Raw genomic sequence first — 144,179 nt, 5'->3', positions numbered from 1 at the left:
CCCATTTTACTCATATTCTACATATGTATTTTTCTGCAACATTGGAGAAGTTGAAGATCACACCCCTTTATTATTAATTTTAGTGTGTATTTCTTAGGATCGACAATATTCTCTTTCAAACAACACAGTATCAATGTAATAGTGATATAAACTATCATAAAATCCAGTCTGTATTCAAATGCTGTCAATTTTCCCAGCAATGCCTTTCCTTTCTCCCACCACTCTACTCCACCATCCAATCCAGGATTACGCATTGCATGTAGTTGTCACAGCTCTTTAGTCTTTTTCTTCTGAAATGTTCCTTGTCCTTTCTTTGTCTTTCGTGACCTTGATAGTTTTGAAGAATTCTGATTGGTTACTGTGTAGAATGTCCCTCAAGAATATTAAGATAACGTGTCTTGCAGGTTTCTCCACTGTCTAGTCACTACTTTCCCCTTGAAACTGTACATATCCTATCCCTTTAGCAAACTTTTGAAGCAATGGCTTCACTTTAATTGATGATTTCCCCACCTATCAATCTCTCTGTATTTATTAGTTGACATCCTACCATCAGAGAGCACTTTCTTCCTTTCCCGTTTACTTATTTATTCATTTATTAACTCACGTGTTCTTATTTTATTCAATGAGTTATAATCTACTAGAGGCCAGGTGCACAGATTCATGCACTGGTGGGGTCCCTCAGCCTTGCCTGTGCCCTCTCGCAATCCGGGACCCCTTGGGGGATGTCAGATAGCCAGTTTTGGCCCGACCCCTGCAAGCCCAATCCAGCAGGAGGGGGCCCCATCTTGTGCATTGAGCATCTGTCCCTTGGTGGTCAGTGCACGTCATAGCGACCGGTTGACCGGCCGTTCGGTCACTTAGGCTTTTATATAGAGAGATTATCATTATCTATTTTCATATTTACACTGTACAGACTGATCCAGTAGGAACTTCTTCACATTGATTCCATGTCATCCACATCATTCTTGAGCACTTTCTTACTTTCTGGCACAAAAAGGAATTCTAGGTCCAATTTACACTCTCCTTCCCCAGCCCTGGATTTGGCCTTTTCACCAAGGAATCTGGGTTCCTTTTAGAGGAGAAGAATATTTGGAAATGAAGATCTGGGTCTAGATGTGCTCACTGCTACTACTGTGTCATTGCTTCTAGACCTTCTCAGCAATAGAGCTAGAACATGCATATGTCTACACACACACACACACACACACACACACACACACACACACACACGCACGCACACACTGCCCCCTATGTTTAAAAGCATGAGGTTTATTGATACTTCTAATTCTAATTTACAATAGAAGAAACATGCTAGTTTTCCTCCTTTCCACATTTGCAACTGCCTTTTCCAACAGTGAGAAACCTGGATCTCACTATCTTCAAAATATTTACTCTTTTGCTCAAGCCCAGGATACATAAAAAGTAGTTTTAGAATTGCTAACTCATGTCACTGTGAAAAGCAAACCAATTAGCTGGAGCTCAAATTTTGTTTTTAAGTCTTTTTTTAGGCAAAGTTTACATAAAATGAAATGCACAAATCTTAAACATACAATTAATGAGTTTTGGAAAATGCATATGTCTATTTTATCAATATAGATAGCATTCCTATCTTGCCAGAAAGTTCCCTTAAGTCTGTTTCCAGTCAATTTCCCACAAGAGTTAATCTTTTTTTCCATGGTTTTCATCATCAACAAGATTTGTCTATTTTAAAACTTTTATAATTGATACCTTGGTAGGGTTGCTCAGTGGTTAAAGTGTCAGCCCATGTATGAAGGGTCGAGAGTTCAGTTCCAGGTCAAGGATATGTCCCTGGGTTTCAGGTTTGATCCCCAGCCCTGGTCAGGGCATATGCTGGAGGCATCCAATCAATGTATCTCTCTCACATGGGTTTTTCTCTCTCTCTCTCCTTCCCCGCCTTTTCTCCCTTCCACTCTCTAAAGAAAAAAAAAGGAAAAAAAAATCAATGGGGAAAATATCCGTGGGTGAGAATTAACAAAAACAAAAAACAACTTTATAAAATTGAAATCATATAGTATGTTCTCTTTTGTGCCTGGCTTCTTTCACTCTGCATAACATTGAAATGATTTATTGATGTTGTTATGTTCAATCCTGTTTATTGTTGAGTTGTTAATTCATTAGATAAATATGCTACAAATTGTTTCTGTGAATGGCATTTTTCTGTTAATGGATAATTTGGTTGTGTCCAATATTTAGGTATTATAAGGAAGCTGTGATCAGCATTCTGGTACAAGCTTTTTATGTGAATATATGATTTCATTTCTCTTTGGCATATGCCTAAGGATGGAATTGCTGAGTTAGTAGATAGAGGCTTCCAATTCTTTCCAACATAGTTGTAACATTTTGGTTTTTTGTTTGTTGTTGTTTCTTTGTAGTTGCAACATTTTGCACACCCACCAGCAATGCATGGGAGTTCTAGTTGCTCCACTTCTTGCCAACACTTGCTGTTATCAGTCGTTTTTAGTTTTAGCTGTTCAGGTGAGGGTGTAGGGATGTGTCAGCAGAGCTATGGTTGTGCATTTCCCTGATGATTAACGATGTTGAACACGTTTCTGTGCTTATTCAAAATTTATACTATATCTTTGTTTGTGAGAGGGTGTTCAAGGCTTTGTCCATTTTTAATTAAATTGTTTGTCTTTTTATTATTGACTTGCAGGTGGTCCTTATATTTTCTGATGCAAGTCATTTATCATGTATGTGTTTTGTAAGTATGTTTTCATAATCTATGACTTCTTGCTTAATTTTCTTAATGGTGACTTTTGATGAGCAAAAATATTTAATTTTGATTAAGTCTAATTTACCTTTTTTCCTTCTTTGTGTGAGTTCTACTTAAGAAATTTTTAACCACTCCCAGGTTGAGTGTTTATTTATTCACCTATATTTTCTTCTAAACCTTTGTACTGTTTACTTTTATACTTAGGTCTCTGATCCACCTCAGATTGATTTGTTGTGTATAGTGTAAAGAAGAGATTCAGGTTTATTTTCCCTCTCAATGAATTGTTTTGGTGTCTTTGTCTAAAGTCATTTTATCATGTAAGTTTAAGTCTACCTCTGGATTCTCTAGACCTTTAATGTAGAAGTCTGTCATTGCGCCTTTATCACAATGTGTCAATGTAGTAGCTTTATAAGAAGTCAGATAGCATTAGTTCTCCAACTTTGTACCCGTTATCAACAATTACTTGGATATTCTTTGCACTTGGATGTCCTTGGTGCTTCCATTAAATTTTCAAAAACCTACACTTCAGTTTTCTCATATAAAAATTGGGATTAGAATGGCACTTACTTAATGGATCTTTTGTGAGAAGTGAATACTTTATTATATATAAAGCACCCAGAACGGTGTCCTCAATATCACAAAACTCAATAAATGCTTGCTACCATATTTCTTCTCTTGTACACCCAGTTGAACGACTCAGAAAATGGTGTGAATAACAACTTCTAGCTGCAAGAGGAGGCAACTTTCCAAGCCATGTCTAATAAGTTCTAATTGCTCCCATTTGCACAACAGCCTGGTTTGCTTATCGACATCTGTTCTTTCTGGAAACTGACATGTAATTTTCTTACCAGTTATCCACTGATTCCTCATATGCAGAAAATATATAAAAGCATCCATCACACATTGTGAGGCTGACTCTGAGCAGACCGTGAAACTCAATGGCCTGTTCAGATTATTTTTAGAATCCGTAGGTGAATTTAGTTTCATTTGCCTTGAATTTTATAAAAAGCTCATCTTTTATCATCATCCCCTGTCAAGTTGGCCTTGTGCTATTTGCTTTAAAGCATGATAAAATATGATATTATGCAGGGGTCCTCAAACTACGGCCCATGGGCCACATGCAAATACAAATATTGTGTTTGTTCCCATTTTATTTTTTTTACTTCAAAGTCAGATATGTGCAGTGTGCATAGGAATTTGTTCATAGTTTTTTTTTAAACTATAGTCCGGCCCTCCAACGGTCTGAGGGACAGTGAACTGGCCCCCTATTTAAAAAGTTTGAGAACCCCTGATATTATGTATATACTAGAGGCCCGATGCACTAAATTCGTGCAAGAGTAGGCCTTCCTTTTCCCCCACCCGCTCCCCCAGCTACCAGCACCGGCTTCCCTCTGGCATCCGGGACCCAGGCTTCCCTTGCAGCACAAGCTTCATCTGGAAGGATGTCTGGTCTAATTAGCATATTATGCTTTTATTATTACAGATAAACCTTATCTTTAAAATACAATTAGAAAAATAAATGTGCATGATAGCAAATGTAAAACATTCACAGCCCTGGACAGGTGTGGCTCAGTTGTGGTCATGGGTTCAATTCTTGGTCAGGGACCATACCTAGCCTGTGAGTTCGATCCTTGGCCTGGTCTGGGCATTTGAGGCAACCAATTCATGTTTCTCTCTCTCTCTCTCTCTCTCTCTCTCTCTCTCTCTCTCTCTCTCTTTCTCTCTCTCTCCCTCTCTCCCTCTCTCCCTCTCTCCTCTCAAAATCAATGAAAATGTCCTTGGGTGAGGATTAAAAATAATAAATAAAAAATAAACAAACATTCACAATCATATATAGTACATAAACTAACTGTAATTCCCCTGGCTTCAAAAACACGGTAGCCATAGTAGATGAAATTATATATTATACATTATATATTGAATATTATGTATTATATTGTGTATTACAACAGCAGGGTTTTTGAGTCAGAGAGCACAGGTTAAAATGTAGGCTGTGCCATATGCTAATCCTGTGGCCTGGGGAAATTCATGTATTCTCTTTAAAACTCATTTATCTCATTGTAAATGAGGACAGTGATGTCTCCTTCACAGGGTTGTTATAAAAATTAAATGTGAAACTACATATAAGATTCTAGTATTGTGCCTAATACACCATCTGTGCTTCATAAATCAAATATGTTATTATTATGGAAAGTCATATTTCTGTGTATTAGTATTTAAAGTTTAGTGGATGGACCATTGCTTTATTCCCTCAAAGAACTGTAGCTTGAAGAAGGAATTCTGGATAAATAGCAAACTTTATAACTTGAAAACAGCTTTCAGCAGGAAGGGGAGGAGAGGGGAGGTTTGAGTCAGGACATGGGTCGTCTCCTGGATCCTTCTTGTTGACATGTGATCTCTTCCTGATCTGCACTTATGACATGCTCCTCTGAAAACGGGTTTCCAGGGAAGGCCTGTCACAGCATCTTCATCCACACCAGCTTGGGGCGGGGGGGAGGTCAGTGGTCATATTTCTCCTAATCTCAATCTCAACCCGAGAACTTGGAGACATGGTAAGCAGCTGTGTAGCATTTCTCACGTGCAAAGGAATAAGGTCAGAAAACAATCAAGAGAAGGACCTAAATAGTCAGTGTTAAGGGTTAGAGAGCTCTTTTCTGTTTCATATCTTTCAGGGGATGAGCTGAGGGATAAATTAAATCAACAGATAAAAAAATGAAATGAAATGAAATGTTAAAGGTAATGGGAAATGGATTTTGTTATCATGGTCCCTGGGACCAAACTCTCTATTAAAAAACACCCAGATAAGAAGGTGGTATTAAGTCAGACTCATAAGTGGGCTATAAGGAAATAATAATAATGGTAAATATAAAAATAGTGGCTAAGTTTTTTGAGTGTTTACTGTGCCCTAGATACTATTCTTCCAAATACTATTCTTAAGTTAGCTCTTAAATCTTCAAAATAATTCTATGAAATAAGTACTAATACTTTTCAGTGCTTCAGATGAGAAAACTGAACTAGAGAAGGCAATACACTTGCCTGAAGGCACACAGCTATCAAGTGGCAGACCTGGGATTTGAACCTGGGCAGCTAACTCGAATCTAGAGACAGCAAGCCACTGACCCTGTTTTCTCTCCCAGATAAAAATGTGCCCTTGCTGATGTGAATTTGGTTCAATGGCAGGAGACTCAGATATCTATAAACATCCCTTTAAATAGAAACATGTGTATTATTAGTATAAGGTATTCTGGGAGGTGGAGAGATTTCTGTATGCCCCCAAAATAAAAAAGACAAAATGATTGTGCAGCTCTCATATTTTGGCATGGACCTACCCATTTGTAGCCAGTGTCATGTTTGGGGGGCCAGGAAAATGCCTATCTGGGTCATGCTACATCTATTCCTGCTCTTACGCATTCATGCTGCACTCTTGAGAAGTCCCAGAATTTTGACTAATCAAAATTGAAACCTACAGTAGGTGTGTGTGTGTGTGTAGCTGTGTGACATATAACCCACCTGAAATGCTGCAAATAATAGATCCTGTGTGTCTTTTAGAAATTTGCTTCTAAAAATGTGGTCTGTGGGCGTAGGGCACCAGTAGAACTGGTTACAAAAGCAGAGTCTCAGGCCCGGCCCAGGCTTCTGCAGTCGGTAGAACTGTGTCCCCCACAACTGATATGCCCACCTCGAATCTCAGAAGGTGACTTTTATTTTCTCCCCCACAAATATAATTTCCTTGCTTGTTGTTTGGAACCAGGGTACTAACTGAAGGACCTTGAGGTGAAATTATACAGCCCTGTGTCCCGAGAAGAGCAGCCAACACAAACACATGCAGAGAGAAGGTGGCCATGTGACACTGGAGACGGAAATTGGAATGATGCACCTACAGCCCCAAGAATGTCCAGGACTGCCAGCAACCACAGGAGCCAGGAGAGGGGCCTGGACCACATCCTCCCTCAGAGCCGCCCACATCCTGGTTTCAGACTTCTGGCCTCCAGAGCTGAGAGAGAACACATTTCGTCGCTTGAAGCCACCAAGTGTGTGACAATTTGTTACAGCAGCCCTGGGAAACTGATACACTTACTGAATCTGAACACTGACATTTAAGAGGCTTTAGCATTTCCAATGCATGGTGACATCCATCACAGTTGTCCATCTGTTCTAAGAAACAGGACGATTTTACCAAATCAAGAATCAAGTTAAACAGATGGAAGCGATTTGTCTCTGCTAGATGTTGGGGGAGGCTTGGGTGCCCCCTTTTGCCCCTCTCTGCTGACTTCACCCCTGACGTGTTTGCCTCGTTCTACATACAACTTGTCTAGATTATCATTTGACTCACGAAACGCTCCTGTGAGGCAAGTAAGGTCATGGTGTTCATAAATAATGGAACAAGATCTCAAAAATACTTCTTAAGACTCAAATTAGTTTTGCTTTTTAAAATGTTATGTGTTTTCCCCCCCCTCTGCATTCTTGTAATATCTTACTCAGCAAGCATGCAAGGCTTATAAAAATATCATTCTCTGTGCTCTTCAATCATTGATGAGAATTTTGAGTTTTATTGGCCTTAGGATAAGTTCCGGATATTGACTTTAGTTATGTCCTCACGGTGGTAGCCTTCTCTTTGAAACTGGAACCACGTGGGGAACATATCTCTAGCTTTGGTTTTGTTAGAGATGACCCCTAGCTAGGATGACCATGACCAGGGAGAAGCTTTCTTCTCCATAGACTGTAGGCAGGGTCCAGGCAGGGTCATCGATTTTCAGTCTATTGGCCTCATAGTCTTGCTTGAGTGGAAGTCATTGATTGATAGGTGGATACAACCCAAATGCCCCAATCAGAGTTGGTCTTTATGTAGCCAATAATACCCTTCCCCAGGCTGACCCCTGACTACCACCAGATAACCAAGCAGACCTGTCTTGAGCCTCAGACCACTGTGACTATAATAGATGCCCAGTCCCCCCACACTCCATACACAAGCAGTAATTGAGAGTAGGGCTCCTGGACTCAGAAAATCTGAATCCCCACCCTGTCTTTACCTGTGATCTTGGGCCACTTAGTTTCCTATACCCTATATAATACCAGTATTTGCATGACAAGGTGATTGTCAAGAATGAGTTACAAATGTTACATATTTACAACAGGGTCTTATAAGGAGCACAAAAGAAGCTAGCTGTTCGTGAGTTTTTATTCTCGTGTTGGCAAAGCTCCATTTGCAGCATTTAATCGATGAAAAATGTTGACCTTTCCCACCTGCTTCATCTCTCACAAGGTATGAGGCCCTTGTTCAACCTATAATTGCAAATCCACTGAACTCACCATTTCACCTGATTTCTCTAGGTCTGGCATTCCTCAGCTGAAGCATTCATTATGTCCCATGAAAGAATAGTTGCTATTTTAGTGTATCTTTGATCCTACTCACCTATAAGTGGCTCCTCTGATTTTGCCACCATATATACCCACACACATCTAACGCGTGTCCACCTGTCTTGGTTTCATGTCTGTATGACTGTGGATGAAAAGGGGCCACATGCTAAACCTGACAATCTCAGGGAAAGCCTGCGTGGTGGCCTTGCAAACTCAGAGACTTAAAGGATGGTTTGAAATTAAAACTTCTTTAACTAAAGAGCAGTTTACGGTGGGTAGTCATGTCCTAGGCCGATATCCTCTCTGACAAAGGTCAATCTTTACCTTACTGAGCCTGTCGATTGTCCTTTTGCATCTACAGTAATATATCGTTGGAATGTCAAAGTAATTTTCCTTTTCTAGACCCTTCAAAGCACAGGCACCGCTCTGTAGAGACCACAAATCCATTCATTGTCATTGAGTTAATTGTGGACGATTAACTATCCTGCAGCCACCTAAGTAAAAACCTCAAATCCCAGAGGTTTCCCCACTTTGCTTTCTCTATCACCAGTGGATTTCATGTAACCCGCTTACATCTTCTCTCTTGATTGTAGTGTATAAAATAAGGTGCAAAACTGCCATTCTTGGGAGCATAATCTTAATCTGATGAGATTCTGCTTCCCAGCCTTTGTCTACAAATTAGCTCAAATAAACTCACAACAAAATTCTTCACAGGTTTGAATGTTTCTGAAGTTAACACGACCTGTCTGTGTCCTGGTTCTTAGCCCCATAAATTAATCAGAATTATTTGGGGCTTAAAGGAAACTTAGAAACCATTGAGGTCAACTGCCCATTTTTAAGATAAGGAAACAGAGAAGGTAAAACAAAGGGGAAAAGAATTGACGTGTATGGACATTAATTGAGCACGCTCCTGGTGCCAAATGCTGTACCATTTTCCTGTTATATTTCAGTTCCTCTACAAGGCAATCCTACCAGCTTGGTGTTCTCATTCTCCATTTACCCATCACACATGGGAGACTCAAAGAGGGCTAATTTGCCCCAGGTCACACAATTGGAATGTGGAAATCCAAGATCTGAACCAGACCTTTCTATTTCCAAAGCCTATTTTTGGTCATTTCACTAAATCAGGTGACTTAGCTGCCATGTGATTTATCCAAGGTCACAGAGCTCACAGACAATGTCTGGAATTTAGATGTGTCCCCTCCCCGCCACCCCCCCCCCACCCCCCTGCCTCAGTTTGGTCGATTTCAAGGCCTTTTAAAATATATGGCTTTCTCATCTGCTCAAGTCATAAAAATGCTTGAATGCAGACGCCTCATTTCTATAGCAGAAATAGTAAATGTTGTTCATGCAAAAAGGCATCGTCTGATAAACCAGTTACTTATAGTTTGCCCAATCCAGGTGTTGTGATAAACTACTGCTTACCATAATGAATGTATTGATAAAACCAACTGAGCATATCTAGAGTGGACACTAAATCCCATTACTCTTATCTTTAAAGAAGTGTTTCCCTTCTCAGCAAATAGAAGGGCAGCAGGGCAGAAGGGAGGGGTGATGCTGCCCCTTTTAAGTTTCCAATCCGATTTAGAGGTCATTGCTGTGAGCTAGCCATCCCCTTCCCGCTTCTTTGAGCTCTACGGACGTCAGTGTGAGCATCAGAAAAGAGAGCGTGCTGTTTCCTAGTGGTCATGCATGCTGACTCCACTCATCACATATTTACAAGATGCACCTGTATTTCAACACCGTGAGAGAGATGATCAAGGAGCCTTCATGTGTGAGCTTCCATCTGTGTGAGTCCTCCAGCATCAACTGCCAGATATGTGAGTAGAGAATTCAGAATGACCTCTGCCCCAGTCGCCATCTAACTGCAGTTTCATGAGAGACTGCCCAGAGTCCTGCTCTCTAATTCTTGAGTCACAGAAACCATGAGAGAGAACCAACCGTGATTTTAAGGCACTAAGTTTTTCAGTGATTTTGCTACCCAGCCATAGTAATTAAAACATGGGCTATGCATGGAACCATGTCATTGAGGCACTTGTTAGGGTCCCCTGGTAGACTATACATTTCATGATGGCAGGGGCTGTCTCTTTTGGTTTTCTGATTGATCTCCAGTGCCTAAAACTGTGCCTGAGACATCATACATGCTCAATAAATGGTTGAATCATGCATGACTGAATAAGTTAGTCAGTGCATGGCGCTTGAGGGCAGGAATGGGGAAGAGACATATCTGAGTTCAGAGAAAAACACAGACCTCAACGATTGCAAAGACCTGAGCAAATGTGATTTCTATGACAATGCCCTGGGCAGCATCCATTCAGGAGTGTGTTCTTACCATCCTCTGGAACCTTCTGCCAGGTCTGGCAAGCAGATCACAAAACATTGCCCTCAATAGAAAACAGTGGAATTGCAGATATTTCATGAAGCCATTTGAGTCCTGAAATATGGGTGTCCAAGTGGCACTTTTGGTTTATTCTCATAGCGTCTAGGACTCTAGGTGGTTTGGCATGACTAAATCTGGGGGTATTTGTGTAAGTGTTTTGGAGCGAAGTTTGGAAATGCATGGATCTATGATTATGCCATTCAGTACTGTTGCAAAGTCATATGTGGCTGCTTCAATTTAAATTAATGTATATTAATGTACCCTTATGTTAATTGCAGTGTTATTTACAATAGTCAAGATTTAAAAGTATCCCAAGTGCCTTTAAGTAGGTGAGTGGATTAAAAAAAAAGCTGTGGTACATTTATACAATGGAATATTACTCAGCCCTAAAAAAAAAAAAAAAAAAGAAAATCTTACATTTTGCAACAGGATGTATAGACCTGGAAAATATTATGCTAAGTGAAATAAACCAATCAGAGAAAGACAAATATCATATGATTTCACTTATATATGGAATCTAATGAACAAAATAAACAAACAAACACAATAGAAACAGACTCATAGATACAGAGAACAGGGTGACAGCTGTCAGAGGGGAGAGTGTTGGGGACCTGGATGAAAAGGTGAAGGGATTAAACAAAAAAACAACAATTCATAGACACAAACAACAGTACGGTTATTGCCAGAGGGAAAGTGGGGGTGGGAGGAGGTAAAGGGTGTCCCAAAATTCAAGCAAGAAGTAATTTTGATAGAAAACACAGGTTTATAATTAAAAATTGTAAATTTTTTATTTATTCATAAAGTATACAGTATAGGGTTATGTATGGAATAGCATATCGGGTAAAAGGCCTCCACGGCTTTGCTGGCACATACGCACTCTTTTGTTGAAATTTTCCATGACCGTTTTGTATAAATGTAGCTGAATTTCGTTGATACAGTGCTCAATTTCCTCCTTCAAGGCGTGGGTGGTTGTGGGCTTGTTGGCATAAACCTTAGACTTCAAAAAACCCCAAAGAAAAAATCCAATGGTGTTAAATCGCATGATCTGGGTGGCCAATTCTGATCACCAAAACGGGAAATTACACGACCAGGAAATGACTTGTGCAGTAATTGAATTGTTTCATTAATGGGTTCATATTGTTTTATAAAATACATAGTTTCAGAACACTCAAAAAATAATTTATGTGTATTAAATTAAAAAGCCGGTTCCTCATTTACACTAGTCACATTTCAAGTGCTCAGTAGCCTCATGTGTCTAGTGGGAACAATACTGGGCAATGTCTATACAGACACTTCCATCATCACAGGAAGTTAGATTGGACACCGAAGGTCTAGGGCTTCTAGTATCTAGTCACTCAATCTCTTCACTGGGAGGGCTCCAGGACTTCTCAGTTGTTGACACCTATTGTCCATAAAGCACTAGGGATAATGCTTTCTATATATTATCACCTTCAACCCTCAAAATTCTAAAAGTGAAACAGTACCCCCAATTTTTTTATTTCTTTTTTTATAATTTTTTTATTGTTGAAAGTATTATATATGTCCCCTTTTTCTCCCATTGACCCCCTCCAACCTCCCCATCCCCTACTCCAGGCCTTCAGCACCCTATTGTCTGTGTCCATGGGTGGAAGGAATTAGAGCTTTGAAAGGTCAAGGAATTTACCCAAGGTCACACTGCTTGGGTGTGGGAGAGCTGGGGTCTAAGACCAAAGCTATTTGGATTCAAAACCCAGGGTTCTTTCTGCAGTAATTACTTGCTTTTTATTGAAGTCTTGCTATGTATGTGTGGGCTTCTTTATACAAGCATCCTGAAATCTTTGGATTAAAGGAATCAAAATGCAGTCGCTCGCCCAGGGTCTCAGTCCTCTGTATCCCAGACAAGTGGTAGGATGCAGAGCACGCTTCATGCCTCGCCGTTTTGACTTTCATGCACATCCACGTCTACACATCTGGTTTTCAGATGAGTGTTTTCCAATGCAAGAGATGAGAAAACATCTATAGCTGTTTTTCTAATTCACGATGCATATTACTCACAGCAGTGTATGACACAAACTAAACCTGACAGCTGTTAAATCTGCACATGGTAACATTTGTTATAATGGAAAAACTGACGGAAGAATCACAGCTTTTTGATAACAGTGAAATCTGCACACACAAAAAAATGACCCGAGGAAAAAATTAGACGTGTTGAAAGATGAGCAGAAAGAAACACTGATAACAGCTAAAACCGTGCTGACTGGTAAAGTCTGTGTTTGAAGAAAAGTTGTTGGAAGATTCAAATATTCTTGACAAAATTTGGGCATGCAAAATTTTACCTGAGGAAATTTGATTTAGTTTTAAGAAATTAGTAAAGATGTTTTTTAAATGGCTAACACTAATCGGAGCTCACTGTGGATCAGTCAATAGGATAAGCACTTCATATGATTTATTTTACTTAATTCTCAAATAATCCTGGGAGACTGATATTAATGTCACCTTCATTTGACAGTTGATGAAACGGAGACAAAGGGAGTTATGGAACTTGCCCAGATAGATCGAACAGCAAATAAAGGCAGGTGGTGCAATAGAAGCCGGGATATTTGGTTATAATGTTTGTGCTCTTCAATATTTATTTTACTTTGTCATGCTCTTTATTTGGTTCCTTTTTTGTGAAATTATTTTCTGCACCTCTTTTGGTTTATAGAAGTATTTTATATTTAATAGTTGAAATAAAATATATTTGGATTTTGTATTTCAGGATAATTATAAATATGGAGACAAATTGTGGGCATAGTCAAATAAAAGGGTTGGGTTTTTTTAACCATTTGTGAGTGTGTTGAAGACACAATGCCCCATTAATCCCAAATATTTCAGTAATTCTCAAGACAAAGACCCCAGAAATCAAAATTGTTGAATATTTGCCAGTTTAGAATGATGGCGTTAAATATTCACCAGGTCAAAAAGTGGCACCAAGGCCATGAGGTTAAAACATTTCTAACCAATATTTATGTGAAAAGGATTGATCTGATGGAAATAAGTTTAGTAAAAGTAAAGTAGAAGTGGGAGGAAGTGACATTGCTGTGAATGTACTATATAGGTAATGGATCAAAAATTAAATTGGCTTAATTAAGTTAATAGCCTCAAGAACAGTACCTGTCTCCTAAGGCTATATATTGTGGAAATTAAATGGATTAAAGGACATAATATACATGCGACGCTTAGGCCATGGTAAGAGCTCAATTAATAGTAGTGATGATGATGGTAATAATGACAATTTCTAAACATGAGTCCCAGGTTCCTTGTTTTGTCCCTGAAAGTGGTGAAAAGTAGAGGTTAATATGAGGTTTTAATGTACACACAGGAAGAATCCAGATTTAATGACTCAGGGTCTTATGGTAAGTCCAACACAGGCACTGGTTTGAAGAAGGACACACACAGGGATGAATGTGTTCCAATAAATCAGCCGCTGTGATTTGATTAAAGACCCTGAGCCGTGGAACCAGTGGCAAATAAAGATATCAAAGGGATCTTTCAATGTGAAGGTGAGAGGCAAAGACCATGTTGACTGAGAATGACTGAACTGAGTCAAATGGGAACTGGTTAAAGGCATCTGCTGATGAAAGACGAGAAAGTGGAAACCAATCTTGCTTTGTTTGGGGCTGGTGCCTCCCACAAGCATTTGGAGCTTTGATTAATGGCATTTCTCCAGCTGAAGGAGACAAACTTCTCCACACCCATCCAGGCAGTTTCCAGAACAGGCCACTTCCAGTGGACATTATTATTGCATGAAGAACTTCCCTGATGGTTTTCCTCTTTCTTGCGGCCCCAAGGAGGAAAAGAAATCATAGAAATGACTCAAGAATTTCAATGATTGTCGGGAGTCAGAAAATAGAGAAAGAGCTGAGATAATACACAGAAAGTTGCCCAAACTGAGACCATTAAAACTTAGACTCATGCACTAGCTGATTTGGTTCAGTAGAGTATCAGCCTTTGGATCGAAGGGTCCGAGTTTGATTCTGGTCAAGAGCATATGCCTGGGTTGCAGGCTAAATCCCAAGTATGGGGTGTGCAGGAGGCAGCCGATCAATGATTCTCTCTCATCACTGATGTTTCTATCTTTCTCTCCCTCTCCCTTCCTCTCTGAAATCAATGAAAAAATATATATATAATAAACGAAGAAACTCATTGGTCTTTGAAACACTGCTTAGCACATAATAGGTGTCAAAGTATGTGTGTTGAATGAAGGACTGAATGACCATAGGAATGCATATATCATAAACACTAATTCGAAAAGATATGTGCACCCCTATGTTCATTGCAGCATTATTTACAACTAGAAACCCAGTGCACGAAATTCAAGCACTGGGGGGGGGGGGTTGCTACTCAGCATGGATTGCGAGAGGGTGCAGGCCAGGCCGAGGGACCCTACTGTTGCACAATCAGGTCCGGGGAGGGACGTGGGAGGTTGGCCAGCCAGGGAGGGACTGAGGGAGGGCTCCAAAGCGTGTCCAGCCCATCTCACTTGATAGGCCAGACCCCAGCAGCAAGTTAACCTACCGGTCGATGCATCTGCCCTCTGTGGTCAGTGCACATCATAGCGACTGATCGACCAGACGACTATCTGCCCCTGATGGTCATTGCAGGTCATAGCGAGCAGTTGAGCAGCCTTAGCATATCATTAGCATATTATGCTTTGATTGGTTGAATGACTGACCAGACGACTGGACACTTAGCATATTAGGCCTTTATTATATAGGATAGCTAAGATATGGAAGCAATGTAAGTGCCCATGAATAGATGATTGGATAAAGAAGATGTGGTTCATATGTACAATAGAATGCTATTACTCTGCCATAAAAAGGAATGAAATCTTACCGTTTGCAACAACATGGATGGCTCTAGAGGGCATTATGCTAAGTAAGTAAGTCAGACAGAGAAAGACAACCAACCACAGGATTTCACTTATTTGTGGAACCTAAAGAACAAAATAAACAAGCAAAACAGAAACAAACTCATAAACACAGGGAACAAACTGATGGTTACCAGATGGGAGGCAGTTGGGTGACTGGGTGAAAAGGGTGAAGGAATTTAGAAATACAAATCAGTAGTTACAAAATAGTCATGATGATGTAAAGTACAGCATAGGGAATATAGTCAATAGTATTGTAATAATTATGTATGATGCCAGGTGGCTACTAAACTTATCGAGGGGGGATCACTTTGCAAATTATATAAATGTCTAATCACTATGCTGTACACCTGAAACGAATATAAAATAATTTTGAATGTCAACTGTAATTAAAAAATTAAAACAGAAGAAAGACTGAATGAATGTGTCTCAGATACTGAGATGGTTTTCTCCTGCCAGTGCCTCTCCCATCTGTGATCTAATTAAACTGCATTCAAGAGATAAAAGTGCAATATACAAAGAAGATAGCAACATACAAAAGCTCAAAATAAGTTGGGGAAAATGGAAACAACTGTCAATGTGATTGTGATCCTTGCACCCAATATTTGTTGAGAGCTATAGTTGATGCATGGTTTATAAGGTTTGGAGATTGCAAAATGAAGTCATCTTGCCCATCTAGAATGTATGAACCAAGAGGAGGCAGGTGCATAACATGCACACAACAATGTTTATTGAGCACCTATTATATTTTAGGAGACGCAGATATGAATAAGGCAAAGTTGATGCCTTCCTAAGAGATCGTGGTCTAGACATGGAGGCAGCTAATTAATCAGAACATGACCTCCCTGTGCTGAGTGCTGTGCTGAAGGCAGCTGTGGGAGCAGGATCCGGTTGCACTAACCCGAGATGACTGGAGAAAGCAAGTTATAAACTAAGTAAGAATGGCAAAGTTAGCCACCAGAAATGTTGTTTGATGTATTGCTAAAGTAAATAGCTAACCAAGTGTTCCAACACTATAGATTGAATAAACCTGTTTCACACCACTTTGAAACAGCAACTTTATCATGAATTTGGTACATGTGTATGTGTGCGTGTACGTGCATGTGCGTGCGTGTGTGTTACATTAGCATCTGTTGCTAGTCTCTCTTCTGTGTTCCATCAATCTGTCTCTTTTTGTAGCAGTGCCACACTTTCAAATTTATTTCCCCCCCAGCACTCACAGATATTAAATATATTATAATCTCACCTTACTGCTTTCCTTAATATTTTTTTCTTGGCTCTTTTCACCCATTTGTTTGTCCAAATGCATTTTAGAATCACTTTGTCAAATTTCCCAAAATCTGTCCTTCTGGGATTTATATCATAATTGCATTAAACCAGTAAATTAATTAAGAGAGAACCTATTTATAATATTGAGTCCTCCCTTGTAAGAATATGATGAGTTTCTCCGTGAAGCCAGAGTATTTGTTAATATTCCTCAGTAAGGTTTTATAATTTTATAACTTATTCCTTAAGGGTTTAAAAACAAATTATTTTTTTCACTACTATGAGGGAATAAGATTGTTTTCTGTTATTATTTTTTATTGAATTTATTGGGGTAACATTGGTTAATCAAATTCTATAGGGCTGTTCTTATATTCTAACTGCTGATTGCTAACATATAAGAAAACTATTGCATAGCTATTTTACTGCCTTTTCTTATTAGTTCCAATCTAAGGCTTTTCCCCTGGCTTCCCTGGGTTAAAGAATCCCATCACCTGTCAACAACAATAGCTCTGCATCTTCTCTCCAAATAAAGAAAACTTTCAAAAACATAAAACTGATGGTTCTCACTCCCTTGCTCCAATATCTGCAGCACAAGATCCAAATGCCCACATGGGAATAGAGCAGTGATGGCAAACCTTTTGAGCTCATGTGTCAGCATTTTGAAAAACCCTAATTGAACTCTGGTGCCGTGTCACATATAGAAATTTTTTGATCTTTGCAACCATAGTAAAACAAAGACTTATATTTTTGATATTTATTTTATATATTTAAATGCCATTTAACAAAGAAAAATCAACCAATAAAAAATGAGTTTGCGTGTCACCTCTGACACGCGTGTCATAGGTTCGCCATCACTGGAATAGAGAATAGCCTGCGATCTTGCCCTTCCTCCATTTCTTGCACCCGCCCAGCATCCATCCAGGTGCAGCCAACTCCAACTCCTGGCAGCTCCCACACACAGGCCACGCTCATGCCTGGCCTCTCCCTTTTTGCCGACCTAGCTCCAATTCATCTTCAAGACTCAGCTCAGGTGACTGATACAGCCTCCCAAAGGCTCCCCACTCCCTCAGGCTCCCTCCTGCTCCTGGGTGCCCAATTCAAATGATTTGTCACCAGTCTTTTCCCAGCACAGACTGTTGGGCTGGTTAAAAACACAGCTTTGGGGTGAGAAACCCTGAGTTTGTATCTTGGATCCACAATTACTAGATGGAAACCATGGCTAAGTTCATTCACTCTTCATTTTTTAAATGGGAGTAAGAATATCTTAACTTGCCCTAGCTGATTTGGCTCAATGGATAAAGCATCGGCCCACAGACTGAAGGGTCCTGGGTTTGATTCCCATCAAGGGCACATACCTCTGTTGCAGGCTCTATCCACAGCCTCCTTCAGGGTTCCTGTGGGAGACAATGATCTCTCTCCCTCCCCCTCTCGCTCCTCCTCTACTCCTCCCTCCCTCCCCCTCTCCCCCTCTCCCTCCCCCTCTCTCCCTCTCCCTCCCTCTCTCCCCTTTTTCCTCTCCCTCTCCCTCTAAAATCAATAAAATATATTTTAAAAAAGAAAGAAGACTTCCTAATCCATCTAAGATTCACCATTGAAGTCCAAGGACTTTAGGCACGATCTGGTACATAGCTGGTGCTCCACACATATTGTTCCTCATGCATGAATATGAGGAAAGCAAAGCTAAGGTGCCAGTCCCCAAACCCAAGGAGGCTCTTCTGTTCCTCAGGAGGAAAAGGGCACAAAATCCAACCCTCATCCCCACCCCAGGTGCTCTTGTCACAGCATCTCAACATCACTTTTAAAGGGAAAATTCTATGGAATCAGCCCCGTTGTTGCAGATGCATCCATTCCTTTCGCTACTTAGAGATTCAAAATAAGAATTTGTCTTTTTCACTTAAGGAGGTCCATCCAACCTCAAAATATGTATGGTTTTTATGTGTTCTTTTTTGAAATGGTAAAAGCAATATATGTTTATTGGAGAAAACTTGGAAGATAGAGACAGATATAAGGAATCAAATAAAACATCAACCATAATCCCTCCATGCATTATTGTTATCATTCAAACTTTGCTATTGCCATTCTATTTTATTAAGATGTGTATTTTTTTTTGCACAGCTCATAAGTTGCAGAGCCCCAGTAAGCACTGTCTACATCATAAAAAGAATTCAAAACCTTATTTTCAATAGCTAGATAATACTGTCATGTGGATATCCCATAATTACCATTGCATTCTACTACTAGACATGTAGATCATTTCCAAAGCCTCATTATTACAAATAATGGTTTCTCAAACGTCTTCATCTATGTCTAATTGGTTTCCATTTGTGGTTATTTTCTTATGATAAATTCCTACAAGTTGAATTACTGTGTCAACAGGTAAGAACATTTCTCAAGCTCAGGATATATATTTCAAACTGCTTTTCAGAACGTTTGTAAAAATTTATGTCCGTATGAAGAATCTGATGATGTCTGTAAATGATATTTTCTGGGTTTTCTTTTTTCCTTTCTTTTAATAGAAATTGTTCCCTGGGTTTGGGTCAGACTGGGCAAGGTCTGAATTTCAGCTCTGCCAGGTTCTAGCTGTAAGATCTTAAACATGTTTGACTCTCTGACTGACATGCCTTCAAGTTTTCAGCTCAAAAGTTGGTTTCAACCTTTCCTTTGAGATTCAGCCGAGGTAAAAACATTATCTGAAACTTGCCAATCGCCCTTGCTCTTATTAGGCCATTCCATTGTATCTCCCCGAAAGACAGAGATGGATGATTACTCAGAACTGAGTAAGTCAAATGAAATTTTACATTATCATGCCTAGAGAATTCTTACTTTGAAGTTATTTTCTATTTACTCATCTATCTGTACTAAAACAATTTATAGCAGCGTTATGTACAATAGCTGAAATCTGGAAACAGCCCAAGTGCCTATCAGTAAATGAGTGGATAAAGAAACCTGGTAGTACATTTACATGATGGAATACTATGCAGCTGTGAAAAAAGAATTTCATTCCCTTTGCAACATCATGGATGGACCTGGAGAATAATGTGCTGAGTGACATAAGCCAGTCAGAGAAAGACAAATATCACATGATCTCACTTATATGTGTAACCTAATGAACATAACAAACTGACGAACAAAACAGACCAAGAGGCATGGATGCATGGAACAGCTTGACATATTGGGGGTGAGGGAGAGAAAAAAGGGCTGAGGTGGGACAGAGGCTAAGAAGAAGGGGAGGGGGCTAAGAGGAGGAAAATTGGGGAACATCTGTAATACTGTCAACATTAATAAAAATAGATAAACAAACAAACAAACAAATAAACAAACAATAAAGAGTTAAAATAGAGACTTGACTCAAGTTTCAGAGCTACATAAAGCCTTCCTTGACTCCAGTCACCTCACCCATTCTCTTCCCTTCTAGGACACACCATGTTATATTTTGTTCCCACTTTTCCATTTTTGCCTTTTTTTATTTTCTATAAACTTCTGTGCAGACCCTGGAATTACTAAGAGTCATTTATCTTAGCTGCTGTCATGATTCTCACTTTCCAGGTAAGGATCGTACATATCTGAGGCTTAAACATCAAGGGGTTTTCTGTGGAGGAGAAGCCTGCTCAGCATGGAGTGGTGTAGCCTAATAGCTTTGAGCAAAGGCAATGGAGTCAGACTGCCTGATTCAAATCCGAATCTCATCACTTCCCAGCTGCATGATCTTGGGTAAGCTACTTAACCTCTCTGAGCCTCACTTCCCTCACTTGTAAAATAAGGAAAACAGTGTTTATCCTTTTGGCCTGTAATCAAATGAGATAATGCATTAATGTCTGGATGTTAACCCAGTACCTGGCTCAGGGTAAGTACTCACCCCCAAAATGTTCGCTGTTATCGTCATAGCCCACATTGAATAAGACAATGGACTGGGCGACTTGGATATCTCTAATTTAAACAAGGAACCTAAAGATGTTATCTTCACCATGGGAAAGCCCTGGTAAGTGTTTCACGGCCAAGACCCAATTTATTCATGCCTTGATGTAAAACGATTGTCCTGGTGCATGTTAACACTCAAAGACAATTGACAAACAGGAAGGAGAATCATGGTATCCTGGTTTGAAGAAGACCCTAAAGGTCACTTGTCCCTTCTTCCTATCCTCTTTCCAAGATCCCTGCTGTCTGTCGCCATTCTAACAATGGAAGTGTTCATTCAAATGAGCACATTTCATGCCATGAGAACTAAGATTTCCTGAGCGTCTGCCCTGTGATAGGCACACTATTAAGTACCTTTAAATTCTTTGTCTCATTAAATGTCCCCCCAATGCCACGAATGGTAGACATTATTGTCTTTCAAGGCCAACAAGGAGACTAAGGCACAGAGTGGTTAAGCAACTTTTCCTAGAACACACAGCTCATAAGGAGTGCTAGTGAGATCAAGCCTCTTTGCCCATGAAGCCTTTGTGTTTTTCACAGTATCCTGCTACCTTCAGAAAAGTAAAGCAAGTTTGTGCTGCGCTGAATAGATATCTGTTCCTCCCTTTAGAAATGGAGGTGCAGTTGTCAGAACCTGGATTTCAGAGGAATGTCAATGTTAATGTTCTCTTCTGACCCCATTTAAAGCCCTACTCTCTCCACTTTCCCAAAGGCTAGGGTCACAGTTCATAAAACAGCATATCCCGTATGACATTTTCCTCAATGGGGGGGTCAGAATCCTTGGTTCCTGGGAAATAACCTGCTAAGGAAGTCTCCCTCTGAAACCCAGTGGCTAATAAATCACCTTTTATCTGTTCCCTGCAGCTTCTGCCTCCTCAATTGGAGTCAGAGGGCAGCTGCCCCTGAACCTGCTCAGAGCCTCCCACTCATTTCAGAAGAAAGAGGGAGGCCACAGGAGGCCAGCCCAGCTTCTCTGCTTCCTGGCTATGCAGCCTTGGGCAAGTCACCCTCACTCTCTGAGCCTTATCTGTAACTTTAGGGATCAGTTATTCATTCTGCAATGGGTCTGTGGAGATTTACCAGGTGCCGGGCAGTGGGTGCAGGGATTCAGTAAATACCTCTCAGAAGTAACCGCAGAGATGACCTCCGGCTGAGGGCAAAACCAGGCCGCTCTTTAGCTTTTATGAGCCTCAGTTTCCTTACCTATAAAAAAGAAATAAAGGTAACAGCCTTACATGAGAGAGTGGATATGAAGTCCCAGAAAATTGGTACTAATGATGATGATGCTGACAGTGGTGGTGATGATGGCGGTGATGATGATGATGGCAACGATGATGGGGAGGGGGCTCAGAGCTAGTCACTCCAAGATGTGCTTCTGCGGTGTGCAGATTGTTTTGAGGAAAGGGCAATTTTAGCTTCAGGCTCAAGAGAAACATCACCCCTCCTTTTAACTACTTAGGAGAACTGGAATTAGGGGCCTTGTCCATAATGAGAGATTATCAGCAATAATCTTTTTTTGACCCATCTATGTTGCAGGACAAACACCCACATACTAAGCATCACTTTTTCTTATCCTTTTGCAGTGACCTTTTGAGGCCCCCAAGCACCTTACCCATCTCTCATCAGGACGTCTCATGTACCCATGTTCCCTTTATCTCTCTGAACCTCTCCTGCATGCAGGGCCTCTGGTTCTCTTATGTGTGCAGGGTTCCCATACATAGGCATGTATTAAATTTGGTTGTTTTCTCTTGCGAATCTTTCTCATGTCTATTTGATTATTAGACCAGCCAGAAGAACCCTGACGGTAGAGGAAAGTTTGTTCCTCCTCCACAATGGTGATGACAATGTTGATGATGATGGTGATGATGATGGTAATGACCGTGATGAAGAGGGAAGCAATTCTGAAGGTGTTGATGATGTCGCTCAGAAAACTTTACTGCGGGGGGCGGATACTGTGTAGACGTCACACTATCACAGCTCCATTCTCATCCTTCTTACACAATATCTTACCCATCCTTCTCATAGCCAAGTGCCAGCGGGCTACTCAGAAAGCTTCCGTCTTTATTGTCATTTCACATAACTCTGTCCCCAAGACCATTTGCTTGTCACAGTGCCCCTCACCATATTTCAATGACAGCTCATCCCACAAAAGCCAGCTCTGAGAAATGCGTCTTGTACTTCCTCACAGGAGTACTGCTCCCTTTCACCAGCCCATTGTTTGGGCCCATACAAAGGAAGCTTTCATGGGAGGCACACCAGGCAGAGGGATTTATGTCTGAATGGTGTTTTTCTGTTGTTTTAAATGGGTCTGAGGAGCATTTCAAAGCTCCTCATTCACCAACACAAAGGGCCCTAAGTCAGTGTCTTGGCTATTTAATGAGTTTTCTCTCTAATGACTGTAAAGCCCTATCAACTCCTAACATCCCTTCCTGTGGCTCAGAGGAGGCCCAGAGACCTGACTGGGAAGCACAGCACTGATGAGCACAGACACAAGCAAACACTACACACGTGCGGAAGGAGGAGGGGCGGAGGTGGTGAGGGGAGCGGGGTTCCAGAAAGAGGGGGAGAAGAAGGAAGCCGCATGGCATAGAGGAGACATGACCAGCTTCGAAGTTCAGAGCTGGCTTCCCATTCAAGTTCTGCAAATAACTTACTAACATACTGCATGGCATGACCAGATCACTTCACCAGTATGACTCAGTTTCCTCATCTGTCAAATATCAATGTCTCGTAGCATTGTGCTAAATGCTTTACATGGATTCTTACATAAGATCCTCACATCAAATCTATGATGAGATAGGTGCTCTGAGCAGTTCCATTTTACAGATGAAGACACTGGAAAAGTTAAGTGACTTGCCCAAAGTCACAGCCAATCAGAACTGTGGGACTCAATCAACACCCATTAGTTCTCACCTTCCCCCCTCTTTCCTCATAAGCTATAGCTGCCATGAATCCCCAGAGCAGAGAATGCTGTGTTGAGTCAAACCATCAACAGGAAGATACTCCCCAAACCTCATTTTAAGCTCTGAGCCTGCAGGATGGGCACAGCAAGAGCCAATCAAAGATTTTATTATTAACCAATATATCTAAAGATGGACTAAAAACTATAGCTTATTTGTTGAATTAAACCAACCTTAGAAATTTAAGCAACTGAAGTCACATTTTGACAATTGTTCCAAACCTGATAATTAAAAAAGCTATTAGTGTTTGAAGAGTTTTGTTGATGCTCTTTCTCATTTTAAGCAAATTTCTTATGACATTTTGTGCAATGGCTTTTTCTTATCCTGTGATTTCTTTTTTGTTCAAGATCAGAGTGGTTTTTGAAGAGGTGCTTTATCTAAAATTACAAATCAATGGATTGGGTACTGTGAGGATGGGGGGTAACTTGTCACAGCTGGGGGCTCTACAACAGTTAATTTGGGCAATGAAAAGAACAAAAGAAACCCACACGTGGACACAGAGCCATTCAATTTATTAGGCTCAGAAGACGGGGGATTCTGCTGGGTTTGAAGTGTTTGGTCTGAGCTCATTTCTTGCTTTAATGGCAGGTCTCTGTGTGCTTAGTTAACACCTGCTTTAATGGCAGGGCTCTGTGTGCTTAGGTAACACCTCTCCTCTGAATTTGAATGAACATTGTTTCTGTTTCCTGCAGCTTTGAGTTCCCTGGAGAGCTGGGTGTCACAACTGGGTGTCCCTCCCCCAGTAGCTGAGAAGAGGAGCAGGTCTTGGAGGGCAGGCGTGCGTGCGTGGGGGGCACAGCCTCAGCAGCTGCTGCAAATTGCTGCCCATTTGCACTTGAAGCTGATGCTCAATAATGCTGGCTTGGTTCTCCAACGCTAAACTCCTCCTGAGCTTGTCCAGATGCTGCCCTTGTTATAGCTGAGCTTTTCTGAAGCCCAGGGAGGCGGCAGGGAAAGAAAGTCTGAGCCATAGAATGCCCGGATGCACACACATCTCACACAGTTACTCTTCAGACAGACTTCTTTCGTTATAAATATGTTTTTATTGATTTTAAAGAGAGAGGAAGGGAGATGGAGGGAGAGAGAAACATCAATGAGAGCGAGAAGCATCCATCGGCTGCCTCCTGCATGCCCTGCTGGAGTTTGAACCCACCACTAGGGCCTGTGCCCTGACCCGGGACCCTTCAGTACACGGGGCAACACTCAAGCCACACCGGCCTGGACCAGACAAATTTATTTTTTAAATACAGGAAAGGATGATCACATTTCCCCATGCCACCCTCCATCAAAGGCTGGATGCTGAGATGACACCAGAGAGATCAAAGACACAGGCCCGGTCCCCCAAGGAGCTTTTATGTCTGTTCTTCCAAAGTCTGCAAACTGTTCATGTACTGCTAAAGATAAACAGCCAGCACTTACGACGTATTGCCTAAGCATATCCTGATTTAATCCTCAACATAACACTAGAGGCAGGTACCACTTTTATCCCCTTTTAGAGAAGGGAGGCCAAGGTGCAAGGAAGGTAAATAATTGTGATTTTGTGACTTATGGGAAACACACATTTGGCCATTTATCAGCTTACAGCTCTTTCTAACTTTACCATCAAGTTTGACAACGAGTCTTAATTAGAAATAATAACTGTAATTCATTTCGTACCTAATAGAAGCCAAGCCCATGTGCTTTCCTAACATGATCGAATGTAATTTTAACAACAGCCCTGATGTGGTCACAGATGAGGAAACAGTCTCAGGGAATTAGCCATTAGGCGATGGAGATGGAATGCAAACCTGGGTGAGCTGGACCCCAAACTCCCGCCCTTCCCACCAGGAGGCATTCTTTAAGCCAGTGGTTCTCAACCTTGGCTGCACATTAGAATCACCTGGGAATCTTTTTAAAATCCTGATTTCTGGGCCGCATCGTCCGGAAATTCTGTTTCTTTATTATGGGGTGGGGCCACAACATTAGTAACAAAGAAACAGAATTTCCGGAGGATGAGGCCCAGAAATCAGGATTTTAAAAAGATTCCCAGGTGGTTCTAATGTGCAGCCAAGGTTGAGAACCACTGCTTTAAGCCTATCGTTCTCAACCTTGGCAGTCCATTACATCCTCCGGGGGAAATTCTAAAAAGTAACCAATGTTTGAGCCGCTTTTCAGGCCAGCAGAATGAGAATCCATGGGATAAACAGCGGGTCATCTGGCATTCTAAACCCCCATCCTGTGATTTTCAGACTAAATTGGGGTGAAATTCACATAGCAGGAGATTGGCCATTTTAAAGCAGACAATTCAGCAACATTTAGAACATGTTGTGGAACCATGACCTCTATGTAGTTCAAAACATTTATTCACCCGCAAAGAAAACCCCTCCCCCATTAGCAGTCAGTCCCCATTGCCCCTCCCCCAGCCCCTGGACCAAGCAATCTGCTTTCTGTCTCCATAGATCTATCTCTTCTGGACATTTCCTATAAGTGGAATCCTGTAACACGTGACCTTTTGCATCTAGCTCCTGTCCCTGAGCTGCATGCTTTTGAGGTGCATGCACTTTGCAGCATGTATCAGATTTTTTTATAGCTGAAGAGTGCAATCATTATTGAGAATCAGAGTTGCATACAACCCCACCATGTGAGGTTTGGGGGGCACGTGTTTGCATTTCCATTTTGACAGGTAAGAAACTCAGGGCATATGATGTGCACAAAATCTCATTAAATCGGTCTGCTCTTCCCCCTACCCCACCCCAAGCCACTGCCATTGTCACTGCCTGATCCCTGACCCAACCACCCTCCCCCCCCCCCAAAAAAAAAACACAAAACAAAACACATTTCTATAATTTATGGGAGTTTTCCACACAGCTAGTAAGTGACAGAGCTGGGATATAACCCTCGTCTGCCTAACTGCAAAGCTATCCTCTGCAGAGCATCTACTGGTGCGAGTCTTCACCCAGGGCTCTGGTAATTTTGAACCTCAGCTTGGAACACCTGGGGCTGGGACAGAGGCAGGCAAGGGAGGGCTGGTTTCATGTCATGAATTACAAAACGCTCTCCCACCCAGTCCTCTTGCAGCAAAAGCTCTTCCTGTACCGTGTTGACAACTTCATCTGGTATTTTTGAGTAGTGAATTTAAAAGAAAAAAATAAGGCTGGAACTAGCTTAAGCAATGACACAATGTGCTTCGCTCCTGTCTCTTTCTCATCTTTCCTTGTTTCTTCTTGGCTTTATCCCTCTTGCTGTCGGCAGTCTGTATCCATAAAAGCCATGCCAAGGAGCTGAGCTGTTACTTCACAGAAGATCGGGATCCGTTTATAATTTCTCCCTTATTCCAATCCTGGCAAGGTTACAGGCAATTGAGCAAACAGGCTCATTTATTAGGAGGTCCATGACAGCCCATCAGACCGTTGGAGCTGATTCAAAAAGACATAATAGATTCCAAACCCAAAATTGACCTCCTACTGAGCGGATCCCTTGTCAAGCCAGCATTCTCTGGACCAGTCTTGGACAAAGGAAGCTGGTAATGTATCATAGTGCAGGAAATGCATGTGAAATAATGTTAAGTGAAAAAAAAAAAAAGATCAGGATTCAGAAATAATAGAGGTCATAGTCATTGCCTTGGGAGGGGGCTTCAATTGATTTTTCTGCTTCCTAATTATTTCCCATACTGGCTGGTGTCCAACCACTCACACAACACAGTGACCTTGTGGTGTCTGGAGCCTGCTGGCCTATCTCCACCTCCACTGCCACTACCTTGGCCCAGGTCACCATCTTTCACCTGGGCGATGGTGACAGCCTCCCAGCTGGTCTTCTAGATGTGAGGTCTGCCCCCTCCAGTCCCATCTCACATGGCAGCCACAGTGAGTGATCTTTATAAAACATGAATGTGACCATGTCATCCCCTCGCTTAACCCCTCTGATGGCTCCTCGGGACAAAGTCCTTAATGTGCCCCCACCTCCCTATCCAGGCTGACACCATGTTTCAGCACCTTCTCACTCGACATTCCAGCCATGCAGAAAGTTTCACGGTCCATTTGACCTTCCAAGCTCCTTCCAGCCCCAGGCCCCAGTCACAGGATGCTCCTCCTGCCTGGCACGTCCTCCCTTCCCTTGGCAAACTTCTGGTTGTCTTTCTCATCAGCTTAGCTATCACTGCTTCTCCGTGGGCTTCCCTGGTCCCTAAGACTCGGTCAGTCCCCCACCCCCCCACCAAGGGTTCCTGTGCTCCCACATCCCCTTTCATGGCACTGCTTATATTTTGTTGTCATCATCTATTCTGGTGCCTGGCTCTCCCACTAAAATGTACCCTCTGAAAGGGCAGGGGCAATGTCTTTCTCATAGCCCAGTCCCACGCACCAGTGCTCTCATGGGCACTCAGTTTTGCTGGTTGGTTTGGGAATCCAAATATCCAGTTATATGAAGAGAAATCACCTTCGGGGGAAGCTTACGTGATCCATAGCTATTGTATAAAAGGAACCTTTCCCCTGAAATGTAATTTTGTTGTCCTCTGTGCTAGAAGTAGTTAGCCCTTCCATATTCCAATATGCATGGAAACCACCAGGTAGTCAAAGAAACATTTTAAAAATACAGATGCCCAGGCACTCCCCACAGGGATGAGCAAGTCTGGGGCGAGGCCCAGGAATCTGTATCTGTAAGAAGTCCTAAGGGGGACTTTGACACACACACACACACACACACACACACACACACACACACTCAACTTGGGGTCCCACTGAAAGATATACAGGTGTGCCCCCCTGCAAATATATATATATATACTTTGAATAATGATAAAGGCACACTGGGTTAAATCTGAAAAGAAACATCGATTGAGCTGTGGGCTGTTAAAGTATGTGTACATTTTTTGAGACCCCCTGTATAAGCCTAGCCTCATGGTTGGCACAAAACGGGCTCTGGAAATGTTAGCTCTGCTCTTCTCTGCCAGCTGGGTGTAGACCTGGTACCTCCTAATCCCCTCCTCCTCAGGTCCCACATTCTTTCCCAGTTAAGCGACACCCAGGCAGTGGCCGCCAGGGTGGCAGATCCATCCTTCGTCCACCCTGGAACAGAAACGCAAACCAAGCCCCTCCGACGGCGGAGCAGGCGATCCTTCTTGCTTATTAACGATATTATAGAGGCAGCTGGTCGACCACGTTAGTATGACAGGTCTATTTTCATATGGAAAAGAAAATTATAGAGAGGCATAAACATTTGCTAACTAGAGAGATGTTATTATAGCTTGCAAATTGCATTCAGATGTTCAGTAATAGTGGAGTTAATGGATTTCTGAGGGTTTTTCAGCAAGTGAGCCTACCAAAAACATAAAAAACTTTCTCAATTTTTATTAAAAGGGTGTTGCCCAGCCTCCCAATCTGGCATGAGGGTCCCTAGCTGTGAGTGGGGAATTGGGAGTCTGCAGGGGTTTGGGCACTGGGGGAGGACACCATACACCAGCCCTCCCTTCAGTTAAGCGTAGGACTGTCAGGGAAGCCCCTCTTGCTCCCACAACCCGCATCTTTCAGGAGAAACTAAAGAACAAAACAAAATTATGAACACTTAGTGTGTGCCAGGCCCTGTGCCAAGCACATTCCACTCACATCTCATGTTGTCCTCCTTTTTACAGATAAGGAAACGGATGTACAGGAATTCCAAAGGTCTTGCTTCAAATCTAACAGCTGGTAAGTTCAAGCGGTGGCCTTGGAGCTCATACCATCCAACCTGAGAACCCAGACTCTCAAACACTGAATTCTAGATAAGAAGCTTCCACAACCTTTCAAGGTAGCTCTGGTGGTACCCATTTTACAGGTGTGTCTCCAGAGGCTCAAAAAGTCCAAGAGGTAGAGCCCATATTTGATCCAGAGCTATATGACTCACTCAGCCAGTCATTCCACAGATACTGTTTGAAATCCTTCCCTATGCCAGGCTCTGAGCCAGGCAGTTGGGGACACACCAGACACCACCCGAGTCCCAGGATTTTATACTCCATGCTGCTCTGGGACTCCCTGTGGCGCGACAAGCCACTGGGAAAAAATGTCAAGAACATTGTTATTTATGATTATTGTGCTTTATCTTCTCACTCTGCGTATCTTGGCCCACATCCCTTAGCCATCAGGATCCCCTACCTGGCCCCCATTGTATGACCCAAATTGTCTTTCCCACTCCACCTTTAGGGCCACTTTCCAGGATGTAACTCCATACAATCTAGTGATCGTCAGCTACCCTCCCCACATTGTGGAAGCCACTGGACTTCCGGACCAGAAGACTCCACAGTGGTCGGCAAACCCATTAGTTAACAGAGCCAAATACCAACAGTACAACGATTGAAATTTCTTTTGAGAGCCAATTTTTTTTAACTTGAACTATATAGGTAGGTACATTGTTATTAACTTAATTAGGGTACTCCTAAGGCTTAGGAAGAGCCACACTCAAGGGGCCAAAGAGCCACATGTGGCTCGTGAGCCACAGTTTGCCGACTATGGCTCTAGGACATCTCCTCACTCTTTGCACTTGCAGAAGGGAGACTGCGACCAAGATGGTGAGTCTACAAGTCAAGGGACACTAAGGCTTACTGGTAATCACCAAAAACCAGGAGGGAGACATGGAATGGATTCTCCCTCAAATCTCCAAGATGAACTGTCGCTGCCAATATCTTTGATTTGGAACCTCTGGACTCCAGAATGGTGAGAAGATAAACTTCTGTTATTTTAAGCCACTTAGTGGATATTTGTTATAGCAGCTCAAGGAAACTAATATACCTGCCTTGTTCCAAAAGGCCCCAATATGGTTTATTTAATACAAAATAAAATCAGCTTAAGGAAAAAGCCATGTAAAGTTGTAGAAAAAACTGGAAATAAGAGCCATCTACATAGACACAATGGAAACTGCTAGAAACAGAGGGCACAGCTGGGCTCTGAGCTCCCAGTAGCTGATGCAAAAGAGAGCCCAACATCATGCATGATCCACTATGTCTGTAACAAACAGAGTCACACAGAACAACCACGAGGACCAGAGTGGGGTAAAACATTTCTTAAAGAGAGAAAATGTCTGCAGTGATTTCTTGAGCAACAGTCTTGATAAAAGTGCCTAGTAAATATTTGTGGGAAAATGAAGACTTTTCCCACAGAGGCAACTCTTCCAGAAAGCAGACAAGCCCTCAGGTTTCAATGCATATATTAAGAGTGAAGAAAAACTGACTCGTGTATCCTGAAGTTATTTTTTAAAAATACATAATATTAAAATATTAAACAGGCCTCCTAGAGACACACTCTCTGCCACTTCTTCATTCAGATCCTGGGCATGCATCATGAATGGTGATGCCACACTTCTTCCCAGAGGCAGCAGGAGAAAAACCAATGGTCTCCATCTGCCTTCAGCAGCTCAGTGGGGACTCTGGGCCTCAGGCTAAGCTGAGGGTCTGCCCCCCGCACCCCAACACGGCCACTTGCTCCCTCTTCCTAGAGGGACCATACATCTAAATGCGCTCATTTCTTTATACTGTAACTGTTACCATCCATTTTCTCATCAGGTGCCAGCTCTGATCTAGATGCTAGGAATTCAGTGATGAGAAGAGCAGATTGGATGAGACGGTAAACAGAGAGGGCCCAGCACAGTGGCTGGGAAACAGCAGATGCTCAAAGGATGTTATCACCTCTCTCCTCCTCCCTCTTCCCAAAGCAAAGTTTGAGAGATCCCAGATGGATGTGGTTGTAAAAGGCATATCGTCAGTTCAGCTCTGTCAGTGGGTGAATATTTGGGTCATATTTTCTGAAGGTCAACTCTCAACAGGTATATAAGTGAATGAGAGAATAAATGAATTAAGAAATAGGTGCTGGAGAACCAAGATGGCGGCATAGGTTAACGCCGGAGTTTGCTGCTTTGAACAACTACTTCAAAAGTGAAACCAAAAAACGGAACGGACATCACCCAGAACCACAGGAACGCTGGCTGAGTGGAAGTCCTACAACTAGGAGGAAAGAGAAACGCATACGGACACTCAGAGGAGGCGCAGTGCTGAAGTCAAATTCTGAGGTGCGGAGTGCGCGGAGCGGGCTGGCGGCGGAGGGCGCGGTTGTTGTTTTCAATCGGGAGGGAGTCGCAGACTCTGAGCACCAGATCCGGGCGAGTCTTTAGGGACCCAGACTCAAACGGGAGAAGCGGGACTGTCTGGCTTCGGTCAGAGCGAGTGCAGCTTTCTCTCCCAGCTTTGCAGCGGGTGCTGGGACTCAGAGAGGCAGAGTCCCTGGGGACAGGACTGAGAGCCGCCATAACTGCTCTCTCCGGCCCACCCTGTTGATCCTGTGTGACCCGCCCTGCCCAAGCCCTGCACAGAGGCATTTGCTGGATAGCCTCAGGCAAAGGCTAGATTAGCACCTCCCTAGAGGACAGAAGTTCTCTCACTGCTGACACAGCTGATTCTCATAGCCACTTGGCCTGGAGGTCAAACCCTCCCTGGAATTAGCTACAACAATCAAGATTTATCTATAAGACTGCGAACAAAGACCATTAGGGGGTGCACCAAGGAAGCATAACAAAATGCGGAGACAAAGAAACAGGACAAAATTGTCAATGGAAGAAATAGAGTTCAGAACCACACTTTTAAGGTCTCTCAAGAACTGTTTAGAAGCTGCCGATAAACTTAATGAGATCTACACGAAAACTAATAAGACCCTCGATCTTATATTGGGGAACCAACTAGAAATTAAGCACACAGAGACTGAAATAACGAATATTATACAGACTCCCGACAGCAGACCAGAGGAGCGCAAGAATCAAGTCAATGATTTGAAATGCGAGGAAGCAAAAAACATCCAACCGGAAAAGCAAAATGAAAAAAGAATCCAAAAATGCGAGGATAGTGTAAGGAGCCTCTGGGACAGCTTCAAGCGTACCAACATCAGAATTATAGGGGTGCCAGAAGATGAAAGAGACCAAGATATTGAAAACCTATTTGAAGAAATAATGACAGAAAACTTCCCCCACCTGGTGAAAGAAATGGACTTACAGGTCCAAGAAGCGCGGAGAACCCCAAACAAAAGGAATCCAAAGAGGACCACACCAAGACACATCATCATTAAAATGCCAAGAGCAAAAGATAAAGAGAGAATCTTAAAAACAGCAAGAGAAAGAAACTCAGTTACCTACAAGGGAATACCCATACGACTGTCAGCTGATTTCTCAACAGAAACTTTGCAGGCCAGAAGGGAGTGGCAAGAAATATTCAAAGTGATGAATACCAAGAACCTACAACCAAGATTACTTTATCCAGCAAAGCTATCATTCAGAATTGAAGGTCAGATAAAGAGCTTCACAGATAAGGAAAAGCTAAAGGAGTTCATCACCACCAAACCAGGATTATATGAAATGCTGAAAGGTATCCTTTAAGAAGAGGAAGAGGAAGAAAAAGGTAAAGATACAAATTATGAACAACAAATATGCATCTATCAACAAGTGAATCTAAGAATCAAGTGAATAAATAATCTGATGAACAGAATGAACTGTTGATTATAATAGAATCAGGGACATAGAAAGGGAATGGACTGACTATTCTTGGGGGGGAAAGGGGTGTGGGAGATGTGGGAAGAGACTGGACAAAAATCGTGCACCTATGGATGAGGACAGTGGGTGGGGAGTGAGGGCGGAGGGTGGGGCGGGAACTGGGAGGAGGGGAGTTATGGGGGGAAAAAAAAGGAACAAATGTAATAATCTGAACAATAAAGATTTAATTTAAAAAAAAAGAAAAAAAGAAATAGGTGCTCATTTCTAATAGAAATGTCTTGTTTACAAAAACACTTTTAATTGAAAAAGTAAGACATGCACATGGTAAAAATTGAAACAGTACCAAGTATATACAATGAAAATAAGTATTAATCATGTCCCTGACCCTCTCTCTAGTTCTCCCTAGAAGTAATCATAAATAAGTGTATGTGCATACGTGTGTGTGTGTTTGTGTTTGCACATGTTTTCATAATTAGAAATATGTCATGGGTTTTACTCTTCATCCAGGCATATTGGGCTATTTTCTCCTTCCCAAATACCACTGTGTGTACCATTATGAGAATAGATGAATTATTTAGCCAATAACCTACTGTTGGACATTTAGGTTGTTTCCAGTCTCTGCTGTTACAAACAATGAACATCTTCATTATGCACATCTGTAGGAAACCATCTTAATACTAGAATACTTGTGTCTAAGAATAAATGTGCTTTTTTTGTTTTAACAAATATTGTCAAATAGTTCTTCAAACTATTTGTATATTTCACCCTTCTTCGAACAGCATGTGGAAATTCCTATTACCCCACACCCTACCCAAACCACACATTTCTGGCATTTTTAATATCTATATTCTACCTCCCCAATGATTTGACAGTTATTCATCTTGCCTTCACATAAATCCTTGTGAACAAAGAGAGACTCTCCAAGCTGTATTAATGAAATTAAACATCTTCGTTATGGGCCAGGTTCAGGATAAACTGAAGTGTAGTTCTGTTCCACCTCAGCTATTACTTTTTTTAACCATGCTGGGCTACCCTCTCTAGATTGGAGCTTACTGAGGCTTGGATGTGATTTGCATAGCATATGGCACTGAACAAATAAGGCCAAACACTTGGCATCATCATGAATTAGGTTGTTCCAACACAGAGCTCTGTTTGCTCATCCAGATGTGAATCATATTTTATACTATTGGATTTTCTCTAAGAGGCTTTGGAAGGACTCACATGTCCTGGCAAGGGTTGAAGATGAAAAGTTTCTGGAAAGATTATTTCTCAGTATAGAGCCAGTTCCAGGGGCCATATCAAGGATTCCCAAGGTTTATGAGACTTTGAGAAAGTCCGCTGGTCCATGCTCCTGATTCTCAAGTTAGGGAATTTCAATTCAATCCAATTCAATGGAAATGTGTGAAACTCTAACATTAGGTGACAGGCCCTGTTATACATCTTGGGAATCCTTACTAAACTAAAACAGACAGATGTCACCCCCAGAGTATGGTCTGTGTGTCCTATTTTGGGCTCAAGGGGATCCATTAACTTAAATTACATACACAACTGTGCATGTATGTGTGTGTGTGGTCATGTGTGATTCTATGTTCTTTCTGGGAAGAAGGCCCAGAGAGTCTATCCTGTTGTCAAAAATTCTTGCCTTCAACAACAAAAAGCTAAGAATTTATAAATTTAGAAAAATAATGGTGTCTCTACCTTCACCTGAGAACTTTTTTGGAGCCATTTCTAGGATTTTTATTTTTATTTATTATCCATACCCACAGGTTCTTGATTTTTTCCTTGTTCTGACCTGCCTTCATGCCTACTGCTTGAAGAAATAAAGCCTTCTAATCCTTAGAGGAAGTAATTGGTTTTGCTTTAATTATGCTAACAATGCACTGATTAGTAGGTACAAGGGGTGCTCAAGTCTGTTGGAAAAGGAACTAAGCCATTTAAAGATCAGAAAAGAGGACTGACTTCCCTTTATTCCTTCAATCCTCATTCACCCCCTCAGTGATCAACACAGGTGCTCAGTTATACACATCCTGTCACTCTCTCACTCTTTCTTCATTCACCATTCAGGCAACACATGTTCACTCACCCACTTTCACATTTACTGTCATATACTCATGCAGTCATTTATTTATTCTTCAAACCCTTACCAAGGACATGTCATGTGTCCAGCTCCATGGAACTGGAGAGACAAATGGCCCCTCGCCCTCCCCTAAAGGAGTTCATAGTCTAGCGGGGAATCAGATGCTCGGACTAAGAACTGCAATACATTATGTTACATACCACGGAAAAATGCTGCAAGAAGCATCCATGCAAATTGTTGAGAAGGCTCCAAGAAGAAATGGGAATGCTTCCCAAACTGGGGGCTGGAAGGATCACTAGGAGTTTTCTAAACATAGGAAGGGTCAGGAGGTCTCAGAAGATGGAATGGCATCTGGAAAAGTCCAGAGGTAGGGAAATATTGGAACATGGTGTAGAGACCATCATTGTCTTTCCCTCATTGTAACCTGGTTTGTTTTGACCTGGGAACATGGCTGCTTTGGAGGGAAAGCACTGAGCTAATCAGCCTACAGGACATACTACAGCTCTTAGCGGCACATTTGCTGCAGAGACAGGCACCGAGAGCCAGGTTGTTTGCTTCCTTCAACATTATGTTGATTGGTCTCCGGATGCTACTTTTACTTGATGAACTCACTCCAGAAACACATTTGGCCTTCAGCAGTGACAAAAGGCCTGCCTGAAAGTGGCTGATTTAGTGTGAGTGAAATAATCGCCTTCCATTCTTACAACTTAGTTTATGGGACTCCTGCTATGATTGAGTACCTGAACTTCTAGCCTTTTCCATGTCTCTTCTCTTTCTCCTCCCTATGACTCCTGCTACACAGAAAGGCTCATAAACAGAAATTAAATATCAAAGAGGTGAATTGAAAGCTGTTTTATAAACATGTGGAACAAAAATATGTAAAATTTAATACTCTTGGCAATGACCCATATAACCTTATTTTCAAAGCTGTGGACACTTGAAGATCTTGCCTAGAGATACTTCAAGTGCCTCAGATACAGGAAATGCTGTTTTACTGGAAAGACAAGATGACATGTTGAGTAAGGTCATAGACTGTTGAGTCACAGAGAACATATTTCAAATCTTGGCTCTGCCACCTAGAACCTGTATGTACCAATCATGACCCATTGGGTACAAGTGACAGAAAACCCAGTTGAAGCTGACTTAGGGTGGGGAGGAAAAGGGACGCCTCTACATTCTGAGAATGAATCATGCTCTTTGTCATCTCCAAGAATTTCAAATGCTATTTTTTATCCTTTGGATGGTCTCCATTTTCCCAAACCTCCACCAGGACAATTCCATTTTCCCAGACGTCCACCAGGATAACTCTTACTTATTTCTTTAGATCATGGCTTAGATATCATCTCCTGTAAGAACCTGTAGTTGCTGTGATGGTAAGCCACCCAGATTCACCTCCAGATACTGGGATGTCAGTGTCTGACAGCTCTCATCTAAGTCTCTCCCCAGGAAATGCCTTCAACCAAAGAGAACTGTCCCACCCAAAGTTACTCCACCTTCCTGACACATTCACATGTTCCACATGGCTGTACAGAAACCTTACCCCTATGTCTCAAGAAAGTACAACTCTTAGGGGCATCCCAACTCCACAGCTTGCTGTGAAGTCAGCTGAGGCCTTCCTGTGCCTGCAGTACAGTTCAACTCCTCCTTTGCCTAATTTCACTTCCCTTCACTCCACAACAGGCACTGATCTCAGGGGAATCCCCTGATAAATCTCCTGCTTAAGAACCTCGTATTCAGAGAGAGTCTATTTCTTGAGGAACATGGCTAAAAACAGATGTCTTCCTTGACACCTCAGAAGGCTAGGTCTGATATCAAGTCGAGTTAACTCTCACTTGTATATCACTAAACTCTCACTCAAAATTACCTAAAAATTAGGAATTGATTGTCATTGAAGGAGACTTTTAAAATAGTACAAGCTTCACGTCTCTAGGATGGAAGCTATTTTTCCCTCACATGCCCAACCAGTGCAGAGTCTTCCTGTCACATGACTAAATGTTGGTCTGTTTGGGCCTGATAAAATCTGCTTGCCTCACCCAGATGACTCCCTGAGACCCCCATCCCACTGCAAAGGTCTGCAGGCACCCAGCCGGGAACAGCTAGACTTGGTATACCCTGGGACATTTGCTGAGTGGCCTCAGACCCAACACTGGCCCCGAGTTTGAACCTCTATGAATCTGATGAACACCACTTGCCCCTACCTGGTGACTCACTGAGAACCTACCTCATGCAACTCAAGACCACCAGAAGCTCTTTCAGTGACCAAGTCTATCAGGCAGATGACAGGCAGCTGGCAAAGGCAGATCTTGGGGGTGACTTGGAATCAAACTTGTGACCCTTCACTGTAAGGGCTGACACTCTAACCACTAAGCCAAACCAGCTAGGGCAAATTCATACCTTTATGGCCAATTAATATTTGACAAAGGAGGCACGAACATACAATGACATAAAGATAGTCTATTCAGTAAATGGTGTTGGGAAAATTGGACAGATATGGAAAGAAATGAAATTAGATCATCTTTCACCATACCAAGAATAAACTCAAAATGGATTAAAGACTTAAATATTAGACTTAAAACCATAAAAATCCTCTAAGAAAATATAGGCAGTAAAATCTGGGACATTTCTCGTAGCAATATTTTTTCTAATATGACTCCTTGGGTAAGGGAAACCAAAAGAAAAACAAACAAATGGGACTACATCAAAAAAAAGATATTGCACAGCAAAGAAAACCATCAACAAAATGAAAAGACAGCCCCTGAATGGGAGAACATACACACGAATGATAAATATGATAAGAGGATAATATCCAATATTTATAAAGAACTTATAAAACTCAACACCAAAAAAACCCAACAAGAAACCCCAACAAAAAAAACGAAAACCAAAAACAATTCAATTAATACATGTGCAAAGGATCTGAATAGATATTTCTCTAAAGAGGACATACAGGTGGCCAAGAGACATGAAAAGATGCTCAGTGTCACTAATCATCAGAGAAATGCAAATTAAAGCCACAATGAGATATCACCTCACATCTGTCAGAATGGCTATCATCAATAAATCCACAAACAAGTGTTGTTGAGTATGCAGGGAAAAGGGCACCTTCGTGTTGATGTGAATGCAGATTGGTGCAGGCACTGTGAAAAACAGGAGGGGAAAGGGGGTTGGCCTCACACAGATGGAATTTTCATGAGGGAGGCTGGTCTACCCCATCATTTGCTCTTCTGTGTTTAGGTCAGAGTCTTCATTTGCCTATCCATAAAGGAAATCACAAATGGTAATTACTACAATTTGTGGAGACTGTAGGAAACCAAACAAAACTCTGTGATGGTGGTGTCCACCTTGCATATTCTAAGCCAGTGATTCTTAGACATGTTTAGCTTAGAGATCTTACCCTCCAAAGTAATCATCTGCTAAAGACCAAATCGGACACTCCTCAGTCTACTACTAATGAGTTCGGTTCCATGAAGCTCTCTGTTAGGTCCATCTGTGCCTACTTCTGAGATCCTGAACAAGTGATAGATGCACACCTATGTAAATAAAGCCATATTCTATATGCTGACTCATCTGTTCTGTTCTGTGCTCATAGACATTTTATTCAAATATGTTTATAGTTGTCCTTTTTATCATAAACTAGAGGCCCAGTGCACAAAATTCATGCACTCTGGTGGAGCCCAGCCAGCACCCTCTTGCAGGGGGAGCGGGCCTAAGCCAGCAGTCAGACATCCTTAGCGCTGCCACAGAGGTGGGAGAGGCTCCCGCCACTGCCACTGTGCTCACCAGCCATGAGCCCAGCTTCTGTGTTGAGCGTCTGCCCCCTGGTGGTCAGTGCACTTCATAGCGAGTGGTTGAGCAGCCTTAGCATATCATTAGCATATTACACTTTGAGTGGTTGAGCTGACGACCAGACAACTGGACACTTAGCATATTAGGCTTTTATTATATAAGATAAGGCATGAGTCACCTTCATAAATAAATCAGGAAATCTACACATCATATGGCCCCACACAATGGTTCATACCATCAGCTGTACTGGGCAGGGCAGACCCACCTTTGCTCTGGTGGGTAGCTTTGTTCATTTCTAGCAATTTCTATGTTTCTAAGTTGAACTGTTTATAAAATAAAGAAGGACAGATCAGAGAGGTCTTGAACGAGCACTAATTAGTTATCCTCATATCTTTTCCTTCAAAGCAGCAACTCTGATCAACATAATTTGAAAACCACCCTATTATTATTGTCCAATGTCTCCAAAACTCCAGGCATTCACATGCACTCTTGAAATCTGTAAACAGCTTTACTGAGGTAAAAATTTACATACCATAATTCCCTTGTTTTAAGTACTATTCAAGATATTTAGGAGATTTATAGAGTTGTGCAACCATTACCATGATCTGCTTTTAGAATATTTTGTCACCCCAAAAAGAAACCTCATGGTCATTTCAATCTATTCCCTTTCACACCCCCAGCCCCAGGCAATCACTAATCTATTTACTTAGATTTGCATTTTCTGGACATTTCATATCAATGGATTCATATAATATGAAATTTTGTAGGTGGATTGTTTCCCTTAGTGTAATATTTTTAGGTTTCTCCATGTTGCAATCCCTTTATACCACTCACTGTAATAATTTTTTGCCAAATTCAAGTGTCAAATACTATTCTTGATTTACTATTTTCTTTAAAACCATTCGCTTTACAAAAAAAAAAATCCATTTTAAAAGAAAACTTGACCTTAGTACTATGAATGGAAAATCAATACTACTTACAGTAATGGAAAGGATATAAAATAAATAAAATGTTGCTGTGAGTTATAGCTAGAAAAAAATCAATTAATCAATCAAACAAACATTATTTAATTCTAGTTGGTTACTAACCTGTGTGCGATTCTAAGCCTGAGATCTGGTTTCAACATGTTAAAAGAAGAGATTAATAGGCATCATTTGGACCTGTTTCTCTACATAGATGAAAAATTGGGGGAGGGAGACTCTTGAGAGTGTCTTTATTTTGCCAGTAGGAGAAATATAAATAACTCCTGGCCAGAGGGTGGACTGTGATGGTTTTTAAGACATGCCCACAAAGTTTTTGTCACTTATCATCAAGGGGTGAAGTTGAGTTATCTCCCCTTCTGCATAGGTTGCCCTCTTTGACTTGCTTCTTAAGAACAGAATGTAGCACAAGTGCTGCTGTGTGACTTTTAAAGCGAGGTCATAGAAATGATATAGCTCCCACCCCCTTTTCTCTCCTTGGAGGCTCACCCCTAGAACCAAGCCACCATGTTGGGGGGAAGATCAAGACACATTGAAGAGGCTACCTGTAGGTATACTGGCTGAACGCCCTACGGTCCCAGCCACAACCAGTACCTACCACTAGATATGGGTGAATGAGCCTTTCGATTATTTCTGTCCCAGCCTGTGAATCACCATTGCTGGCACCAAGGGGAGCATAGACATGCTGTCCCCACTGGGCCCTGCCCAAATTATAGATTTGTGAGTAAAATAAACATTGTTTTAAGCCATGAAAAAGTGACAACCAGGCAATTGCCCATCATCCATAAGGGATGCTAAAACATCCCTGGAGACGGAACATTATGGAGTGAAATGCAACATAGAACTCCTGCCATAGAAATAATGTTTGAGAAAAATACTTGGAAAAATCAGGTTGAGTGAATGACATCTACTCTAGAAAGTGTAGATAACCATTATGGAGAGTAAATCTCAATTCCTGGAGAATTCCTTTATTTGTATATATGTGTATTTGGGCTAAATGGAGTATTGGCGTTTCCACTCTAGTTGAGTTCCCCAGGCAGGAGAAATGATAGCGCCTCCTACTGGCAGTGCCTCACCCTTCCTTCATACACTACACATCTTTTCTCTAAATAAATACTAAACAATGTGGAAAAATATTGGTTTGAAAGGGCTGCTCTGTGCTCCAGCATGTTTTGATGTGGCCTCCTTTTGCTTTTCCAAATTCTAAGAATATCTTGTTTAAAGATATTCTTTCATTGTCTATTCAATCTAATTCAAATGTGTACCTTAGGCAATAAAAAAAAAAAAGACCAGTATTAAAGATCCTTTAGCATCAAACTGAACATTTCTCATTGAAGTGTTCAAAAGGATTGCAAGATAACCCAAAGGGAATAACTTTCTCATTTTGTCATTCAATTATCTAATGCTCATCTGCCCACTTCTTAAAATAAATTTAGATGCATCAAAGGTATGCCTCCCACATTTTGAGGGCACTCCCAGATCACCCTTGTGCTTTGTCCAAATGGGTATGACTAGGCTTGGAGTCCTAAGCTTAGAAAATGTTTGTTCTTAACTCTAAATCTTAATTTGAAGAATAGTCGTTTCACGATGATGCACAAGACCTTGGCTTAATATATAATCAGGAAACAAAAAACATTTCCTTCCTATTCCACACCTGCCTCTAAACCCTCAAACCCTAAAGAGTATGACAATTCAACTAGTCTTTCATTCATTAAGGATGCTTTGCATCTTGCGCATTTCTTTTACACTTATGTTCTGAATTCTAAACATGTCCACTCCCAATTGTTCCCCAATTAAAATCTTTCAATGGATCCTCTGGGTGCTCAGGATAAAGTCCCAACTCCAGCCATCCTGAGTTATTTGGTGGTTCCTCAATGTGCCCTGGTATTTCACACCGAAAGGGTTTTGCACATGCTGTTCCCTAGGTCAGAAGCACACTTCTCCTTGCATTTCCCTGCATGGAGCCCATTCCTCCTTGACATGTGCCTAAGCCTTGCCTCCTTCAAACTACCTGGGTTATCCAACCCTGCTGTGTGCATCCAAAGCATTTACGCCCACATCTCCCCAAGCACTTAACATGGGAGGTCATACTATAAACATCCTGTGTTAAACAAACCTTACAGGACTTCCAGCTCCCTGAGGATAAGCGCCTTCTCTCCTCTCTATCTCCAGGACCTTGCCCAAATCTCATTTACACTTGCTGCATGAATGACCTTAAAAGGAACCTATTAAAAAAAATCAACTGTTTTAAAGCAGGAGACCATGGTAAATGCCATGTCTTTTGTAAACTTCTTAGATCACTTCACCACTTACATTTCAGTGGTGCTCATTAATTTGTCTCTGCTTCCTTTTGAAACTGCCTCCCAACCTTGAAAACATCCTCAGCAAGGTGACTTGGCAAGCACGCTCACAATACACACAATGCACACACCTAAATTCAGCAGCTCAGACAAAGTCTTCTGTCACCTCCTATTTCTCTTTTCTCTTTAATTCAGGGTTATCAGTTGGATAAATAGCAAGTATTCTGTTCTAGGCTTTGTTCTCTCAAGCAGGAGCATTCTTTAGGAAGTTTGAAGGGCTCAGAGGAGAGAAGTTAATAGGGGTTTGGATTTTAAGGCCAAACAGCCTAGCTGTCCACTGAATCCCTCTCCTCCATCCTGCTCAGGGACACTGTTCCTGCAATGGCCCTATTTTTTCCCCCTTGGATCATAAAATTGTCCCTCTCTGTCCATCATTCCCATCAGAGCACAAACATGCTACAATACTTTCCATCTTGAGAAAAATCGTCTTCTTTATTGTAAAAAGGAGTGTTTCCACTTGCATTCCTCTCATTCTCTCCTGCTTTCTTCCCCACTAAGCTATTCCTGCCAAAGTCATCAATAATGTGACATGTGTTAAAACCAAGATAAATCCTCAGTCCTAATCTAACTCAATTTAGAAGCAGTGTTTGGTGCAATTAATTCCTCCCTCCTTCCTGAATTACCTTCTTGGTTATCCTTGACTTGCTACCTATGCCTTCTCAATCTTCTTTGCTGGTTCTTATTCTCCTGTCCTTGGCTGCTCCAGAGCTATTGCCTAACTCATTCTCTTCTCTATAGGCACACTTACTAGTGGTTTCAACCATCCCATGGCATTTAATACTGTGTCTATGATAACAAACTTCACGTTATTATCTCCAGCCCTTTCCATTCTCTTTCCATATCAAATTGCCTCTTAATATCTAAAGTCTAATAAGCAACTTTAACTTAACAGGTACCAAACTAAACTCTGACTCCACCCTGCTAAAAAAAAAAAAAATCTGCTTTGACCAATGTCTCCTCATCTTAGTAAATGACAACTTCTAGTTGTTCAGATAAAAAATGTCAGCAGCACCGAAACCGGTTTGGCTCAGTGGATAGAGCGTCGGTCTGCGGACTGAAGGGTCCCGGGTTCGATTCCGGTCAAGGGCATGTACCTTGGTTGCGGTCATATCCCCAGTGGGAGATGTGCAGGAGGCAGCTGATCGATGTTTCTCTCTCATCGATGTTTCTAACTCTCTATCTCTCTCCCTTCCTCTCTGTGAAAAATCAATAAAATATATTTTTTAAAAAAATGTCAGTATTATCCTTGACCCTTTCCTTTCTCTCACAACACACCAGCAGAATAGCAAGCAGATCTTTGCTCATTGTCTACACAAAAGAGGCCAGATCTCAGCCGCCTCACATACCCTGCCAAGCCCAGGTGGGGCTGGCTGCATGCCCCTGTTACCATCCCTGCCCAGCTTCTAGAATAGGGTTAGCAATGAGTAATGGAATTGACAGAAATACCTTCGGGGGCTGGGGGTGGGGGGGAAGGGGTTGGCATTTCTGGGGCAGGGCATCACGGCTCTGGTGAGGAGAGCAGGAAGGACACCTTTTTCTTTCCTCTGGGCCAAAGCTGCCCATAGATATTTGCCCAGTTGCAAGAGTCATTGCCTAATGACTGATCAGAGTGACCCGCGATGAGGGACATGGCTTAAGTAGGGATGAGGAACAAGCACTGGATCTGGAGCCATGATCCTGAGTAGTGAGTCCTGACCCGGCCTCAGGTTTTGTGTGACACTAACTCACTTACCTCGGCATCAACCAATCACTGGGGATCCCAGTTCCTCCCACTGGTGCCAGCCTGGCCCATTTCTTCACCTCTGAGGTGCTTTTTCCTCATTTACAAAATGAGATGGCACTTCACAAGGCTATTGGGAAGATTAGTGAAAATAGGGTTATCTACATAAAAGTGCATAATGTTGGGGGCTACTGGCATTTGTCGGGGTGCTTCCCTTCCAGAGTCTCCATTCCCCATCTATAAAATGGGGGAGCATTGCATCTTCTATCCTAGGCATTGCTGTGAAGGTGTTTAAAGAAATTTACGAAAAAAAACAGGGTGTCATTTTATTATCCTTCTATCACCGTGAGTGTTCTAGACTGTAAACAAGAATCTTTATTCACACATCTAGTATAATGCACATTACTCTCTGTTAATGTTGGTTGTGTGTATTCTGCCTCACCAACAAGACTGTAAGCCCAATGACAGGCAGGGACCATGTCCGTGTTGGTTCATCAATTGTCATCCCAACACTTGTCACTGGGTAAACAGGTGAGAAAAGAAGAACTCTCTAGTGCAGCCGTGGGCAAACTATGGCCCGCGGGCCAGATCCGGCCAATTTGAAATGAATAAAACTAAAAAAAAAAAAAAGACCGTACCCTTTTATGTAATGATGTTTACTTTGAATTTATATTAGTTCACACAAACACTCCATCCATGCTTTTGTTCCGGCCCTCCGGTCCAGTTTAAGAACCCATTGTGGCCCTCGAGTCAGAAAGTTTGCCCACCCCTGCTCTAGTGCCTTGAAGAGGTATTTTTCCTTCCTCTTTACATGTTCAGTTTCATGGGAGTGTCCCAACTTCCTGCCTTCCAAGAGCCCCAGGTTAGGAAGAGAGAGTCTACTGGTGGCGGGTGCCTGTGTCTGCACTTCCATGGATAAAAGCCCCAGTCGTCTCTTTGGAAAACTTCTCCCCCACTCTCAGACCACATGATTGGCAGTGGGCCTCACCCAGGAACTAGCTAATCAGTACAGTTATGTGTCTTCCCAATAATAACAGTTGGTTTAGAGGTGGTCATGTGACCCATTTCAGGCCAATGAGACATAGTCTTGAGATTTTGACTTCATCTGTTAAGCAAGTAAAGCTCTTTCCATGTGGAGTGGGGCAAAGGAAAGAGAGATTCTAAAGGCCTCTTCATGCTATCGTTTCAGTCTTTAGAGCCTTGCCTCAAGTCCCCAGGCAGTTCAGTTATAGAAACCAAAGCCGATGAATTCAAATTAAGCAAATTCCCTTTCATTGCTTAAACTGCTTTGAGTAGGGTTCCCATCATTTGCAACTGAGAGAATTCTGACTAAAATCTAGCCAGGACCCTCAGTGGTAAGGGAACTGCAGGAGACAGGAACAACGGAATGTAAGAGTGAGTAGTTGTGTTTGAGGGCATTGGCAAACACAAGCAACAACCACTCTTGAAAGGGAAAATTATGCTGACCCTCTCTTGCTTCGATCCAGGTTTACTCGCTTTACACATAGGATGTAAGCTCCCTAGCTTCTGAATTGATATGCACATGATATCAAAGAAGGAAAAAAGAGAGAGATGAAGAAATGACAGCCATCAGGGGAGCAATATCATTTTAAATGTAAAATAATTGTGTTTACTATACAGTCTGCTAAAGGAGTACACAAATTATACACAAACTGTATGCATATTTGAATTGCAAATCCCTTGTGACCTTCCTACTCGATCTTCCACACACCTGGGTTGAGGCCCTAGGGGAAATCCTGGTAGGAACTTTCAATCAACAAGCATTTATTTAATAAGCTCTATTCTGCCACTCTGCTAGGTGTTTAGCCTAATAGACTTGGTCTCTGCCCTCTAGGAATTAGCATGTGAACCAGGGAGAGGGGAAGAACCACAGGAGACAATTAGTACCTAATAGAAGACAAGATACAATTAAGTGCTAAATGCTGGGCTGTGGACAGGAAACAATTGAGTAAAGTTGCATGGAGGCCAATTTCAGCTCAATGCAAGGGAGAACTGCCTGGTGGGTGGACCTGTCCTTCAAGGATAGTGCAAAACCAGTTTTTGCCATACCAGAGCTTGATAGAGATTTGAAATGATCTAAATATATAAAAGCCTAAGTGACTGTTACAACCGGTCGACTGAACAACCAGTCGATTGGTCGCTATGATGCGCACTGACCACCAGGGGGTAGATGCCCAATGCAGGAGCTGCCCCCTGGTGGTCAGTGTGCTCCCACAGCCAACCTCCCACAGCCTGGGCTGGCCAACCTCCTGTGGTCCCTCCCCACTGCCGGCCTGCCCCTATTGGCCCCAATTGGGACTGGGCGAGACAGCCCCAATGGCCCCAATCGTTGGCCAGGCCGAGGGACCCCACCCATGCACTGGGCCTCTAGTATGGATAAAAATAGCAACCATGGAGTTGGGAGCCAGACCAACTGGATTTGAATCCTGGTCCTGTCAACTAGCCATATGACTTGGGCATGTATTTTTGTTTCTTCATCCTTAAAATGGGCCTTAATAATGCCCACCTTACAGCATTGTAAGTGTTAGAGATATTGCAGGCAAAGTGTGTGAAAGACTTGGACTCACCATGGAGGCAGTAGGATGTCAATGAATAAGAGTCAGGTGGACCCTTAGCTCTGCCATTTGTAAGCTGTGTGGCCTCGGGTAAGTCATTTAACCTCTCTGACTATCAATAAATAATAATGATGATGAATACTATACTATTGTTGCTGATAATATGCTATCACCAATCTTTTTTTTTTATAAACATAAGTTCATTTTATTTTTTTTATTTTTATTTTTTTAAATATATTTTTATTTTTTTTGCTTAAAGTATTACAAAGAGTATTACATATGTCTCCTTTTTTTCCCTCCACCCTTGACAATCCCCTGGCCTCCCCTACCCCCCAGTGTCTTATGTCCATTGGTTATGCTTATATGCATGCATACAAGTCCTTTGGTTGATCTCTTACCTGCCCCCACCTCCTGCCCTCCCACCCTCTCCAGCCTTCCTGCTGTAGTTTGACAGTCTGTTCGAGGCAGCTCTGCCTCTGTATCTATTTTTGTTCATAAGTTTATAATGGTCTTTATTATCCAGAAATGAGTGACATCATGTGGTATTTTTCCTTCATTGACTGGCTTATTTCACTTAGCATAATGCTCTCCAGTTCCATCCATGCTGTTGCAAATGGTAAGAGTTCCTTCTTTTTTATAGCAGCATAGTATTCCATCTTGTAGATGTACCACAGTTTTCTAATCCATTCATCTACAGATGGGCACTTAGGCTGTTTCCAGATCTTAGCTATGGTGAATTGTGCTGCTATGAACATAGGGGCGCATATATCCTTTTTGATTGGTGTTTCTGGTTTCTTGGGATATATTCCTAGAAGTGGGATCACAGGGTCAAATGGGAGCAACAAATCAACAAACGACAAGTGCTGGAGAGGATGTGGAGAAAAAGGAACACTTGTGCACTGCTAGTGGGAATGCAGACTGGTGCAGCCACTATGGAAGGCAGTATGGAGTTTCCTCAAAAGCTATCACCAATCTTATTAAGACTCTGTGAAATTGCTGAGAAGGTTCTTAGAATAGCATCTGGGAGAGGACCTTCCAGAAAAAATGATGTATACACAAACACATTCATACCTATATCTATGTGTGCATACAGTTCTTAAACAATCAAGCCTCATTTCTGTCTTTTTCCTGAAACTTCCCCAGTAGCACGTGGGTAATTCCAATGCTCTCTGATGAGTGAGCTCTTTGAAAAAAAAAAAATAACAAGTCACAAAGGACACTTACAATTGCGCCCTAGATTTATCTCTACAATGGATGCCCAAGCAGATGTTTTCACCTTCCTTTTTAAAATAAGGTTGTTGTTTTTTCTTAGGAAAAGTAACACACACTAATTGAGGAGTTTTGAAGAATGTCATAGACACATAAAAATGTAAATTTAGATCATCCAAAATTTCTCCATCCACCCCAGGGTAAACACCACTTCCCAGACCTGTGGAGACAAACACACTGCAAGAATCTTTGTGAGCTAAACAGCTTCCAAGGTACAACCACAAAAATATATTCTGATAACACATGAACTAGAGGGGAAGTATCAAATCAGACCCTAAGTTACTTGTTTGAGAAATGTCCGAGAAGCCACAATGAGACACTGCTATTCTCCCACCAGGATGGCTAAAATTCAAATGACTGATAACATCAAGGGTTGTCAAGGAAATGGAGGAACTGCAGCTCTCACATACTGCTGCTGGAACTTCAACTGGTGCAATTGCTTTGGAAAACTGGAAATATCTGTCAACACTAAATGCATGTCCATCCTGTGACTGAGTGACGCCTCTCCTTAATACGTAGCTGTTAAGGGCTAAATTATATCCCCTAAAATTCATGTGTTGAAGTCCTAACTCCCAGAACCTCAGAATGTGATTATATTTGGAGATAGGGCTTTTAAAGAGGTAATTAGGGTTAAGTGAGATTATTGCCATGGGCCCTAATCTAATCTGACTGTGTCCTTATAAGAGGGGATCAGGAAACAGATACAGACTGAGAGAAGACCATGTGAAGACACAGGGAGGAGATGGCCAACTGCAAGCCAAGGAGATAGACCTCAGAGGAAACCAACCCTGCTGACACCTTAATCTTAGACTTCCAGCCTCCAGAATTGTGACACAGTCAATTTTTGTTGTTTAGCCCATCCAGTCATGGTACTTTGTCATGACAACCTTAGCAGACTAATAAAATGTTCCCCTAAAAGACTTACACCATACTGTTCACATCAGCTTTATTTATAACAGCTCCAAATTTAAAACAGTCAAAATGTTTGCTGCTAGGAGAAAGAATGGAGGAGGAAAATAAATTGTGATATATTCACATAATAAAACACCACATAGCCATAAAAAATAACACACTACCAATACATGCACCAACATGGATCAATGTCATGGGCACTGTTGAGTGAAAGAAGCCAGGCACAAAAAGCCAGATACTCTTTGGTCCCACTGATATGAATTTACAGGCAAAACTAATCCATGGTGATAGAGGTCAGAATGGTACTTACACCGGGGCTCCTAGGGCAGGAGCCTAAGGAGCCTACCGGAAGCTGGACATGTTCTATATCTTGATCTGGATTTGGGCTACACATTGTCGGTGTAAGCAAAAACTGACCAAGTGTAATGGCTTTAGAGTTTCTGTTTGGAGTGATGAAAATTTTAGGAAATAGTGGTGATGGTTGCACAACATCTTGATTGTAATTAATGCAGCTGACTTTTGCACTTAAAATGGTTAAAATGGCAAATTTTGGGTCTTACATATTTTACAATACAAATTTTTAAAGGCAAACAAGCTTTTAAGATGTATGCCCTTTACTGTATGTTATGTTTCTATCTGTAAATAGAAAGATAAGTGTCAGGGACCAGTTCACAGTGCCTGGGTGGTACAGCTGTGAGGAGCACATTTCTTTTTCCCTGTTTGCCTTCGGGAAAGCTCATCCTCGATGTGATGCTATGACCTTGAACAGCAGGCAGGGAGGTTTGGTTAACTTCCTTCTAGATTCTCCTTTTCTGGAGGATTCTTTATTTCATTTCTCTATCTCTTTTTAAGTTCAATGAATCATCTTCCCCGGTGATCTGCGGGAAGGCTTGGCAGCCTCATGTGAATGAGTACATCACTGGACTCGAGGAAAACCTGAAGGTCTGATGTGAAAACGAAACCCTTTCTTCCAACACACAGCTCCTCCCCACATAAGCGTTTTTTTGGCTGGTTGGCTGGAGAAGATGTTTATTAACAGGGCACAATTAGCGTGGCAGGTGCCTCTGTTACATGCAAATAATAACAGCGGAGAAAAGACATATAATTACCAGGGCTTTTTTGGTGCTCAAGTGTTGCTACTGCTGATATTAAGTAAAGAACATGACACTCAGTGCACTTGGAGTGTGGGGCTGATTCACATTCAGCTGGTGGAGATGAGGGCTTCGAGGGGGATATGGAGAGTGGACTTGAATTTTGTAAAAACATAGGAAACAAGATTAACCCCTTAATGAAATGAGTGAGCGGTTGGACCGTGTTTTCCTTTGTGCCTTCCCTTTTGAGATATTCCCAGGACTACCCCCTGGGGGTCTCACACTCTCTCGCTTGTATAGTAATACTTTACGTTCTTTTCTACAAACTCTCACTGTCACACTCTGCTGCTGCCTCTTGACTCTTCCTACTCATCAGATGAAGTGGAGAAGAGACCAACAAAGCCCAAATCTCTCACGCATCCTCTGTAAAAACAGAGAGGTTATATCTCAGCTCCATGATGTATCTAGGTGCTCTCAGCCCAGGTACACTTCTCCGTGGGATGCTGGGCAGACAGGGATCTGGGCACTTGCTGGCCTTTCTGTCTGTGAAACTCTGTCTCACCAAGAGATGCTGCTGGCATTTCTTCTGCCCTTTGTCCAAAATAAGCCCTTCTCGGTGTAAGCCATAGCCTATGGCCTGCAAGAGACACACCATGGCTTGCACAGATAACTATTTACTTTTCCTGTGTAAAAGGAAGTCCAGAGGTAAAACGAGGCTGGTGTTCAGTAGCTCTATTATGCTAGAGCTGGGTCTCTGTGACTTTCTGAGTCTTTCCTTCGTGGGTATTTCACATTCTCCAAAGGCTGTCCAGGATCTAGGCATCTTGTCCATGTTCAGGGATGAAAAGGGAGGAGAAAGAGGTAGAAAATCAATTCTCAAAGCCAAGAGACCAGGAAATGACTATAGGGCTTTACCAGGCCCTGCAATGCAAAGAAGTAAGGGAGTGGGTGGGAATGGCTGTGAAGTAGCCAGTCAACTAGCCAACCTCCGTGCTATCTTTGGTACCTCCTCCAAATGGGGTACCAGTCTATGTATCTATGTGGACATGAGGAACATGAGGGTTAACATTATTGAGTTTCAGAGAATCAGGGGTTCCAAGACAGGTGAACATGCTTTATTCCCATTTTCTGCTTGTGTCCATCTGGGTCCTCTAAGAAGCAGAAGTCAAGTTGGAACTAGATTTATTGGAAGAAATGCCAGTGAAAGATAAAGAGAAAAGGAGAAGGAGTAGATGGAGAGGCCTTCACACCGCGATGCGGATCTGACACCAGTAAAAGGAAGAGGGGAGGAAGGAGGGGTAGGTAGGGAGGCTCTTGGCCTGCAAAGTGGCTCAGAGAAGGGCTTGGCCAGGCCAGTGAAGTGCTTCCAAGCATGTGTGGTCCATTGGAAGAACCATGCATTGGGCAGGATGGGCTGGCACTCAAGCCCTTGTCTCACTTAGTCACTGACTAAGCAGGAGGCCAGGAGAACATGGCCACAGCATGAACACAGGTGGATCCAAAGGTCCAGCAGCTGGAGGCTGTCCAACAGCCATGCTCCTCACAGAGGATCTCCTGGGAGGCGGTGTGGACAGGGTACCTCCGTGGCTGTGATTCCAGTCCCTCTCCGACACCTCCACTTGCCCCCTCTTTTATGACACTAAAACTGCCCCCAAACTCTCCCTTCCTCCTGAGCCTCAAGAATTTCTACATGGGATGCTTCAGATGCCATCTGTTTGGAAAGAGGTGGGAAGTTGTTGTGAAGCTGAATTTGAATAGCAGTCATGGCTACTGATGTATTTGGCTTGTGTGGTCACACCACATGGATTGGGGTGAATGCTACGGCCATTCCTATTGTCCCTTGTTGTGGGTTGAATTGTGTTTCTCAAAAAGACACGTTTAAGTCTTAATCCTTACCACCTGCAAGCATGTCCTTATTTGGAAATAGGGTCTTTGCAGCTATAATCAAGTTAAGATGAAGTCATACCAGAGTAAGATGTGTCCTAATCCAATGACTGGTGCCCTTATAAGAAGAATACATCTGGACACAGATACATACAAGGAGAATGCCATGTGATGATGGAGGCAGAAATTGAAGTGATACATCTACAAGTTAGTAAACACCCAGCGTTGCTGAGAGCCACCAGAAGTTAGGAGAGAGGCTTGGACTAAACTTTCGCTCCCAGCTTCCAGAACTAACCAAGTCACCTGACCTCTTCATTTTAGACATCTGGCCTTCTGAACTGTGAGAGATTAAATTTCTGTTGTGTTAAGCCACCCAGTTTGTTGTAATTTGTTTCAGCTACCTTAGGAAACTGACACACCCTGGTGCCCAGGCTTGATCTGAGCCCCTGCAGTTGTTGCTTAGTGATATGCAAGGCTATCAACTCAGACATGTATGTGGGAGTCTTCTAGTCTTGCAAACTGAGGCTTTAGTCACAGTGGCTCCCCTGCCTTTGTCGGGACAGCCATAAGCCTGGACATCATCAAGCCCATTTGACTGGCTTCTGCTTGAGGTCTACCTAGATGGTGACATGCTAGAGAAGCTGTGGGCAAACTACGGCCCGCGGGCCAGATCCGGCCCGTTTGAAATGAATAAAACTAAAAAAAAAAAAAAAAAAAAAAAAAAAGCCCGTACCCTTTTATGTAATGATGTTTACTTTGAATTTGTATTAGTTCACACAAACACTCCATCCATGCTTTTGTTCCGGCCCTCCGGTCCACTTTAAGAACCCATTGTGGCCCTCGAGTCAAAAAGTTTGCCCACCCCTGCACTAGAGGGACCTTCTGGCCTCAGCAACCCAAAAGTTCATGCCGAAGCAAGCTTTGGGTTGAGTCTAGGCTTTGGGGTTAGATGATCTGAATGCAAATTTTATCTCCAGCTTCTGTGAGACTTTGGGCAGGAACACAACCTCTCTGAGCTCTAGCTTTTCTTACCTCTAAAATGAGGATAATAGTGTTTCCTTAAAGAGCTCTAGGAAGGGTGCAGTGAAGGACCTGCTTCATTGTATATAGCCAATCCATGAGTACTTTACCATTATTGTGATTATTATGTAAAACATGGGGATGATGACGATGATGGTGGTGGTGGTGATGATGATGGTGGTTGTGGTGATGGTGGTGATGATGGTGGTGGTGGTGATGGTGGTAGTGATGGTGGTGATGATGGTGGTGGTGGTGGTGATGGTGGTGGTGATGGTGGTGGTGATGGTGGTGGTGGTGATGGTGGTAGTGATGGTGGTGATGATGGTGGTGGTGGTGATGGTGGTGGTGATGGTGGTGATGATGGTGGTGATGGTGATGGTGGTGGTGATGGTGGTGATGATGGTGGTGGTGGTGGTGATGATGGTGGTGGTGGTGGTGTGGTGGTGGTGGTGGTGGTGGTGGTGGTGATGGTGGTGGTGATGGTGGTGATGGTGATGATGATGGTGGTGGTGGTGGTGATGGTGGTGGTGGTGATGGTGGTGATGATGGTGGTGGTGGTGGTGATGGTGGTGGTGGTGGTGATGGTGGTGGTGGTGATGGTGGTGTTCCAGAGACATCCAGTCATCTTTGAATACTCCTCGCTCTGCTCTTTTTTAATTCTTCCTTTGCCTGAAAAGCCCATGCTTGACTCCAATCAGAAACTAAGAACAGGCTTAGAGTATCAGAAAAGCAGGGACTTGGAGAGACAGAGAGTGGAAGAGAATGAATAAGAAAATGTTAAAGGAGAGAGTAAGAGCAAGCAAACAAGAGGACTCATGTAGTTCAGCATAACATAAAGGTGTGTAATTTTGAAAACAAAATTATATGTTACAGCCTATCATTATTTATTTTAATTGCATGTGGCGGCAGTATGACATCTCCAGGGCATTGGCCCTCTGAATGTCCTACCTGTACCTTATTGACTGTCCCTTTCCCTCTACCCCCAGTGCCCCAATGCACCTCCCCCAGAAGAGAGACTAGCATGTGGAAAGGTCCTGTGGGGGAGGGAGGATGCAAATCAATTTGCAAAGGGCAGGCCAGCGTGGCTTGGGAGAATGAGAAGGGGGATGTTTCAAGACAGCCCTGTGAGCCCTGGGAAGTATTTTGTCTTTATCCTGAGACCAGCAGAAGCCCCTTCAGGTTCTGAGCAGTCACATGATGTGAGGGGACATTTTTAACAATCCCCCAGGCCTCTGGCAGCTGTATAGAAAAAGGATTGAAAGGAGCAAGTGTGGACTTGAGCGACCAGGTACCACATCCCAGACGAGAGGGACTCACTACGGACACTTTTGTGACTTAAAAACAGAAAGCCCCGTCCTTCCTCTCACATATGCCTCACAAACAGGTTTCAGGGCGCACGGCCGCTGCTCAGAACATAGCCTGCAGCTGTCTCTTTGCAGAGGAGCCAGCCCAGAACAGGCAGAGGACAGTAAATGTCAGAATCAGGCAATTTACAAAGACGTTAAATCCCCAGCCCCAGAACAAGCTGCAGGTCCATATGAGAGAGGACAGGAGCATAATTTTCTATAACCTGAAGCAGACATGGAGTGTGAGGGAAATCCCAATGCAGGTGTGTGGCGACCGACAGTGTAGCGTGGAAGGAGGGAAGGGAAGCAGGTGTGATTGAGGGACAGTCCTGGGCTCAGCAGATGTGTCGCATTCAATCCTGTCAACCATTCAGCAAGGACACTATTATTCTCCCATTTCATAGGTGAGTAAACTGAGGCATAAAGACCTGAATGACTCGACCAAGTGGAACAATTATGGCTGTCACTGCCTTTTTATAGACTTCTGGGCCTTTGGTTTCTAATTTTAGCCACAGTGCTAGATAAGCACTTTCACCAGGGCTGCAGGGACCTCAAGGGAAGGTCTCCATCCCACAATCAAAGCCCAGGCCAAACAGATTCCATCATATGCTGGTGCCCCAGCTATGTGCATGCGTCACCGAGTTTAATCCACACCATGGCGCTCTGCTGGAGGCACTGTTGATATTATCGTCCAATTTAACAAATGAAGAAATGGCTCAGAAAGACAACAGTTACAGGAGAACAAAGCAGCTAAGTATGGATCTGAGCAAGTGCTGTCTTATTCTGCTCAGGAGGAGATGGCATCGCTCAGGTAGCATGATTGGAGCTATCAAGCTGCTCTTTTATGATTTTCAGGTCGATATTGAAGAGTGGCAGGACAATCAAGGAATGTACGGTTCTTATGTCTTCTCTTTCTCTGTCTCTCCACATCCAATTTATCAAAAAACCCCGTTGATTCTTTTTTTTACAGTATAAAGAGAATATGACCACTTCCTGCCACCTTCAGAGCTCCCTCTCTGGCCCATGACCCCTTTGGCTGTCACCTAGCTTATCACAGCAGCCTCCTAACCGGTCCATCTGCTCCAACACACACAGCAGCCAGAATGGTCCTGTCAAAATGAAATCAGGTTATATCACTCACCTGCTCAAACACCAGCTCACGCAAGATAAATCCCAAGTCCTTCCCAAATGGCCCACAAGGCCCTATGGGATCTGACCACTTCCCATTTCCTCTTCAAGCTCATCTCCTCCCAATCCTCCCTTAATTCTCTGCTCCAGCCACCTCTGGCTCCTATGTATGCTCATGCCTCAGGGCCTTTGCACATGCTTTCTCTGGAAGCTTTTCCTCCAGAATTCTGCAAGCCTCACTTTTGTGTCTCTTTTAGGATTCACCTCAACTGCCAGCTCATCAGAAAGTTCTTCCCTGACCATCTCATATGACTTACCTACCTGCCTCTCTGTCTTCCATACTCTGCCTTACTTTTCTCCATAATCCCCAAATGGCACATATTTACCTCTGTGTTGTTTTCGTTGTCTATCATCCCATACTTCAAAGTAAGCTCCATGAAGGAAAGGAGGGAGGGGGCTTTGCTTGGTTCACTGCTCTACCCACTCTGCCTAGGACAATGCCTAGCACAGAGCAGGCATGAGGTTTCTCCTTATTAAAAGTCCCCTAGTATGAGGGTAAGAGGAATAAAAATGTGTTGAGAGTGTACCTACTATGCACCAGCATAACAGTTACAGGTCAGCTCTGACTCAGGCCTGGATTCAGCTCCTTGGTCTGTCACTGGCTGGCTGGGTGACCTGGGCAAGTCACCTGTCCACGCTTAGCCTCCGCATTCTCCCCTATTCAGAGTGTCCCAGGTATGAAATGTAAGATGCTTTCCCAGTGCCTGGCCCCTAATACTGGTAAGTGGCAATATATACTAGTGATTCAGATGGTTATACCACGTGACATCCCTGCCATGACAAAAGTGCCTATTTCCCGAAGTACCGTGAACACTGCTTTCAAATCTCTTTTCACAGATGAGGTAATGAGTGTGCAGAGAGGAATTCCATTAGACAGGAAAATACAGGCACTGGCTTAAATGAGCATGCCTCCCTAATGTCATTTTTGACCTTTCCTATTTCATTAAAATGATGCAATATGTGCAGGCTGCATCGGAGGCAAATGGACAGCAATCACCACCACCGTTTTATCTCTGAGTCCAGCCTCTGATGGCTCAGAGTAATTCCAGGAGCTGTTGTCCCCGATAAGAAAATGATCAGAGCTTACATTGTACATAAATAGCGTTTGAGCTGGAATGGCCATGCAAAGAGGGCAGCTGGGAGCACGTTTGTTTGAGGGACAGCTATCTCGTTGAGGTCCAGGGATGTAAGACAGAGGCTTTCTTCTCGCATCGGCCCCCTGGGGTTAGCGCTTACATTTAGGCTGGGAACCCTGAGCTTGCATTTGTCACTTTCATAGAGGACATCTTTCTCCTATTCTGATTCCACTTAACCTGTCCATTCAAATCACCATCATCTGAGCAAAAAAAAAAAAAAAGCAAGTTACAGAACATTTCGTATCGTATAATCTCACTCGCTTAAATTATAGAGTTCTATGTTTCTTTAAGTACTAGAAAGGCATCTAGAAGTATGCTCTTTATAATATTGAAAGTGGTTAACAAGTTATTTAGAGCCAGTGGGGATTTGGGTGAATTTTCATCTTTTTCTTCTTTCCTATATTATTTGAAGTTTTAAAAATTTTATTAAATTAGCTGTGTAATGAAAAATAAAACTATTTCCACTTCCAAAGAGAAAAAGTCGCCATCATCATTATTGTCATCTCATCACCATCATCATCACCACCATCATGATCACTGTCATCACCACCATCATCATTATCATCAAATCACCATTGCCATCATCACCATCATCATCATCATTATCATCACAAATAAAATGAGATAGTTGCCCGGCTAGAATGCTTGAACTCTGCCATATTTGTGGCAGGGTTGGTGTCTGAAATCTAGTGGTGGCCACTCCAAGAAAGCCAACTGGGAAGTCAATGAGTTCACCATTTCATTTTCAAATAAGCAAAAGTTAGAAGTGAGTTTCCCATTTGCATTGGCATCTGTAGACCTATATTGATAGTCAGGTGGGGCAGGTATCTATGCTTACCTTTCCCTTTTCTACCTGTATTTGTGGAAGTAGACAGCTCTCTGTGGGCCCAAGGACTTGGAACCTGTTTGTTTAGCAGAAGTATTCTAAGTCCCTTAGCGTGGAGTGAAAGGCTATAAAAGAAACAACAGATTTCTGGTCGCTTTAAGCCATCCTAGTCTGAAGCTTCCTGGCAGTGTTTGGAGAAAAGGCAGCATGTTTAAAATTCTCACAACATTTCTTTCCTTAATCAGTATCTGTTAAGCATCATTTGTGGGCAGACACTGGATGCTCAGGGTGAACAGAGAGAAAGTTTGCCATTGGAGAACTAATCTGAGAAGGGCAGTGCTGGATAAAATATGAGCCAGATGCTGAAATAGTCACATCAAGGGCCAGCAAACCACAAGCTAAGAATGACTTTCTACATTTGTAGAGGGTTCTAAGCAAAAATAATAATATGGAACTGGGATCGCAGTTGGCCCACAAAGCTTGCAATATTTGCTGTCTGGCCCTTTGCAGAAAGTTTAAGGACATACGTAGGCAGAGTGGCCAGGGAGATCTCTCTGAGGATGCAATGTTTAAGCTGAAACATGAAGGGGCAGGAGCCAGTCATAGGAATAGCCCAGGTGGCCCAGGAATAAGATCATCAAGTGCAAAGGACCTGTGGCAGAGAGAAGGCAGGAGCATGCAGCCTATTGTTGCTTCTGCCCCACTGGGGTTGGCCTCTTTGAGTTGAGCCAATTGGGAACTATTGAGGTTTGATGATAGTTCTTCCTGAAAACAGAAAAGAAAGTTACCTCATCTCCCCTCCCAAGTTGCCTGGAACATATATGTCAGGTGGGCTAAATAAGAACTCAAAATACAGATTCCTATTCTCACTTCTACTCCTAATAACTGAGGGGTTGGAAATGGATCCAGAGAATCTGAATTTTTTTAAGTTCCCAGGTAATTATGACAACCAATCAGGTGTGGGAACCACTCAAAAAGACATAGAAAGTATCCCACAAGATATTTGGCACATAATAAAGACTCAACTAAGGCTAGCTGCTTTATGATTGTTTTCTCTTTTTTGTTTTAATCCTCACCCGTGGACATGGGTAGAGAGAGGAAGGGAGAGGGAGAGAGAGAAACATAGATCAGTTGCGGGTTCCTGCCACAACCCAGGTATGTGCCCTGACCGGAAATCAAATCAGCAACCTTTAGGTGCACAGAACAACACTCTGGCCAGCAGTTGCTTTATGATTTAATGAAACAGACTTGGAATAATATAGGACCCTAGCAGAGTGGTTAAGACTATGGACTCTTGAGCCAGAATATCTAAATACAAATCCTAACATTGATAGCTGTGAGGTCTTGGGAAAATTTCTTAACCTCTCTGAATCTTAGTAGCATAATATTTAATATGGGGTTAATAGTAGTATCTACCTTATAGAGTTGTATAGTTTTAATTGAGTTAACATATGTAAAATGCATAGAACAGTGACCAGCAACTGACACAAAATAAATGCTGTGTTAGCTTAGATAATCTTTTTCATGAAATTAGACTCAAGGTTTAGTGAATTATGATAAGACAAGTGGCCCATTGCACAGATTCGTGCACATTGAAAGGAAATTAATTAGAAGAAATGTTTTAATATCACTATTCACCCTTTCTCTATAATAGAAGTGTCAGAGATGAAAGAAAATTAGTAAAATGTATATGAAAATCCTATATAACAGTGGTTGGAAAACTTGGTTCTCAAAGCCACATGCGGCTCTTTGGCCCCTTGAGTGTGGCTCTTCCACAAAATACCACGTGTGGGCGTGCACATACAGTGCGATTGCAACTTCGTGGCCCATGCGCAGAAGTTGGTATTTTATAGAAGCTGCCCCCTCGTAGTCAGTGCGCTCCCACAGGGGAAGTGCCACTCAGCCAGAAGCCAGGCTCACGGCTGATGAGCACAGTGGTGGTGGCAAGAGCCTCTACTGCCTCCATGGCAGTTGGACATCCCATGAGGACTCCCGGACTGTGAGAGGGCTCAGGCTGGGCTGAGGGTTCCCCACCACCACCACCAAGTGCATGAATTTTGTACACTGGACCTCTAGTAATATATAAACTGATTAATAAATAAATAATAACAACATGCTATAACAATAACAAAGACATGATATAAAAACAATATTGATATAAACAATGACTGATAAATTGATTAAACTTATTCTAATTTCTTCCTGTATACCACATTAAGAGTAAAAACACTTTCAGAGTGCTTGACTAATTTCCCTTGTGATGAAGTATTTACAACTTTAACGTCACACGCTCTTTGAACTCAAGAGAAAGCAACATATAACTAACCATGTCCAGAAATGGCTTCAGGTAGGAATATTCCTACTCTGTCTAGAGTTTGTCCTTGTGATTTATTAATAGTCATCATAATTTCTGGCATCCTGGGAAACTGTCTTCGGATTAATTTAAATGGGAGGCCAGTGTCAGATGGGTACAAATCAATTCTTGGAACCAGAACAACTTCTCCTTCCGCAGATCCTATTAATACTTCAGCTTCGATTATGTTAGGTCGAAATCTTTTGATAATAAAACTAGTACCATTACAAAGACCCCATTTACTATTAAGATTTCTCAGTAGCATGATGATTGCACCTACTTTCAATTTTAATTTATGACACAGCGTTCCTGAAGGAGTAATACTATAAAGAAATTCGATGGAAAATTTTTCTTTTCGGCATCATCCATTGAATCAATGGAATCATCACTCAAATAGGTGTGAAAATCTCCATTGAGTATATCCAAAATTTTTTCATTTAATTTATGAATGTGCTCATTTTTTGGACAAAGAACCAAATTCACAATCAACAATGACAGATCAAAACACACACATGTTATTGGCGCCAGCGAGAGCTTTATATGTATTGCACATGCACAAGTCAACATTTATTTTTAAATTGCCAGTGCACGTCATATGTACTGGCCTGTCGGTCGGTCAGGTGGTTGGTCAGTTGGACAGACGTACGGTCAGTCACTTAGGCTTTTATATACATAGATCAGACTCCCTTTCAAATGGCCCCTAATTTGAGGAGCTTTGCATAACTTCCAAGGATTTGTGACAAGCCAGAGAAATGTAATTTTCCCCCATTTTCTCAGAGAGAGTCACATAAGAAAGTCCTATGGAATCCTTGGAAGATTACACAAGCTGTTAAGATTCTGGAGCTAGATTAAGAGGAAAAAAAATCACTGAAGATACAGACTGTTATAAGGTTGGGACAGAAATGAGGTTTGTTTTTCATTACAGCTGCACAGGAATGAATCAGCTTGACAGGAGCTGTGATGTTGTTCTTTTCCCAAAGACAGCAATTTAGCGCAGTCTTAAGATAAGTGCGCTGATAAGACCAAATGTGTCTGTTCACATGGACACACACACTCACACACACACACACACGCACACATTTGTTCCTCCTCAGCTTCAGCCCAATGAATCAGCCCAGATGGATTTCCAGAAGAATCCGGACCTCTGTGTTGGCATGAGTCCAGTTAAAAAAAAAAAACTTCTAACAAATACTAGCACTAGACTCAGGCTTCTGGGTAGCAAGCAGATCTGCAAGACAGGAAGTAAGAGGACACAGAAATGCCGCCCACAGGTAGCCACACCTGGGATACCTTCCCCAGTCTTCAGCCGATGTGAAGAAAGCTAGTTGAGCCCTCGCCAGTTTGGCTCAGTGGATAGAGTGCCAGCCCACGGACTGAAGGGTCTCAGGTTCGATTCCGGTCAAGGGCATGCACCTCAGTTGCAGGTTCCCCGGCCCTTGTTGGGGTGCGTGCAGGAGGTAACCAATCAGCGTGTCTCTCTCACATCGATGTTTCTGTCTCTCCCTCTCCCTTCCACTCTCTCTAAAAATCAATGGAAAAATATCCTTGGATGAGGATTAACCAAAATGAGAAAGAAAGCGAGTTGAAATCTGAGAGACCTATGTGTAAATCTTGGCTCTGCCCTTCCAGCTTTGTGACCTTGGTCAGAGTCACTGAGCCCAAGATTCCTAATATGCAAAAGGGTCTTACCTCAGGGTATTAAAAATGAGCCCTCTAACAGACATAACTTTTTAGCAGTGTCCCACCCTGTAGCTGAATATTCTACATTTATTAATGATAGTTTATCCATCATGACTTGTTCTATTCCATCTTTGCCTTACTCCCACAGAAGCTTCATGAAGCTGAACTCCATAAATAACTTTGGCTTCTTTTCTGCTGGAAGCCAGTTTCAGCATGTCAGCAGGGCTGAATCATCTGGAAATGGCTGAGGGCATTTCCCCAAACCTGAAAAGGATGCATTAAATGATTGTTTGCTGCCAGACAGCTGAGGGCATCTCAATCTACATGTTATTGCCTCCTACTGGCCAAACACCTGAACAGCTGTATGCAGTTTCACCGATCTGACAATGGATTCTGTATACCCTTTGATGTGTATATCTACCTTGCCTTAGGACAATTTGTGTTATAAATAGCAAGGGGTCCTGAGACAAGGAGAACTTAGTTCCTTTAGCTAAGTCTTCTCTGACTCCCTATAATGCCTTCCAAAATTATGTTTTGCTCTGGACTCTTGATTAATTTACACACAGCGCTTCTCCAGACTCCTGGACCCTTCTAGATGCTGGATTCAGACCACCGGCACTACTTTTCCATGATGCTTCTGCCTGTCCATCCCAGCTCAGTCCTTATACCACCTTGTTGGCTGGTTTTCCAAGATAATGTCAGGAACCTTCCCCGTGGTTGCCAGTTTCCTCCAGATAACGCAACAAATGTTTCAAACTGGCCTTCTGGCCAAAACTCAACACCCCTCTCATGTCTGAAATGCACAATTAGAAAACCTTCCCTGTCTGGGCTGAGCGTCATTCTCTCCTACAGTGCATACACTCCTAGGACGCCAAGAGCTCACCTCCTTCCTGTTAATGCATTTATTAGAGATCTTCACTGCAATCCAGTAAGAGTGAAGAAAACCTCAGACAATAGAGGTGGATGCATTCATTTTCCGTGGCTGTTGTAACAAATGACTACAAGCTTGGTGGCTTAAAACAACAGAAATGTACCCACAGTCCTAGAGGCCAGCAGTCCACAATCACTATGACTGGGCTGATATCAAGGTGTTGGCAGGGCCATGTCCCTCTGGAGGCCCTAGGAAGGGTCCTTCCTTGCCTCTTCTAGCTCTGGCCGCTGCTAGTGCCATCGGCTTGTGGCTGCGTCACTCCAACCTCCAAGGTCAGCATCTTCAAATCTCTCTCTGCCTCCTGGGCGCTCCTGTGTGAACGTGTTCTCTCCCTTTGCCTCTCTCATGAGGACACTGTGGTTGCCTTAGGGCCCACCTGGATACTTCAGGCTCATCTCCCTCTGACAAGATCCTTAGCTTAACCACATCTGCAGAGGCCCTTTCCCCAAATAAATCACACTTACAGCTCCCAGAAATTATGATCTGATATCTTTGGGGAACATTTTTCCGCTTCATCGCGCTACAGTGGGTCACATGAGGCACCAGGTGAGACAGGAAGTACTGTCTGTTAAACACCTACTATGTGACGGATGCTTTCCTAAAAGCAGCTTGGAGCGCTCAATATCCTAATTCCCATTTTATTGATGGTGTCGGCATTTAAAAAACAACCACAATAAAACAGGCTTAGAATAGTAGCAGCATTTGTTTTCTTCATTGTAGATGATATGGTAATTAATCAGCCTGACACAGAGCACTCGCTGTTTCCTCTGCTTGCATCGCCTGTCTCCCGTTCCTGAAACTGGCTGACACGTTCTTGCCTTTCAAATCTCAGTTCAATCCAATCTCCAGAGGGGCCTTCCCTGGCCCCCCGAGGGTGGCGGAGGGGGGTGAGGCGGGGAGGGGTAATATTTTGGGTCCCCGGATACCTGGTTTGTCTGTGCTCTCTAATCAATGACTTGCTTTCTGTCCAGGACACGATGGCTCCTCTGAAGGCAGCCCCTCCCCCTGACCTTGCACGGTAAATAGTAAACGTTTATAACTTACAAGGTGACAGGAATGAGGCTCAGAAAGTTCATATAATTTGTCTGAATTTGCACAACCAGAGGTTTTCTTCCGTATTAAATGGACTCATTCCCCTTTCAGAAAATTGGAAGAGTGCAGTGAATTTCCCCTTCCTCCCACCTCCAGACCGTGTTAAGAGCATCAGACCTATTTTTTACGTCTTTTATTATTTAATTTTTGTTGTTATTGAGTTGGTGGTCTTTTGGTGTGTTTTTTTGTTTGTTTTGGGTTCTTTTGTTGATGCTTTTTTAAAAATTATGGTAGCCCTAACCGGTTTGTCTCAGTGGAGAGAGCTTCAGCCTGGGGACTGAAGGGTCCCAGGTTCGATTCTGGTCAAGGGCATGTACCTTGGTTGCGGGCACATCCCCAGTGGGGAGTGTGCAGGAGGCAACTGATTGATGTTTCTTTCTCATCAATGTTTCAAACTCTCTATCCCTTTCCCTTCCTCTCTGTAAAAAAACAATAAAATATTTTTTAAAAAATTATGGTAAAATATACATAACATAAAATTTACCACTAAACCATTTTTCTAGGCCTCTTTTTATTATTTTAGATGTGCCTAACGGTGTCCATAAGACATATGATATTTTCTGTGATTTTTTTTAACCTAATAGTATCATACTGACTGTATACTTAGACAACTTGCATTTTTACTCAAAATATACCTTTGAGATCTCCCTCTCTAGCAGATATAAATTCCTTGCTTTAGATGACTGTGTTTTATTCCATCTTATAAATACACCATGCTATTTATTCTTTCCCCAATTTATGAACTTTAAGGTTGATTTAAAAATTTTTATTATAAAAAGAGCAGCTTTGCAGGAAGATTCCTATGCACGTTCCTTATTTCACATAGACAAGTGCCTCTGCAAGGTGGGGAGTTAGAAGTCCCACTGGGATTTGCTCCTAGGCCTGCCTGTCCACCACAGCCAGCTTCTGGCTACAATTCTAGCAAAGGCTCCCAGCAGAGGCGCTAGACGGCTGAGCAGTTCCACTTCTCAGGCCAGATGATGCGTAGAACGCTGAGAATAGAGAATGTGACAGGTCTAACAGAATCATTAAAGGGAGAATCAATTTCAGCTCATTCACCTTCTCATTTACTAGGAACTCATTACTGGTCTCACACAGGCTCTACGTCTGCCAGCCTAGCTGTGTGACCTTGGGCACGTCCCTCTCTGGGCCTGTTTGCCCCAGTGTAAGTGGAAGGTGTGGAACGAGATAATGACTGGGACCATGAAGACCCTCATATTGGAGGATACTCAGGAAGCTCTCCCTTCTTTGTTACTGTGTCCCGTGCTATGACCCCATCTCCCAGTCCTATCATTTTTTCCCTTTACTCGCCACATACATTCTACAGAAGCCCCTTTTACCGCATTGCTGCGCCTGGGTCACCCCAGCTCGGCCACCATCATTTCTTGTCCGGACTACAGTGATAGCTTCCACATTCCTCTTTCTATTTCTGCCCAAGCTACACCTGGCGAATCTGTCCTATTGATCTCAAAATTCATGCCTGGCCTTTTCATTGCTCCTTTGCTTACGACCCTATAGTGTCTGCCCACTGCTCTTAACGTAAAGCCCCAGATCCTTGTGACTTGACCCTGCCTGTCTCTCCAGTTTCAACTCACACTCCCCTCAGCCCTTCCACTTTGGCCTTCTTTTGTTTCCTGGGTTGTTCGGGCTCCCCTGGCCACTGGGCCTTTGCACAAAGCTGTTCTGTTTGGCTGGAAGGCCCATCACCCTTTGTCCCTTTAACTGGCTAATTCCTACTTACCTTCCACATATCATTTTAGAGTCACATCCACACAAAAGCCTTCGCAAGTCCCTTAATCAAATTTCCCATGTTTCATAGTTGTGTTTTCTTTTCCAACAGATTGGAATCATATTTATCTGTGGAGTTACATGATTAAAGTCTGTGTCTCTCACTAGATTGTAAAGCAAGAGAAAAAAGTGTTCCCCATTGTAGCCACAGTGCTTTGCACATAGTAGATACTCAATATGTGATAGTGCAGCCCAGCCAGTGTGGCTCAGTGATTGAGATCAACCCATGAACCAGGAGGTCACTGGTTTGATTCTTGGTCAAGGTACATGCTTGGGTTGCCGTCTTGATCCCCAGTAGAGGGCGTGCAGGAGGCAGCCGATCAATGATTCTCTCTCATATTGATGTTTCTATCTCTCTCTCCCTACCTCTCTCTGGAATCAATAAAAACATATTTTAAAAAATAAATAAACAATGGTGCAGCAATGAATAAAAGGAGGGTGAATACTACTAGTGTCATTACATCTGCTCCTGGGCAGCAGCAACAAGGGCTGGGAACAGATTTGAGTTCCTCAGATCCTTGGTGATTTTATTGAAAGAGTGGGGGGTGAGACAAGCAAGGAAGGGAACATGTCAATCAAAACACTTGTTAGACCAATAATAATTCAACACATTTAACCTCTCTGAGCCTCAGTTTTCCTCTTTGCCAAGTAGGGACAATAGCTGTTCCCACCCACATCCTGTGGCTGTTATGACAATTAAATGAGGCACCTGTGTGCCAAAGTACTTAGCATTTCACTGACACGTAGAAAGTGCTCAGTGGATATTTCCCATTTATTCTCATAGGAGCAGCTCAGTCAATGACAGCTGATGTGAGAAGTGCTTTGATTAGCCCAGATTTGTGGATTCAAGAATTTAAATGCATAGTGTCCTTGGACCCTCATATCAGCTTACTTTGTCAAGTTGCTCCTGAAAACCAAACATGCCGGATGGCCTAGGCTTGAACCCACCACACCGTGCCCCGCGCTGCCTGCTCAGAGCGTGGTCCATGGGCCTGCAACACCCAGGAGCTCGGTAGAAATGCAGAATCTCAGGCCCCAGCCCAAACCTACAGAACCAGAATCTGAATTTTATACAAGACCCCTGGGCATTTTGAAAACTCTTTAAGCATGAGGACCACAGAGTAAGCCAGTCAGACACCCTTGCTATGGGGCCCAGATTGCTCATGTACCCGGCCTGTGGTCACACAGCTAATAAGGGCACAGGTGAGGTCTGAACTCAGAGTCTGGGCACTCGAATCTTCTCTGCGCTGACTCACGTCTGTCTGGTTCCTTGCTGGAGTGAATGGCAGGGGCCCTCACGTGGCTGACAGCCTCAAACTGGAAAGAAAACAAACGGGAAATGCACACACAGAAAGCCGGGTGCTGTGCCGAGGGAAGGCGCAGGTGAGGGTGCCAGGGGAACCCAGCCACGGCCCAGGACTCACCGGCAGCAAAGCTTTGCAGTGTAAAGAGGAGCAGATACAAAGGTGAGACTAAGCCTTCAGGAAAGGCCGCGCAGCCACGGGACAGGGTTTGGATGGGGGGGGATGGCTGAGTGGGGCAATGGGGGGTGAGGAAACATTAGCCGTGGCCAGTGGTCAGATTCAGAAGAGCAGAGAGCCAGGTGCTGCAAAGATGACCAGGTCCTCCCTTCTGCTTCTGGAAATTGCTACCCTAGGGGCAGGCTCCACAGACCTGACACTACCCAGTGATTTCTAGAAGAATTTCTGGAACTTTCTCAGGCATTCCCTCAACTGGTCTTCATGATAACCCTAAGAGGTAGGCAGGGGCCCTGCTTTACAGATGAGCAAGGGGTGCTCAGAAAACCAGCGATCCAGCTTAATCTTGTGTCAGGCTTTCGAATGAATGCACGGTACAAGGCAGCATTTTCCTTCCCATTGTATCACATTGATGAGTGGCTCCATCCTCATAAGGGATTTTTTAAATGTGAACATACCTGTTTTCTCTACTTATCCTTAGGAGATGAGCTTGAAGAGGTATCTAGGTTTAATGTTGTGGAAACCGAGGCACAGAACGGCTACGTCAACTTGACTAAAATTATGCAATAAGTGGCAAAGCTTGGGAATCAGTGATAATAATAGTAACAACATTAGAGAGTGCCTATTACCAACAACATGATAAGCCAGGCACTTTGCTAGCATTCTCTCACTGAAGTCTTTGATCAACCACAGAATTGGGTACCATCTTTGTGGGAGTTGTATACCTGGGCTGACTGAGTCCCAGGGGGTTGAAGATTTAAGGGGAACCATGTTCAGAGCCCAGATCGCAAGACAACAACAGTCTAGGATGACGAATGTGGCAGCCCCGAAAGCCAGCTCGGTCTCTCACCTCCCAAATAGAAACATGCCTTTAATTATATCAGTTTAACTCGGCACAGGGAGGGATCTAGTGACAGATGATCTGAGTCTGCAAGCAGCAAGCCTTTTCAAGCTGTGCTTCCATGCCCCTGATGCCCTTCATTCTATTTGTCACCTGGTTGGCAGCTGTCACCCCGTGATTGAGCTGAGCAGCTGACACCATGCATTTAGACAAAATCACCAGGTTTCCATGTTTTGATTTTCAAGCTTATTGATGTTTAAAAAAAAAAGCAAGGAGACCTAATCTCTGGGGATCAGAGTTTGAACCTGCTGAGCTGAGGAGAGAGAGAATTCACTTTTATCGGCCACCTGCTGTGAGGTGTCATTGCACAATAGCCCTGCGCCATGATGTTTTGGAGGTAACATTTCATTAACTTGCAGGGTGTGACAAATAGGCATCAAGTGCCCACCATGTGCCTGACACAAAGCATGAACTCACAAAAACGGAAGTCCATGTCAACGATGCTATGAGCAACATTGTAAATCTGTGCAATAAATCCTTATTTCACAGCTGTAGCCTGACTTAGCGCCTGGCACAGAATAGATGCTCATTAAATACTCGCGGGATGAATCAGGGACTGAATAAATGAATGAAACCAAGGAGGTGGCTGTGATTATTCCCATTTGTAGTGGCTGTTTGTTGTTCTCTTTTTGGCTGAAAAAAAGCACCCTAAAGCTCCTTCCTTCGCCTGGAGCATTTTCCTCACCTGAGGAGGCAGAGCCCATTTCCCACTTCTAAGGAAAATGTCAAATTACTGACTTTTGCAGGTCTCGGTGGCTGCCAGGCTCTGCCCAGTCGTTATGCCTGTTCCAGAGTGAAATTGGAGCTACAGGCACCAAGAAATAGGGCACAAGTGAAATTCATTTTGAAAAAAAATGGATGATGGCTGTGATGGCAGCTTCTACTGCTATCCTGGATGTAAAGGACCGCTGAGCTAACAGCACATCCAACGTCCAGGGTTGGTGCTGTAAACCATGCCTGCAGTGATGTTGGAAGATTTGGGGAGTTGAACCTGATTCTCTGGTCCTCAGGGGGTGAGCCTCCTTACGACCCGCAGGCTTAGCTTCTGTTGCCTGCGAACAAACTCCCCAACCACTGACTCCATCACAGGTGAAAGAAATGATGCTGAGAAGGTGAAGTGACTTGCCCAAGACCACACAGCTGCTAAGGGACAGGGCCCGTTTACAAGTTCAGGTCTGGAGATTCTAAAGCTCAAGCGCTCTGAGCTTCACCGAGCTTCTGAAAAGCAATACATTCCAATTAAACCGCTTGACTGCTGAGAATGCAAATCAAATGCCTGGGTGCAGAAGTCAATAGTCCTTTCCCTGATTGGTGCACATACACACCACATCGTCACATGGACGAGTGGGCATGTGTGGGCCCATCGGGCACACCTCTCTGTGGCTGCTCTGTACAGAGCCAGCCTCTCCATCTGGGCCTCCAAGTTCTGGTTAAAAGGAGAAATCCATTTGTCGAGCATTCATTAAAAGAACCTGTGAAACTCAGGCAGCATGGACTCAATGTTTAATTGGGTTCAAGTCAGATAATTACTCAGCTGCCCATAAAATTCATTTTAGCTTATTAAATGGAGCTTCCAAAATAGCACTGCGTGGGCAGTTTGTCTAAAGGAAAAGCGTGTTGGGCTGAAACCTGGGTCCTTTCTTGCCCAGTAGCCAAAGGACTTGAGCAAGTGACTCACCCTCTCTGGACCACAGTTTCCTTGTCATTAAATGGTGTCCTATTTATACCTGCCCCAAGGCAGTGTCAAGGATGTAAATGAGATGTTTTTGTAAACTGTGGCGTGGCACAGAGAAGATGCTCAACAAATGATATAGGGATGTAAGAAGGATTCCCTTGGGAGAGATTCTCAGAAGTCACATTACTGAGTGAAAGAGCATGGAATGATCTTGAGAATTCTTGATTTCTGTTCCAACTTTTCAGTCACTGGTAATTTATTTTTAAATATCATAAAGGATTTTAACCAGGCCCTTGCCAATTGGCCGGGGTCGCCGAACACTTGCATGTCAGGAGATAAAAATCAGTATCACATGGCAGGTAAACTTGAGTGATCTGTGGACCGATAAAGGATCTACACACAGGTCACATTCAAGCAGGGAGCTGGGCACAGGGCGATTGTCAAATCACTCTGCCCTCAAGGGCAAGTGCAGAGAATGTCATTGTGCTTCTCCAGTTAGACCAATAACGCTTCCATTTGCAAGGGGCCTCGCAGGCTTGATCCAACATATGCTCAGTACAGGAATGGCTGAAGCTGAGGTCTGTGCACAGAGAAGGGAAGCCAAGTACTCAAAACACAGGGTGCCATTAGGGAGAGAACATGCATTAGGTCAGCGGTTCTCAACCTGTGGGTCATGACCCCTTTGGGGATTGAACGACTCTTTCACAGAGGTCGCCTAAGACCATCAGAAAACACATCTATAATTACATATTGTTTTTGTGATTAATCACTATGCTTTAATTATGTTCAATTTGTAACAATGAAATTGGGGGTCACCACAACATGAGGAACTGTATTAAAGGGTCGCGGCATTAGGAAGGTTGAGAACCACTGCATTAGGTGGTGCATTTGCCTTTGTTGAAATTCCCAGAGCGAAATGCTTTAGAGGAGCAACAAAAATAGAAGCAGAAGAACGTGGGATGAATTCTACAGTCACAGAAATCCTAGCTTTTTCTTCTAGGACGGAGAAGACAATCATTCATCTGTCCATTGGAAGCTGGAAATGATCTACAATAGCAACCCCTGGCCATTTGCTGATTTAGGAAGCTTGTCTTGCTTTACCTCATGATCTGGGTCATGCATGGAAGTGTTGGAGGACTTCAGAGGCAGAAAGACCTGTGTTCAAAGTCGAGCTTCGTCCTTTAGCCTCGGTGTGTCCTGCTGCCCCAGATTAGTCAATTTCTTGTTCTCAGATTCCTCACTCAGTCTGCTTTGTTCATTCCCACTGGGTGCCTGTGGACAATGGAGGTCGTGACCCTTGCATCAGGGCGTGCTGAGAGCAATCCAAGAATCGGCCTCCTTCCTGTCCTCTGCCAAGTTTGATAATTGGGAGAAAACTGTTATAGGCACCCAGACCCCCAGCTTGTCAGTACAAGTGAGAACAGTGCCCAAGGTACGCTGCACTGGTGACTTGCTCGTGTACTGTTCAAGGACCTACTGGAGGTGCTGGTCAGCCTATGCTTTGGAGATCTGAACAGTGCCCACCTGCTTGCTCTTGATCCAAGTGAATAAAGATGTGGAATGTACCTGGGCCACCTGTTAATCCCATCACGAGCCAAAGTGCCTACCTAATGTAATTTGTTTGGCAGCCTCGCAGCGGGGGGGTGCCAAGATTCGCCGAACATTAAGTGTATTAATGTCCCCCCTTGGAGGAGATGTTCACTTTTAACCAATGTTAAATTCTTCAGTCGCAAGTTCTGGCCGGGAAATCTGTCCCCACTGTGGGGGAAAGGATCCAAGTGTTCAGCTGAGCGGCACCACATGAATAATTTTAATTTCTTCTAAAAAGGAAAAACAACAGAATTTGGTGGCTGTTGGTGCTCGGGGACTGCATAGCAAGGTTTTTCGAATCCATTGTTCTGAGCCGGCAGGGGGCACACCGCTGGCCTGCAAGGATGGTGCTCGGTGATTTATGGCTGTGGACCGTACCCCCGTACCCACTCGTGCTCGGCTTTGGAAAGCAGGCTGATGGCAGGAGGAGATGGGAAAAGGATGATCTGACTCAAACTTCTAATTAATGTATGTTTTATTTATGCTTATGAGGCCTGAAATATTAATAGAAGCCAGTGAATGCATAATTGATATGCCCCATAGAAAATGTGCATTACGGTGTGTGTGCAGGAAGCCCCAAATGTCCTCTGTCAACGATGTGAGACGGATCCTGTGGCTACTTGCAACTTTGGAGTTCTTTGTGCTGCTGGAAGTCCTGACATCTCTATGTACTTTGGCAGCTGGTATCAGAAGGATGTTCTTTTTAGTATCTTGTCTGTGGCTGAATACACCATTTTGCCATTTCTTTGGGGAAGGAGCTAAGGGCCAGGAGAGGTCTTGTATTAATGGAGTCCCTGATACGTGACAGGCATTTTTCCAATGCTCTCATTTACCATCATGATGATACCAACCCTATTAAAAATCCTCTGTTATGGATGGAGAATTAGGATGCAGAAAGGTAAAGTGATGAGCCTAGGGCCAATGAGTGAGGGACAAGGCTAGCATTCAAAACCTATTCCTTGTACACCACTGTGATCGATGTGGGGATCCACCTGTTATTGCTAAAGATAGCAGCCGAGAATGTGTGGGTGTGAATCCCGGCCCATCATCTCCAAGAAGTAGCTTGTAAACAAGTCATCTAATTGCTCTGTGACCCAGTTTCCTTACCTGTAAAATTGGGAAAATGATAGTACCTCCCGGATAGGATTATTATGGGATTGAGTGAGTAATCCTATATAATAAAAGCCTAATATGCAAATTGACTTAATGGAGGAATGACCAGTGGAACGACCAGTTGCTATGATGCACACCAGGGGGCAGACGCTCAACGCAGGAGCTGCCCCCAGCCCGCAGGCCCCAGGCCAACCAAGGCAGGTGCCAGTGGGGGTCCCCCCAATCGCCCCACCAGTCACCCCACATATCAGCCCTGATCATCGGCCAGGCTAGGGACCTTACCCATGCATAAATTTCATGCATCAGGCCTCTAGTATATATATAAAGCCTTAGCACCTGGCACATGATAAGCACGTGATAAACTTTATGTTTTACTATTAGTATGACTGCAGAGAGTGAGAAATGGGTCAGAGAGATAATGAGACAACAATGTTGTAAGAAACTAGTTTTTTACACTGAGTGAATTGCAAGGTTACAAGTAAGGGAAAGATATTAAGAAAGCTAAGACTTGACTTATGTTTTTTTCTTCCTTTTTATTGTTTAAAATATATATGTCTCCTTTTTCCCCTATCAACCTCTCTCTGGCCACTTTCACCCTGCAGGACAAGCCCCCAAGCCCCAGTGTCCGAGTCCATTGGTTATGCTAATATGCATGCATACAAGTCTTTTAGTTGGTCTCTTACCACCCTCCCTCCCCTGCCTTCCCTCTAAGGTTTGATGGTCTGTTCAGTGTTTCTCTGTCTCTGGATCTATTTTTGATCATCAGTTTATGTTGCTCATTATATTCCACAAATGAGTGAGGTCATGTGATATTTATCTTTCTCCAACTGGCTTATTTCATTTAGCATAATGCTCTCTAGGTCCATCCATGCTGTTTCAAATAGTAAAAGTTCTTTCTTTTTTATAGCAGCATAGTATTCCATTGTGTACATGTACCAAAGTATTTTAATCCACTCATCTGATAATGGGCACTTAGGCTGTTTCCAAATCTTAGCTATTGTAAATTGTGCTGCTATGAACTTGAAAGTGCATATGTCCTTTCTGATTGGTGTTTTTGACTTCTTGGGGTATATTCCTAGAAGTGGGATCACTGGGTCAAATGGGAGTTCCATTTTTAACTTTTTGAGGAAACTCCATACTGTTGTCCATAGTGGCTGCACCAGTCTGCATTCCCACTAGCAGTGCACGAGGGTTCCTTTTTCTCCACATCCTTACCAGCACTTGTCATTTGTTGATGGTAGCCATTCTGGCAGGTGTGAAATGGTACCTCATTGTTGTTTTGATTTGCATCTCTCGGATGATTGGTGACTTTGAGCATGTTTTCATATATCTCTCTGCCTTCTGTATGTCCTCCTTAAAAGTATCTATTTAGGTCCTTTGCCCATTTTTTATTGGATTGTTTATGTTCCTTTTGTTAAGTTGTATGAGTTCCTTGTAAATTTTGGAGATTAAACCCTTATCGGAGATAATATTGGCAAATGTTCTCCCATGCAATGGGCTTTCTTGTTGTTTTGTTGATGGTTTCTTTTGCTGAGAAGAAGCTTTTTATTTTGATGTAGCCCCATTTGTTTATTTTCTCCTTAGTTTCCATTGCCCTAGGACAGTGATGGAGAACCTATGACACGCATGTCAGAGGTGACACGCAAACTCATTTTTTTGGTTGATTTTTCTTTGTTAAATGGCATTTAAATATATAAAGTAAATATCAAAAATATGTCTTTGTTTTACTATGGTTTCAAATATCAAAAAAAATTCTATATGTGACACGGCACCACAGTTAAGTTAGGGATTTTCAAAATGCTGACATGCCAAGCTCAAAAGGTTCACCATCACTGGCCTAGGAGCTGCAATGGTAAAGATATTGCTATGACATATGTCTGCTCTTTTGTTACCTATGGTTGCCTTATGTTTTAAATGGTTCACTGAGGTTGTTGTGGTGAGCAGGGAGGAGCAAAGAAGGAAGCGGAAAGCCACCTGAGAGGTTCTACAGAATCCAGGTGAGGCATGATGGTGGGTGAGAACACAGTCGGCACAGAGGAAACAGTGAAAATGGTTAAATTCTGGATATGCTTTAAAATTAGAGCCGACAAGCTTAGCTAATAGACAGATGTGGTACGACAGGGTTGCCATCAATGATGAAAATGAGGTGGTAAAACCGGGGTCTATAGTGGTCTAGTTTGGGGCTCTTTGTATTAAAGATGCCTGTCAGACATCCTGGGGAGATGCCAAGAAGGTAGTTCCGTGGAGGAGTCTAGAAGAGGCATATTGTCCAATTCTCTTCTTTTTGTTTCTAGCTGCAATTCAGTCTCCCCTTATGAACATTCAGGAATGAAAGGGGAGAAAGTGAAAAATGCACCAGCAGGTTCATTTAGGTCCTGCCCCGTATTTTGGATGTGGCTTTTGTAAAGAGTATTAAATGAGGTCATAAGACTCCCTGAAAATGTACCTAAAGAAAGGCAGAGGATGATGCCAAAGATGATAATGTTAAGAAAGAGAGAATATTAGCAATCTGTTCAAAGAGGGGGGAAAAGCAAGCAAGAAAGGATGGGAGAGAGAGGCGGGGGAGAGGGAGAGGAAGAAGGAAGGAGGAAGGGTGACAAATACAATTTTTATTTTTCAAGTGGCAAAGTGATGCTTTGTCTTTAAGGAAAATCCGCCTCCTGGGACATTGGAATAGCAGTTAAGTGAATGTGTTGGGTTTGTCTGTTTCTCAAAACCCCACTGAGTGCTGATCAAGGATTGAACTCTAGCAGAAATCCCCGAAGGTTCATTAGAACTGAGTTTTCCCATCTGCCCATGGTTCTCTCAGAGGCCCCAAAATTCACAAGATCCCTTAATAGGAGAACATGGTGAGAAAAGAGAGAAGGTGGCCTCACCTCTATGGAGCAGGTCCCTAGGGCTCAGCCATAAGCCTGGTGCATAATATCCATTATCTACTTAAACCATCATAAAAACCCTACAATGTAGGGATCAACCTGTTCTTGCTAATGAAGAAAGGAAGGCTTACAAGGCCTGAGTATCGTCCCCAAGGTCATATCTAAGAAGAGGAAGCTGGACAGGGACCCACTTGTCAAGGACTTTGCCTGGCTTCTTACTATCCTGCCTCATTCACACACGCTTTCTTGTGTGTGGATTTCTTTAACGCAGGACTTATTTCTAAACAATGAGGCATGGGTGGGGAATTTAGACGGTCCTTCCCACATATGCATGTGGATCGTATTTGTTCTTGGCATATGAAAAACTGAAGCAGATACAATTGTCATTAAAGTGCCTTTTCTTGTTTTACTTCCGTGTATTATTTATTATTATTATTTGCACAATTTGTATATTATACTATAGAGTTACTGTAGCCTAAGAATGTGTGAACATTTCCTAATTATATTTTAACTCTATATATTGAAATAACTATAGATTCACAAGAAATAGAAAAAAGATAGGGATGTCCCAGGTAGCCTTCACCCAGTTTTCCCAGTAATAGCATAACTTGCTGTGCATAATCTTGTATAACTCTAGAGCAATAAATTTCAACCAGTGTGCTGCAAGAATTATTAAAACATGCAATACCTGACTATTTAGTCAGGGGCATTGACCTCTTTTCCCTTAGGTTGTCAAATAAAAAAATGACAACAGCCAACACAACAATAGCTTTCCAGTGTGAAAGAATCACAATTATACCTATTTTTTGTCAGATTGGTAAAAAAAAAATAGTACATTTTCTGGTGTGCTGCAGAATTTTAGTAATTAGCTTATGTGTGCCATGAGATGAAAAAAGGTCGAAAATTGTTGTTCTGGAGCAAGAACAGAACCAAGAAATTAACATTAATATAATTCACAGAGCTTATTCAGATTTTACCAGTTTTATGCAATTTTGTGAAATGTGTGCTTTATGAAATTTTATCACATGTGTAGATTTGTTTAAGCACCACCACAATCAAAATAGAGTACCATTCCATCGCAAGGCTCCCTGGTGCTATTTTTTATAACCACACCCACTTCCTCCCACCATATCCCTAATACCTCACAACACCTAATCTGTTTTGCATCTCTATAATTTTATTATTTTGAGAATGTTACATAAATAGAACCAGACAGTATGTAATCTTTTGAGATTGATTCTTTAAGCTCAGCATAATTCTCTTAAGATCCAATTCAATTTGTTGCCTGTGTGGAAATAGACTCATAGTTAAAGAGAACAGACTGATGGTTGCCAGAGGGGAATGGGTACAAAAGGTGAAGGGATTGAGAAGAATATACTGGTAGTTACAGAATAGTTATAGAATGTAAAGTACAGCACTGGAAAGATAAGCAATAATATTGTAATAACTGTATGGTGCCACCTGGATAACTGGAAATAACAGGGGGAACATTTGGTAAAATATATGATACTCTAACCACTATACTGTACACCTGAAATAAATACAAAATAATATTGCATGTAAACTGTAATTTAAAGATAAAATTTTAAAAAGTGTTGCATGTGTCAATAGTTTATACCTTTGTATTGCTGAGTAGTATTCCTTTGTATAGATGTACCATAGTTTGTTTAACCATTCTTTCATTAAGGGACATTTGGGTTGTTTTCAGTTTGGAGCTAATATAAAGTTTCTATAAACATTTGTGTACAGGTTTTTGTAAAGACATAAATTTTCATTTCTCTAAAACAATCACCCATGAGGCCACTGCAGGATTGCTTTATTTATAAGAGACTGCCCAACTGTTTTCTGGAGTGGCTGTACCATTTTACATTCCCACCAGCAATGTCTGAGTGGCCCAGATTCTCCCTGTCCTGGCCTGCATATGGTGTTATTGCCATTTTTTTATTTTATTTTATCCATTTTGCTAGGTATGCAGTGAAATCCCATGATGGTTTTAATTTGCATTTCCCTGCTAGTTAATGATGGCAAGCATCTTTTCATGTGCTTATTTGCCATCTGTATATCTTTTCAGTGAAATGTCTCTTCGTGTCTTTTGACCATTTTCTAATTGGATTGTTTGTTTCAAGCATTCTTAATAAAAGTTTCTCCACTGAACATTCATTTTCGGAGACCAGATGTGCTAAGAATTCCGATCAGATGGATGCTGCCTATGGAAATGGGTAAAGACTATCTTAAGCCTCGTTTGCAGAATGATCATGCTTCTCCGTGAAATGTAGTTCAGCCTTTCCATCTCTTTCATATCCTAATTTTAAACCAACAGCCCATTGTGTGTGTGCCTTAAAAATATCTGGTTGAGAAAAAAAAAATAATTTAAAACTGCAATGACCCAAGCTCTCCTGCAGCCAGCAGCATACTGCTCAGTGGTCAGATCCCTGGAGATGGAGCAGCGAGCACCCCATCTGATTTCACCCTCTTCCATGCTCCCTTGCCTGCTGTGCCCTGAAAGACTCTCATACATCTCCCTTCTGTGGGGAAAAAAGTGTATTATTATTTTTACATATTGCCAAGAATTGAAATTTATTATGGTCAAAAGCATAGCTTCTGGAGTCAGGAAGCTTACTGTCAAACCCCAAGTCGCCCCCCCGACTCAGGAGTGGTGTTAGGGTGACTGGGTGAGGTTGCTCAGCTGTGTCCTGCACACAGGCACCCAGATGAGTTGGTGAGCGGGGGCTCAAGTCCAGATTGCCCTGTATTTGCCTAACTGTGCAAGCCAGCTTTGGGGGGACCCGTCTGGATAAGGGGCTGTTCTTCCTTATGTAAAGGTGCTAGCGACTGACCAAGCTGCATACCCGTTGAGCCGTATCTGCCCAAAGGCTATTTTGTTCTCATTCAAAAGGGGTGCCTTTTTCTGATTTGCACATGGACTCTTACAGGCTAGCAGAGGCCCTATGCTGGGCAAGTTACTTAACCTTTCTAGGCCCCGGTTTTCATATCTTTGAAATGTGGATAATAATAGCACCTACTTCAAAGAATTGTTCCAAGGATTAAGGGGTTAATGCCTGTAAAAGGCTAAGCATAGCACTTGGTATAAGATAAATGCTCAATAAATCTTAAGCCACTGTCATTATGATTACAGTCATTTAATGATGTGGATGGACTGGCTCACCAGTGTGAACCGGTTTGCAAACCAACAACTGGAAAATGAGTGTGATGCACAGACTGGGACAAAACAACTCTTGTTGGAACTGCAGCTCTTCTGATTTATGGATGCAAAATGCTTAAAGGGACAGAACACTCCCCTGATCCAGGGGCTAGGCCGATCAATCTATTCACCTGGAGAGGCTGGCAGAGTGTTCCCACTCCTGGAACCTGGCCAGCCTTGCTTTCACATTCAGGGTCAGACACCCAGCCCCAGGCTTTCTCCTCTTTTGCTAATATGGTTCTTCCTCAAACAGTTCACTTTTTTTTCTATTTCTTGCAAGATATAAGGTTTTTATTTCTTTTCCTTAAAAAAAAAAAAATCCCATCCATTCTCTGCAAATATGTTCTATCCCAGAATAATAGTCAGGATATCTGAAAGGGACTTCAGAGGCTGGCTTGTCCATTGTTTCCAAACTCCAGAGGGCAGAAGACTTATGTGGGAAGCGTAATAAAAATGCAGGTTCTGGGGCCTCATCCCTGGAGGTTTGTTTCCGTGCTTCTAGAGTGGGGGTCAGGCAGTTTTCCTTTTAACCAGCACTGTCAGGTGTTTCTAATATTTAGCTGGCTTATCCCAGCCCCTCTAAAGCTCAGAGAGGGATATGACTGGTTAAAGGTCACACAGCAATGGGAAGCCGAGCTGGGACTTGAGTACAGACTTCTATTCTGCTGTTTCCTGGGAAGACACTGCTCCTTGTTGCTTTCTCCCACCTACTAGCTTTTTCATTCCTAATGTCAAATGGCAAGTCTTTTTAGTGGATTTGCAATTATAAAGACCCATGAGTGAACTTGGGGGCCTCAGTTGGATGCTCTTAGAATCTAAGACTTAGATGCTTTAAAATCCACCTCTCACCTCCAACCCACAATACAATTTACAGAGTCAGGGTGGGGTCCTCAAAAGATATAATTTCCCTGGATTCTGTGGCAGGATACCCATCAATGCCTAACTGGGGTTTAGCAGCAGAAACCCCAAAAGACAAAGGCACAGCAAAGAGAATGGGACAAAATGATTCAGGCTTCTACACAACCCTAGGAGGTGAAGGAGGGTCTGGACAAGGGCGGGGATGTAGGAGGTTATCTGGGAGGCTTCTCCAGTGGACAGCCCACTGCCATCCAGTTATATTCACTGAAGATGGGCGGGATTCAGTTACTGTGCAAAGCCCTGGTTGGAACCAACTTTGAATATAGAAAAAAAGAGAAAAGCAATTAGTTTTTGCACAAAGATGACAGAACTTTTTCTAAAGAAGATAAAACATTCTTTTTGGAAAATGCACATGCACGTTGCACAAGGATGCAGACACACTTGTGTGGACCAGCGCAAACACACATGGACCTGCACACCAAGAGTACACACATTCACACACTCAGGCAGGTGTGTCCCCTACATTACAGGTGCATGTGTGCGTGCACAGGCACACACCTGCAAAAACACAGGTGAGTTACATACATTTGCACAACTGTGCCCCAAATAGGCGAGAATGTGCTGTATTCTCACTCCTGTGACTGGACTGTGAGTTCCTAAAGGAGGACCATTGTCTTTTTCATCTCGGTAGCCCCAAGGCTCAGTTCAGGGACTGGAACAGAAGAGACATTCAGCAAAGTTTTGTTAAACTTTACTGAACACAGGCCCACACTTGAACCTGAGCTGAAGCCATCCTCCCACGGATGCACTACTGAGTACAGATGTTCGTTCTTTCAGAGATGTTTTCCTTGCTTCAGCAAAAATCAGGCCTTACTGTGGATGTAAAATCAGATTGCCTTAGTTGCATTCCTATGTGAGAAAACAGCAAGAATACTCCCTGAGCTCTACATGGCTGGTAAGGGAAAAGTCCAGAACAGCTACTGAGCCTGCCCCCCACGTGAGTGTCTACCCCATTCATCGAGTGCTCAGCTGCCCTCCAGGGCTAGCATTTACTTATTACTATTGGAGACATCTGTTAGGACTCCAATCCCCTCTAAGCTTTGTCAAGTTGTTTTGTTTTGTTTTTGTTTTTTGTTTGTTTGATTTTTTGGTTGTTTTTTTTGTTTGTTTTTTTTTTTTTTGTCAAAAGGCATTCCTTTCTGGCCTGTCCATGGGATAAGGAAGTTTAGTTTCCGTATTAGTTTCTTATGGCTGCTATAACAAATTGCCACAAATTGGGTGATTAACAACAACAGAAAATTTGTTCTCTCACAGTTCTGGAAGGCAGAAGTCTAAAATTCAGGTCAACACAGGTTCTTGATTAGTGGGTTTGCAATCCATGTACTCTTACAGTGTGCTATTGTATCAGTTAGGTATTGCTGTGTAACAAATCAGCCCCAAACTCAGTGGTTTAAAATAACAATCCTTTATTCTTATTCACCTATCTGTAGGTAGGATAAGACTTTATTAAGCTCAACTCGGCAGCTCTGCTTCAAGCCTAGATTCGGGTAGACTTAACTACTCACTGCGGGTTTGGCCCAAGTCTCCTCCAGGTATGTTCATTCTGAGCTAAGGGGAAGCTCCTGTCATGGTGATGACAGAGATGCAAGAGGGTGCACCCAACCTCACAAGCACATGGCTGCTACCATCTCATTGGCCAAGTCAGATGACTGAACCCATAGTCAAGGAGCAGAACAGTGCAATGGCCCATCATGATGCCAAGCAAACTACACAGCCAAATTCAGGATGAATGAAGCTATATGACCCAATTCAACACGAATGGGGTCCAGTGAGCATATGTTCCCCATGAAGATAGAAGAGAGTGGAGAGTCTGAGCACTAAATAATGGATTCAACACAATGCTTAGTCTTGCTATCATTCATTTTGCTAATCAAATGTTTCCATCTCCATTTAGACACCCACATTTTCCTTGTTCAAATAGCCCTATTAATGAGTATACAATTATGATATTCTGAATTAACAAGGAATTAAGTTCTCTCTTCTCAGTTCCCATTACAGATTGTGAGCATGTGTGTATACAACTATCAAGCAGTCTGTATTATAATTCTGTATGCTTCTCTCTCAATGATATATTACCCAAGGGTGTAATAGTTTTACTGACTTACTGAACACCATTTTCACCTCATTTTCCCCCTGTCCACATACATTATAAATGACAGAGGGGACAAACATTCACTCCCCCGGCCTTTATTGCAGGTAGGAGTGTGACACAGTCCAGCCAGTGAGACAGAGCAGAAATCTGCAAAATGACCTTGGTCAAGACTTTGCTCTCCTAATAAAAGGGAACACCTCACTGGCCCTGCCCCTTCTCTCCTTCTTCCTGTCTTGAATACAGATGTGGTGTGGCTGGCAGGCATGAAGGAAATACACAGAGCATCATAAAAATTCTGATTGACATCCTTGGACCACTGAACCAACACCACTAGCTGCCTACCTCAAGACTTCCTGTAAGTAGGGATTTCAGTTACTTGTAGCCAAAGACTCCTAACTGCAATTCTCTAGGACAAGGGATGGCAAACTCCAGCCCGTGGGCTAAATCCAGCCTACTACTCATTTTGGTAAACAGAGTTTTATTGGCACACAGCCACACCCATTTTTTACGTCTGTGGCTGCTTTTCTATTACAATGGCAGAGTTGAGTATCTGTAACAGACCATGTAGCCCCAAAGCCTAAAATATTTGCTACCTGGCCTTTTATGGAAAAAGTTTACCAAGTCCCTGATCTGAGATAAAGATTATAACATTTCTTTTTATATCCTTCAATGTCTGGCACAGGAATGGCCTGCAACAGAATGCGATAGTTGTTTCCGAAACTAGTAATATCTGTCATTTATTGAGCACTAACTCAAGTGCTGTACTAACACCCTTCATTTATTATCTTATTAAACCTGCATAACGTTCTAATTGGTTGGAACTACTGCCTTCCCACTCTACAAATGTAGAGACTAAGGTGTAGAGTCATTAAATAACTAGCCCAAGGTCATAAAACTAGTGAAGGGCAGAGCCAGCCCTCTAGTCTAGGTTTGGCAGACTTCGAAGACAACACTCTCAACTCCCGGCTCTTCTGCCTGCCAGCTGTCCAGCTGAATCTGACCAGAGGCTGTCTTTCAACCGTCAGCAAGGTGGACTCCATCCTCTGCTAGACACCATCCTGGTTTATCAATAGTCTTTTCCTCTTGGGAGATTGCATCACACTTCACTGAAGAAAAGAACCTCTTGGCAAATTGAAAACAATGCCTCTAAATCTCAGAAACAGGGGGATTTTTACAGCTACCAAATAAGCAGAAGGTATTGTAATCTTCCAGTGTGTCGGCTGAAAGGGATTCATTTAGCATCAGTCAGGACTTTCTAGCAGTCATTCTTTCCCTCTGCCTATACCAAGATGTGTCCAGGCAAAGAGAATCGAGCTTCCTGCCTGTCAAGTCCTTTAATTTTAAGATAGGTATCTTGCCTTATCTTTTGTTTAAAAATATCCTTCTTGCTCAATGGGAGCGCTCTCCCAGCACAGCTTCGCTTTAGGCACATGGTGGAGGATTGACACGTCCCTCCGCTCATCTCAGAGGCCCACTGCCCAGATGCCCAAGGTGATTGGACACAAATCACTCAGCTGCCTTGGAGCAGGGGGAAGAAAGAGCTGGGTGGGCAGAGATCACATCAGAGTCTCTTCCACAGCTTGATTCAAGGGTCTTGTCAGAAGGTGAGGGACATTTTCAGATAGAGTTAGTCTTAGTAGACTAAAAAGAGTTGAAAAAAAATAAGCCTGAAATGCAATTAGAATTTCTGTTCAATTCATCAATGAACATATTTTAAGAGAAAATGGGGAATGGATACTCATTGAGTTCCTAGTATACACCCCAAACAGATTTACTTTCATGTAATGATAAGTAGCACATTTAGGCACCATGTGTCTAGGCATGTTTCAAGTGTTATGCAAATATTAACTTATTTACCTCTCAGGACAACTTTACATAGTATAAGTACTATTATTATGTGGTGAGATGAGGAAAAATGGAACATGTAGAGTGTATCAGTTGTCTTTTGCTGCTAACAAATATCCCCAGACCATAATGGCTTTTAAAATCAAGCATCCATTTAGCTCATGATTCTCTGAGTCAGTTGTGGGGCTTTTAATCTGGGCCAGCTGAGCTGATCTTGGCTGAGCTATCTCATGCAACTTTGGTTAGCTTGTGGGTAGGCTGGTGGCTGGATGATCTAGGATGGCCTCACTCACATGTCTGGGGGTTAGAGGGCTATTGGCCAGGAGATAAGGCATCCTGTCTCCCTCATCATCCAGCCAGCGAGCCTGAGTTTCTTTATGTGGCATCAGTTCCAAAACAGTAAAAGGGTTCAAGCACTTACTTCTGAAGTCTCTGCTTGCAGCACATTTGCTATTGCCCTATACCCCATCCCAGAGACCCTGGAAAAGAGACCACTTAACACCCTGGGGGGGGGGGAGAGAGAGAGAGAGAGAGAGAGAGAGAGAGAGAGAGAGAGAGAGAGGCTTGAATAAATTGGGGCCATCATTGCATCTATCTTCCACAGAAAGGTTATGCCACTTATCTCACAGTTAGTAAGTGGTAGGGATAGGGTTTTATCCCAGAGAGTCAGACTCCAGAACCTGCATTCTTAAGTACCATGCCATTTGGCAATGCATTATTTCATTTCATTCTAAAAAAAACAAAACAAAAAACAAAACAAACAAACAAAAAAACCAAACAACTAATGATGAGGTTATTACTAGCTCTACTTTAGATTTTTTTAAGTAATAAATAAACAAAAATAACTAGGCTCAGCAAAGTTAAATAATTTCCCTGAGGTCACACAGCTAGGATATGGGAAATATGGGGAATATGACTCATTCTTAAAGCTCCCTCTGTCCACTGCATCCCGTCAATACCCACCTGTACTTGCTGAATCAACCCGTGCACTAAAGCACCCACCAGGGACCACGTTCAGGATATGTGTGCAGAGAGTAAGGGTGGATGGCTGTGGGGCTGTCAGCACAGGCTGAAGTCTTCCTTGGCCACTTTTCCTACAATTACCCTGAAGTTTTACTCCCATTCAGGAAATTAATTCCTGCCTAGCAGAGTGGTAGATGTGGTATTCAGACAAAACAAAAAGACAAAATCTCAGCTCCTGGGATGCTTACAAAGTGCAGTTATGAAACAGCAGATGCCAACACATGGTGAAATATGGGTAACTGGAAGGTGAGTGTGAATGGGGTTAACCAGGAAGACCTCTCAGAGGCGCTGGGATGGAGGAAGACTGGGATTCAGATTGGCTTTAAAAAGTGGAAACAACCTTTGTTAGAACTAACTACACCCTACTTAGAAAAATGTAAGCATGCAATACATAATGGCCAATTCTCTTTAACCACGTATACCTGTAACCAACTCAAGCCAACTTAAAACAAACAGGTAGACTTTCAAATCTACACTAACAAAAGACAAAGATGCTAAGTGACCGTACCTTCGCTATGACCAAGACACACCCACCAGCCAATCAGAGCAACTATATGCAAATTAACCCAACAAAGATGGCAGCTGGCAGCCACAGAGCTGGAGCAAGCAGGAGGCTTGGTTGCCCCAGTGATGGAGGAAGCCAAGCTTCCCACCTACCCTGGCTGACTGTGGCCTCTGCAAAAGGCAACAAAGTTTCAATTATAGAAGCTAAATAAATCCCAGATACCTGCTTCCAGCCAGCCTCCACTGGGAGCTTGGGTGGCTGGGGGCCGTGGCCAGCCTGCAAACAGCCATCAGCCCCTCACTCAGGCTGGCCAGGCACCCCAGTGGGGACCCCCACCCTGATCCGGGACACCCTTCAGGGCAAACCAGTGGCCCCCCACCCATGCACCAGGCCTCTATCCTATATAATAAAAGGATAATATGGAAATTGACCCTAACAGCAAAGTGACTGGGAATCACTGGTCACTATGACACACACTGTCCACCAGGGGGCAGACGCTCAATGCAGGAGCTGCCCCCTGGTGGTCAGTGTGCTCCCACAGGGGGAGCTCTGCTCGGCCACAAGCCAGGCTGACGGCTGCCAGTACAGCAGTGGTGTTGGGAGCCTCTCCTGCCTCCTCAGCAGCACTAAGGATGTCCGACTACAGCTAGGCCTGCTCCCCGCTGGCAAGTGGACATCCCCTGAGGGTTTCCAGGCTGCCAGAGGGAAGTCTGACTGCCAGCTTAGGCCTAATCCCCTGGGGAGTCATTTCCTGAGGGGTGCCAGACTGTGAGAGGGCACAGGCCAGGCTGAGGGACCCTCCCGAGTGCACAAATTTTTGTGCACCGGGCCTCTAGTTTAATGTAAGATTACAGAACCAAGATGGCAGTGCACCAAGGAATCAGGCATTAATTGGAATGGAGGGCTCACATGCCATCATTGCACCCTCTGCCTTTTCTGCCTGCTTTATTGTTTCTTGGCAGATAAGCTTCCATTGCTTCTCACTCTACAAGGTGGAAATGGCTGCCTCTCAGTTCAACTCCAAGTTCCTAACAGAGTGAATCTGATTGGTTCAGGATGAAGTGACTGGCCCACCCTTCATCCAATGAGCTTCTCCAAGAATCACAAACATCGCTGCCAGGGTGCCAGCTGGTGAGTTTGAGAACAGTTCTCAGCAAAGGAACAATGGTTTCTGGGCTGAGCAAACATCACAACGTATATGTTGGAAGAGCAAATGGTAGTGAGCCACCTGAATCTAGGAATTTTTAAAGGGTGGTAAGTAGTAAGAAAGCTCAGTACTGTTGATTGAGGGCACTGAATTCTAGCCAGAGTACATTAGTCTAAGACTCATGAATAATCATGAGCCTCAGGGGAAAGTGTATAATCAGGGAAGTAACACAATTGGAAAATATATATCTCTATGGTGAAAGTAACACATATTCATTATGGAAATTTTGGCAAATACAGAAAAGGATGTTATTATTTCCTTCTATTTTTACATCTATACAAACAAACTGGCATTTGGCGCTAGATGAGGGTCACTTTCAGAACCAAATACTTTAAATATCTGCCACAGAAATCACCTGTTAAGTTCTGGATCATGTTATAAAAAAGTATTATATCATACTTGAATTCACCTGACATTATTGTTATTGAGTTTTTCTGATTAAAATCATACAAAGTATATTTAGGTTGCATAGTTTATAACTATTGCCCTATGACTTTTGTATTCGCCAAAAGTATACTATTTGATCTTAAAACTACTGAATAATAAATTTACCCAGCTCCCTGATGGTAAATTAGAGCATCTCAACTTTTTGCTATTATAAATGACTCTGTGATGAATATTCCCCTATATACAACTTCATCCCAATTTGTGATCAATGCCTTAGCAGTAGAATTATTGGTTCACAAGGTAAGAACATTATTAAATCTTTTGTTACACATTGCAAATTGTCCCTCCAGAAAAGATGTGCAAGTGCATGCAGGCCAGCCAAGCATAAAAATGCTTCCTTCATCTCAACCTGCCCGGGACTAGGTATAAACAGAAAGTCTAAGGCAACCAAAGGCAGGTCCATTGGCTTATGGCCACGTGTAATGACACCAGGCTCTGGCATAGTCTGCACCGATTTCACACTGTGCGAGCCTCCCACAGGGCCCCAGGAGGTGAGCTGGATTAGCTTTGCTAGTATGGATAGCCTCTCTGACACTCTTTTTCTACATTTTTATCTCTGGCCAGTGCATTTTTATAGACACGTTGTCTTTAGCTACTAACAACTTCAGCTAAGTTTTTCTCCAGCCTGGAAACTTGAGTTCTTTTTTTTCTATCTCTGCCCTGATCCATTGTATATTGATTTCATAGTTTGATTACCAGAGAATTGCCTCTTTACTAATATTCAGGGAGCATATTTTGTTCTCTTCACTAAACCGCCTGTAACATATGTGTTCCCATTTGACCCTCATTGCAACCATATGAAGTGGGCAAAGAAAGAGAGAAAAACCGAAGTTTGCAAAAGTCAGGTGGTTCTTCCAGGAGTTCAGAACTTGGTAGTGGCCATGCCAGGACTTGAACTTGAGATAGTTCTTTCTACATCATCTACTGAGAGACAGAGAAATTGGTTCCAGAGTTCAATTAAAAATCTAATCAGTAAACTGAGAGGTACTGGGTACTTGAGTGAGGACTATGATCACAACAAAACAGAGAAAGCAATTGAATCAGAAAGTCTTGTGAAGGAAGAAGCACCACTTGAGACAACTGTCTTTAGTGAGAGAAAGTGAAATCAAAATACAGCCCAGTTGGCATGGCTCAGTGGTTGAGCATCAACCTATGAACCGGGAGGTTACGGTTTGAATCCTGGTCAGGCACATGCCTGGGTTGTGGGCTCAATCTCCAGCGTGGGGCGTGCAGGAGGCGGCCAATCGATGATTCTCGCTCATCATTGATGTTTCTATCTCTCTCCCTCTTCCTTCCTCTCTGAAATCAATAAAAAATATTTTTTAAAAATACAAACAAAACCTCAGACATGGACAACAGTATGGGGTTACCAGAGGGAAATAAGGGTGGGGGAGGTAAACTCGAACAAAGGGTAAAGAGTGTCAAATAAATGGTGATAGAAGGAGACTTGACTTTGAGTCATGAACACACAATGCAAGATGCAGATGAAATATTACAGAATTGTACCATTGAAACCTATATAATTTTATTAACCAATATCACCCCAATAAATTTAATAACATTTTTAAAAATACAGAGAAAAAGAGTGATACTGTCAATAATTTTTGTAAAGACAAAATATATGGAGAAAAGGAGAAAAATGAAGAGTGCTGAGCATCTTCAAAGTCCTGGTCCAGTTGTCCCTAAGGCAAATAACTCCATCCCAGCCACTCCTGGGTACATAAGCCAAGAAAAGAACAATGATGTTGCCTATGCCAATCAGGTTTAAGTTTCTGTGCTGCAATGGGAAAGCGGAGTTATGCATCACATTGCCCAAATACAGAAAGGCGTGCAGACAAAGAGAGGGCCACATCCTTAAAGGGAGTGTGCTTTGTTAGCCTGCAAGACCTTTCTGTCAACTCAATCTGCCCTCCTTACATCTCCCCATTGAGGCCTCTCACACGATTGGTAAGAATTTTCTGAGCTGCTCCAGTCTGGCTGGCTCACCAAGTGTCAAAATATCCAGCCCAGAGTTTTGGTTCTTGGCAGTTCTACAAATTTGCTCATTTGGGAGGAGAGAGCAAAGGTTAAGGCAGTGAAAGGTTTTAATCAATAGTGCATGAGCCTGAAGAAGAGGCAGGAATCAATAATATATTTCCACACTCAACATTTTTTTTTATCCTCAAAACAACAGCATCAAAATATTCATGCCAGACTGCAATTGAAAAAGTCACTTTAAAAAAAGTGATCCACAGTGGGTCCACAGTACAATTGGTTTTTTCTGCCCTGGCCGGTGGCTCAGTTGGTTGGAGCATTGTCCTGTATACCAAAAGGTTGCAGGTTCAATTACAGGTCAGGACACATACCTAGGTTTCAGGTTTGATCTCTGGTCAGGGAGCGTATGGGAGGCAACTGATCAATGTCTCTCTCTCTCTCTCTCTCTCTCTCTCTCTCTCTCTCTCTCTCTCCCTTCCTCTCTCTCTAAAATCATTAAAAGCATATCCACAAGTGAAATTTAAAAATAAAAAAGTTATTCTTCTCTCTCTTGCTAACTAATGAAAGGCATAATGAGTGTGCTTATCATATGGAAATGAGAAAGAATCTATTGGGAAAACAGAAAATATAGCGTTTTCTAGTCATTCCCATCCCCCTACCTCCTGTTTTTGCAAAGAAAGTCAATTGTGTTTTTTAGGGTATGTCTGTAGAATGATACATGATACACAAGAAAAAGAAGGAGAAGGTATGTTCAGAGCTTGGGGCTTATGCCCTGAGAAAGTTCTCTGTTAACACATGAAATACAGCACATGCCTCAATTCATGATCCATGGTAGGTCCACAGTACAGTTGGTTTGATGGAAACCACTATCATTGCTAGATGATTCCAATGGGCAGCCAGTTTGAGAACCACTGAACTAGATTATGTCCCCAGATAAGATAATTTTTTAAAAAATAATATAACCCAAATAACCTTTCCAAAAACAGATGGTAATTTTAGCACTGAGGTTTATATTTGAAAGAATGAGGAGCCAGAGCTACTCAACTACAATCTTTGCTCTTAGTGGTCTTAGAAATATTCCTTGACTTTTATGAGTTTAAAATGGGAAAGGGTGAGAAACATAAAATATATTGAATCACCACATTTCATTTATTTTTAATTCACTTACTCATTTTTGTGTGTCAACATTTACTATAGAATAGGCACTTTGAGTAGATCATTGGATAAGACCAGTCCATGGCCGCCACTAAATCAGTCCATGTAGGTGACACCAAGGAAATGAAACGAGAACAACAGAGTGATGGATTAGAATACAGCGTGATTAATGCGCCCAAAATAATATGCACAGGGCGTCACAGGAGACCTGCGGCCATGGAGGAGAAAAAGCAACACAGAGCTTCATAGGAAACTGCTCGTAGGAGGATGAGGTTGAAATGAGGATGGGATGCGTGATGTGCCAGGAGATAAAGCTAGTGTGGCTGGCAGATCTAGGTCAGTGACTCTCAACCTGGCTGCACATAGAATCATTTGGGGAACATTTAAAAAACAAACAAAACTCTCTCTCTCTCTCTCTCTCTCTCTCTCTCTCTCTCTCTCTCTCTCACACACACACACACACACACACACACATACACACACAAAATTAATGCCCGGTTCCTACCCAAAACCAATTAAATCAGGATCTTTTGGTGGTGGAACCCAGACATCAGCAGTTGTTTTTTTGTTTTGTGTTTTCTCCAGTGAATTTCCAGTTTGAGAAACACTGGACTAAATAACAACATGTCTCCTTAACAATCTAAGATGTTTGGATGGTGGACTTTGAATTCTAAAAAAAACAAAAAGAACTCCTGAGATCATAGAGGTAATTAGATCCAAGAAAGAGCATTAAACCTGCAGAGTTCCAGGCCCACCAATGCTCATTTCGTTGTTTGAACCCTGCTGGACAGATCAACTTCTAGGAGCCAGGAGAACATAATGGTTAAGGGCAGAGCGCATGTGAAACAGGACTAGATTCAAGTCCTGGCAGGTTATTCGACTTTCTCTATGTGCCTCAGTTTCCTTGTCTATAATGTTTATTAGCAATATCCACCTATTGTAAAACATTTATTGAAGATTTACTGCATGTGGGCCCTTTGATAAGCTCTGGGAATATAATAGTGAGCAAAAAACTAAGTTCAGTCTCATGAAACTTAAGTACCAGAGAAGGAGTTGGGCATTAGTCTATAACCATACAGGCGATAATAAAAAAATTACATAATTAAAACACACCCATGCATATACCCCTAGGTACAAACACAATTCATGCTATGAAAAATTGCATAATTATAATTTTGTCATTACAAAGTTATGCATCTATTTAGGAGAAACACCAGGAACTAAGAAAATGTGTAATAGGAGAGCTCACCTGGGAAGACCAGGCTGGAATTTGAAGGATCTACTCAAAGTGGCTATTCTGTAGTAATTCACTAATCTAGTTAATATGCGGGGGAAGGGGAGTTTGAGGGAAGTGGGGAGGAAAGGGAAGTCCAGGCAGCGGGAAGAATATAAACAAAGGTCCTGAACGATGAGACAATAATGTGCTTGAGTAATTCAGCAACATTGCAGGTGCATACTCAGCAGCGGCTGTCTTCTCTGAATGTAAACTACAGATAGGTGAGAAATAAAAGAGAAAGAAGACGTTGATTGGATCAGATATGTCCTAATGATTAAAAGCCTTTTAAATATTTATGATGTTGAACGTCAAAATCTGCAACAGTTGAAGACTCTGTGCTTAATGAAGGACTCCAGGAAGAAAGGTCGGCTTTCATGCCAACCCAGGACAAATTGCTCACTAATGAGTAACATGTTGATCGTCAAGGCGCTGTCCCGGCTACATGCTGAGACAGACTTCTTCTGCAGTCAGAAACCGTGAGTTTCCCAGCCAGCTTGCATCTTGAAGATTATCAACTGCTCTGACACATTGATGATTCTTGCTCTAACTGATGCCACAAAGTGCTGGAAATGTGACTACCTGTCCCACCTCTCCCTCAGTCTCTTTAGGGCTGGCTTGACTGACAGGATGCAACATATCCTTCATGGATTTCCTTGGAGTTCCCTCTGGGAGCTCCAGATGAAGCAGTGAACTCTAGACAGCCATTGTCACTGGATATTGCAGCAGCTGATAATATGCATTTGATCAATTATTTTAATACTAGAGGTCCGGTGCATGAAATTCATGCACGGGTAGGGTCCCTGGTTTGGCTGGCGATCAGGGCCAATCAGGGCCTTCTGGCAGCCAGCTGGGGCCTTCCTTCATTCTGCACTGCCCCCTGGTGGTCAGTGCACATCATAGCAAGCGATCAAACTCCCAGTCTCCCCATCAAACTCCTGAGGGGACACTTTGCATATTAGCCTTTTATATATATAGACTAGAGGCCCGATGCATGAAATTTGTGCAGGAGTGGGCCTTCCTTCCCTCAGCTGCCAGCACTGGCTTCCCTCCAGCCACCTGCAGGCACCCAGGACCCAGGCTTCCCTCGCAGCCCCGGCTTAATCTGGAAGATCATCCAGAAGGATGTCCGGTCTAATTAACATATTACACTTTTATTATTATAGATAAGTTGCTAAGGAGCTCCATGCATGAGGGCAAGCAGATTTTGTGCTTCCTGCCTACAGATTTTTCTTTTCTTAATCTTTTGTTTTCTCAATCTCCACGACCTGAGTGTTACTTTGCTCAAAAAAGAAGGCATGTGTGGGGACCTAGCCCTGCGCCTGGCTTATAGTAAGCCCACATCTCTGCTCTTACTCTGACTCTTTAGCATGTGTGCCAAGGGGCTGTACAGAGTGTAGTTAAAAGCATGAGTCTTGGAATCAGACAGAGCTGGACTCAAATTTTTTAAAATATATTTTTATGTATTTCAGAGAGGAAAGGAGAAGGAGAGAGAGATAGAAACATCAATGATGAAAGAGAATCATTGATCAGCTGCCTCCTGCATGCCCCTTACCAGGGGATGTGCCCTGACCAGGAATCGAACTGTGAGTTCTTGGTTCATGGGTCGATGCTCAACCACTGAGCCACACTGGCCTGACTAGACTCAAATTTAAGCCCCCTAAGCTGTTGTATGTTGGGCATGATTCATTAATTCTCTGATTTTTTATTTCCTCAGCTGGAAAACAGAGATCATACTGTGGGATTATTAAGATCAGTGATAACTGTGAACCCCCCTGGCCCAGGCCAACTTAGTAATAGATAGGAGGTTTACAGAAGTTATCACCCTCATGGTTAACATGCTAGAATTATTCTCATTCTCACTACTCTGTTCTACGTTGCTACTTTCTTTCTCCCAGCAAATGTGAGAGAGTTCACTTGGCTCTGAGGACATGCTGTTTTGACCATGGATATTGTATTAGCTGGAACTCATGGGGACTCTCTTTTTCCAGTGATGAGAATATTCATCATAAATTGGTTAAGGCAAAAGGGCCCATCAGTCCAGCTGCTCTTAGCTTCAGGCATGGCTGGATCCAGATGCACAAGCAAGGTCAAGACTCTGCCTTCCGCCATCTCTCATCTCCATTTTACTGTGTTTGGGCTCCCTTTTCAGGCAGCCTCCCCCTTTATACTGACAAAAAATGGCCCTCAGCAATTTGAGGTTAAGATAGTGCCAGTTTAATGAGCAACTATTTTCTAAATGCTTCCAGAAGAATTCCTAGGCCTAATTCTCAGATTGACTTCTCTCATTGTCTATTGACATCTATACCAGTGGCCAGGGATGCAACATTCTGATTGGCTAGACCTGAGTCAGAAGCCACACCAGGAGCCACACCAGGAGCCACACCAGGAGCCACACCAGGAGTGGGAGAGGAATGGGTCCTCAGAGGAAAAGTGGGATGCTCTTACCTGAAGAGGTACCAGGAAATGTAAACAAAACTCATCCATGTTCACTAGCTATAGGTATTTTTTAATTTTTTCCTTTAATATCAACACCGTTCCCCATAAAATAACTGTAGGCAGAAGAGGCTCACTTGGATCAGCTGACCCCTCCTCCCAGCCTTGCTGGTCCTTCCTCCAACCTTTTCCTCACCCGGAGACACCGGGCCTCTGTAACTTCGCATTGGCCCCGGTCTGCACAGTGAGAATAGGTATCAGTGAGGGAGCTGGTTGTAACCAATAATTTGGCTTCCTATCACCTGTGGCTCCAGACCTGGGCCATGGCCTAAAAGTAACCCTTACTTCCTTTGCTGCAAGCTCCTATTCCTGTCTTATTGGGCTTTGTTGAGCGCAAGCGAATGGACCTCTTTAGTTTGGTAACACACCTGTGTGCCTATGCCCAGCAAATTGTCATCCTCACAGTTCCCCATGTTAGGCATCTTACAGGTCAGTGAGGCTTAGAAAGGCAGCAGGTTGCTCACTGTTACACAGCTACCAAAGCCGTCTGACTCCGCAGCCCATGCTTCATACCATTCTTCTTCCTTCTCTTTCTCCTCTATTTATATTAAAAACAGCAAACTCTTCATAACTACCGTTCACCCAGCAGCCCAGGGAGAGCAACAGCTCAGAGCTCCCCGTCAGCCCTGAGGAGAGGCTGGCTTCCACTTCTGCCTCCAAAGGCTCCAGGTGACTCGCTCTGCACTTGGCTCTGCACTTGACCTCCACTGCCTCCCGGGAGCCCTGGAGGCCCAGGAGCTGCTCCCCAGCCCAGTGCTGCTGTTTCACAGGTGACACCAGAGCACATCCAGCCCTGCTCTCCTCAGTGGGAAGCGCAATGATGGGTACTTGGTTCCTATGAAGCCCTCGCAACTCTCAGCTTCGGTTTCCCCAGCAAAGTAGGTAGGAGTGGCTAGCGAGTCAGGACAAATCGCACTCACAGCCCTGACCCGCCCGGGGTGGAGGAGGGCGGCTAAAAGAAGGCCACGGTGCCTGAGGAAGTTTGGGAAAGAGCCAAACCCTCTGGGCCAGGCCTCTGGGGAGCCGCAGAGGAACTGGCCTGAGGAAGGGACAGAGAAAGGTCTGCTGCAGGTACAGGCAAAGCAAAACCTAGTAAAAATCCCCTGTAGCTGCAACCTGCCGTTTATTTCCCAGAAATGGTTATGAATATCCTGTTCTTCCTCTCCCCACTTGCTTACTAAATCAGGAGGCTGTGTAGCCACAGAGGGTCAGAGCATGAGCTTTGGGTATGAATCCACAAGTCACTACGTGAATAACTTAAAGAAAGTGCGTTAGCCTCTCTGTGCCTTACTTTTCCCATCACTAGAATGGGGGTAATAGGGCTGTGAGACCCCCGAAGCGGGACCCTCACTCTGTCCCACAGATCGACGGCGACCCCAATCAACCGCAGGAGACGTCACTTGATGCAAAATGCAAGAGGCTTTATTCTTTATTCCAGCGCGCTGGGGCCCAACCCGTACTCACGCAGGAGCAGAGGAGTTGTGCGCCCAGCAAGGGGTTTTTCAGCTAATTATATGCTAAAATCACACTTCAGGGAGGGGTTGCATGCAGGAGGGTAAGAGGCCAAAAGGGTCTGGTTTGTGTCTTGATTCGGGATAAGGCACTCCTTACAGTCTGTTCCTCTCAAGGTTGATTGAAGCTGGGTTTACTCAACCCATCCTTTGTTGGGGCTATCTCCTGTAATAGCCTTGGGGAGGGCGTCATTCCCTCTGTTCCTATCTCTAGTGGGGGAAGCCTAGGGAGTTGAGATAAAACAGGCAGCTAGGCCTGGCAGCTGGGCCTGTGCAGTTTGTAACATTCTTTGATTCTTTCATTCCCCCATTTGCTTTTTGGTAAGTTCTAATCATGGAACTTCTGTCTCTAGACATTCCTCTTCGAAACTATCTCTATGGCGGAGAGACTGGTATTGCTGCCTGAGCACTAGTACTTGAAAGGTGACCAGTCGGTTTAAGATACAGGGCCCAAAAGTAAGAATTAAAAGCAATATAATAAGAGGACCCATAAGGGTGGATATGAGGGTCCACTGAGTCCTAGACTTCTCTATTTTGCCTGGGCTGTCTTAAGCCAGGTGTGATGAAGCCAAGTCGGGATCCCATCGACCTGACCGCCGTGGGGGTGGTCCTTTCAGTCCTTGGGTGGCAAATTTCTTTACCCAAACAGTGTCACCAGGTTGGAAGGGATGAACCAGATACAGGCAGATCATCTTGGACGTGCTTCTGGTCTGCTTGCTGGGTAGACTGTAAAACCTGAAAGAACTTGAGTAAACTGGTGAGATGAGTAGTACAGGGTCTGGAAGAGTCACTAGAATCTGTAAAGGCCCCACTGGTTTTAGGGCAGCCTCCTGGGCTGCTTTGTCTGCAGCCTAGTTCCCTCCTGCTTCTGGGGAGTCAGTGCCAGTTGACCCATCGTCCTTGCTCTGCTCATGTCTCTCTAACTGCTTATTATATTACCTCAAGGATCCTGGCTCTGAATTCTTTCAGGGAAAATGGGCGTTGAATTCTCTTCTGTAGCTGCTTCGTGCTGAGGAGGGACAGAAGTTTCTCTCAGAGCCAAGAGATCCTTGCTATCTGTCAGAGGGACGATGAGGCCTGGGCACAGAAGGAGGTAGGCTTGTGACCTGGCAGAGACAAACTGTAACAAATGGTCTGGTGGGAGGGAAAGAAAACATTTCAGTTTTAATAACCTCTGTTGAAATAGGATTTTTCTCCTTAAAACTCCTCTATGGCTATCAAAAAGCCAAATCAAGACCAATTTATCTGCTGTATTCAATTTGGCCTGATGTTTGCATAAATACAACAAGAATGGTAACTGACTACCTGTGCTGGAATTTCATGGTTGAACCTTAATGTGCCCCATAGGGCCAGGAAGCCAAGCCATCCAGATGCCATCAGGCCTGCCTGCAGTATCTGCTGAGTTAGGTGAATTCCTCACCTGTAGCAACTCCACCTGAGCCCACGCTCCAGGCTTTAAGGCCCATCTCAGTAGCCCTCCTACTCGTTGTGGCCCAGAGTGTATGGGGGTTTCGCAGGGATGCAGAGGCATCCTTATTGCTCCCCTTCTACTCTGACCAACCGCCAGTGATGGCAGGGCATGGGCCTGACGCTCCAGCGCCAGCCATCTTCAGGGCTCCCAAGCAGGATACCAGGCTTTTCCTGTGGCACCTTTTTTTGGCTTCAAGTCGTCAGAGGTCAGACAGGTTTCTTTAAAACATGATACTCCAGTCAAAGTTTTCATTAAATAAAACCACTACTGGAAACTGGTCTTATTGAATTTATGCAAAGAAATGTATTGCCATGACTTATTAAGCATTGCCAAATTTCGGAGGAATTACATAAGGAGAAAAAGCCACTGACCTGCCTTAACATCTTCTGATTTTCCTTGTAACTGTTAGATTTCTTTTATCATTCTCCCTAAGTACTTTGGCATAACTATTTACCCTCTGTTTAGGGAGGCAGAATGTAAATTATTTACTCTTTCTGACCTACTGGCCTGTATCATTTGATTAATTTCCTTTCAACATTTCTCTTCTCCTTCTTATCACATACACAACATTTCTAAATTTTATACTTTCAAATTAGCCTTTAAACCTTCTTTCTATGTCTTTTAAAAAATGCATAACCATGCCTCAGACCTTCTACTCAGTAATTCCTTATTCTTAGAAACCTCAATCCTTTAATGATTACCATAAAGTAAACAGCCAGTATTTCTTAGATTACTAAAACCAGGTGCTTCCTTCCTTATGCAATTTCAAGTATACTGTATTCGTCTAATTTAGTCTTGAAAGGGTTAAAGAGAACAAAACGGGGCAGAGAGAAATTTACTGAGCTTAGCAGCTTGCGGCCTTGAGTCCAGCAGATAAGTAAAAATCAACAAAACTTCTGGTCTGCTTTCCCTGCCGACGGCCCCCCTCTTTTCTGTATTAACCATTTCCTCAGCTGCTCTCCCTCCTAGATTTTCACTCAGGTACCCGCCTGACCAAAGTTTTGGAGCCACACAAAGGAGAGGAGAGGGCAGGCCCCCTCCCTCCACACTCGCACACTTTCACCAGACATTCATTCAGCAAAGGCATTTAGCTATCACAACACACAGTTTTTCTCAATCAGTAACATTTTTAAGAATAACCTTCAAAAATGCAAGACATAAGTTTTTATCATTTGAATTCAGTAAGCTTCAAGGTCCCAAGTTCTCAGCAGTTCTGGAAAACCACACCTGAGGCTGGCAAGCAGGTTTGACCCAGCCCTTGACTTTAAAATGACCATAATGCTTAAAGGAGTAGTTTGAGTCTGTCCCATAGCGTCCGTCCAGTGAGTCCACAAAATCAAACAAAAGAACACAGACACCAAACAAACAAAGACACCTAAAAACAGCCTTCCGACCCCGCGGAAGAAAAACTGAAAACAAAGCAAATGGGGGCTTTTACACCCCGCCAGATGGGGGCTTTTACACCCCCCCAGATGGGGGCTTTTACACCCCCCCAGATGGGGGCTCAAGGCGTCCCTTGACTCCTCCTCTACCCTTGGGGCGTCCCCCAGGGCTGCAACCTGTGGTCCTCCAGGCACGTCTACCGACCACTGTTTGGCCACTCTCACGAGTAGCCGAACGGCTGCCAAACCGAAAGCGCGCACTCAAATCCAGACCGCTTGACAAACACAAGACAGAGACAAACAACTCGGGGTACCCCTTCTTACATCCAAGGTCGGCTCCGCGGATGAGGGGTGGTCGTCTAATCCCGGACGAGCCCCCAAATGTGAGACCCCCGAAGCGGGACCCTCACTCTGTCCCACAGATCGACGGCGACCCCAATCAACCGCAGGAGACGTCACTTGATGCAAAATGCAAGAGGCTTTATTCTTTATTCCAGCGCGCTGGGGCCCAACCCGTACTCACGCAGGAGCAGAGGAGTTGTGCGCCCAGCAAGGGGTTTTTCAGCTAATTATATGCTAAAATCACACTTCAGGGAGGGGTTGCATGCAGGAGGGTAAGAGGCCAAAAGGGTCTGGTTTGTGTCTTGATTCGGGATAAGGCACTCCTTACAGTCTGTTCCTCTCAAGGTTGATTGAAGCTGGGTTTACTCAACCCATCCTTTGTTGGGGCTATCTCCTGTAATAGCCTTGGGGAGGGCGTCATTCCCTCTGTTCCTATCTCTAGTGGGGGAAGCCTAGGGAGTTGAGATAAAACAGGCAGCTAGGCCTGGCAGCTGGGCCTGTGCAGTTTGTAACATTCTTTGATTCTTTCAGGGCCTCATATTGTGCTGAAGTGTTTCTCAACCTTTGCACTATTGACACTTTGCGATGGGAACTGCCCTGCGCATTGTAGAATTTTTTAGCAGCATCTCTGATCCCTAGGCACTAGATGCCAGTACCATTCATTTAACTACTCATAGCCATAATAACCAAAAAGGCTTAGAACATTGCTAAATACACTGGAGGGGGTTCGGAGAGGGTGGGTGGCAAAATCAGCCCTGGTTGAGAATCCCTGCCTTATGGGATTCTTATAAGAATTAAACAAGTTAATATGACATATTATGTCATTTTGAAGAGTGCCTGCCATGTCACAAGGGTTTACTAAGTGTTAGTTACTATTGCCATGCCCTTCCCCCTGCTGTTCCCACCACCTGGGGCACCATTCCCTCCTTTTCACACTCCCCACACCCTCACTTACGACAGACATTGCTCATTAACTGTCGCACTGCTCCTGAGGCCCTTGGGTCTGACTCCTGAACCTTCTCAACCAGCTTCCAGCTTCCAAGGTCCAGGTGTTTGTCAGTTACACTTCAAGACCCAGGAGCAATGCCTGGCACTTGGAAGCGGCCCTGGGTAGCTATTTCATTCTGACCGCATGATAACCCTATGCCAGGGGTCCTCAAACTGCGGCCCGCGGGCCACATGCAAATACAAATATTGTATTTGTTCCCGTTTTGCTTTTTTACTTCAAAATAATATATGTGCAGTGTGCATAGGAATTTGTTCATAGTTTTTTTAAAACTATAGTCCGGCCCTCCAACGGTCTGAGGGACAGTGATCTGGCCCCCTGTTTAAAAAGTTTGAGGACCCCTGACCTATGCCGTGTCTATGCCCCCTTGGCAGTTGAGGAGACTGAGTCTTGGAGAGGTTAAATAAATTGCCTAAGGTCATGTGGTTATTAAATGATAACACTGGATGTGAACCCCAATTGTCAAAATCCTCAGAGACCATTTTCTACTATCCTCAAAGCTAATTTGATTCTGAAGCTCATAATCTTAAACCTGATAATGGATAGTTAATGCATGAATATTCTACAATGGGGGCGGGGGGTAGGATGCGAATAGACCACCTCTCCAATAAAAACTGGGAAGCCCTGATTTGTGGCCATCCCCAATTCCCATGGTGTAAATACTTTCACCATGGCCAGTCGGATGTTATCAGTGGTTTAACGACTGGACTCACCAAATTCCTGAGAATGTAACAAGTGATTCTTGTGAGCTGGTGCAAGCAGGCGCCAACACACCACATGGTGGCTTCCGGTCCATTTTAGAACAAGAGCACCTGCAAAGAAGTAAAACCCATGAAATCTCAAGGTATTGAAGGCAGTGGAAGAACAAGCTAAGGCAGAGGCCCTAAAGTTTGATGCCTACACACAGACCCTTCTGTCTGAGTTCCCCTGCTGCACTTCCAAAATCTAACATGGGGAAACTCCAAAGACTGTGTCCAGAAAATTAGTCCAAGCTGACATTAGCTTTGTGGGCTCACCAATTGTCTGAGAGTTCTTTTTTTTAATCAAAAATAAAACATAAAGCACCCCGCCCCCCTTAGACTGATTTTTTCTAGCAAACAACCCAAGAATAAATATTAGCAGCGGGGCAGTGAGTCTGCACTGATGAGTGGTTTGCAGCCGGTTTCCCTGCAGAGAGGCACTGCGAGACATGCTTCAATTAGCACTGTAGCTCCGGGCCAGTAAAAGAAGCATCAGGGATCCATCTCGCCGGGCCATGTGTAAGGCGTGCAGCCCTGCTGTAATTAGTATGGAAGCTACGCTTAGTTAAGCTAATGAGCGTTAACCGTGTGCTCGCTCTGCTCCTAAGCAGGCAGAGGCCTCCTGCCTCCTTCCCATCCCAGCTCCCCATCAGATGGCAAAGACAAACGATTTCATCTTGTCCCTGTCGGGCAGTTTCTCCTCCACCCTGGTGAGTCCCAGTGCGTCGTCAGACTCTCCAGTGAGCGTGTACAGTCATTTGCCATCTTTGAAAATTGGGTGGAAACACATCCTCAGTGGCTTCCCATGTACACAGGTTGCATTCTGGAAGTGGCTTCCCTGGAAAACACGCTAGAGAGCATGGGGCTTGATATCAGACAGGGATGTTTCCCGTGAAAGCGAATAGACGTGCTTAGCCCTGACGATGGCCAGAGATCTTTGTCTCTCGAGTCTTCCTTCGCTTCAAAAAAGAGAGGGGGGGAAATCAGCAACAATCACCAAGAGAATTCACTGGAGTTTAAAACTCTGAATGCAAAAGGTGCATAAGTCCCTTTTCCTATAGATTCTGTACCAGGTCTTCGATGGAGGAGCCAGAGAATTGTCTGGAACATGGTTGATGTATAAATTCCAAAGAAGGAGCCAGGAAGGGGTGAGAGAACATGGATTTTGGAGTCAGACAGACACACCTGTGTTCAAAGTCTGGTTCTGCCAAGTTTTGGCTGTGCGTCCTTGAGACATTCCTTAAACTCTCTGTGCCTCAGTTTCCTGATCTGTAAAATAGAGACAATCATATTAACCTCACAGGGCCCCTGGAGCTAGACTGTGGAGTTTCCAAGCCCAGCTTGAGGCACTTGGTGAGTACTCTGCATTAGTGGCTAAAACAACAACAAAAAAATCATCTCCAGGGAATTTGGTTTAAAGACCCAGAGGTCAGCATACAGACTTTTCTTTTGTTCCATCCTAATGACTTGAGTATTATGCCCCTAATAATCTTCAATATTCTTTTTGCCTATAACTTTTTATAACTCTTACTAGAGGCCCAATGCACAAAATTCGTGCAAGAGTAGGCCTTCCTTCCCCCGTTGCCAGCACTGGCTTCCCTCTGGCACCTGGGACCCAGGCTTCATCCTGAAGGTCATCTGGAAGGACGTATGGTCTAATTAGCATATTATGCATTTATTATTATAGATAGGGACCTAGATTGCTTCCTGCTCTGTAGAAGTTTGTTGTTGTTGTTGTTGTTGTTTTAAATGGGATCCTCAAAATCCAGATGCCTCTCTGGCCCAGAAAGACGGAAATCATTGGGACAGGTGCTGTCCCATGGATGACATAAAGAAGACAAAACGCCAAAAACGACCTCCAATTCTCCCCCGTGCTGGCTTGTCTGGACAGGGGCTTCTGAATGCATATTGGCCTGACTAGAACCATTCTCCCTGACGATGTCATAGCCTCTCCAAGAGTTGACAAGGATATAAATTCCCCCCAGGCATTGTGAGCTACCTCTGTCTCTCAGGTTCCTAAGGGGCCCTTGAGAATCCACTCTGTGAGGGGAAAGGTCTGGCCTGTCAGAGGCTCGGAGCTGACAAACTTTTGCCCCACTAGCCATCACATTTATTATCTTACTCTCATCTTTTCCCATTTTTAATCAATTAATTCCTGGGAAATCTCTCCAATAGAGCTTTATCAAGAAATGCTTCTTGGTTCTTCATGTGGGGACACAGAGGATGGGGTGCTGGGATGGTCCCCGGTAAGGAGGGTGGCTGAGATCAGACATCTCTATAGGCCCACACACCCTGGCCCCTGGGTGGACCTTGAGGAAGATGATGGAAGTGTTCATATATAACAGCGCTGTATCCACAGATGTAACTTTGGAAGCCCGTGTCTGTGAGGCCAGGAGGACGCCATTACTAACCTGACCCTAAAAGATAGATTTTCTTTCCTGCCTCCATTGACTCTGGAATCTCATCCCAGAGAAATAAAAACATGAAGAGATGTCTTATTTCAAATGTCTAAAAGACTGTTGTGTAAAGGTAGGAAATCACCTGATTCATGTTATTTAAAGGGTAGAAACGTAAATAATGAATGAAATACTAGTATACATGAGAGGAAGATGTTCACTTGACATTAAGGAGAAGGACATAAAGTGATCTAGATGGGGCATTAGGGTTTATGCACCTGCCAATTCATTCAAAAACTATCCACTGAGCACCAACTATGTGTCAGACACAGTTCTAGATACTGAGGGCATACAGGTGAGTCAGATGGGCCTATTTCCCATAGTTCCATTCTCTTTCTGTCCTTCCTTTCCTTCTCCCTTTCTTCACCCATTAATCAAGAATTTTAGTGCTTACTATTACTAAGAAGTGTGCAGGGCATTGAGATCTCAGAAAATAGTAAACAAATAGACAATTGCAAAGCAATGTGGGAAATAGTTATTGTATATAGAGTACTTTCTATGGGCCACGCACCATGGATTAGCTCACTTAGTCCTCATGTAACTCTATCTGGTGTGGAACTATTATCCTCATCTAACAGGTGATGAAACTAAGGCTCAGAGAGGCTAACAAATTTGTTTAAGATGCAGCTCGATATCAAACCCACAGAGACTGATTCAAAGTTCAGATTCTTAAACATGACTTTGGATCATTAATGCATGTACAGTGAGAGGGGGTGCTGCTAAACCATCTCTCCAAGAAAGGAAGAAAGCCCTCATTTGTAGCATTTGCCAACTCCCGTGGTGTCCTTACCCCCACCATGGCTGATTGGAAGTTACCAACCGTGTCACAACTCATTCATAGAATTCCTGACAGTTTAATCATTGGTTCTTGTGAACTGGCACAAGCCAGGCTCCAGCACATGACGGAGGCTATGCAATGCTGGTGGAGCCAGAGGAGAAGCCCACCTAACCCAGCTGTGGGGACTTAGTTGCAGAATTTCAGAAAAGTGAGCCATAAACTCCTTCTACTTCGGTCCCTGGAGCTACCGACCCCCACCATTTTTATAAATATTTCTTTCTTTTTTTCTTTTTTGGAAGCCTCGTTGTTCATTTCCTTGGATTCTCTGAGATACCCTCATATCCTTCCAACATACTGCTTCTTGCTCAAGATGATTCATGTTGGCCTTCGTTAGAGAAAGACACAACAATCTTGTTAAGCAATGCAGAGGGACCTCTCCGCTGAGGTCCTTTGTTACTGGAACCAGAGCAGTGCTCCTCCATAGAGCACGGCAGTATGTCCTTGTCAATTAAATGCAGCTTCAATGAATCGACATGCTCTTCTGATGATTCAGGGACCTGTACTCCCAGAACAATGGAAGCCGTCACTCTATCAAAGGAAAACCTAGCAGCGAGATCCCCGGGTGCACTTAAGCATGTGTGTATACACCATTAACTACTTGGCAGAGAGACTGAGGGAACATTGTGACCACAAATAACATAAACTGAAGTCGGGGAAGTTGGTGCCAATTGAAGAGACATCCGTGCTGAGGACGAAAATTATAACCGAAGCCAATAGCAAAGTACAATTCCATTTCAAAGGAAAGGGCCCACAAACCTTGCAGAAATTCAGCTTGAGAGTAAAACAATAAATGTCTACCTGAACTTTGCAGACAAGGGGATCTGAGCTTTTCTGTCCACTGTTTTCCAGCTCTCTGTAACCTCTGGCAAGGTGCCTTCCATCTCAGAGCTTCAGGCTCCACTTGTATAATATTGGATAGAAGATTCAGGGTGGCTCTGAGAAATAAAAATATGTTGATTCTTGAGGGTCATGTTGGCCCATAATTAATATTCATTAGGTGGCAGTTAATGCTGTCAACAATGATGAGGAGGAGGAGGGGAGGAGGGTGAAGATGATGACATTGTTGTTGATGATGATGCTGGCTACAATTCAAGTTCTGCCTCATCCAGAAAGCCCTCCTGGCCACTCTATCCCTGCCCAATTTTCCTAACCTTTAAAAATAGGCCTGATGTAGTTTTTGCCTCCAAAGGTAAGTAAATAATTACCTGTTGGCACAGGGGCAAAGCCTGTGTTTCAAATAACTTCTATGTCTTCAAGATCTGAAACAACATTGCATTTTTGAGCAGTTTAGTCATTCTTAGTTATTGTAGTCATTGCCGAAAGTCACACAGCTGATAAGTGGCAGAGGTCGGTAAGTTCAAAAACAGGTCTGGCCCTAACCGGTTTGGCTCAGTGGATAGAGCGTCAGCCTGCAGACTCAAGGGTCCCAGGTTCGAGTCCGCTCAAGGGCATGTACCTTGGTTGCAGGCACATCCCCAGTAGGGAGTGTGCAGGAAGCAGCTGATCGATGTTTCTCTCTCATCGATGTTTCTAACTCTCTATCTCTCTCCCTTCCTCTCTGTAAAAAATCAATAAAATATATTTTAAAAAACAAAACAAAAGAAACAGGTTTGCCCTACTCCACAGCCCAGGCCCTTGCCTTCTGCTTTATCTTTCCTCCCGGGTATGTTCTTATCTATTAATTAAGCTTAGTGTTGGGACCCACTCTTCTTGTTGCGCTTGATGCTGATGATAGTCTTATTGGTGTGTTTCCAAATCCCATGGTGAGTCTCAAAGGTGGGGACCTTTTGATTGATTATGGTTCCAATCAATGTCAAGTACACATGGAGGATGAATTCCTGCCCTTCTTAGAACCCCAGCACTATGGATTCGTCAGAGCAGAATTAAACTAGAAACTGTCAAGCAATACCGAATCTATTTGGTGTCATGGATGGTGGTGGATAACACCCGTGGACAGCACCCATGGTGGATAACACCTGGGAGGGAATTGGGACTCTCCTAGTGTTTTCACTCCAATTAATTTAGATTTGTTGACCTGCTCTCATGATGGATGCCAAGGGCCAGGGGAATTGAGAAAGTTCTGCTGCTCTACTCTCAGCGCTGGCCCCTGTCCTTGGCTTCAGTGTGGACCTATGGCCAGGGCTCTTCACACAGGCTGCTCAGGCCATAGTCCCAGCTCCGCCGCCTACAAGCCACCATGTGAACTTAGGTTAGGTCACCTCTCTACCCCAGTTCCCTTGTCCACATAAGAAGGAAGATGCTCCAAATGCATAGGCCTGTCGTAAGGAATAAGTAACATGTCACATAAAATGGCCAAGAGTCTTGGTTCCCGGGCAGTAATGCTCTCCCTACCCCTACCCCGGAGCTCCTGGGTTACCAGCCACCAGGAAGGCCCAAGCACAATGTACAACACAGGTTGACCTCTGTAGAGGTAGGAGGAATTGAGACGCCCTCTGCCCTTCCATTCCTCCTTCTCCTCCACACCTCCATCGCGCATCACACACGCCTCTGCAATGTCATGCTGCATCTCCCAGACTTCCCTCCACACACAGATCCAGTGGGGGGAAGTACTTGCTGTGGGATCCAGGCACTGAATTCATTTACCTGCACCTCCCAAACCTGGCTGTGTCCCACGGCAAGCCATTTAGTGTGTGTCAGCATTTCTAGAATGTGAATGATCATTGAGCTGAACGAAAAGAAGAAAACAATGGCTATCAGTGTTTGGCACCTGATAATCACACAATACATGCTCTTGCTGTTCCAGATAATGTCACCGTACATGAAGGGCTACGCAAAAGCCCTCTTTCTGTATGTTTCTCTCTCAGCTTCTCTCCATTTTTCTATGTGTGTGTATCATTTATCTCAGTCCTTTTCTGCATATTTCTTTCACTCTTTTTTTAGACTTTCTCATGTCTCACTCTGTCTCTTCCTTTAAACTATTCTCTCTCTCTCAATTCCCTCTCTCCCTCACTTCCTCATCCTCTCCCTCCATCCTCTCTCTCACTGCCTCTCTTTTGGACAGAGGTTCACTGTAGCTCCTTTTTTGCATTTGTTTAGCCACATCAGGCTCTTGATAGGTAGAGATCTCAGTTTAGACTTTAATCATATCTGTAGGGATTTGAAGTCTTTGTTTTGCAGAATTGCTTGTTCACTTCAACACTCTGTCTCCTTCTTATCTCTGCTCTTAGAGGAGAGGGGACAGGACTGGGGTCAAACACTGGTCATTTTGTATCCTGGCGTTTGTTCTGAGTGTGAAATATTCCTTTCCTTTATTAATATTTCTAGCAGTTCTTTTTTCTTTTATAATAAAAAACAAACCCGCCCTAACTGATTTTGCTCAGTGGATAGAGCATCGGCCTGCAGACTCAAGGGTCCCAGGTTCAATTCTGGCAAGAGCATGTACCTTAGTTGCGGGCACATACCCAGTAGGGAGTGTGCAGGAGGCAGCTGATCAATGTTTCTCTCTCAACGATGTTTCTAACTCTCTAACCCTCTCCCTTCTTCTCTGTAAAAAATCAATAAAATATATATATTTTTTAAAAAGATGAAACTGTTGTGACATTTAAAAAACAAAACAAAACAAAACAAAAAACCCTGACCTTCATCCCTAAAAAAAAAGAAGAAGTAGGCTTTGGGGTGCTGAGGTAGATGGTTTGGGAGCCCTGGCCAGATTGCTCAGGAGATGGCCCAGGAGCCCAGTGGCGCCAGGTGAATGCTGTCGCTGCAAGGCAAACGCTGCTGGTGAGCAGGAAGAATGACAGCATGCAGCGCCAAGTGCAAGCTCTCCAAAGGGAGCAGAATGTGCACCGATAATTCATCCGAACTCCCATTTGTAACTCAACACACACATTCGGATGCCAATCGAAGTCTATAAAGAATTAATTAGGGAATTTCACAGTCAAAACTCATAAACGTATCACTGATAAGAACAACCATTCCCCCTGTCAGACCTGAAGGATGGCTGTCAGATGGAAATAAAGGAAACACAGAAGGAAGCAGGCCTGCGTCTCTTCCTTTCCCGAGTTAGAGGAGAGAAGATCGTTAAGAACATGCAGAATTCAGAGGGAGAGGCTGACATGCTCCTAGACCAGTGGTCGGCAAACTGCGGCTCGCGAGCCACATGTGGCTCTTTGGCCCCTTGAGTGTGGCTCTTCCTAAGCCTTAGGAGTACCCTAATTAAGGTAATAACAATGTACCTACCTATATAGTTTAAGTTTAAAAAATTTGGCTCTCAAAAGAAATTTCAATCGTTGTACTGTTGGTATTTGGCTCTGTTGACTAATGAGTTTGCCGACCACTGGCCTAGACCATGAACTCCACACAGGCAAGGCCGGCCGTGCCGTTGTGTTCACTGCTGGAGCCCCAGTGCACAGCTTGGTGCTGGGACATAGTAGGAACTAAAAATAGTTCTTTAATTGACTAAAGATTCAAAAAGAAGAAGTCGACAGTAATGAGATGGATGACCCCAACTTTGGCTTCTCTCCATTGCTCTCACCACTTCCTGTCTCACTTGGCATCACCTCCCTATCTGAGTGCTTCTAGCTATTCTCCCAGTTATTACAGCAGCAACCCCAGGAATAATGAAGAGCATGGCTTTGGAACTTAACAGGTGCAGCTCCATCCTAACTTCCATCAGCCTCCGTTTCTTCTTCATGTCTTAAAAAAAGCTAATAATTACATTTACATCATAGAATTTTTTTCTTCAAACTTATTTGAAGATAGACTTTAGCTACTGCTATTATTACTATGAGAAGGGAAGGAGACTGTATTAGTCTGCTGGGGCTATAATAAAAATAATACTGCAGTCTGTGTGGATTAAACATCAGAAATGCATTTTATCATAATCCTGGAAGCTACAAATTCAAGATCAAGGTGTTGGCAGAGTTGGTTTCCGGTGAGGCCTCTCTCCTTGGCTTGTAGTCACTGCCTTCTGTTGTGTCCTCATATGGTCTTTCCTCTTTGTGTGCATCTCTGATGTCTCTCTGTGAGTCCAAATTTCTCTTCTTATCAGGACACCGGTCAGATTAGATTAGGGCCCACGCCAATGGCCTCATTTCTTCAAAGGCCCCATCTCCAAATGTATTCTAAGGTACCAGGGATTAGGCCTTCAGCACATGAATTCTGCAGAGACACAATTCTGCCCATAACAGGAACCTCCAGTATATCCACACTGATTTAATCAAGCTTCCCAATAGCTTAAGAGAAAACAAAAATGTATCTTTCCACTGGCCCTGAGCTGAGTTCACCCTTGCAAAATGCTTGACCTAAGAGATGTTTTTCAAACCTGATCTGTTAGTGTGCAAAGAGCTCGACAGACAGAGCTCTAGGCACTGGCTACAATCAGGGGTCCTCAAACGCTAGCAGGCCACATTCGGCCCGCCGAAAACATTTACCCGGCCCGCCCCGCCGGGTGTTTTTGCCGCCTCTGCCTGTTGCTGAATTTGTTCATAGGTTTTTTTTAAACTATAGTCCGGCCCTCCAACGGTCAGAGGGACAGTGAACTGGCCCCCTGTTTAAAAAGTTTGAGGACCCCTGGGCTACATCATAGGATCTCAATCAAGTATCTTGTTCTCTGCCTGCTCCTCATTTAGGAGAAGTGGATTATACCATACGGTGCCCTATATCCTACCTGCTATCATTCTAGGTATACGACTGCTTAAGAAACTAGAAAGAGCTGCAAAGTTGTGAATACAAAGTATGTGTTTGTTGAGGATTGCAATATGGGAGAGGGATTTAAATCCTGGGTGGAAAAGGTGAAGGGATTAAGAAGTACAAATTGGTACTTATGAAATAGTCATGGGGATATAGTACAGCATAAGGAATATAGTCAATAATATTGTAAAAATTATATATGGTGCCAGGTGGGTACCAGAATTATCAGAGGGATCACTTCATAAAATATATAATTGTCTGACTATGCTGTACATCTGGAATTAATATATCAAATATAATAATATTGACTGTCAACTGTAATTGAAAAAAATTTAAGTATGAATTTATGTACAGAATAGTGTTCCTACCTGTATCTTTCAGTTGGCTCTAGCACTCTCCATGTTAGTAAGGGTGCGGTAGAGAACATTAAAACCATGTGAGAAAAAAGAATGGTCAGAGTATCAAGGTTGTGAAAAAGCTCATGGAAATCTTGGTCATTGTGATTCTTCCATCTTGTCCAGCACATAGAAGAGGCTTAAGGTCTAGGTTGTTACCAGAAAGAAAACAATCTAACACACAATCTTGTTCATTTATGAAGCATGGTAAATGGTGCAAAGATTCCCTGGTTTTTTCTTTCAAAATGTCTTTCTAGGTTTTTTTAAATTAAATTCATTTGGGTGACATTGGTTAATAAAATTATATGGGTTTTATTTATTTTTTATTTTTTTACTTTGCTTTTTTATTCGTATTTTTTTAAATTTTTTTATTGATTAAGTTATTACATATGTGTCCTTATCCCCACATTATCCCCTCAGACCCCCACTCATGCCCTCACCCCGCCGTTGTCTGTGTCCATTGGTTAGGCCTATATGCATGCATATAAGTCCTTTGGTTGATCTGCACAATTCTATACTACATCATCTGTATATTGCATTGTGTGTTTACCACCCAAATTCAAATCTCCCTCTATCACCATATATATGACTCCCTTTACCTTTTATTACTCCTCCCCCCCACCCCCCTCCAGTCCTTCTTTCCCTCTGGTAACCACCATACTGTTATCTATGTCCACGAGTTTTTGTTTGTCTTCGTTGTTCATTTGTTCCTTTTAGTTTTATAAGCCACATATGAGTGAACTCATGTGGTTCTTGACTTTTTCTGTCTGACTTATTTTGCTTAGCATGATAGTCTCAAGATCTTTCCATGCTGTTGAAAATGGCAGTATTTCATCTTTTCTTATGGCTGAGTAAGTATTCCATTGTTTATAGGTACCACATCTTCTATATTCAATCATCTGTCGAAGGATACTTCGGTTGTTTCCATATCTTGGCCATCATGACTCATGCTGCAATAAACATAGGGGTACATATATCTTTATAAATGTTTTCAATTTTAGGGGTAGATACTTAAAAGAGGGGTTTCTGAATCATATGGTAACTCTAGTCTTAATTTTTTGAGGAATCTCCAAACTGTTTTCCATACTGTACTAGTTTACATTCCCACCAGTAGTGAAGGAGGGTTCCTTTTTCTTCACAACCTCTTCAACATTTGTTATTAACTTGTCTTGTCAATAACAGCCATTCTAATGGGTGTGAGGTGATATCTCATTGTAGTTTTCATTTGCATTTCTATAATAGCTAGTGAAGTTGAACATCTTTTCACATATCTGTTGTCTGTATGTCTTCTTGGGAAAAGTGTTCAGGTCCTCTGCCCATTTTTAATTGGATTGTTTGTTTGGTGTTAAGTTGTATGAGGATTTTTAAAAAAGAATTACTATTGATTTTTACAGAGAGAGGACAGGAGAGGGAGAGAGAGAAATATTGATGTGTCCTGACCAGGAATCAAACCAGCAACCTTTCAGTGCTCAGGACGAGGCTAAACCAACGGAGCCACACTGGCCAGGAAGAGTTGTATATTTATATATTTGGGATAGTAACCCCTTACTGGATGTGTTGTTTATAAATATCTTCTTCCATTCGGTTTCTTGCCTTTTTGTTTGTTGATGGTTTTTTTGCTGTGCAAAAAGCTTTTAGTTTGATACAGTTCCATTCATTTATTTTTTTCTTTCACTTCCCTTGACTTTGAGGAAAAATATCATAAAATCCTCTCTAAGACCAAGGACTATAGGTTATTACCTATGTTTTCTTTTATGTAATTTGTTGTTTCAGATCTTATATTTAGGTCTTTGATCCATTTTGAGTTAATTTTGGGGTATGGTGACAAATAGCAGTCTAGTTTCATTCTTTAGCATGTGGCTTTTCCATTTTCCCAACATCATTTATTGAAGAGGCTTTCTTTTCTCCATTGTATGTTATTTTCCCATATACATTTCTGGGTTCTTAATTCTATTCCATTTGTCTGTGTGTCTGTTTTTCTGCCAATACCATGCTGCTTTTATTACTGTCACTTTGTACTATAATTTGACATCAGGGAGTGTGATAACACCAGCCTTGTTATTTTCTCTAAGAATTGCTTTGGCTACTCATGGTCTTTTGTAGTTCCGTACATTTCTGATTACTTTTTTTATTTCTTTAAAAAATGACATTGGGGTTTTGAAGGAGATTGCATTAAATGTATATATTGCTTTAGGTAATATAGTCATTTTAACTATGTTGATTCTTTCAATCCATGAACAAGAACTATCTTTCCATTTCTTTGTGTCTTCTTTAATTTCTTTTAATAATGCCTTGTAGCTTTTTAGTGTATAGGTCCTTCACATCCTTTGTTAAGTTTATCCATAGGTATTTTTTAATGCATTGAGGGACACAAAGATGGTTCAACATATGCAAACCAATCAATGTGATACACTACATTAACAAAATAAAAGACAAAAATTATATGATCATGTCAGTGGATGCAGAAAAAGCATTTGATAAGATAAAACATACATTTATAATTAAAACATTTAATAAAATAGGTAGAGAAGAGAAGTACCTCAACATAATAAATGCCATATGTGACAAACTATCACCTAATATCATATCCAATGGTGAAAAACTGAAAGCTTTTCCACTAGGACCAGGAACAAGACAGTGATGTCCACTCTCACCACTCTTATTCAACACTAGAGGCCCGGTGCATGAAATTCATGCACTGGAGTGGAGGGTGTCCTTCAGCCCAGCCTGCACTCTCTCCAATCTGGGACCCATGAAAGAGTAAGCCTTCTGTCCCCTGGCTGCTGGCACTGGTTTCCCTCTGGCACCTGGGAACCGGGCTTCCCTCACAGAGGAAGGCCCCGCTCACCCACTGCAGCCCACCAGTTGGTGGCCTGGGCCTCCCTCTTTAAGGCGTTTGTGGAGTCCCCCAATTGATTGCCCCGCTGGCTGGTGGCCTGGACCTCCCTCTGCGGGGTGATCATGGCTGGACCCCCAACCAATGGCATCGCACCTACCTTGGCTGGCCTGGTGCCAGTGGGTGTCATAGTGTGGTCCCAGATGGTCATCTGGATGGTCATTCCACTGTTTGGCCATTCAGTCGATTTGCATAATGCTTTTATTATATAGGATAATACTGGAAGTCCTAGCCAGAGCAATCAGGCAAGAGAAAGAAATGAAAGACATCAAAATTGGAAATAAAGAAGTAAAATGGCCTGGCCAGTGTGGCTCAGTGGTTGAGCATTGACCCAGGCACCAGGAGGTCATGGTTCAATTCCCAGTAAGGGCACATGCCTGAGTTTTGGGCTCAGTCCCCAATAGGGGGTGTGCAGGAGGCAGCTGATGGGTATTTCTCTCTCATTGATGTTTCTCTCTCTCTCTCTCTGCCTTCCTCTCTCTGAAATCAATATAAACATTTTTTTAAAAGAAGTAAAACAGTCACTTTCTGCAGATGACATGATTCTTTATATAGAAAACACTAAAGGTTCCACCAAAAAAGTATCAGGAACAATAAAAAAAATATAGTAAAGTTGCAGTATAAAAAATCAATGTACAAAAATCCATCATGTTTTTATATACTAACAGTTAAATTTCAGAAAGAGAAATGGAAAAAAAAAAGCCTTTTAATTCTGCCTATGGGATCTTCTGGCAGTCTTCTCTGGCCTCTATCTTTCTCTCCTCCCCTTAACCTTATACCCTTGGTTGTCACTGTTCTTCTCTCAGGTTCTTGCTTTGTCTTGAAGGAATTCCTTACATCCCTCAGGTACTGAACATCAGCCTGGTTCCTTCCACTGTCATAGGAAGAGACGTCAAGCCTTTCACGTTCCTCTGGTGAGAGCAGATGAGAGCTTGAATCCTTGATCTTCCACTTTTTAGTTGTGTGACCTTGGAAAAGTTGCCGAACCTCTCTGTGCCTCTATTTCTTTATCTGTGAAGTGGGAATGACTATTGTCCCTGCCTCTTAGAGTTGTTATGAGTGTTAAATGAGCTAATATGCATAAAGTCTGAGGACAATGCCTAGCCTGTAGTAAGCGCAATACATGTAAACTGTTTCGATCCAGAGGTGAGCATCCATGCTAGTGTTCGAGGTTGGGCAGGACAACTTATTGAGCAGGACAGTTCATAAAAAAATATTTGCCTATCATTTTCTTTTTAATTTCTTGCTCTGTACCTGTTTACTAAGGTACATAATATATTAATGCAGAAATACATGTTTGCAATTTATAAATAAATGTATAGATTGTAGAATGCTTCAAAATGCTAATGAGTGCACAATCAAAAGAGTTTGGAGAGCATTGATGTATAAGCAAAGAACCCCTTCTTTTTAAGAAAAAAAAATAATTTTTAGAATACTATTTTTCAGAACACACCTTCCCCTTGTTACTACTGACTTTCTTCCTGAGCAAAATATAGTTGTCACTATTATGCTAATGAAACCTCAGTCTTTTTATTCTGTCTTTCCAAAGATGGCCTCCCCATCAAGGATACAGGGGGAAATCTCATCCTGCTACTAATAAGTGTTTACACTCACCAAAACACAACAACGGTGTCTGAGAGAGAGAATGAAAGAATGTCAGGGATGTTTAACATATAATAAATCAGCATTCCCAGCTACCATACAACTCATTTCCATTTGCTACTTCCTGCTCATTAGCCGCCCCTCCCCCGCCCTCCCGCCTGCATATCCTGATTCTCAATGATATGTGTGTCATTTTGTATTCCTTTCATTGTGCATCCTTAGGAAAGGCTGCATTTTTGTGTGTCTGCTTTTTTATTCAAATATCCACTGCATGTCAGATTTTAGATATTGGTTTCCATTTCTTAGAACCAACTGTGTTCCCACAGATCCCAGGTAATTTGTATACTTGCCTTGGAAATAGCTTTGGGTGACCTTGTTCCAGCCTATTGTATCACTGGTAGTCATTTCTTTTTTATTTATTTTACTAGAGGCCCCGTGCATGTCATTCATGCACTGGGGGTTGGGGGATCCCTTAGCCCAGCCTGTGCCCTCTCACAGTCTGGGACCCCTCAGGGGATGTCTGCCTGCAGGCTTAGGCCCACTCCATGAGGGGTCCTTAGCGCTGCTGCCTGCCACTGCCACTGCGCTTGCCAGCCATGAGCCCGGCTTCTGGCTGAGCAGCACACCCCTGTGGGAGCACACTGACCACCAGGGGGCAGCCCCTGCATTGAGCATCTGCCCCCTGGTGGTCAGTGCGCATCATAGCAACCAGTCATTCCGCCATTCAGTCAATTTGCATATTAGGATTTTATTATATAGGATTATTATTTTTTAATTATATTTTTATTGATTTCAGAGAGGAAGGGAGAGGGAGAGAGAGATAGAAACATCAGTGATAAGAGAGAGAATCATTGATCAGCTTCCTCCTGCATGCCCCCTACTGGGGATACAGCCCATAACCTGGGCATGTGTACTGGGCTGGAATTGAACCTGGGACCCTTCAGTCTGCAGGCTGATACTCTATCCACTGAGCCAAGGGGCACTGGTAGGCATTTTTTAAATCCCATTGCCAATACCCAGAACTGAGTAATATTTATTTTCTCCAAGTAATTTTGTACCAAAGCCACCTGCCTCTTATACAGGTGCCTCTCTTTCACTACCCAGAGAAACCTGAGAGTAGAGGGGACAGTGATGGTGCTGGACTGGTGGTGAACTTTCTCCTTATAAGGAGGGTTTCTAACCTTGGCACTACTGACATTTGGGCCAGACAGTTCTTTGTAGGAGAGTTCCCTGAGGTGTTTAATGACATCCCTGGCCTCTACCTGCTAGATGACAGCAGTATTCCTCCCGAGTCATGACAACCAGAAATGTCTCCAAACGTTTCCAACTGTCCCCTAGAAGGCAAACAGCATCCTTAGTTGAGAATCTTTCCCTAGAAGTAGTCAAGCAAAATGTGAACATCCATTTCAAGTTTCTCAAGTTCGAGTGCCAGATGGGAACTTGAACCAGATTCTAAAACCCCTGATTTACTATAAAAGTCTATCATATCATAAAATAGTTTTAAGTCAGTGGTGTTGATGGTATGAGATGGGAGAGAGAGAAAAGAGGCAGCAATAGAAGCTTAGAATCCAGGCAAATGGATTTGGGGTCCCCCAAGGCATCATCTGAGACGGTCCCCATTCCCGCACGCCCACATTCATCCCAGCAGGGGTTCACTGGGATGGAGGAGGAGAGGCAGGAGGCAAACCTAGGAGTTTGAGATTCCTAGCACACTAAGTGGCTGCAATTCCTCCGGGGGCCCTCGGGGACATTTTGCCCTTTCATTCCCAGGAGCAGGTGCAACGCTAGAGCTGTATATCCCCCACCTCCTCCGTACACCGGCTCTGTGCTTCCAGCTCTCTAAGTACCAGGAGATATTGTTAAAGGTGATGCCCTGCCCCTGGCATTTCCCAGCTCTCCTTTCTGCCTCGGGACAATCCGCTTCCCTTCTGAAGTGCTGGAGGGAAAGGGAGACAGCGATAGCTTCGCCCTCTCCCTGTCCACAAGTCCCCACAACTAGCACAATCCTCGTGGGCATTCACATTCCAAAGTAAGGGCTGCAGACAGACACAACCCATAATCTTTTTCTGAAAGGATTGTGCAATCTAAGGAGCATATACTGATTGCAAAGCTAACATAATCCTCTGCTGATGATTTCTCTTATTATTAAGTAACCATCTCACCAGAGCCTGGAGGTTTGCGGCTTTTTTAGGCCAGCCCCCAGCTCTGAAATTGACACGGCCAACATCATTAGACCTCACCTCAAGGACCTCATTCCGCCTACCTCCCTGAAAAGTTTGCCGTTGGGTTTCTTGACCTTCCCATTAAGAATAGCTCTTACGCTTAGCTGGGCCATATTTCAGTTTAATTGTCCTGCCCATGACACACTCACTGTCTCGCATGCAGGAAGCAGAATGAATTAGAAGTCTCCGGTTCCGCCTCGTGGAATCTTTCCCGCCCTTATGCTATGTTTAGCACTTGTGTGGGCACTTGGCTGATGCCAAATACAACTTATTGTTTTAATTCCTGTTTTGAAGAGACACACTTGGGGTGGAAGAACTTGCCGAGATAGCTGTTCTGTTGTCCACCTCCCTTCCTGTAGACTGTAGGCTTATTCTTGCCTCAAGCACAGAGGACGTCCACTTCATCTGAAGCATTGCTCATGGATATAGAAACCCCGGTTGGGTACCCTGCTGCCATTTTCCATTTAAAAAACATGTGCTGTGCACCTGCTGAGTGCCACGCTCTGCTCAGGGCACGGGTGACACAGCCTTGAATAAGTCACAACCCCTGACCTTGAGAAACGACTGAGTCAGATGGGAAAGCAAACTGGTTAATGGAGTCTACAATCTGACACAAAAGCAATGAAAACCAAGCAGCTCTCTCTTTTGGAGCCCTTTCTATGTGTCAGGTGCTATGCAAAAGGGAAGGAATGACTGCCCCAGTTTGAATACCATCTCGGACACACTGACGTAAACAAAGTCACTTCCTCTCTCCTAGTTTCCAGAAGCGGAGTCTTGGGCCAGTCATGTAACTTCTCTGAGCCTTGGCATCCTCATCTGCAGAGTGGGCGGAGCAATATCATTACCCTGTAGGGCTGTGTTGAGAGTCAAATGAAATAATAGATATAGTGTGATAAATGCTCAATAAAGGCTAGTTTTTGTCATCTCAATAACCCTATGAGGTAGGTCTTATGATTCCCATTTTATAGGTGAGAAAGCTGAGGCTCAGACAGGTTGTATTACTTTCCCAATATTCCACATCTAAGAAGTGGCAATTTTCAGATTTGAACCCAGATTTGTAGGGTACCATAGCCATGCTTCAGACTAGAATTCAACTGAAAGAAACTAGAGGGTCTTTTTAGGAGAATAAGGACACTCATTGGAGGGGACAGTGTAAATCTCTACCCTGGGTCCCACAGCATGAAGACAGGGGGTAAATGTACCAGGTGCCTGAGGCAAGGATTGGAGAACATAAGCATCTTCACCTCGTTATCTTCCTTCCTCTCTGCTCCCTTAGTCTCTATTAGTCTGACTCATCATCATTCTGTTTCAACTTTTCTACCTGAATGTGTACTTGGCATCTCAGTCTTAAGACAGCCAAACCCACACTAGGGAATTCTATTCCCCCTCCCCCAATGTGCTCTTCTCCCTGCTGTCACCAGCATCATACATGGCATCTCCAACTCTCGTGAGCCAAAAACTTACAAGCCAACTTGATTTTTATTTTTCTCATCAGCAAAACATGGCAACTCCACCTTTTTTATTGGATTATTTATGACATATAACATTGTGTAAGTTTAAGATGCACAACATGTTGATTTGATATATTCATTTATCGCAATATGATTGTCATTGTAGCATTAGCTAACAACTCTATTGCACATATAATTATCATTTCTTTTTATGGTAGTAATAATTAAGATTTCATTTCTTAGCAAGTTTGATGATTACAATAGAGTATTGTTGTCTGTAATCACTTTGCTGTGCATTAGGTCTCCAGGACTTACTTAGCTACTGACTGCAAGTCCATGCCCTTAAACATCATCTCTCCTGTTTCCCACCCCCCAACCCCTGGTAGCCACCCACCTAATCTGTTTTACTCATTCAGCTTTTTAGATTTCACATATAAGTGGGATCACACAGTATTTGTCTTTTTGTGTGTGACTTATCTCACTTAGCACAATGTCCTCAAAATCCATGTCACAAATGTCAGGATTTCCTTCTTTCTCATGGCTGAATAATGTGTGTGTGTGTGTGTGTGTGTGTGTGTGTGTGTGTTACAGGATATCCATGGATATCTTCTTTGTCCATTCATTCATGGACAGATACTTAGGTTTTTTCCATGGCAACTTCACTTCAAGCCAGTGACTGACTCCTCACTTCTCTCCATCTCCTCCAGCACCTTCCTCTCTCAACAGGGCAACTGCTACAGTCTCCTTGCTGTCTTCCTGCTTCACTCTTGCCCCTCCACAGTCTATTCTCTAGTACACAATCTTGAAAGGAGCTTTTGAAAACAAAACGGATCTTGCTATTCCCCCATCAGAAAGATTCTAACAGTCTCCCTTCACCTATAGAATAAAACCCATACTCCTTCCCCTTCCAAAACCCAGCCTCCCGTCCACTCCTGTGCTCACTCACTGAACTGGCCACATGGCCGCCTTGCTCACACACCTGTGTCCCTTTACTCCACCGGGTCTTTGGGCTCACCTTTCCTTTAGAACAGCGGTTCTCAACCTTCCTAATGCCGCAACCTTTTAATATAGTTCCTCATGTTGTGGTGACCCCCAATTTCATTGTTACAAATTGAACATAATTAAAGCATAGTGATTAATCACAAAAACAATATGTGCTTTCCCATGGTCTTAGGCGACCTCTGTGAAAGGTCGTTCGACCCCCAAAGGGGTCGCGACCCACAGGTTGAGAACCGCTGCTTTCGAATCAGATGCTCTCCCTTTGGTTATTGGGTGCCTGTTTCCTTCCTCCCATGGAAGCTCAGCCACAAAGTCACAACCTCTGAGTGGGCTTCCCTGACCACCCAGCTCCCTCTGACCCACTCCCTACTTATATTCTTCCATCTACTTATCTCCAACTCATATTTGTCCTGTTTTTGTTCCTAACTAGAATGCAAGTGCAGGAGAACAGAGACCCTGTCTACTTTGTTTCTGTTTCCTCAGTATCTTGGATACAACCTGGCATGCAATAGGGCCTATGGCATGAGTGCTCAATAAATATTGATTCCATAAAGACATAAATTAGTTCCTTTCTCCCTCCCTCTCTCTCATCCCTCCTTCTCTAGCTTCTCATCTCCTAAATTCATTATTCAGAATAAGAATAGAAGACGTATTATGGCTCATGCTTAGTCATTTGTGACCAGCAGGGAAAATCCGAGAACTCTTTAAATAGAATGAAGAATTCTAAATTCTAAAACGTAATATGTGGATGGTTCCTCTGAAATGTTTACCAACCACAGGAAAATGGCTCCGTATCGTCATGAATACAAATGAAGAAGGATCGTTCAACAATTCCCTTCAAAGGAGCCAGCGCGTCCATAACCCCGGTCTCATTCCCTGCCTGCCTCTGAGGCATAGCCCTACATTCACTTCATTAGTGTTAATTATCCCCGCCATGAGCAAGTGAAGATGTTAGAGCTATTTTCAAAATGGAATTAGGAAACTTGGAGACTGGATACCTTTCTCCAAGGTGTTTAGCTGTAATTGTTCTCGTGTTGAATAGAGACAGAAGTAGCATCCACTTATCCATTTGCTGAATTTATACTGCATTTCAGAGAAGACACGGTTTGATGAATTTCTTCATTTTTTTGATTCATGAATGTGAAGTCTAACTAGATGACTCTAGCTCTGGCTGAACTGTCCCTAGCTTCTCCTGGGACATGATTCTGAGTCCAGCCACATTTATTTCCCCCTTTCACACACACGAACACACACACACACACACACACACACACACACACACACACACACCAGCACTAGCTATAGCAGCGGTAGCAAACCACTGCGTAAAACACACATACACATGTTCACACAAAGCAACACAAACCACATGCCCAACCTGGCCACTTCTTACCTACACCATTGAAACACTGGTGCGAGCCACCGTTGTCTTATGCCTGGACCACTGTCAGAGCCTCAGTTTGACCTCCATGTTTCCACACGGCTCCCTCTATCCACTCAGCAGCTCGTGTGCTGTTTGTACATAGAGTCCGACCACATCCCTCCCTGCCCAAAGCCCTCTACTGCCTCTGTCTCACATTCAGGTTAAGTTCCTATCACCTCCTACAAGGTTCTAACTGAGGTGGCCCCTGCCTTCCTTTCCGACATCATCTTGTGTTACTCGCTTCGCTTCAGCCTCCTTCACCTCCTGGATATTTATGGAACCCACCAACTCCACAACTGCCTCAGCACTCTGTGCTTACTGTTCCATCAGCATGAGACACACTTGAGGCAAACATCTGCATGACTCGCTCCCTCGTTCCATACAAGCCTTGGCTCAAATGCCAACTCCTCTGAGAAGCCTTCCCTGATCACACAACCTAAAATATACCCTCGGTCTCCTTTATCCCTTCACCTTGATTTTTGTTCCACAACATCATCAGCTCATATTATATTAGCTATTGTTTATTTGTCATTTGTCTCTACATTATATAAGAACTAGAGGCCTGGTGCACGACATTCATGCACTGGGGGGTGAGGGGGGTCCCTCAGCGAGGCCTGCACCTCCTCGAAGTCTGGGACCCCTGAGGGATGTCCGCCTGCCAGCTGGCAGACATCCCCCAAGCGGTCCTTAGCCCTGCTGCGGAGGCAGGACCGGCTCCCACCACCACCACTGCGCTTGCCAGCCGTGAGCCCGGCTTCTGGCTGAGCAGTGCTCCTCCTATGGGAGCACACTGATCACCAGGGGGAAGCTCCTACATTGAGCATTTGCCCCCTGGTGGTCAGTGCGTGTCATGGAGACCAGTCATTCCACCATTCAGTTGATTTGCATATTAGCCTTTTATTATATAGGATGTGCCAGAAGGAGGAATGGCATGAGGAAAGTATCTGTGGTTTTAACACCTAAAGACAGATAATATCTCTCCCTCTGCAGAAAATTCCACTAAGTAGAGAGAAAATATTGGGGGGAAACCCAGCCAAGAGAATGTTGTAAAACAGACACAGAGATAGATAGATAGATAGATAGATAGATAGATAGATAGATAGATAGATAGATAGAACCAATATTTACAGTTAATGCCAGACACTCTGCTAAATAAATTGCCTTCATTATGTCAAATCCTTATTGCAATAATTCAATATATGAGTTATTGTCCGCATTTTACAGATGAGGAAACTGAGGCTCAAAAATTAGGAAATTTTCCAAGGGAGACATCACTGGGAAGTGACAAAGCCTATATCTAAACCTGGACTTACTCCATTTCAACTACATTTATCAGGCACAGGTGTGACCTACCGGAGCCCATTAGCTTCGCTGTCTTTCTTCCAGAGTCTGCCCTTCCCAAGCAGGGAGACCTAAGAGGAAAATGAAAAGCACTTGTAAAATCCCTTCACCGATCACTGACTGCTGCTTACTCCCGGAAGAGGGCGCTTCTATGTGTGTTTGCAAATGCCAACCCACTCTGCAGCCTTGTTTTTAAGGGAAAGTGAATGCTGTAATGCATGAGAACTGAGATGTGGTTATCATTGTCATGTTCCTATGCTCACACCAAGAATGGGTCTTTGGTCTTCCTAGTGTTGGAGACAAAGGATTGAAAACTTCCAGAAACTGTCGTGCACCTTGATGAGCAGGAAACTTTAGACTTTATGGAGACAGAAAAACCAAGAGTCTCAAAAAGGCGTATGAGTGAGACTTTGAGGCACTTCAGCAGGAGCTAGATAGATAGATATAGATATATTGCCTATTATGTACTGGGTAATGAGAATATAGAAATGATAACACCCAGCCTCTATTCTCAAGGAGATCAGATGGGATCCCCTCTGGCAGGCCCATGGATAACAGCATCACTGATAGACCAGGCACCGAGACGAGGGGCAGCCAACCCAGTGCAGACTGGGTCAGGGAGTTGCCTTATTGGTAGGCTTGGCGGACCAGCATGGGCTTGGGACAAAAATGTAATCCTGATGAGTTCTGTTGCTCACCTGCCAGGAGTGTTCTGCTCGCTGGATAGCTCTCTCTAAGCTTCAGCTTCCCACCTCATAAAAGTGGGATGGTGATTGCCCTAGCTCAGGGTTGGGCAAATTTTTGACTCGAGGGCCACAATGGGTTCTTAAACTGGACCGGAGGGCCGGAACAAAAGCATGGATGGAGTGTTTGTGTGAACTAATATAAATTCAAAGTAAACATCAACACTAATAAAAGAGAAAAATGGTAATTGGCGTACGAGCTACCCTTTTCATTGGCTAATCAGGGCTATATGCAAATTAACTGCCAACTAAGATTGGCAGTTAACTGCCAACAAGATGGCAGTTAATTTGCATATGTAGGCACAATGCAGGGAGGCGAAAGGGAAAGCAGGAAGAAGCCCCCTGCCACTGACAGTGATCAGAAACCCAGGGGGGAGTTAAGAGCTGGGGGGCAGGGCAAAGGCTGCCCTGGGGCCGCCTTTGCCCTGCCCCCGAGCCATGATCGGAGAATCAGGCACCTTTGCCGCCCTGGCCAGTGATAGCAGGAAGTAGGGGTGGAGCCAGCGATGGAAGCTGGGCACGGTCAAAGCTGACAGTCCCAGGAGCTAGGGGTCCCTTGCCTGGGCCTAAAGTGAAGCCCACGATCGTGGGGCCGCTGCAGCTGTGGGTCCCCGCTGCCCGGGCCGGACGCCTCAGCCAGAGGCATCCTGCAGGGGCAGGGGCGGAGCCCGCGTGATCGCAGCACCCCCCAGCTGCCACTGTAGGTCCCCGCTGCCCCGGCTGGACGCCTAGGCCAGAGGCATCAGGCCTGGGCAAGGGGCCGATCCTGTGATTGGAGGGTGAAGGGGGTCAACGCCTGAGGGCTCCCAGTATGTGAGAGGGGGCAGGCTGGGCTGAGGGACACTCCCCCCCACACACACACCCAGTGCACGAATTTCGTGCACCGGGCCCCTAGTCATTACATAAAAGGGTACGGTCTTTTTTTTTCAATAGTTTTATTCATTTCAAATGGGCCGGATCTGGCCCGCGGGCCATAGTTTGCCCACGGCTGCCCTAGCTGGTTTGCTCAGTGGTTAGAGTGTTGGCCCATGGACTGAAGGGTCCCAGGTTCAATTCCAGTCAAAGGCACATACCTGGGTTGCAGGCTTAATCCCAAGCCCCCGCCCCTCCCCTCCTCCCCCTGCCATCAGGGCACGTGCCCGAGGCAACCAATCAATGTGTCTCTCTCACATAGACATTTCCCCCTCCCTTCCACTCTCTCTAAAAAAATCAATGGAAAAAAACGGGATGGTGATGACCACCTGGTACTGTTGTGGAGAGGGTTGAATGAATAGTGATGCGAAGAGCCATGCACAATGCCTGGCCCATTGTAGGCACCCAACACATGGTAATTACTGGAAGCAGACATAGAAGAAGAGAAAGGAAGAAGAACAGAAGGAAGGAGGGAAGAAGGGAGGGAGAAAGGGAGAAAGAATTTTTATGTCAAGATTCGGGCAGAAAAATAGAATGACTTCAGAAATGATCTGATGGTGCCCTCCTTGGCTAACGCTGCTGCAACAGAGGGAATTGACAAGAAGCCAATTTCAGGAAATCATTTAGCCAGGAATGAAGTGCACTTCTGTGGACGACCGCGGAACCTGGCTGCACTTTTCATTTAAGCAATGTTCAAACATTCCTCATCCGTTATCCTAATGCCCATGTCCCTCTTCATCACTCTTGCAATTCCAGACCCTTGGAGAATTGCACCAAAACATCACAATATCTTTACAACTAAGACACTACCCACACATACCAAAACGTGAGCTTCAATTTGGCAAAGCTAACGAGAACCTTAACAATGTCCAACCCTTTAACCCAAAATCCTCCTGATAGGAACAATCCTAAGGAAATATTCTGAGATGCAGATAGATTTTTGTGCAATGTTATTTACAATATAGAGAACAGGAAACAACCCAAGTGTCCAGTGCTATGGCACCAGTTAAATAAATGAAGGCGCATCCATGTGATGGACTGTTATGCAGTCATTAAAGTGATGTTTATGAGCATTTTTAATATCACCGGGAAATACTTACTCAATAATGACAAGCAAAATAATGAAAATGCAAAATTGTATTTTTTTAGTCTGAGCTATGTAGAGGAAAGAAATGAAAACATGCTGGAAGAAATATACTGGAGTGCCCAATGTTTTATTTAAGAATAATTTATGTTACTTTGTAATATTTTTTATATTTTCCAAAGTTTATACTGTGGCCCTGGCCGGTTTGGCACAGTGGATAAAGCATTGGCCTGTGGACTGAAGGGTCCCGGGTTCAATTTTGGTCAAGGGCACAGGCCCGGGTTGCGGGCTCAATCCCCAGTAGGGGGCGTGCAGGAGGCAGCCGATCAATGGTTCTCTCTCATCATTGATGTTTCTATCTCTCCCTCTTCCTTCCTCTCTGAAATCAATAAAAATATATTTTTTAAAAAGTTTATACTGTGAACTGATAGAGATTTCCCCCCACCTCATTCCATTCCCAGTAAATGAATTTCTACCCACTGTTGTTCTGAGATCCTGGTCTTCTGCGAACTACTAGTAAGGTAAGAAGTGCGGGTTGGGAAAGGTAGAGAAAAGACAGAGACTCAGTTAGAGTTATGCTAAAGTGGAATTATGTTAAGGGATGGTTAGTCATTACCAGGAAAAAGCTTTGTCTTAAAGTTGCTTACTGAAGCTGGACTGGAGCGGTCCTCTCCTTCATCTTCTCTCTAACATAGTACTTGAAGAATCTCCAATTTCTACCCATCCCCAAGCCCAGCTAGGCCAGAAAAAAAATGGGTGGGACTTTAAAATTGACATCTTGGTGAAAGGTTGAGAGGAAGGAGTGGAAGCAGATCAGCAAAATTAAGAGACCACAGGACCCATCTGGGAGGGGAAGAGGGGGAAAGGCGATCACAGAAAAAAATGAGTCAGAGACCCATTTGCCTACAAGGGTCAAACAGATAGCCAAGCTGCATGTGAGAAGCAATAGGGACTGATGGAGACTGTGGCAAACTGGGGGATTCAAATCTTTTGAATGGAACAGTTTGCTCAGTTCCAGGTGAATGTTACCACACACAAATGCAAGCCCAGTTTTTGCCAGCCTTTTCCTATTTTTCAATCCAGAACTCCGTATTTCATGTTAAAAGCCTTATGTTTTAAAATATTAGAAAATAATTAAACATTTAAACTTCATTTATAAAAATATGATCTATGATAAAAAAAATATTGTGAATTGGTTCTTTTTGGTTGAAGAACACGCGCACAATGTTACTGTTCTCTATTTTTTTAAGTAAGAAAATAGAAACAAAGCAAAATTAAAAACCACTCGACACAGACCAAGTGAAATATTAACAAGTCACATTCCGTTTTCAATTGTGCTACAGAATAAGAATTCTCTTTTTAAACTAAATGAGGTAAACTTGTATGAACTGATTGGTAACTAAAAGGGAAAAGCACAGAAATGTTTACTTATTTTAATATCCTCTATGATTTTTAATATCCTCTATGATTTTTAATATCCTCTGTGATTTTTTTCAGGAATGGACGTCACAATCCCAGGCTTCCAAATTTTAAGGGGTGACAAAATAATGCACATCCTTTAACAATCAAAAAACAATAAAAGACTGAGAAAGTCAGGCATGGAGTGAAACGTGGCAAGGATCCCTCTTCCAGCCTGGAGAATGGACAACTCCCCACCCTGCCCGTCCTCCGCTCCGTGAGTGAGCGTCGCTGTTGTGTTTAAGTGACACATCCAGATTAATTTGTTTGACAAATGAAAAGCGTTGTGAGACATGCCAGGTCATGGAGACAGTTATGTTGCCGGTGTCTGTATAAATCATCCCTGTTTCTCCTGAGACCATGTCAGGCTAATCCCTGGGTGCTTCTGATTCAGACGAGAAAGATGAGAACGAATCTCCCTCTTGCTGCAGAGTTGAGTTAGACAGATTGTGGTAGTATCTACGGGGCCAGAAATGATCGGAGTCTTACAGAAGGTACACCAGAGCATCACAATTCATTTGTGTGACCTCCTCATTCCAAGGGTTGGCACCTTGTAACCCAGGGGAAGTGAGAACCGAGCCATCCTACCACTTGGTGTGTGAGGCCCAGGTGTCCGTGGCTCTGACTGACTCACCTTCCATCAACCCATAGCCCTGGGGTCCTCACATTCCAATGCATTGGTGAAGGGATTCTGCTGATGACTGTAGAATTGATGATAATCATTAACTGTAATGATAAGCGTTAACTGTAGAGCTCATGGTAATTAATGCCCATGTGGAGCCTACTCTATGCCTGATGATGGTCCGGCATTTCCATTTCATATTTGCGTATCATGAATGGGTGTTGGAATTCCATAGTATAGGTGAACAATTGGAGACTGGATGGGTTTCATGACTTCTTCAAAGCACCAGCTGAGATTTGAATGGGAATCCCCATCCCATTGGCCCACCCCACTTCCCACAGACTGTCCTGAGGAGGAGGCCACAGATGGGAAAGTGCTTGGTAAACTGCAGGGAGATGCTATCTACATTTCTGCTGTTTTTGTCCCAGAATATCATATTTTATCAATTTGACTTTTATGAGACAAGACAGTGTTAAAATACAACCTCAAAGGAAACTGTGGGCTATGGTAGAAAGAGAAGTTCTAACATCAAACAAATCAGAAACCATATCCATGCTCAGCACTTCCTTGCGGTGAGACCACAAGGAAATTCCTGGAACTCTCCAAGCTTTAGGTTTTCCTCTGTGAGTGAGACATGACATGGTCTAAGGATTCAATGAGATGGTCCAAGGAAGGCTCCTGGCACAGCATTTGGCGCAAATATAGGGATGTTTCTTTTTTCTCGATAGGAGACTGACAGAGCTATTCCCGCAGAACCCACAGCGTGAGCGCCCAATGTCATTCCTTGAAATTGTAGTGACCATTGGTGGAAATACCAACCTCCCACTTTCTCCTCTTCTGATCCAAGAGAGGAAATTCCTTAGAACCTTCTACTCAAACTGTGGCCTGTGTGTGGTAACCTTGACATCACCTGGGTCAAGGAAGCAAGCTGGAGGGAGTGACGGAGGGATGTTCTCACAGAGAGTGGGCAAGAAAATCCTTGCTGGGCATTGGGATTAAATCCAATGGAGAGAAACCCGCCATGTAAAGATCTGGTGGGGGGTGAGGCAGACAGAGGACAGAATGTGCAAAGGCCAAAGTGGGGAATACCAGTAGCTTCAGTGTTCAAGGAACAGAGAAAGATGGTGCCTGGATTCACAGGGAGTGAGGGGGAGGTAGGCTAGGTACAAGGTGAGGTGGGAAAAGTAAGTAAGCAAGGTCAGATTAAGATAGATTCTCCTAGTCCTCAGGGGAAATTTTCAAACTTCTCTCTCTCTCTCTCTCTCTCTCTCTCTCTCTCTCTCTCTCTCTCTCCACTTTCATTGCACCTTGAAACTCTTCTTGTGCTTACCACAATATAACCATGTAAGTACTCATATAATTACCTGCTTACTATCCAGCTACCTTGCAAGCCTATAAACTCACTGAGGGCAAGAACCATATCTATATTATTCAACCGTTACATACTTAGCCCCTGTCAAATATGTAGAATATAGTAGATGCTCAGTTACAATTAGGTGAGGGGAGAGAGAGAGAGAGAGAGAGAGAGAGAGAGAGAGAGAGAGAGGAGAGAGAACTCCCAGCTTACAATAGGCTTCATCACATTATACCACTATACTGGATTGGCCTGAGGGGGAGAAAACACTACCCATTTTATTTCACAAACTGTTTTACAAAGGACACAAGTTTCGTGTTGGCAATTTTTTTGGTCTCTCCACAGCATAAGCTGTTTCCATTCTTGTTTATAATAAGAAAAATAGACATGCTGGCCTGCAGCAAAGGGCAGAGTCCAGAAAGTGTGCTTAAAACCCTGTTTAAAACGTGGTCTGTGTGTGCCCCATCAAAGGAGATACAATGTTAATCAACTTGATCCTAAAATGACAAAGAAGGCAGAGAGGGAGGAGAAGGGAAGGAAGGGGTCCCGCTGATAAATGAGAAAGCCAAATACATATAAAACAGTGGAACAGCCACTGCCTTTAGGTTCAACTGCAATGCCACATGCTGTGGGGCCTCCGGGAGGCTTTCTCACTTTCCTGAGCCTCAGCTATCTCAGCTATAAAATGAAAAAATAGTGACTCCCAATAGCTCAGCATCTGCAAAAACCACTCAGCAGCTTTAGACGCCCGGGGAGGATCTCCTTACACAATTAACACGTGAAGAAGGCCTGAAGGATGAAACCAAATCAGACATACAAAAATCACAGAGAATATCCCAATCGAGAGTGGAAAGCACGTACAAAGGCCCTGGGGCAGGTAAAGAGTTTATGAATAAGAAAGGACGGTGTTACTGAAACATAGAAAGCAGGAGGGAGGGAAGGAGGGAGGGAAGGAGGGAGAGAAGGGGGAGAAAAAAGTTTGGAGTGGGGTCATATCATGTAGCACTTTTAGGAAATGGTTAGAAATGTGGCCTTTATTCCAGTGTAACAGCTTTTGGAGGGTTTTTAGAAAGGGGGACGGGGGCACAGAATTTGCCTGAGCCCTGAGTAGCCATGAGGGAATTGGTTCCAGAATGCTTGTGGAAGGAATTAGTACAGAAGGTGGAGGCGGAAAGGCACACAGAACTCAGTAAATGATAGCTGCCGTGTTAATATCGCACTGTATCAATCCGGCCTTGGCCAGTGCACCAGTTATCGCTGAAAAGGCTCACCTCCCTAAAGTCAGAGCAGAGTTCCAACCAGGCCAGTGACACCCGGTCCCCGGCCTGGGAGGGCTCACTCAGGAGCAGAGCGATCCGGCTGAGCTGAGCTCATTTGAGGCCCCCAGCTTTGCTGATGCCGAGATGAAGGTGCCTGATGCGGGAGCAGCCTTTACCTGGCTGAGGGGCAGCACCTGCTGCTGGGCTGTGCCTGATTCCTGCCCTCCCAGGGAGGAGGAGCTGGCTTCCTCTGCCTGTGCTCATTCAGTTGTGTTTTTCGCTGAGATAAGCCCTGCTATGGCCTTTCCGGCAGCTACTAGTGAGCACAGGGACCTCAAAAGCAATCTGCCCACTTCCTTAGTTATAGAACCCTTGAGGGTCAGGCTATGGACGCCTCCCTTCACCTCCTTATAATACCAGAAATAAATAATATTTGTTGAGCACCTCCTATGCTCCAAGCATAGCATAAGGCAACTGCATTGCCTCTGCAAATCCTCACTCACTCTTCCAAAGAGGCATTCTTTCCGTTTTACAGAGACTCAGAGAGGCGAAGTAAGTTGGCGTAGGTCACACAGCAACTAAGCAGTGGAGCTGGCGTTTGAACCCTGTGTTCTTAACATCACGGCTCATGCTGTGCTGCGTCCATACCCTTCTCCCCCACCCTATAGAGCACAGTGAAGCAATTGTTTTGTACCAGATGCCTGTGTGTGGGCCTTCAAAGCCTTTGTCACAGAAAAAGCAGGATCTGGCATCGCAGCACGTTACAAGCTCCTCGGAGGGCAGGAGAGTTGACCTTGAAGCTTCCTTCCAGCACCTGTCTCTGAGGTGGTCTCTGAAGAAAGCTACAAGGCCGGTTGGAGGAAGCAGCCCCTCGGCTTCATGGACGCTTTGGGTTGAGGAGACGGAGCTGTGAAGCCAGGGAACCCCGAATAGCTTGCGTTTGCAAGAGAGTTCTAGAGAGCAGAGAGTTGCACGTGGAGACAACCCGGAGATCTGCGGAGACCCCCTGGAGTATCCAGCACCTGGGTGTGAGGAAGCGATGCTGGCCTGGGGAAAGAACCACCCACAAGGATGAGCGGAAATGGTGCCTGGAACTCACACGGGGCTGGGAACAGTGCCTGTTGCTACCAGTCAGACCGGAAAACTGCCTGATTTGTGAGGCACTGGGCAGAATCCTCCTGAAAAAGTCTTACCTTAGTATTAGTGACGTTGTACATCTTGAATAGTGAGGGACAAAATAAAGGCCATGAGACAAAATAGCATCATAAACCTTTTCCTCCCTTCTTGCCATGTGGATTGACACAATAATTGGAAAGAAATTGAGGAAGCTTGTAAAATTCTCACAAGTAAAATCTTAGTGAAATTTTTCTTTTTGAGTCAGACTTGACCCAGAACAAAGGTGGCTCTTTGGGAAGCAAATAAACAATTTTGGAAGGTGAATTGCAAACCCAGTCATGAAGTTATGTCAGAACAACTTTTACCAGGGCTTTGCAAAAATTCATTTCTATAAAGCAAGGGACAGAATAGCCTCCACTTAACTTTTTTGAAGAGTAAAGTTTCATTTTCCTTTATTCACCTCTGAGGAGAGAGTTGCATAGGGATGAAAGGTTTCCAAAGTTCTTCTTAATATATGCCACTCCAAACAGAACATTATAAATACTAACTAATTTGTATCACAAAGACAATTTTTTAATTTGATTCAACAAACATTCATTGGGCACCTAAGAATTGTCTATGCATGGGAATAGATATTTTAGTAAATAATTAATATATTATTTAGTATAAGTATAATATTATTAATATTATTCCTATTTCTAATTATTAATATTAACAAATATAATACATTGTTATTAATATTCCTTTTAACAAGTAATAAATAGATGGTCCTTGCTCTCAAAATTAATGATGTAGAAAAACCCAAATAATATTAAAGCTCAGGAGCTAAATATTAGAAATGTATAATATTCTGTTCTGTTTGCAGTGTGCAAGTGCTAAATATGAGAACTCTGTCTGAAGTCCTGTCACCAGAATCTATAAACTCACATACGTTGCTGTGCCTCTGGTCCAAATCCATGGCAGGCATCACTAATTGGTCATAACATTCTATGAATGAACCAGACTGATGAGGGAGAAACCATGTGCACCTTAGCTAACAGGTGATCTCCATCTGTTGGCTTTCTTTAGCCTGAACTCAAGCTTTTAAACAGTTGCCACATCCAAAGTTTCTTGGTTGGTTTCATGCCATTTAATTCTTGGAGAGACAGAGTAGCTGCCTCCTTGTTTCTTGTATGCAATTTTTTACTGCATGTCGTCTTACTTTTCTTTATTTCATTGTTGCTGTAATTATCAGCATTGCCTTAGGAGTCATCACTGTTATCATTACCACCACCATCATCGTCATCACCATCATCACTACTATCACCCTCATCATCACCACCACCATCATCATCATCATTGTCATTATCACCATCATCACCACTATCACCCTCATCACACCATTATCACCCTCATCATCACCACCTCCATCATCATCATCATCATTGTCATTATCACCATCATCACAACTATCACCCTCATCACACCATTATCACCATCATATTATCACCACTGTCACCATCATCATCATCATCACCACCACCACCATCATCACTGCCAGTTTCTGAACACTAACTTTGAGCTAGACTAAGTGCTAAAGATGTGTTAAGTGTTTCAAATTCCTGCCCTTAGCTGGTTTGGCCCAGTGAAAAGAGCGGTGGCCCGTGGACTAAAGGACCCTGGCTTAGATTTCGGTCAAGGGCACATACCTCAGTTGTAGGCTCAATCTACAGCCCTGGTTGGGGTGCCTGCAGGAGGCAACCAATTAATGTGTCTCTCTCACATCGATGTTTCTCTCTCCATCTCTCACCGTCACTTCCACTCTCTAAAAATCAATGGAAAAATATCCTCAGCTGAGGATTAATAGAAAAGAAAAAAAATTCTTAGGACATTCTGAATGGGTAGTTTTATTACAATTTTACAGATTAAAAAAACAAAAACAAAAAAACCCTGAGATCTAAAGAGGCCAAGTGGCTTGCTTAAGTTTGCCTAATAAAAATCAGAATTCAGCCACATAGGTTATGACATCATAGAGAAATTCTTTCTACTTCATGATACAAAGATTTATTTTCCCATCCAGTACAAGTTTCCCAAGTCCCCTGAATGTAAACACTGGCAGAATTATTTGTTTTCTATAATTGTGACTTGAAGCAATGCAACATTTTGCTCATGGGGATTTGGGCCATAAGCCTAATAGTCATTTAAGAATATTGAAAAATCCCTTTGTTCCAATTCAAAAATGTTTGGCCAGTATTGAAATTATTGCTGCAGCTTTATGTGAATGCCTATTTTTTCCATGATAAACTTTGTGTCATGAGGGTTTCCTATCGAACCTGCTCTCCAATGAGCATTTCCATTTGTAGTGTGCCCATGGTAATAAAATAAAGCTGCCACTCCCATTCTTGCTCTTAACTTTCATCACTATACATCATAAATAGTGAAGGTTTTCTCACAAGGGACTCCTGGGTATATATAAATTGCTGCTATTTCTGTGGCTTACCACTTGGACTTGGAATGATTTATCTTTGCACAACTAGGGGCTGCTGTGGCAATTCATCATCCAAGTTGAGGTAGAAAGCCAACAGGCCTGTGTTCATTGAGCAGCTAAATGTGAAATGTGTGGCTGGAGCATTGAGCAGGTAAATGTGAAATGCATGGTACACATGGAGGTTGGGCTAAGTCTGATCAACTCAGAAATGAATGTGCCCATGGGGTGCATCACTGGAAACCACAACTGCTAATGAATTACTTCAAAATACCAGCTTCCTGGGGATTGGTACTGTATGGGCTAAAAGTTTGTGTTCTCTCAAAAATTAACATGTTGAGATCCTAACCCCCTAATGATGACATTAGGAAGTAGAGAAGTAATTAGGTTGTTAGGGTGGGACCCTCACAAATGGGGTTAGTGCCTTTATAAAAGAGACACCAGAGAGCTCCTTTCTCTCTTGCACCATGTGAGGAAACAATGAGAAGGTGACCATGCATGAACCAGGAAGCAGAACCTCACCAGACACTGAATCCCCAGGAGCCCTCATTTGGGCTTCCAGCATCCAGAACTGTGAGAAATAAATGTTTGTTGTTAAGCCACCCAGTCTGTGGTATTTTTGTTATAGCAGCCCAAATGGACTAAGACAGAAATCTTGTCTATATTATTCATTATTCAATTCCTATCACTTCACTCAATGCCTGGCACATTAGATGCTTCATAAATACTTTTCCAAACAGAAAAGTTGAAAAAATTTGAAGTGAAAACCAATATACGTACCACCTAGATTCTACCATTAAAATGTTATTATATTTACTTTATCACATATCTATCCCATTACTTCTCCATCCATTAATCTATCTTATTTTCTGAAGTGAAAATTTCCCCATAAATACTTTAGCATGCATATCATTAAGTTCAATATTGATTCTCAGTTTTTTCTGATGAAAATTTATGGATAGTTATAGTGTATAAATCTTAAGAGTACATTTACTAATTGTAATGGCCTGATTGGTGCCCTCCCAGCAAATTCATATGCTGATGTGCTAGCCCACAGTACTCCAGATGTGACTGTATTTGGATATAGGTTCTTTACAGAGGTAATTTAGGAAAAATAAGGTCATTAGAGTGAGCCCTAAACAAATTTGATGGATGTCCTCAAAAGAAGGAAAAATTAGGCAAAGACACATCCAGAGGGAAGACCATGTGAAACACAGCAATAAGACGGCCATCTGCAAGCCAAGGGGGGAGGTCTCAATAGGAACCAACCCTGCTGACACTGTGATCTCAGACTTCTAGCCTCCAGAGCTGTGAGACAATAAATTCCCTTTGTTGAAGCCACCCAGTCTTTGGTACTTCGTTATAGCCATCCTAGCAAGTAAATACACTGGGTTTTGTCAAGTTGGATTCATCTGTGTCACTCAAAATCCTATGGAAAGATAAAATATGATTATCCCCCAAGACATTCTCTCATGCCCTTTCCTAGAGAAAAGGCAACCCCACCCCAAACATTACTCTGGTTAGTTTTCTATTATTAGTTGTGTTTTTCCATTCTATCCTATATAATAAAAGCCTAATATGCAAATTGTCCCCTCCACCGGGAGTTCGACTGGGCGTTCAGCTGCTCACTATGATGTGTTCTGACCACCAGGAGGCAGCACAGAACATGGTGGGCACCAGCAATGCAGGGCTGGCAGTGGGCAGTAGTGAAGGCGCTGCTGGCCTCAATGGGCCTCGATGAGAGTACGACTGTGGCGGGATGGTGGAGCACGTAAGTAAGTGGTGCCAGGCCAAGGAAGGTGCAAGCAGGGCCCAATCATCCCACCCATCACCCCGCAGATGGTGGCCAGCAGTGACAGAGCGGGGCAGGGCTGCCACCCAGCTCCCAGACACTGAGGGAGCCAGACGGGGGCCCAATGACTCAGGCAGAGCGGGGAGCATAGGGGCCTGGGGGCCCAGGTGCTGCCCAGGGCCCAGAGGTCAGTTGGGACCTGCCCTTCCATGCCAGATGCTCGTGCTTCAATTGCCAGCCAGGCCTAGGGACTGCACCCATGCATGAATTTTGTGCACTGGACTTCTAGTAACTTTATAAAAATGGAATTATGCATATGCACTTCTTTTGTAAAGCTTATTTCACTCAGTAGAGTGTCCTTGAGATTCACTCATGGTTGTCCATGCTAAGCACCATCCCCTTTTATGGGTTTAATGCATTTTATTTATGCTTTCTCCTACTGATGGATATCTAAGCTTTTTCAAATTTTACATATTATGACTAAAACTATTGTGAACATTTTTGTATAAGTATTTTTCTGAAGAAATATTTTCTCTTTCTTTTGGGCAAATATCTAGAAATAAAATGGCTAGGTCATATGGTAAACATATGTTTGGTTTTCTTTTTAAAAAGCAAAACCACAAATACCTGCCAGAATTACTTCCAAAGAATCATTTGCATTCTCACTAATAATATACAAGAGTTCCAGTTGCTCCACATCTTCACTAACACTTGATGTTGTCTCTAAGTGTTTGCTGGATGAACAAGGTGTGGATTATTCCTGAGTGACTATGCCCAGAACGGCCTTGGAGTTTTCACAGAGGTGAGAACATGAAACAATGGGAAGATTATGAGCTTTGGGGATGGATCATCTGGGTCCAGATCCCAACTCTACTACTTAATAGCTATGGGATCTGGGCAGGCACTTAAATTCTCTGACCTTCATTTATCTCATGTGTCACAAGAAAATATCACCACCAGAATCACAGGTTTAGTATTAAATGAGGGATTGCATCTAACAGGGTTCAGCATGGAGCCCGCCTGTGGTCAAGTTCCTGAGTTGACACTTCTGGACACAGATCAGTTACTGTCTCCTTTTGCATCTTCTCTCAGAGTCTCTTGGTCCTTTCTCCCATACAGCTTACCCCTAATTCCTTCTTGTACCCTCTTCCTCCTCCCTGATGCCTCCATATAAAAACAGAATCATTGCTTAGAACAGGGCACAGCCAGTAGCCCAAGGCAGCCTTTGAAAGGGTCAAGCCAGCGCACCGAGTCACAGAAAACACCTTAAAATTGAATTCAGCTCCACTTCTCCTGAACTGTGACACTAGAACAGGGGTGGGCAAACTTTTTGACTCGAGAGCCACAATGGGTTCTTAAACTGGACCGGAGGGCCGGAACAAAAGCATGGATAGAGTGTTTGTGTGAACTAATATAAATTCAAAGTAAACATCATTACATAAAAGTACGGTCTTTTTTTTTTTTTTTTTTTTTTTTAGTTTTATTTCATTTCAAACGGCCAGCCCGCAGGCCATAGTTTGCCCACGGCTGCAGTAGAACAAAGAAGTCTTTGTTTTCTTATCTGTGAATTTCACCTTGCCTCCTGGGGTTGCTGAGTGTGTCAAATCTAAGTGTCTAAAACACCTGGCACCGGGCACAGAGTAGGGGATCAGGAAATGGGAGCCCTGTTCCTTCCACCGGCCTCAGGTCAGAGGTACTTTGCATACCTAAGGTCAGCACCTCTTGCCCACTCTCAACTCTCCTCCTGACTCAGCTGAGATTGATGGAAGCCCCTTTGTCTTTTGTTCTCACTCTTCAGATCATGGTACTCAGGCCTTTGACAGTCCATTGAGCATCCAGGAGTCATAACTCCTTGTGAGTAATGGAAACAGTGGGCCAAGTGTGGTGACAGAGAGATAGACAGGGAGGAGAAAAAAGAGAGGAAGAAGGATCTACGTAGAACCTGTTTCCATCCTAAGCCTCAAAGAAAAATATTCAGAAGGTACCCTTCGCTGTGCCCGTTCCCTATCATCTTGTCATTACGGCCTTAGAATACACCCGGGGCATTTTTTCTCTCTTCAATTAAAGATAAAAAAGCCTCTTCACATATAACAAATGGTTCCTGTGAAATGAAAATAAAAGCTTTTATTTCAACTGATCATTTCATTTTATTATTACTATTAACCACTGGTTGATGCATGCTAATTGTGCTCCTCTGGATAAAATGTTAACATTTCTTAATACAGAGCAACCACTAAACCATTTAGCAATTTTCAGAACATGCTCTCTGTGCTTTGCCTAATTAAAGGCATTGGGGAGAGGGGCTCATGCATTGTCAGGGGTGATCTCAGGGGGAGGGAAGTGGCTCCTTAGTTCATCATGTTCATTCTAAATGAATTCTTAAACCTCCACTTCTTAAAGTTGCCCAAGCCTTATACAATGATGAATGCTTGAAGTCTCCTAGACTCATAGGTTTTCACTGGATAATTAGGAAATGGGGTAGATGGATTTCTTCCAAATTGTACTCTTGGGTAGTCCACATAGTTTAATTTAAATTGCTAGAGAATTTACATATGTGTCAGGGTGGAAGTTATGAGAAGCAAATAAAACTACATTTGAGCCCTGGCTAGTGTTGCTAAGTGGTTAGAGCATCGGCCCACACACCAAAAGGTCACAGGTTTGATTCCTGGTCAAGGGCACATACCTGGGTTGCAGGTTCCATCCCAGGACCCCAGTCAGGGCGTGTGCGGGAGGCAACCAATCAATGTGTCTCTCTCACATCAATGTTTCTCTCTCTCTCTCTCTCTCTCTCTCTCTCTCTCTCTCTCTCTCTCTCTCCACCTCCTCCCTCCCTTCCACTCTCTCTAAAAATAAATGGGGGAAAAATGTCCTCTGGTAAGAATTAATAACAACAACAACGAACACTACATCTAGACACCAGCTATGACTTTCCTAGCTTATGACCTCAATAAGCTCTCAGAGGCTGTTTCCTCATCTGCAAAATGTAAATAATACCAACTGCAAAGACTTCTTATAAAGATTGGAGATGATACATATAAAGCATCCAACAAATTGTTCAGGTAGGAATGAGCAGCATTACCAGATATTATTATTTATTAGGGTGAGTTAAGAGATATTTTTGTAAAATATTGAATTGTTAGCTGTTGGAACATTTTTTATAGAACCATTGTACAAGTCAAACAAACGTATGAAAGTGCCAGACTCAAGCCCTTCGGCAGCCAGTTCAGGCTTAGTCACTGGAGTTAATCGTAACCAGGTTCCAATCTCAGCTCAACATCATTACCTGGCCACCTTGGAGAAACCACTCACCTGCTCTAAGGCCCAGTCTCCTCTATCAAATAAATGTAGTAATGGTGCCTACTTCATCGGTCGGTATTTGGATTAATTAAGATTATGCTCACAAAGCCCTAAGCATAATGCCTGGCACACAGAGTTGGATTAACACCAGTTTTATAAATGCTTGGCCCATGCAATTGTGGGGACAGATTTCAAGAATACCAGACAAAGAGAACCTCCCCAGCCTTTACACATGATTAACTGTGGAGTGGCCAGTTTTATTTCTTAGCAGTTTTACTCATATAGTTCCAGGTTGGCAGAAATTCTGAGCTAGTATTGACTCCAAGAGCTGACCATGAAAAGTGTAACCCAATTCCACACCAATCCATGTGGCTTATATCTGTGCCTTTGGAGATAAGAGGAAGAAATGGGTCGGTAGTGAGTCAGTTTGAAAGGACCCTGCTGAGTCCTGGATTTCTTCAGGGAACCTTCTGTGTCCATGTTATCATTCATCTCTGCCTCTGCCTTCATTGACTTCTCTCAGGAAGCAAAGGTGCTGGAGCTGGAACATGGGGACAGTTCCCCTGGGTGCTGCCCAAGTTCCTCTGCAGACACAGGGAAGAGGCACGGCCCGGAGAGCCTGCTCATGGGTCAGGCAAGGTGAGGACTCTCTCCACCAGGGTCCCTCCACCTCCATACTATCAACATCTTGGACCAGATAACGCTTTATTATCAGCGGCTGGCCTGTGCATGTAGAATGTTTAGCAACATCCTTGACCTCTACCCACCAGAAGGCAATAACACACACACACACACACACACACACACACACACACACACACACACCAATCATTGCAACCAAAAGTGTCTGCAGACGTTACCAAATGTCCGCTGTGGAGCGAACGTGCCCCTGTTGAGAACCAACTGCAAAGGCTTGTTATAAAGATTGGATCCGCACTCCCACTGTTCCTAGGGCGGCCACTGAGCCTGAAAATCTCCCTGCGACAAAACGACCAGGCCACGTGCGCTCCCTGTGGAGACTCTGGGGTGGTGTTCCCCCAAAGGAGACAAAGACCCTGAGGAGGAGAGCACCCTGGAAAGAATGATGCAGGAAAAGACAGAGTGGGTTGGGGGGTCAGATGGATGAGGTTCAAATGCTGTTTCACCCGCAGCTGAATGACTCCAGGCAAGTTACTTCACCTCTCATTGCTCTTGCTTGATGAGATGATGTTAGTACCAACTTGCCTAAAGAATCATCTGCCCTTGCTGTTTCCAAGTCATTTAAAAGGTGAAATTGCAGAAGAAAAGCACATTCTGAAATGTTGGCTTTTCTGTTCATTCCTGGTTTGGCAGAGTAAGAAAGAATACATGAAAGTCAATTCAGAGTGAAATGTTCTGCTGATCAAGCATTAACACTCAGAGAAAGCCATTGGCAGGCCTCTCCCACCCTCCCCTGTGCCACCTGAGTTGCAGGTTCCCATCATTATTGACAAAAACAGCTACGTGGGGCCTGCATTGCCCATTAACTACCCTGTATGTCCTCTGACCACGCCCCTGAGAGCCCCTGAACAAATGCCTCATGCTGATTGTGTGGCAGAGACTTCTTCACCTCACTTCATGTTTATGCCCCAACCAGCCAATCCACCCAGGGTACTCACTGAGTGTCCACCTTATGCCGGGTATTGTGCTGGAGCCAGATTATGGAAGCCTTGTGTTGTGGATCAGGTTTCCCCAGAAATGAACTCTGAGTTGAAATTTGCAGGAAATTTATTGGGGAGTGCTCTCAGGTACAACACCCAAGAGGAAGAGAGGCTGAAGCCAGGCTGGGCAGAGGGAGCAAGTGAGCAGCCACACAGTTACAAAAGAGACCTCACCTGATCCCACAGGGGGCGCTGGAGCTATCCCAAATTGAAGCAAGGGAGCCAGACCTTTGCACCTCCAACTGTCCAGGCATTGGATGGGGTCTTCCCCTGCTGAGGGCCATAACTTTGGATGAGGTGGCACCCTGTCTTGTGAGGGACTCAGCTGTGAGCCATCAGAAGTCAACACTCCCGGCAGCTGGGAGAATGAAGGCCTTGGTCTTGCAGGATGCATCCACTATGCCATGTTAAGGAATTGGGATTTTATTCTCAGAACGAGAGGCCCGGTGCACGAAATTCATGCATTGGAGGGGGGGGGGCGGTCCCCTCAATCCGGCCTGCATCCTCTCGCAATCCAGGACCCCTCAGGGGATGTCTGACTGCCAGTTTAGGCCCGATCCCATCGGGCCTAAACTGGCAGTCAGACATCCCTCTAGCAATCCAGGACCCCTGGCTCCTAACCGCTCACCTGCTTGCCTGCCTGATTGCCCCTAACCACTCAGTAGGCCCAGGGGATCAGGCCTAAACTGGCAGTCAGACATCCCTCTAGCAATCCAGGACCCCTGGCTCCTAACCGCTCACCTGCTTGCCTGCCTGATTGCCCCTAACCACTCAGTAGGCCCAGGGGATCAGGCCTAAACTGGCAGTCAGACATCCCTCTAGCAATCCAGGACCACTGGCTCCTAACCGCTCACCTGCTTGCCTGCCTGATTGCCCCTAACCACTCTGCCTGCCTGCCTCATCACCCCTACCCACTCACCTGCCTGCCTAATCACCCCTAACCACTTGCCTGCCTGCCTGATTGCCCTTAACTGCCTATGCCTTGGCCCCCACTGCCATGGCTTCGTCTGGAAGGACGTCCGGAAGGTTGTTCAGCTGTCTGGTCTAATTAGCATATTAAGCTTTTATTATTATAGATATCTAGAACTTATTGATGTGTTGCAGGCAGGAGAAATGGCATGACCTGATGTTTGATATTAAAATACCACTCCAGCTGGGTGATGAAGTGGAGATAGGCAAGAATAGCAGCAGGGAGACCAATTAGGAAGCGATTGGAGACACTGGGGCCAGAAAGGATGGTGATGCAGTGGGAATGGATGGACTAAAACAGTGGGACATGATGAATGACTGGCTGGGGGTGTCAAATCCTCAGCATAAAAATGACACCTGAGGCTATGGTGGTAGGCGGGGCCTTCCTAGGAAGGAGCCATGGCTGGAAATGGAAAGGGAGCCTAGGAGAGAACGCTGGAGAGGCCCAGTTTTTAAGGAAACAGCAGAAGAGTGGAGGTCAGAAAACCAGGCTAAGAAATAAGCCAGAGCTATCTTCAAACACCAGGAGAATGTGGGTGCACTCTGTGCTGGTCAGGTGCTATGAGCTTCATGAGGATTTTGTTTATATTCTTGAATTAGGTACAACTCTAGTCTTCACCTGATAGTGGAAGAAAGTGCAGCTTAGCTGGGTGAAGTAACTTTTCCGGGATTGTATGCCCAATAGGAGTGGAGTGGGGAGTTGCTCTTCGACTCTCTGCCTCTAAATTCACTGCTCTGACTTGCCACTATAAAGATGACAAAACCATGGAGAGCATTTCAGGAAGGAGGGACTGGTCAAATCTGGAAAATAATTCAGAGCAGAAGCCAGAGGTAGTGTGGCAGTGCCCAGGCTCTTTCAGCAAAGAGAGCACCCATGCTTGTTGAGGGCACTTCTATTAGGGTGCTAGCCAGAGTGGACTGGGTCAAGGAGGAATGATGAATTGCTTGAGCCTACTTTGGGCATAACGTTCTGATATGGGTTCACCCATCTTACTAGGTTTTCCAGTCAACCTTTTACTTTTAATTTAATTTTCTCCATAGATAGCTATTTTGTTGACCAGAAGGTCTATCTATATGAACCTGCTGGTCCATTTAACAATATGGAGTGTGTACTCAGAGGGCAAGAGTGGGCACAATTAGTTTAGAAGAGGGAAGCTAATAGAAGAATGATGCTATAACTACATATAACAGTCACCCTTAGGATAGGGTCAGAAACTGGTCCACTGTCGATGGGTTTCATAATAATATTCAGGCTCCCTTTGTATTGTATATACTGTAATATTACATTTTTGGCATGGAGAAAATTCTTATCTAATAATAGTAATAACACAATCATACGTATTGATTCAGGAAATATTTCTAGAACTTCAATTATATGCTAAGTGCTGGGGATATAGGTTGAATCAGGCTCGGCCCTGGGGGAGCTCACACTCCTGCTGGAGGAGGAAGGAACACAGGAAATAAATGAGATCCTACATGGTAAGACACAATGAGGTAGATTATGGGTTTGGTGGGGAGCTCACAGAAGGAAGTGGAATTGAGTTGATGGAAGCAGGAAGTAGCTGGACAGAGAAACTTTACTTGGGGAACCAGGCTGGGTCTTGAATCATGGAGATAGTGTGGCCATCAGAAGGAATGTGGGGAAAGCAATGCATTTAGAGCAGCAGTTCTCAACCTGTGGGTCGCGACCCCTTTGGGGGTCGAATGACCCTTTCACAGGGGTCGCCTAAGACGTATTTAAAGGGCCAGAAGATTGAGAACCACTGATTTAGAGCTTAAGTGGTTCCACGTGACTGAGCCCAGGACTCAGTAAGGAAACAGCAGGAGATGAGGCCAGGGAGAGAGGCACCTCCCTACAGGGTATAGTACCTCACAGTCCGCGAAGGTCCTTCACTTGCATTACATAAATGATTCTCCAAGGAGGAAGGAAACTTCCATGGATGGGATGACCTACTATATCCCTAGCATTGGGCTTGGAGTTTCTCAGTTGCCCTACATAAAACCCACCACATGCTAATGATGTAGGTCCGAGTGTTTCTGCTGAAAATTTAAAGAAGTTGAGACCCAGAGGAGGTAGTGACTTGTCCAGGGTCTGAACATTAAGATTTTAATCTAGGCCCGTTTGACTCCCAAGTCTGTTCTCTTTTTATTACATGACCCTGTCTTTTTTCTATACCTAAATATTCTAAAGCACAGAAGGGAATAGTCAAAATATTATATGACTAAAGAATGTAGTGAATCATTTCTGGAGTTATAGCTGAACCATTCTTAGCACAGCATAATTTCCAAGCTATTTTTTAGACAGTCTGATCTAAGGAGAAAATGTTGCTTCCACATTGATTTTTAACACCATGACTATGAATGGTCAGGCAGGGGATGGTGGGGGCAGGAGGTGGGGGAAGACTAGATTTCATCACTTTGTGAACTTTGAATCTAAACATACAAACTTTTGGTGTGGACTTTTAATGATATGGGCACAGGCAGAATTCCAAAATCTTTCATTTTAATAGTCTGATTTCTTTTTGAATATTTCTGAGCAGGTTTATGACATTCAGTTTGCAGGTAGAGAAAGAAAAGGATTGGTTAAGGGAGAGGATTAAACGATGAAGTATTCCTGATATTATAACCAAGTCAGTGCTGAAGATTCACATTCATTCATTCATTCATTCATTCATACATACATTCTCCAACATTCATTCATTGAATATGAGTCCCCCTGTGTGCCAGGCACCACTCAAAGCATTGAGAATCAATTGGTGGACTAAACAGACAGGAGTTCTGCCCACCAGAAGATATATTCCAGTGGGAAACACTGTGGACTTTCTGAAATGTTATGCCATGAATATAAACTGTGGAAATAAGATTTAATGAGAACTCAAGGTTTCTTACCTTGTTGCTAACTAGCCGCCCTCTTCTTGTAAGACTACCTAACATTTCCATGTCTCCATTTCCTCAGCTGTAACACAGGAACAATGCAATGCATCCTTTGTATTGTACAAAGGATGTCATCATGCAACTCAATCTACTTGAAAAAAAAAACCACATAGACTCCTTGCATCCTGAATATGCCAAGTGAGGAGCAAGAGGAGAGGAAGAAGAAATAGTGGTGGTGGTAGTAACTACAGCAACAGCAGCAGCCATCGTAGCAATGGAAATAGTGATAGCAATAGCAGCAACAGCAGCAGCCATATTAGCAATGGAAATAGAGATAGCAATAGCAGCAACAGCAGCAGCCATCGTAGCAATGGAAATAGTGATAGCAATAGCAGCAACAGCAGCAGAAGTGGGAGTAATAATAGCAAATGCTCATCTCAAATGTCACTTCCTTAAACCCCCAACTTAGACTCGATTCTCTTTCATGCCTCGTCAGAGCACCCTGTAGTTCCCTTGTAAGGACGTTTATTAGTAAAATCACTTGTTGAACGACTGCTAGATCCTGCAGGTCAGGACATGCCTGTATTTCCAGTGCCAAGAACAGGACCTGACACAAGGCAGGTTCCAGTACATGCTTTGAGTGAACAGACAAGAGAATGATCTCCATACGGTTGTGCCAGAGTCATAGGCCCTTCTTGGGGTCTCCGATCCCTCATGGTAGCACCCCATCCTGTGAGATTTGTTCTGTGTACTAAAATTGCTGCTCTGCTGTTTGAACCAGCTCATGTTAATTTGGCTTCTCTTTCACTGTCCACATAGGACAGATCTTAATGGATGCACCGGTATCTAAGAAGCTCGATTCCAATGAGCTCCCTACTATATCGGGGTGGCCCTGTTAGGAAAGGAGAGGAATTGCGATGCCGTAACAATTATTAATTTGGTTACTATCATTTGAGAAGACACCGAAGCAATTTCCGGAAACACAACAGATAATGAATCTAGAGTGTGTCTGAGTCTGGTTCTCATTTTTAAATTTTGCTCTGGAGCCTCCTGTGCCCGATTGCCTCGAGATGATAGGAGGGCCCTGCTGAAACATTGTCAGCCCTGAGGTGCCTCATGACTGACAGCTCTTTGCAGATAAGGACTAGCGGCCATCTGCCAAGTGGCCTCTGAGGGCTCCTGCCAAGAGAAGAGAGGCTCTGGGGGAGCAGGAATTGAAAGTCACTGCGTTTACACACACACAGAGTCTCACCAACATGCTGCACTATTCAGATGCTGAGCGGTAAAGACCAAATCCTCACGGGCATTTCCAAGTCACTGCACTGGAGCAGGCCTGTGGGGCCCATGCCCCTTCGAGGTGAAATAAACCTTTCCCCATCACATATGCTTATCCATAAGCTGTTGACCAAATCCAGTCTGTATTTACACTTTGCTTTTCTTGACAGGACTCTCATTCCCTGGTAGGATTTTCCTTTCCATTCCCATTGACTCTGGGCCTGGAATGTCTGGGAAACAGCAGGAAGATGGGCAGAGCTTCCTCCCAGTGGGCTCCCTTCTGAGCACACAGACCCATAATCCTGCCTCCAGTTCCCCTGGGCCCCACCGAGGTGCCTGCTGCCAAGGCCTCTGCTCTGTGTTTCACAGATGTGGTCCTCATTGCTGCCACCAGCCTCTGTAGGGTCCCGGTCTCTTGGACTCCTCAGACAACGTCACCTTCATACTTCCTGCAGTTTTACTGACCTTGTTCAATGCTCCCTAAAACCATGGAGGCAGACAATGCCCCTTCTCTGGCAAGACCAAGAGAAACGGGAAAATAATATTAATTATGTATTTAATGCTTCTAGGATTCAAGCAGTTTTGTAAGCACTTAACAAGCTTTGCCTTTCAATTAAATTCACAGGAGCCCCGCACATTACATATTTGTTGTTTTGTTGTTATTGTTGTCATTTTACCAGCAGGGAGACTGAGGCTCAGAGCAGTTAGTGTATCTTGTCCTTTCACTGCCAGGCAAATGATGAAGCTTTATTGGTGCACATATATCTTGACTCCTAAACCTGAGCCCTTAA

The sequence above is a fragment of the Myotis daubentonii genome, chromosome 4, assembly GCF_963259705.1.
Source record: "Myotis daubentonii chromosome 4, mMyoDau2.1, whole genome shotgun sequence".
Taxonomy (NCBI): Eukaryota; Metazoa; Chordata; class Mammalia; order Chiroptera; family Vespertilionidae; genus Myotis; species Myotis daubentonii.
Note: the sequence above shows the minus strand (reverse complement) of the source record.